The following is a 144,179-nucleotide window of genomic DNA, read 5'->3' on the forward strand; positions in this document are numbered from 1 at the left end:
TGGCCCTCGAGAGAGATTACGCTTTATGTAGAAATTCGTACAATGCTGGCTTGTTTTGACCTTTTTGGACGCGCTGCAATGCGCTGTCCGTCCATGTTTCTCTTTTGCCACATAATTCACCGCCGTCAGTTGCTCGTCTGTTTTCTGATGGCATGGAGAGGGAGGGAGAGAGAGAGAGAGAGAAGTTTAATGATACGAAATACAGATAGGTTGGCATGAGGTACATTCTCCTAGCCAGGTACTCTGCGCTGGCGGAAGGGGAAGAGGGAATGAAAGAGGGAAGAAAAAGGAGCATGATGAGTGACCTTGACGACAGAACGAGGATGAAAAACATACAACAAGCAATTAGGTCTCTAAACTCAAAACCTACACATTCCAGTCCCGTATACTTTAAAAAGTCAAAGAAGGCCTGAACGGCCTTAAATCATCTAACGTCCCCATGGCCAAGGGCCTAAAATAACGTCCTCCGACAACGCTTGGCTGTCGAGGCGCGTAGGCTCATCGCTCAACTTTTGTCGCTCTCAGACGTACTGAAGGCAGTCACACAGGATGTGACCTTTAGTTTCATCCACATTGCACACAACTCACAGTCTGGGAGACCCGCTGTGTCGCATGAGGTGCACGTACCCACCACCTCAGCCACCCCCAACCTATATAGTTCTGTGCAGAAGACTCAACTATATTTATCTCTAGCGTGTCGGCAACGTCATGCTTGGACTTTTTATGTCATTACATCCGTTGTCTGATGTCACCTAGAAGTAACAGATGTTTCCTTTGCAATAATAAATGAAAACTGAAATATTCTGCCGCTATTAGAAACACTAATGGAGGAGGAGCAGGTGCGCGGGGGCAGTGAACGACTAAAACAGGGGAGCATTCTGTAATTGGTACAGGAGGATGAAATCAAAAGATCAGGTTTTTTAACCGGATATATAACCGCTCTTCTCATACACGAAATGATTTTCATTGCGTCATCAAACATACGGACATTGGAGTTTAGGTTGAAAGTGATTGCCTTTCCTGTTGCCGCTCTATAGTACAGGTGACTGAGATAACCATTAACATAACGGGAGGGAAAGATCAATACCGTACTGGATATTTTTGCCCAACTGTTGGCACCGTGACATCTTCATGACGGATGTACGACTTAAGATTGACAGATAGCGCTTGCGGTCCCATCCTTTGGAGTAACGTTGTCGTCTCTGTAGTCTTCCACGAGTGCAAATATTTTGACCGCCAACTTATAATTTCTTTTTTTCAAAACCTCAGTGGAAGGTAAACCTGCCGTGTGGCCCACTTTAACAGATTCGAAGTCAATTAACTCTTGAATGGCGGCGGCGTTTTCGTCTCGCTTCGCCCTAATGCACTAATGATGTGTACACCCGTGAGCAAATGTATATGGACCACAGGGTCAACAAAAAAACATGATTTCTTCGTAGTTAACACGCATAAACGGAAACTGACGAGTGTACTAAAACACTCGTAATGCCAAGTATGGACTGCAGTCTTTACATTCAAGTTGCATTCACAGATAAAGGAGAAAATGAGTTTTATCGCGCGATCCCTGGTCTCTCTACTTTTTCTCACGGGTGTACAGGGCTGCAGAGAAATCTCGCTCCACACAGGTTACAATAAGTGGAATATTTTACCGAATACGTTCCATGTCGATAGCGGTACCTATTTAACACCAGGCTTGTAGTCTTGGCTGCTTTCTCACCTGTAGAAACACTGGAGCGTACAGACTAACTTGCTGACGCACGAAAGCCTGCTCTCCATAATTTTATGCAACTTTACTAAGACCGACGAAGAAGCCAGGACAAGATAAACACGTAGCGCTTTAAGCCAAGTTTCCCGTTTCTATGTTTTTATTACAGTTCTCAGTGAACAATCTCTTGTATACAGTGTCAGCACTTCCGTTTCCCGGTTTGTAAAACTATATTAAATGAAATTATCGAGTTTTAAGTGCCAAAATCACGATCTGATTATGATCTGATTATCTGATTATGATTATGATTATTGTGGGAATCCGGATTAATTTTGATCACCTGGGATTCTTTAACGTGCACCTAAATTTAAGCACACGGGTGTTTTCGCGTTTGGTTCCCATCGAAATGCGGCCACCGTGGCCGGTATCCTAGTTCGTATCGATGCTGATCATGCTGACTGTCGGAATCATGCACCGTTTAAGGTAAGCCACATTCTCCTTTATCGATGCCAATACCAAGGAAGTGTTTCGAGATTAGCAACAAACCGACAGCGTGTACTGACGCAATGATAACAACAATTTTATTCCACAAAATCGAAGAAATTTATAATATAAAGAAATTACGCAGAACTTTGTACAATTTTAACACACATTACTGTATGTTAGCGCATTTCTTACACTGTATGTTTTGTAATCGCTTTGTTAATGCAGAACCGTCTCGCGCCGTGTATTAACGCCTAATGAACGAATTTTATTTATTTATTTATTTATTTATTTATTTATTTATTTATTTATTTATTTAGGATACCTTACAGGCCCCTAGAGGCATTTTGTAAAGGGGGAGGGTACACTAAAAGGCTATACCATAATTGGAATACATATGTGAATACATATACAAAACATACAGTGTAAGAAATGCGCTAACATACAGTAATGTGTGTTAAAATTGTACAAAGTTCTGCGTAATTTCTTTATATTATAAATTTCTTCGATTTTGTGGAATAAGATTGTTGTTATCATTGCGTCAGTACACGCGAATGCTTCTGTGTGTTACGCTTTAATGCCTGCATGTTACATTCCTCGTAGTTTTTGGCATCACAGCTTCGATAACTGTGGTAAAAGAAAAGAAATTAAAAAGAAAGAAAACATTTTGAGCAATCTCATATATCCGTTACCCTTTCCTGCATTCATTGTTGAAAAGTGACTGCTTCATGTACGCTAGAAGACTGTTTTATACGGTGCTCTATTGCAGATATGCATAAAGCAATATGGCTACATGCAGTTATTCAAGGAAACTTCTTTTGGGACGGTAAGCAATAGGGGATCACTTGCTAAAACCGCAGACTACGAAAGCATCTAATACTAATATCGCTTATATATTTGCAACCGTGCTACCCACGCGCCGTACTATGTGCACAGAAAAGAAGGCATAACTCGATCGTACGTTGTCCACATGCACAGGTGGCGCCGTTGTCCCGCCACCCATGATGCAATCTGAACTAAATTTAGCCTCTTGTTTCGCGTGTAGAGAGGCGTAGTTCGCGAGCACGTTTGTCGATCTGAGCGGGAGTGGTCGCATTCGAGAGAGCTCACTCAGCTGTAGTAGGAATTATCAACGAAACTCAAACCAGTGCCCATAGATATTTAAAAGGCTTACAAGGGTGCAACTTTTTAAATGCGAAGCATTTCTTGGCGAACATTCGCCATTTCGACAGTGTCTATCTCAATCCATCCATCCATCCGTCCGTCCGTCCGTCCGTCCGTCCATCCGTCCGTCCGTCCGTCCGTCCGTCCGTCCGTCCGTCCATCCATCCATCCATCCATCCATCCATCCATCCATCCATCCATCCATCCATCCATCCATCCATCCATCCATCCATCCATCCATCCAGCTACGTCTTGGCGCTCTCATGGTCGTTTCGTTCACTTGGCATGTACCAAAATTGGTATAGTATGACACGAGTGTATGACGAACATAAACGACAGGTCATGACATGAATGTCATGACAGGCGTGTCATGTGTGTCATGAAACGGCCGCCTACGTCTTGGTGCTCTCATGGTCGTTTCCTCAACTTGGAGGCTCCCCGCACACTGCTTCGCATAACATTGATTCTCAGTGGGCGTGAGATCTGACGGCTTTCTTTCTCAGAAATTTGACGCTGAATTTCTGGGCTGTGGCGCCCCGCGTTCGACACGTGTGTTCGCCATTGTACACGTCACGTCGCAGCCATCTGGCTAGCTAAAGGTCTGGCTTATTGCGTGCGCCACCAGACACGCGACAGCGCAGCCAATGGGGAGGAGGTGACGCCAGGTCTTACGTGTATAAAATGAGCGCACTTTCCTCCCGCGCTTCACTTGGTCTTCGGATTTCATCGGTGCTGTGTCTGCTGCGATGATCTTTCGACGCCATGCCATGAGTGCATAAGAATGAGCCGGTCTGTGGCCAATATATATGCAAACACATACGCCGAATGAATAGAAATAACTTTAACGCATGTAGGAAGCATCATTCGAAAATATTTCACCAAAGGGACTATAATGCTTTCGTATTCCCACACATAAGCATCTGTTAAGTGTCTCTGGCGAATTTTTTTAAAGGCAAGCGGCTGCTTCGCGTGTAAGAACTAACTCATTAATTGCTGCAAGAATCCAACTCGCCTCATCGAATCACTTCCTCTAGCCAATGATTAATATTGTGTAGAGGTTGGCGACGTTTTTGTTGCCAAGGTTCGCTAATAGTGTCACAATGCATCAAAACAAATAAAACGCGTCGAGGTGACTCGGCGGCTATGGTGGTGCGCTGCTGAGCACGAGGTCGCGGGCTCGAGTCGCAGCTGCTGCCGTCGTATTCAGACTGAGCCTAGGGTTGCCAACCGCCCCGAATTTAGCGGGGCAGTCTTGACTTTTGAGCAAATGTCCCGTGTCCTTACTTGGCCCAGTTGGGACGACCAGGTGTCCCGACTTCTGCTTTTTTTTTATCTGCTGCATATCGGTAAGTAGACCAGATTTCCTTTTTATAATGCCTCACAGCGACGGTTGAGCATTCTTGTCTTTCAGTCCGGTGTCGGCGTCTCGCGTCGGTGTCCGGCGTCCCACACGGGACGTCGTGCAGGCGAAAAATGTTTTCGAACAACCCTTGAATGAATGAATGAATAAATGAATGAATGAATGATTTTTTGACAGAAAAAATGCAAAGAATCCCTGTCAAAGAGGCTGACAAAAAGGCTCGAATGCCTGACTAAGTGTCAGTCCCCTTCCCCGACCCGTTCCCAGTGCACAAAACACTCGAGCACGCAGGGCAAGCATGGCACACAAAGTGGATACATACACAAAATGAAAAGTACATGAAATACGTAACAGGAATATTGAATGTCATTTGTGTACAAAAAAATGAAGTCATACCTGAAGCGGCAGCAAATACATGTTCACTTTTACCCAGGCCTTCCATGCGACGAAAGGAAGTTACTGAAGTAATTGAATTTCTCAAGCTAAAGTATGTGGAAAAATTGTAAACTACGATTTACACACATCCTACAGACATGATAGCGTCGGATTGTAATTTGAATATACGATAAAAGATAATTCTTTTACGCGAAAACAAAAAGAAAACCTTTCCCCCTGTTTTTACCATGCATAGACCGGCCACGGCGTCTGCCATCTGCGCGCACCGCCGCGCGAATATCTTGGAGGCCATGGAGCTGCCCGCCCGCTTGCAACACCTCCAGGTGGCGATCGCCTCCGGATCATCGCGGCCCACGCAAGAGGCCGCGTTTCTACCACAAAGCCCGCCTTCGTGCATAGCGTTCGCCGCCAGCGTTTCCCGGTAAACATTACGGTTACATATGCTGCAGTCGGCGGGAAGCGTGAGACTCAGTCAGATATCTTTGAATGTTATGGCGCTCCACTCATAAAGGCGAAGCTTAAGCGCCTTTCAAATTTTTTGTTGCACTGTCATAAACATAAAGGCGGTTTCTTTTGTCGTGATTCGAGTTATGTTGTAGGCCTTAACCGTTACAATACGTCTATTACTATACTTCTACCCACATGGGTAGCCGTGTAAATCATTGCCCTACATATTGCACCTACCTTCTTGGATATCGCGATATAGTGTGACTAAAGAAACTGTACAACTTTGTTGCACGTGCAGATTGGCGCCTGCTGGTACTGACAAGCTTTCAGGAGCCCTCATTTGGAAGTTGACTTTATTTTATTTTTGTTAAATTAGAATTTTTTTTACGTCATATATAGAGGCAAATTTCATTGCAGGAGCGCTCGTGTGTTTATATTTAGGCGCATATTAAAGAACTCCGGATGGTCAAATATTAATCCGGTGACATCCCCATTACGGCGTATCCCGTAGATACAGTGCCGCTTTGGGCCGTTAGACCACATCAGTCTGTTACTGAGCACAGTTCCTTAAGTAAGGCACGTGCCTGAAAGGATCATTTTTTTCAACGCCTTTTCTTTGATATAGTACCGTCTTTTTTTCTTATAAACGTTATTGGTATATAATCGAATGAGAAGCTGGCGCCTTTATTGGCACCGGCTATTCCTCTTCGCAGAGCAAGCAAAGCTAAAAACACAAAAAGACCTAAGACCACTGGAGCACTGAAATGTCGCGAACACTTCCATATGGTTTCGCACAAGAGAAAAGGAAGGCACAGAAAAGAGTAGAAGGGCGCTGCGAGACTTGGGATAGTTCCGTAAGCAAGTGAAAATACACAAAGTGTCTAAAAACACACGCATAAGTTGAAAATTTCACAGACGAGATGGCTGACATATCTACGCACAAATCTATGTAACGGGACACATGAACAACAAATAACAAAGTCGTATGTGAGCTACGATGAATGTCAACGTTCACGAGATCAGCATTACTGGAGTGTAGCGACGCACCGTATTGCCACCGCGGAACACACGAAGGGGCAATCTCGCTGCGAATCACAATGCCGAATGATAGGACGATACAGTGTACACGTATCGTTGCAATCACTGCGCCCAAGCTGAAACTACTTATGGCATTCCTATAGTAGCTTGGCTGCAACGTTGTTGCAATGGCTTCTCCGTCGAGTGGTCGCGTTCGACGCGTATCTATAGGTGTATTTTCAGGCACTGTCGCTTCGATATACCTATCGGTACACGTGCCGCTTGCCTCACCTTATTACGTTCCTTCTGTGGGGATTTCCAAATAATGGGCACATACCAGTATCACTTCAGTAGGGGTAGTAACTTGGGCACGCAGGCTGGTCTAGCGAAGTTTTATTTCTGGAACACCGGCGCCTAGATGCAATGCACTTAGAACAACAACGAGGAGAGGAGCAATGCGTGCGTGTGGCTCCTCTCTGCGCATTTTGTCGAAGCGCTGACGGTCTTCCAGAATTTTCGAATCAATATATATCACGTGTACGCAGTGGCGATGTTGCCTGTTCGGGCAAGTGCGCAGAGGCACATGTACCGAGCGGGCCAAGTTGTCTGCTAGCTAGCCAGGTGGCAGCCAGCAGCACGTTGTCTATATTCGGGCACATATACCGAGTGTACCATTGTGTGCTCGGCAAGACATGCAGCAGCCACTACATACATAGTGGCCCAAGCTAGTAGACAGCTTGGGTCATTGGGGGAAAGAGATTACAAAAAGAAATACATACCGCAAACTGGGTAAAGTACTCAGAGTGCTGATCGCATTAGGCAGATACAGCAGACTTGAGCGATTCTCGTTTAACGCGTGTGTATGTGCGTGCGTGCGTGCGTGCGTGCGTGCGTGCGCCATTCTGACAACATTGTACAGTTTCAACGCCTTCCGCTCCATAATGTAGCTTTAAAAACACCATTTGTATGGACATTAGAATGTACTATTTTCTGAGATTGTTATTTCTGTGTGCAGCATACATCCACTCTATCGTTCCCAGTGCCAACCAGGCGTTGCCGTTGAAGTCCAATGTGGCTTTGGCAAGCCTGGGTTTCTTTACTAGTGCTTTCGTGATTTTGTGATGATAAATATACCAGTAATAACAACAGCATTCTCTGTGTTAGTTGGTGCATCCGGTATAGTGAATTGTCGATTATCAAAGAGAGGGATAGAAGGAAGGAAAGACCAAGAAGATTCCTGCTGCGGAACGAAAAAGAATCTTGGCTCCCCCGCCATCGAGAGTGCATGTAAGCATGAAATGGCTACCGGCGAAGAGATTGGTTGGAGATGATACTAGTCGCAATCTTAAAATGAGTGTAGAGGATGTTCGCGACGGCACACCCTACCACGTCACACCGCACGACGCCATACTGTGTACTAGTATAGTTGCCTCTCACAGAGAGAAGCTCGTTGCAAGTATCGTCTCGGTCAAACGACTACTCGCGACCCGCCGGACACTGCCGCCTTGGACGCTGCCGGAAGCTGCCGGCGCGTCGGAGGCGCCGCGGAACTCGCGGACCGCTGGCGTTGACACTCAGCGCTAAAAGATTACAATCAAGTGATGCAGCCTCGAACAGCGACAGCCTCCGCGCGCGCTGGGAGTCTGCGTTGCTCAGCTCGGACTTACAGCACCAACTCTGGGCCGTCCAGCGAGCCGAGGAAGCTGGACGGCCCAAGTTGAGGTTTCAGCCAACAACCCTTGGCTGAAACCTAGGCGGGGTCCAAGCTCACCCCACCAAATCGCAGGGCACTGAATAAAGTTATTTGAATGAATGAATGAAGTGTATGGTGCCCTATATCTGCTTTGCAACGTCGCTATTGGAAATGACAAATACAGCTTCAGCTTACAAGAAGTTACAGCTTGAGTGATATTGTGAACAAACATTAGGGAGAACTTGGAAGAAATATATTTTTGTAACTTGCTTGGGAAGTAACTAGCGAATGTATTGTGGTCTCGACTGGTTTCCCGGATGATCTCGTTTTGTTCTCGCAACTTGCCCGGACGTTCTCGTTTGAGTGCATGGATAAAAGTAAAATCATCATTGTTCATAACCATTGCGCACATTGTATATAATGAACATCATTATGTGTAATTCGACAATTAGTTTATGTGTAACTGAGCGTTTCTGTGGGTCTATGTGGTTATATGTTAGTGAGGAGGGACTCGGACACTTCTTTCAAAACGTGCCATGTATACAATGCTTCGTACTTTGCAAATGTTGTCGTGCTGGTGAAATTGTGCCGTGATTGTGACTCAGTGTTCGTATCGTCTCTTGTTGAAATAAAATTTTCCTTAACACACACGGCTCTGGCTTTTGGCTCGTGGTCACTCGAAGGTCGCCGACAACGGCCGCTAAAATCATTTCATGCTTACAAACCGAGAAATGCCTTCTATAAGCGCAAATACCTTCGACTGTTTAGCACATACGCAGTTAACGAACGCATTCTTGCTTATATATATATATATATATATATATATATATATATATATATATATATATATATATATAATTGCTGGAGTTTTTAGAATTGCATGTATATTTACAGATCGCCCAAGAAAGCACAGGAATCACACACACACGCACGCACGCACGCACGCACGCACGCACGCACACACACACACACACACACACGCACACACGCACGCACACACGCACACACACACAACACACACACACACACACACACACACACACACACACACACACACACACACACACACACACACACGGAAACGCACGCACGCACAAGAGGACATAAAAGACGGCGTACAGTGAGCAGCACTTCCCTGAAAAATTGCTTTTAGCTTGCAGAGTTATGTTTCAATAGACTACTTTTACTCGTAAAAGCATCCAGGATAAAGTTGAACTTAAGGCTGCGAGAAGTATACGTTTCATTAATCAGGGTGGTTCGAGACGCTGCAATGTCGGCCGCGCGTGCGTATTTCACCGGCCATCATTCGACATCACTTATGCTTGACCCGCCGGAAAAAGAGCTAGAAACCTTAAATTATGGAGTTTTACGTGCCAAAACCACTTTATGATTATGAGGCACACCGTAGTGGAGGACTCCGGAGATCTCGACCACCTGGGGTTCTTTAACGTGCACCTATATCTAAGTACACGGGTGTTTTCACATTTCGCCCCCACTGAAATGCGGCCGCCGTGGCCGGGATTCGGTCCCGCGAGCTCATGCTCAGTAGACCAACACCATAGCCACTGAGCAACCACGGCGGGTAATGCTAGAAACATGCACACGTTGTGGAAAGGAGGTGGTAACTCGCTAAGCATGACATTGTCTTTAGAAGACACGGACACTTCATTTATACCGTGTGTTGGGCGTTCGGCATTTACTCGATTTAATTACTCTGTTTCATGAGAGAATCGGCATTCTGAAGGCGGTTCGAGAAACAGAAGTGTACTTTAAACGGGACGGCAGGCCGCGGTTTCGTCGCATGCAGGCACTTACGGTCGCAGGTTCAAACGACGCGAATTGCATCTCATACGCTAATCTATGCGTGATAGTCTCTCGCGCTTTTTATCTGGTGTATATTTTATGAACCGACCCCCTGTCACTGTTCGGTCAGCGCGCAAGACAAAAAACTTGCTAGTCACTCCGGGTCGTTTACCTGCTGCCCGACGCTCTCTCGCTATCTCTTCTCGCTCTTTCTATCGCTTGACAACGGGTCCCAGTATCGTAAGCGTCCGCGCAACGCGAAGGTCGTCCCCTCTTCAGCCGCGCAATCCAGTTGAAAACAGGCTCGTTGACGTAAAACATGCGCCGATCTTTTGTAGGGAACGGCTCGAGTGCTCGTTCGTTGAGGATGTCTCTAAACTAGAAAAAGAAAAACAAAAAGAAGACGCTATAAAGAAAACGACACGCACCCACCAGACACGCGGCGATAGCGACCAGATATCGTCGTACTTGTGTGACTTGCGATTTTTTTCGCCCCCCCCCCCCCCCCCTCGCTCTGCTGAGCCCTCACGCCACGACAGCCGTGACGATAACGCTAGGCGCTGCGGCAGCCCGGAGAGGCTGAGCGTGGATTGAATTTGCAGTGGCGGCGGCGACAACAAGCCTTTCAAAGCGCGGAGGCAAAGGCGATAAACGGGGAGATAGCGACACGCCGCGAATGCGCCGGACAGTTGATGACGGGCGGCGGTATGCGAGTCGTCCACTCGACCGTGCGCGGTCTCTTCTCCACGCAAGCCCTCTCCCCCAGTTCCTGACCGTTTTCTCCATTCCTCTGGATCTGCCTCCTTAGATCATAACGGTCCCCCTTTATAGCATCCCGCGAGCCGTCTTGGGCTTTCAGTCAGTCAGTCAAGAACTTTATAGAGGTCCTGAGGGGTCTAAGCCATTGGAGACCGCACGCGGGAAGCTCCTTGGGGCGAAAACGTAGGCGACGCCCAAGTCGGGACGGGAACGTGGTGACGCTCCGCCAGTTCTTGGGCCCTCTAGACGGCCTTGAGTTGGAGTTTGAGGTCCGGGCTTTTGAGGGCTTCTTCCCATTCGGGTTCACTAGAGAGAGGGCCCTCTGGTAACGCGGTACATTGCCAAAGCATGTGCGAGAGTGAGCAATAGGGTTCTGGGCAGTCTGGGCAATTTGCCGGGATTTCTGAATTGTAGTGGCTTAATAGGCCGCGTGACGTGAGGCATTTCAGTGAGGATTTCAGTGAGGCATTTTTTTGTACGCAATCGCTAACATTTGTCTCCGTCTGTATTGATGCGCACCCGCCGTGGTTGCTCAGTGGCTATGGTGTTAGGCTGCTGAGCACGAGGTCGCGGGATCGAATCCCGGCCATGGCGGCCGCATTTCGATGGAGGCGAAATGCGAAAACACCCGTGTACTTACATTTAGGAGCACGTTAAAGATCTTCAGGTGGTCGAAATTCCCAGAGTCCTCCACTACGAAGTGCCTCATAATCAGAAAGTGGTTCTGGCACGTAAAACTCCATAATTAAATTTTTTGTATTGATGCGCATTTCACAGTTTCCCTCTGCGAACTATCTTTGTGACGCCTGTCGGCCCTCCATTCTGCATTCCTTTAATTCCTTCTGAATTCGAACCAACTTTTCTAATTTCATTGAGGGGGGGAAAGCGCAATTCTCCGGACCACAAGAGGAAGAAACGGACACGACAGCTGCTGCTAAGAACTGCCCATCATATTCTAGAAAATTCGCACAGTGGACAAAAGGGCTCATTCGCCGAGACTCTCATGTGCGTGGTCGCCATTTGGTGTCAGGTTTTAGTAAAGCCCATCTAGAGAGTTCATCTTAGGGCCGAACGCACTCTTCTTTCTCGGTGCATAACATAAAAGGATGGACCTGTTCATGGTCTGGTACGTACCAGCAAGGCACATACAGCGAGTAGACTTCATTTGATGTGCTGAACAAAGCTGCATGCACGGAGTAACGCCGTGAGCATGAGTGCCGAATTTTTTGCCGTTTGCTGAAGCGACACGTCGATACGATTCACTGACGCCATTCACAACGGGCCTGATAGTTGTACGTGGCTCTATATATAGGCAGTATTTAGTGTGATTGAGTAATCGAGTGACTGCGTTTAACGATTCGAAGCAACACCAGAAACCAGAAACGTCGTAGCGGAGTGCTCCGGAATATTTTTTTTTTTTACCACCTGAGGTTCTGTAACGTTCACCAATAGCGGGTGCACAGATGCTTTTGCATTTCGCTCCCACCGGAATGCGGCCGCCGCGCACGGGTGTACACTCTTAAACAAATGTACACCCTTCGGGGTGTATATTTGCCGCAGAACAATAATCGTCATCTGCCTTTCTTGCGCTTCCTTTCTTGAAAACGCCGCGCTTGCTGCATTCCTGTCGAGCATGCTCTGTCAGGCTGATAGCGCGCATACCGTTCGTTACTGGGAAGTACCGGGATCGCCGCGTTAAAGAAAGGAAATGCGGACAAGACAGATGACGATTATCGTTGCGCGGCAAGATACGACCCAAAGGGTGTACATTTGTATAAGAGTGTACACTCTTCGGCAAAGTTACACCCTTTGGGGTGTATATATGCCACACAATGATAATCGTCATCTGCCTTGCTTGCGTTTCCTTTCTTGAAAACGCCGCGCTTGCTGCATTCCTGTCGAGCATGCTCTGTCATGCTGATAACGCGCATGCCGTTCGTTAATGGGCAGTACCGGTCTCGCAGCGTTAAAGAAAGGAAATGCGGACAAGACAGATGACGATTATCGTTGCGCGGCAAGATACGACCCAAAGGGTGTACATTTGTATAAGAGTGTACACTCTTCGGCAAAGTTACACCCTTTGGGGTGTATATATGCCACACAATGATAATCGTCATCTGCCTTGCTTGCGTTTCCTTTCTTGAAAACGCCGCGCTTGCTGCATTCCTGTCGAGCATGCTCTGTCATGCTGATAACGCGCATGCCGTTCGTTACTGGGCAGTACCGGTCTCGCCGCGTTAAAGAAAGGAAATGCGGACAAGACAGATGACGATTATCGTTGCGCGGCAAGATACGACCCAAAGGGTGTACATTTGTATAAGAGTGTACACTCTTCGGCAAAGTTACACCCTTTGGGGTGTATATATGCCACACAATGATAATCGTCATCTGCCTTGCTTGCGTTTCCTTTCTTGAAAACGCCGCGCTTGCTGCATTCCTGTCGAGCATGCTCTGTCATGCTGATAACGCGCATGCCGTTCGTTAATGGGCAGTACCGGTCTCGCAGCGTTAAAGAAAGGAAATGCGGACAAGACAGATGACGATTATCGTTGCGCGGCAAGATACGACCCAAAGGGTGTACATTTGTATAAGAGTGTACACTCTTCGGCAAAGTTACATCCTTCGGGGTGTATATATGCCACACAATGATAATCGTCATCTGCCTTGCTTGCGTTTCCTTTCTTGAAAACGCCGCGCTTGCTGCATTCCTGTCGAGCATGCTCTGTCATGCTGATAACGCGCATGCCGTTCGTTACTGGGCAGTACCGGTCTCGCAGCGTTAAAGAAAGGAAATGCGGACAAGACAGATGACGATTATCGTTGCGCGGCAAGATACGACCCAAAGGGTGTACATTTGTATAAGAGTGTACACTCTTCGGCAAAGTTACACCCTTTGGGGTGTATATATGCCACACAATGATAATCGTCATCTGCCTTGCTTGCGTTTCCTTTCTTGAAAACGCCGCGCTTGCTGCATTCCTGTCGAGCATGCTCTGTCATGCTGATAACGCGCATGCCGTTCGTTACTGGGCAGTACCGGTCTCGCAGCGTTAAAGAAAGGAAATGCGGACAAGACAGATGACGATTATCGTTGTGCGGCAAGATACGACCCAAAGGGTGTACATTTGTATAAGAGTGTACACTCTTCGGCAAAGTTACATCCTTCGGGGTGTATATATGCCACACAATGATAATCGTCATCTGCCTTGCTTGCGTTTCCTTTCTTGAAAACGCCGCGCTTGCTGCATTCCTGTCGAGCATGCTCTGTCATGCTGATAACGCGCATGCCGTTCGTTACTGGGAATTACCGGGCTCGCCGCGTTGAAGAAAGGAAATGCGGACCAGACAGATGACGATTATCGTTGCGTGGCAAAAGGATGTAATTTTGCTGAAGAGTGTGTAGAACCCGAGACCTCGTGTTCAGCAGCCGAACGCCATTGCCACTGAGCCTCCGTGGCAGGTGCAGTTAGCTCCCGCGCGAACCCCCGTGCACTGGGCAAAGCCAGGAAGTGCAAGGGCTTGACGTCCTGGAAATTTTCTGCTTGTAGAACTGTCGCGATAGGAGCGACGATTTCAATGACGATTCCACGTCTGAACGCTCGAGCACAATTGCGTTCGAGCGCCGATGCTCACTTATGTCAGGAGTGCTTTGCACCCGGAGCTGTTGGGAAATGCCAGATAAAGAAAAAAAATAAAGGAGGTAGGGGGCTATCGAGAGACCGACTGCTATATCTGATACGATCAAGTGCTCTCATAACGGCGATATGTAAGGCGAAAATCCTAAGAATATACTTCAGCGCGTCCACTAATGGCTGAAAAGGAAAAGAAAATAATCTAATGGTCGTCGTCGAACAGTGTTATTCGTTGAGGATGGAGAATTTGTTAGGAAAGAAAGATATTATCGGGGACACACTCTCGGACAGTTATCGCTTGCTATCGGTTACTGCGCGTGGTAGTTGCTCCCGGTCACCGGAGAAATTGTTAAAGAAAGTATATATATATAACGGAAGATAGACCCATAGCAGAAGGAGGGTAACGACAGCTAAAGGTCCTCCCTCCTTTCCCCTCTGCCCCCCCCCCCTTCCTCACAGGCACACACACACACAAAAGAAAAAAATATGATTTGAGCCGTGGGACTAAGTAGCCAAATGAAGAAACACACACTCACAAATCGAAGATTGTTTCTGTGTGTGCTTGCTTGTACTAAACTCGAGAATTATCCTTGACTGCTCCTTGATGGTGTCATAGCGGTGTAACAATATTACACTGATAACGGCTCGCCACATTGAACGCAACGTGTTGATAGAGACGACGCGTGTTTGTTGTGCCTTAGCTATCTCGCCAACATAATAAATGCATAATAGCCTTGGAGTGCATAGAGGCAATTAGTATTCAGTGTTCAGCGTGTTACTCGAAGTAGCTTTTTCTTTTTTTAGCATACATGTTGATAGAAGACCTTACATAAGTCCCTGTACTTGCACGCACACACGTGCAGAGGAGATGTGTCCAGAGGTGTTTTTTCCCAAGTCGCAAAAGAGATTGAGCAGATTGCGGGGTTGAGTCGAGTTCTTGCTATGTTTGTAACCCCGAAAAAAAAAATATAATAAGCCGTTTCTCAAAGCACCAAGAGATGCGTGGCAAATCTGTTATTGGATCGCTTGCGAACTCTCGACTAGGAGTGCTTGGGAAGGAGCGCGGGAATGGCCCAACTCGGAACGCAGTAAACAGCACTAACGGTATATAGCCGACGCGTGTGCATTTATTAAGCACATCGTTTCACGCGCCTTCCACTCGTGCTGTCGTTACTCCCCATGCCCGGGGCGTCGGCAAGATATTATTAAGGCTCGCGTATTTAGCTTTCGCCTTGCAACTTCTGATTCTACAGCGAGAGGTAGGTATAGCGGCGGGTGGCGAGGCGCCGGCAGAATGAAGGGCGACCGTGAACTTCGTCTCTTCGTTAAAGCGTCTGGCCGGGCGAACCAGTACATCGGTGATCAACTACTCCTGAGGGGCGCCCTTGGAGCCGGCCGGCCGGCCGGGTGTCGGCCATCGACGTGTGCATCGGCGATAGCGTCGATTCCACGAAGCGCGTTGTCGGCATTTGTTGCAGAACTTGAAAATGCGAAGTGTAAGCCGTACAGGCGTTAGTAGTTTTGCTTCATCGATGTACCATATAGTTAACGAAGAGAGAAGAGAGAAAGAAGTTTAATGACACGAAATGCCGAGAGGTCGGCCTGAGGTATATTCCTCTAGCCAGCTACTCGGCATTGGGGGAAGGGGAAGAGGGAAAGAAAGAGAGAAGAAAGAGGTGCATGATGGGTGACGATGACGATAGAAGGAAGATGTAGAACATATGGCAAGCAGTTTGGCATGCTCAAAGTCTGCAGTCCAGGCCCGTAATTTTTAAAAAGTTCAGTAATGCCTTGATGGCCTTGAAACTAGACTGAGCGTCTGGCCAAGAGATAGTTAACGAAGAAATCTTGTCCACCTGCGGGCTCTTTATAAAATTCATCCAAAGCTACCTGCGTGAGAGTTCTTGCATTATGCCCCGTTCGGCATGTATATATGTCCACCGCGGTCGGGAACCGGGCGCGCAATTTGTTGCTCAGAACTAGAGCTGCCACAGCAACTGTGAGTCTTTTTGATTTCTTTTTTAGGTTTTGTGCCTGGACAGAATTTTGTCCGCCTCCTCGTTAGATTTCTCTCACGGTTTAACGATCGAAGAGCAGCGCTCTGCGTCGCACTATATAGGCGAGCCGGATAATCGTCCACTCTTGGAAATCAAGCTCCTCGTACACCTGTATCGACTAACATCAGCGCGAGCAGCTTCAAAGGTACTCCCGCCGTTACTCGAACGAGACCGGATTGTGCGACATATCTTAACTATGTGGGACATTGTGCACTGTGTAACGCTTTATATGCCTCTATTTTTGGCAGTGTGGGGCTGTGTGGCACTTGGACAGACTGGGTGACAGCGCCCACAGAAATGACAGCGCCCAAACTCATTTTCGCTTTGCTCCTTAAAGGGCATCATTTAACCGGAGATACATTTTCTGGTAAATCTGTTCCTCCTTTTTCTTCTCTCTTTCACGTCATTTTGGATACGGTGGGAGGAAAGCGCTGCACTACAGCAGTTGTCTGAAACGTATTTTCAATGTGGGGAGCACATGATCACTTTGTATTGTGCCCGTATCTACAGTGTATGGAGCACTAGCTAAAGTGTGGCGCTGTCTCCCACAAAAGTTCCCGGGACACAGTTCACGGTTGCAGCCAAGGAGCACGTAAAGCAATGCCGCGACACCGGCAGCATAGTATTCCTTGCGAAATGGTATGACGCTCGAAGTCTTCAGGTGCTTATAGCCATGTACACCTGCAAGAGGACTCGAGCTTGGAACGGCGGCACATTCTCGGCCCGTAGCAAATCATCACTTGCGTGTTACGCGCCACTGAATCGCCGATGATGTTCTCGAGTGCCACTATATCCGTAGCAAACCTTCGTAAACATCTCTATTGGCCTCGAGCTCCACCACTGGAAAAGCTGGCGCCACCGTCGGCGTGACGTGCTAGGAGGGATCACGTGGACATAGCGGCCGCGTCGGCTGCTTCGGGAGCGCCGAAGCGAGCTGAAAACGAGTTTGAATTCCCTCGTACGCTGCGGTCCTCATTTAGTGGCGAAATTTTCCCGCTTCGAGTGTCTCCTTTACAACGCTTGAAAGCACTACAATAGGTAGTGGCTGCCTTTGAAGGCGCGCAACATGGTAGGCTACTGCTCGGTGCCGCAGGGCCGGACGCAGGTAACGGAGGCCGGTGTCAGCCTTATTCACACGTAGCCGCAGGACAAGAAGCTGCGTGAAGCTTGGCTTGCGAAACATAAAACCGGCAAACAGTCATCAGCTACAACTCGGGTATGCAGCAAGCACAGACGCGAGGAAGATTTCTGCTACGGCGCCCGGTCTGCGATGTTCTGAAAACGCGCACTGAGACACTCGCCCGAGTCTGCTGCACGACTAATGTCATGACGGTTTGGTCTATCAACTTGTCAATGCTATAGATACTGGCAAGTTCAGTGGAGTGGAAAGGCAGTGGTAAGAAGTACATTTAAAAAAAGCATGGTATATATGGTCATGCTTGTGTTATGGATGAATGCACTGGATTACAAAAAAGGAGCAGCGGCAAATTGCACGCTGAGAACACAGATAAACATACAGTGCGACGCAACTCGAGAAATAATATGGAAAGGTCAAAGAATTTAGAAGAAAAAAAAATGGCTGTGGCTTAGGTAAGGTTAAGCCCAGGATGCGAAGCATACTAGCCTTTATTTTAGTTGTTGAACCACTGTTTAGCTTGGTGAACTGCTGTTGCTTGGCTATATTTGGTTCGGCTAGACGAAGAAACAACTCATGCGTTACTCTGCTTAGCTTTGGACGCACCGCATTGGACGCGGTGAGCGTCGAGCAACGCAGCGTTCGGCGCGGCAACGAAATGTGCGCCTGAGCAAGCGACGCACGCCTGAGACTTAGAAACAGCTCGTTTCTAAGGCAACACCGCATTCACTAGAGGCGCTTTTGTACCGCTTTGAAGCATCGTACTCGTGGCTCAATGGTAGCGTCTCCGTCTCACACTCCGGAGACCCTGGTTCGATTCCCACCCAGCCCATCTTGCAAGAGTTGAGCCAAAGCCACTTCTCCTCTGTCGTGACGTCACGGTGTCACGTGGTTTCAAGGCGACACCGCCGCGCCTGAGGAGCTGGGTTGAGCCCTCGTAATATGCTTCGCATAAAAAAGATTGAATCATCGCGACGGCACATCACAGTAGGTGTCGAAGTTTATGCAATGAAATTATTTTTGAACAGCTCTGATAGCGCCCACGCATCAATGGTTTCTTGTATACTGGCAAATGCTCATATTCTGCGGCCTAAAGCTCATGGCACGGCGCGGGAACGCGCGCGCGGAGAAAGCTAAACAGTGCGCGGACAAGCATGCAGATGCGCAGTCGATCGCTGCGAATCTGCGCGATAGCTGTATTGAGGCTTCTTTCTATTACGCTCCATTTAGCTATACAAACACTATAAGAACATAATTCACATAATTTGCTCTCAGCGTTTACCTACCTTTCAGGTAAGAAGCCGGTTCGGGAGACTCCATCGCGGCGACCGCGCGCAGTGGCGTTCACTGTACGTATTCGGTAAAGAGATAGCGTCTGTAAACGATTGTGTGCTTTCAGTTTGCCTAGGATTATTATTTAGACAGTAAACAACTTCTCTCGTTTCGAAAGTACTTACAGAAATGTTCGGGAGAGCTCGCGCGCGGTGTTTTCAGTGAGCGCTGACAGCAAAACCTATGAGGAGCGCACCGCGTGATCCCTCATACTACGCCAGCGAGGCGCTTCCGATAGATGGCGACTCCGTAACTCCTCGCCGCCAATTGCTCATGTGCGTGTGTGGTCACTGTATGTGTTATCTGTGTGTTTATGTGATCATTGTGTGTCTCATAATTATCATCCAGCCCCTGGGGTAGCATGCCGGGTGATCAGCCATGCTAACATGTCTAGCATATTTAAAGCTTGTATCTCTCTCTCTCTCGCATAGCCTTAGATGAAAACATTAATGATTATTGTTGTTGATGATGATGACGGCGATTTTTAATGGCGTCCATTTTTGGACGTGGTGGCAACAAATAGTCTCCCAGCCAGCTACACGGCGACACCGGCCATTGCAGCGTCATCACGTGACATTAACGCGTGGTCCTGGGAAATTTAGCTGCAGACAGGGCTTGTTAGCGACAAGCTTCGCACTAAAGTTGTTCACCATTGCAACTGACAAGACTTGGATACATTACCACATATTGTGATTCTGAAGTAGTACCAGGACATAAGGATGTTTACCGTTATATTTTCTGCGTCTGCGGTGCTAAGGTCTGAAGCCTCTATACATAAAACAAAAAGGTGTTATAGTTTCTACCTGCAGAAGGGAATGTGCTAGAGAGTGTCGTTTTGTTCCGTAGAGAGCTTGCTTCTCCCTGTAATGTGAAAACAACGAGCCGTCACCTCCCGTTTGTTGCTTTTCTACCTCCTTCGGTTTGGGAGCACAAGCGTTTGCGAAGTGAGCGATACAAAACGCTACGGTCGAGCAACAGTAGCAACAAAAAAATACATGACCCCACCCCGCTCCCTTCGACTGGGTCAATGTAATTGACGTCATCATTGACGTCAAAGAGACCGCGTGCTAGAGAGAGAGAGAGAGAGAGATAGACTGGGAGCGGGTACTCCAGTCACATTTTAGTCCATAAACCTCCCCTTCCTCACAATCAGCCTTCGCGAGGCCTTTTGAACCATGGACGTTTCGGCAGAACAGCCTAGTCTCTTTGCCTCCTTTCCGGAAAAACAATTTGGGTTCCATAAGAGGGCCGATATGCGAACTCGGGTACTACGACCTCTCGGTCACAGCCTCTCTTACCCGAATAGATCTCTGGCGAGAGAGGGAGAGAAAAAGAAGAAAGAATGAAAAAAAGGAGAAAAGAGGCGTTTTGTACCGTAGCGCACCTCGACGGAATCCGAGGTCAAGCGATGCGGATCTATTTTTACGCGGCGCAGTAGCCGCGTGGAGGCTTTCCAATTCGTGGATGCACTGGTAAAGTTCAGCGCGCGTGTTGTGCCGCATAAATAATGTCTTCGAACTATAGGCACAACGGATGCGAGTATATTTATGCTGTCACTTATCCCTTTTTCTCCCTCCCTCCCCTTCCCCCTACAGGCCTCCCTGTGCGTCAAAGAGCTAAACGCACGCAAAATGCTAAGCAGCAGTGGTGACGTACGCTGCTGACGTCACGCGAGTTCTTCGAAAATATTTTGTATTCCGAAAGCAGGCTCCGTCCACAGCTATACAGGCAGGATATAGCTTCAATTTCAACGTTTAATTTTGCCTCTTCGATTTGCGGCTCTTTCACGTACGATTTCGCAACATTCGCCCTTGCTCTCCAGACGGCGGAAAGGAGAGAAAGGCTTTTTGGTTGAGGCGCCTCTTCGCTTGTATATGGCCAGGCTTCAAGAAGGTAATTGCAACTCTCGTTCAGCCGAGAACGACATTGTGACACGGAGAAGCGAGCAAGCGCAAGCAACCTTGACCGCCTCTGCTTAGTGCATACGTCTCCGGGCTTTCACTTGTCGAAACTGCCACACGGTTAAATACATAGGCTGGTGTTGTCGGCAGTTCCGAGGCAGTGAAGCAACCACACTGTTGTCGTCCAAACGTTGCTATTACTTCGTTTACGATCACCAACCGTCGTGCTCGCGCGATGGGGAAAGCGAGGATAAGTGACAGGTGAGACTAGCTAGTCATCCTCATAATCAATAACGAAAAAGGCGCCCCTTTACAGTTTTTTCATAGTTGTTTCATGCATCGCAGACTGCCGAGTAGACATTATTGCCAGCGATACTTGGAGCGCTGCTCACCATAGTGTGAGCGCCGCGGGCTACAGATACATAGCCCGCAAGTGAAACAAGTACCCGTATCAGTGAGCTTAAGTAGACAATGCATTGGCGTAGACGTGTCATATTTATTTTACGTAGCGTCAAGGACTACGTCACTCAACCACTCATTTCACGCAGACATTTAGAGCAGGCATTCGCTAAAACGTCCCCACGCGCAGCCCCCGTTTGAGTGCCATTCGTGAATTGATGCACCGGTAATGCATTGACACACGCCTGGGCACGCACGCATACACAACGGGGACCCAATAAGCCGACGAAACCGTTCATGCCGCTCCTTCTACCTTGAGCACCCAAGCCCACGGCGTGGGTAGGATGTCCGGCGTCAGAGGGGGCAACGTGACCACCAATGATGTTGCTCCCCCTCTGCTCTCGGTGTTCTTCCACACGACTCCGGAGAGCTGGAGGTCGGGAACTCCGAGCATGGTGATGTTAGCTTCGTCCGTCAGCTCCAAGCCGCCGAGCGTGAGGTTGCTGCCTCTGGGCCACTTGAGTACGAAGGCGTAGACGGTGGGCCCGGCGGGTGGCTGGCCGCCTCCGGGCTTGGACGTGTACCAGACGTGGGACGCCAGCGGGTCCTTCTGGTGCTTCCACGGCCGCGTACCGTACACCGCTTCTCCGTTCACGGTGAGCCAGGCGCCGAGCTGCGTGAGGCGCTCTTCGAACGCGGCCGAGATGGTGCCGTCGCTGGCGGGACCGATGTTGAAGAGCAGGTTGCCGTTGCAGCTGACCGTGGACACAAGCTCGTAGATGAGCTCCTCGATGGTGAGGTACCGTGTCACGTGAACGTCCCGGCGGTAGCCCCACAGGCCACCCGCGTTCTCGTCGTCACCTGCGTGCGAAATGTTTGCCGGAGAAGCTCGCTTCGTTGTCTTTGTGAAACGCGTGACATTAGTCGAATAGGAGATACTGAGAAGGGCGCGACTGAAGCTGAGATGTGGCGTATACGTCTGTCAAGTGATGAGACCGGACTGTGAAAGATAAACTGGCTTTGAAGCGTCTTGTGCGAAGGCGCGAAACGTTTTACAGAGCGACAGCAACACAGGTACACGAGCACGAACTACCTAGCTTCTCTAGCTATCTGTCGTTATTTGAGCGCTCGTATGTGTACGCAATGTAAGCTATAGACACAAATTGATCTCTGCCTGAGCTACTGTTGTGCTGCCAGCATGAAGCTTGCGCTTTACATTATTGCTCGCGTCGAAACTCCATTTCTATATTTGTATATGGCGTGTTACAAAGCTTGTAATGCAACACATTTGGTGAATGCCACTTGTGCGCCCTCAAAGTGAGAAATGTGCTTTGTATGCGGCGTTACTTTCACTTATGTCGTGTATGTCCACTTATTTTACTTATGTCCACCTTCACTTATTTCGTGTATCAAGAGATAGCCTGAGCCACTTCTAAACCGCCGGCATCTAATTTATACTCGTGTAACCGAAGAGAGAGAGAGAGAGGGGGGACCACAAAAACTGAAGCGTCGGACGACACTCGCCCTTGTACAGCGGCATGGCGTTCTCCCACTTGTGGGGCACGAGCTTTCCCGGGTTGTAGTGGTCCTGGCAGGCGTAGACGTCGCCGTGTTGGCAGCTGGTGTTGATGCCCCAGCGGTCGTTGACGACTACGCTGTTTCGTACGGGACTGTCGTTGTACAGCCAGGCGAGGAAGTGCGTGCTGTTCCAGTAAGTGTCCGGAGCCTCCCAGTCGCCGTCCGACCAAATGACGTCAGGCCGGTACCTGCCGTCGGATAAGCAGTAAAGAACTGACCATTAAAGGGGTGAAGGTCGCATTGAGCGCAGTTCTATGTGCACATAGCACCAGTGATTCATTGCTTTTGAAAGGTGGGACGACGCCGTAGCTGCGCTAACCACATGAACAGCCGTGGTGGCTTAGTGGCTATGGCGTTGCTCGGCTAAGCATGAGGTCACGGGTTCGAATACCTGCCGTGGCGACAAAATTTTGATGGGTCAAAATGAAACAAAACAAAACAAAACAAAAGCATAAGCGCTCGCGCACTTATATTTAGATGCAGGCTATATAAAGAGCTCCAGGTTGTCAAAATTAATCCAGAGTGCCCCACTACGCGGTGTGCTTCGTAATCAGATCGTGGTTCAGGCACGCAGTACCCCAGAATATTAACAAACACACCTAATGACAAAGCCGCCATGGCAAAGATACCGTAAATACGCGAATTCAGGCGCTCAATTAGTTCACATATTGCTGTTACTCAGAGCATGGAGTTGTCGGTCTTGGCTATAAGGGCAAACGAAGCAGCCAACGACCAATTGCGAAAAAAGATAGGAAAAAAAGAAAACCCGAACAAAACCTGGCGGGCTCGTCGCCGCACCGCCGTTATCACCGCGATCGACAACTCGATGCGATAGAAGAATAAAAAAAATAAGTTTAACGCAAAAAAATAATCATCACAAAATACGGCACCTGGGCCGCTATCTTGTAGCGATGCCTTATGCCTTATTCTATGCTATTCTTATCATCCACCACACACGGTCGCTTGATCCCGTTGATAATGTGGGCAGACCGTCGCTCTGACCACTGGCCAAGAGCGAAAAGCCTGAAAAAGCATAGAATCGAAAAAGGCATCGCTACAAAATACCGGCCCTGTAAACGGTGTAAAGTAACGGCGAACGAAGTTGAAAGCATACTTCGAAGGAGGGAAAAAAGAGCTTTGGAATGACCCTTAGTCAATCCTGTTGTTTTCTTATCGGCCTTCACGTCGTGTCTGACCTCGGCGATTAGAGTGGTGTGTCAGCTCACAACCCAATGACAAAGTACGCTAAAGATTATTGGGAAATCTGGACCCTGAGAGCTCTCGCCTTTTCTGTTACCATCTCCGCGGTAAAGATGTACGGTGATCGCTTACTTTGCGTCCTATAAGAGTGGTCTGTATCCTCGCTTACATTGCAGGTTTTAAGGTTGAATTACGACCCAACGTCTCTAAAGCTGTCATAAATTCTCAACGAGTCACTTTAGAACAGCGGGATCATGGCAAGCAGGCATCTCTTCTCGATTAGGGCAATGACTGTTTCGCGTAGTCGACACCTGGAACGACGCATCAGCGTACATGAAAACAGACTGATGAAACCGGCCTTCGGAGCGCTAGCCTATACCTGGTGTTCCAAGATGGGTTCCAGCAGTCTACAATAAATGCAGGTCTCCGGAACCTATCGATAGCTCCGTAAGCAGACGCGTGAAGAATCGAGTGATCAGGTGCACCATATCAGGCGTTTTCTACGCACAAGCGTACATGACCCATCTGTGAAGACGGCGAGATTATGTGTGTCGCCGCGAGGGAAGCGAGAGCCGGAGAAGGTAGGCGCCTGGGGTTGAAGACAATCGCGCGCCGGAAAAAGTACGGAGGAGGGCGCGGGCTTTAGAGCGCGCGGCAAAGCAACGTCAAACTTCGTAAAGTATCGCCACGCTTTGAAGAATGCCGCCTCCTCCTCGCGCGCTCTGGCCGAGGCAGACGCCGCGTCGCTATTGGCCTAATAGCATCACGCGGGCCCTCGCGCCGTGCATCAGCGTCACTTTTGCTCGAGAAGCGTCTACGGAGTGGCGAGGAGTGCATGTTGGCGCCGTTGCTACGCTCGAGCAGTGTAGGCGGCGCCACAGGTCGAGGAGGGAGCGTTAAAGAGAGGAGAAACGAGAAGGAGTGAAGGCGGAGGAGGAGAGTGTCGCTACTTTACGAAGTTTAAGTGGCTTTAACGCCACCTAGAGGAAAGTTTAGTTGGCGTTGAGTGAAGTGGGTAAGGACAGACAGACAGACAAATAACTAATAACAAGGTCCTGAGAAGCTTTGCCCTAGGACAGAGCTGCGGGCCGCTCCCACGTGGGGACTGGTAGGCCGAGCCTAACCGCCGCATCGTGGACTCTCTGGACAGCCCAAGTTTGACGTGCATATTCTGAGCTTCGTATGGCAGAGCTCCATTCTTGTTCTGTGATGCGATTGGGTCCCTGTAACGAGGGGCATCGCCAGAGCATGTGTGCGAGTTTGCTAACAGCCCCACAGTCGGGGCAAGTAGAGCTGAAATCCTCTGGAGTGATCGTGTGGAAAAGGGCCAGGTTTGGATAGCACTTCGTCTGAAGCATGCGTAATGTGGACGCCTGAAATCTAGCCAGTTTGCTGTGAGGGGGAGGATAAGTCTTCCTACCCAGGTGATAGTGCGTAGTAATTTCGCTGAAAGTAGTGAGAGTGGCCCGAAACACGAAAACCCCGGAGTCTGAGCTCGATCCTGCTCCCGCGCGGTGGGTTAATGCGCGCTCTTGGGAGTGGGCGATGTCATTGAGATTAGGGATCGAGGTGAGCCGGAAACCACGTGATGGTGTGCGGAGAGATTATCTTGTTCTTGAGAATCTTGTGAGCCTCCTCAGCGATGGATCCTGAAGCGAAAGCCCTGACCGCCGATCTCGAATCAGTGAAGATTTGGGATCTGCTGTTGTCTAGGAGTGCTATAGCAAATGCGACCTGCTCCGCCCTGGTTGGTGTTGAGCACTTCAGGGAAGCCGCATTCACTGTCTGTCCGTTGTGATCAACGAGGGCAATGGCGAAGTTAGACGACTGTCCATATTGGGCTGCGTCGACAAAACATGCCGAGTAGGGATCGTCTTTGGTACGCTTGAGGAGGGCGAGGGCTCTTGCCCTGCGTCTGCCTACGTTGTGTTGAAGATGAACATTACGGGGAAACGGTGCAACTCGTATGTTGTTCCTTTGGTTTTCTGAAATTTCATATTTTTGCTCTTCCATGAGGATAGGGTTGATCCCAAGAACTGCCAGGATCTTCTTTCCAGCCGGGGTACAGGATAGACGGGCCAGTTGGGCTGACTCCTGGGCCTCGATTATCTCGTCCAATGTGTTGTGCACTCCTAGTTGCACAAGGAGGGCCGTGCTCGCCCGTAACGGAATGCCTAGTACTTTTTTATACTTTTTCTGATGAGCGCGTTTAATCGTTTCTTCTCGGAGTTACACCAGTTGTACATGGCTGCCACATAAACTATATGACTCATGACAGTGGCGTAGCCAGAAATTTTGTTCGGGGGGGGCTACGCCACTGGCCCCGTGTGTGTGTGTGTGTGTGTGTGTGTGTGTGTGTGTGTGTGTGTATATATATGTATATATATATATATATATATATATATATATATATATATATATATATATATATATATATATATATGCATGGGGCCAGTGGCGTAGCCAGAAATTTTGTTGTTGCATTTAAAAGAAAAAGTTTAATTCTAGTGACTACTGGTTTAAAATTTTTATTTAGGTGGTCAATTATTTATTAAAAATTGGCCAAATCGAAAATTTTCAGAAAACGAAACTATCATGTTGAAAACTCCGTGACTCAACAATGAAAAATATCACAATTCTGTGAATTGCATCTGATAGTACATCTACAGCGGACAAAATGGATATGTTACACATGAATCTCAAAAAAATGTAGTATTGTGGAAATACGCCTTGTGCAGAACCCTTGTACACAACGTAACCAATTCACGTAAGATACAAATTGACATAGCAAACTTGTCCACTTTGACTGTTATAATAGATGCCGTTTACAGAACCACAATGTCTGTTATTCATGCATAGCTATTAGTTTGTAAACGTCGTGCTTCTATATTTTCAAACATTCGAATTTTTCAAAATATTTTAAACAACATTCAGGCCCTAAATCGAAGTTGTGTTTCCAAAAGAACTAGGATTTAACTTTCTCTCTCAAATGCAACGAATTTCAATAAAAGCGATTAGCAGGATTATCTAAGAAAAGGGTTTCTGCGTTTTACAAGTATTTTAATAGGCCGCGTCGGATTCCTCTTAAACAATTTGTCAAGGGATCAAATCCATGAATAATAACTGCATTGTCATTGCCAAAAATGCTGCAAACGAATTCTTGAACGCTACGCACAGTCAAAACAATAAAATATGTATTTTTTCATAAAAGAATATACTCGTATGTGCCAAAAATATTGCCCAAAATAACTGATATCAATGCTTCCATATTTTTGTCTATTTAAGTAAAGAAAATATCACACGAACTTTAGAACTATATCATTTCGAAACCAGGAAAGCAGTGCATGCCACTGATATGAAAAATTAAAAGGCAATGAACTGAACAAGTTGAGGACAAATATGTTAATAAAACTTTGTCATTCAAGAACCGTGCTTACATTCTTGTATATATGCAATGGCCAGTGAAAAATCTCAATGACGCTGTAATTTGTTTTAATGTATTTCGCAGAAGCAGCTGTCACCGGTCGTGTATCGTGAGTAATTGCACCGAAATCAGTCGCAACAGAGGGCACGTATAAAAAGCAGGAATTCTGCAAGATATACGAGGGCAAGTCAAATGAATGTGAGCCAACAACGGGGTATTTTTTTTAAAAGTAGTGTTCATGAGAATTTAGACATTTGTCCCATTGACTAACGAGTCGCGTGATTCCCGTCTTATAAAACTCCTTGGGTTGCTGCATCAAAAAGTCTGTATCTGGTTCCCTTGAGCTGCTTTTTCGGTTGCCTCAAAATGTAGAAGTCGCAAGGTGACAGGTCTGAGCTGTATGGCGGATGCTGCAGCGTTTCCCACTTGAACATTGCCAGTTTTGTATTAACCACATAAGCGACGTGGGGACAGGCATTGTCGGGGAACAAGATGACCCCATTTGTCAATTTTACACGTTGTTCGTTCTTGATTGCGACACACTGCCGTTCTGGCGTTTCACAATATCGGAAACAATTGATAGCCTCTCAAGATTTAGCAAATTCTATCAGTAATGGACCCTGACGACCGAAAGAAAAGTCAACAGCACCTTTCCAGCGGAAATGATGGCCTTTGCATTCTTTGGGCGTAGTAAATTCGAATGTTTCCACTGTAAGCTTTGCCGTCGTGTTTCAGGCTCGTAGTAGTGGCACCAAGGTTCGTCCCCGATCACAATTGCAAACATGAAGTCGTCATCCTCATTGTGATACCCGATCAGATGAGTCAAGGCAGCGCGAAACTTCTCCGTCTTCTCGCTATGGATCAAAATCTTGAGATTCATTGCGCACCAAAGAGCCGATAACGGAGAAGCTCATGAATTAAGGCGTGAACCGAACCGTGACTGATGTTCAGACGGTCTGCCAGTTCATCGATGCTTATCCTCCGTTCTTGTTTCATCAGCTCATGAACCTTTGAAATTGTGTGGGGGGTGATTGCACGATGGTTTTGGCCCGGTCTTGGAATGTCTTTACAACGTCCTTTAAACCGTTTGCTCCAACGCTTCACAGTGGTCAATGAAATGCCGTGTTCAACGTAAACGGAAGCCATACGGCGATTAATTTCTGTTTCGGAAGCACGTTTAGCTGTCAAAAACTTCGCGACACCGAGCTGTTCAACTTTTGAAGTGTCCATTATGTGACGCAACCATATTCAACCCAGTGTATTAGAGCATTAAAGAACATTTATCTTCACACCTGCGTGTAACTTTTGTAAATGAGACATGCCGTTCTCCTACGCGCATGCCTCGCAGATAATGAACCGAACCATTATTGCGCGGTTAGGGTAGGCGCACTTTCATTTGACTCGCCCTCGTACATTAGAAATGCAAAGATACAATGGGATATACAAATGTGAAAATACGGCTTGATAAAGGACAAAAAAGTGTCACTGGAAACATAGTTCACTGCATGTATACACAAAACATCGCAACAAGATATTTAAGTGTACGTATAAGTCTCCAATGAGTCTATGTATGTAAGAAAAAGTAACTGTATGTAATGCGTCAAACAAGGCAAATAAACATGTTGCACAATCATAGATTCACAGAATCCTAGATTCCACCCCCATTCCATCTACTCCCTCCGATGTATTGCGCGCGATGGAAGGCGGCGCGCTTGCTTCCCGCTTTTCTCCTTTGCGCACACAAGACTGAGCCACCATCGTCGGCTCACCCATTCCACCTCCCCCCCTACGCTTTCACTCGCACATACAGCATGCAGCGCGTGGTCACGATTTTATCACCCTTGGACTTTATACCAAACATGAGGGCGATGGCAGGAATGCGCCTGGAGTGTCCATATAATTGCTTTCGCAATAATACAATAAACGTATCCGGAAACTGAAGCGTCCCGTCGCCCATTACTTTCCGCAAAAGAAGTATCAAAATCGAACTTTCACCATGCGACAATTCGCTGCGCCGCAACAATGTATTTTTTTTCTGTGGGGCGGAGGCACCTAAGTGGAAAAAAAACGCATAGGAAAGTATGTTGGCCAGAATCGAATGCCTACATCGGGCACCTAATGGGGCTACAGAATTAATACCGAAGAAAACATGAGACGATTGGCCCACTGAAAACCATACGCATATTGCTCAGTATCCTACACCGGCGAAACAAGACTTTCCGGAAAAGTTCCGCTCAAGGAACGCGGTGCAATCCTTCGAGTCCCCGCAGTGATGCCGCGAGCGACCATTGTTTTTTTTTTCTCGTCTACTAGCCAGAAAGCTTCCAAAACTCTGTCAGGTGAAAATCCACTCGGCCAGAGCAAACCGAACGCCCACCGAAGTGCACCGCGCGTTGGTCGGAGCCATACGAGAAAAACATATGCGCTCTGGCTCGCTCTGGCAGCCCGCGGGTAGGGTAGCGAGAACAAAAAAAAATTGAAGAGACTCAATGTGTTATCGGCGAATAAAAGTCAAAGTAGAAAAAATAAATAAGAACGTAGTTACTTTGGCTGGCTTTAGTGTCTTGACATGGTTGTTCTGGCGTAGGTTAAAAAAGTGTTGATATTTTTTTATGTGACATGACGGCACAAATGAACCACCCCAACACATCGTCTCATTAGACCTCGCTGCGTGCTTTGTCAACTCGTCTGCTAGTGTGTTGATTTGGCTTGTCTCGTTGTATGTTCCGATGTAAGACTTTAGAAAAGTCAATGGACCTTTGGCGTCAAATGTTTATAACAACATTAAACCCACAAAGTTCCGCAATTGAAAATTTAAAGCACAACTTTGGAAATGTCAATGCACGTTTCACATCAAGAGCTTATGAGATTTATACCCATAAAGTTTCGCAATTGATATCCATGCGCTCCATAGATTCGGTGGCCTCAGTGAGATGCCGCGGCGAGCCCACTCACCATCAAAGCGCCCTTGAAACATTGTGCTCGGATGGGACTGCTTGGCGTTATGTGACTGCCGGTGTATGGGCGTTGCCACGAAATCCAGCCCGAGTTCGCAATCTTCGCGGTTAAATGTCTTTTCGAGCGTCAAAAAGACATTCTAGACAAAACCCTGAGTGATTTCCGGCGCCGGGGGTCGCTTTGGTCGGAGGTGCATGGACAGCACGAAGAAATTTCGGGGGGGGCTGAAGCCCCATAAGCCCCCCCCCTGGCTACGCCCCTGACTCATGAGGAAGGCGTGGAACAACCGGAGGAGGTTGTCTTCCTTTAAGCCTCCACGCCTATTCGAGACTCTGTTGATGAGTCTCATCGTGTTCTCAGTCTTGGCTGTGAGCTTGTTGAGCGTCGTATTATTACTGCCATTGGATTCGATGAACATGCCAAGGACCCGAATGGTGTCTACTCTGGGGTTGTTACAGCCGCTTTTAGTGTGGAGTTTGATGTTTATTTCAGACAACGGTTTCCAGCCTCTAGATTTGGGACCTCTCCTGACTGGCCTGTAGAGGAGGAGCCCAGACTTGCTCGGGGAGCATCTAAGCCCCGTATTTTTCAGGTACATCTCTGTTTGGGTAAGGAGAAAAAAAATATGGGGTGTTACGTGCCAAAAACACTTTCTGATTATGAGGCACGCTGTAGTGGAGGACTCCGGAAATTTCGACCACCGGGGATTCTTCAACGTGCACCTAAATCTGAGTACGTACCACGGGTGTTTTCGCATTTCGCCTCCATCGAAATACGGCCGCCGTGTCCGGGATTCGATCCCGCGACCTCGTGCTCAGCAGCCTAACACCATAGCCATTACATGTAGTGCATGCGCCGTAAGCTGAATAACACTAATACTTAAGAGATAGAAAGATAGAAACTGTCTAATCGGACGTTTTGTAAAGAGTTCTACAACTTTGTAATTGGAATTTTCTGGCTAACTCCGGGCTAACTTGCCGTATATCGGAATCAACAGTGTTGCGTCTCTGATTGTTCTTATGGGGTGTCACCAAATTCTTGGTATTGGCTCAGCACCCGCCGACATGGCCCATGTGCCTATGGCGTTGCGCCTGAGCACGAGGTTGCGCGGGCGACCGCGGCGGCCACATTCCCGTAGGGGCCGAATGCCAAAAACGCTCGCGTACCGCGATTTGGTAGGCGGCTCGTCAAAGAGCCTCAGGAGGTGCAAATCCATCTAGACATCTCTATTACGGCGCCCCTCACAATGCACTGTGCAGCTTCAGGACGTTAAACTCAACAATCTGTCTTTTGGCTAAGATATATATATGGCGGATTTAGAGAGCGTTGAATTGGCCACGTGTTCAGAATACCGCCCTCTCTAAGTATAGCATGCCACTATGCGTGATTTAGCTCGAGGACTCAATTTTAGCGGATGATAACCTTTGCGTTGATTGCAGCTTCAGATTCTTGGAAGTGTATAGCACGGTCTATTTTGCGGACGCTCGTAGGTTGCAAGCGTTGGATCTCGTACGACTGGTGCGCATTCTATATTTGCATACAAATTAAGTGCTTCCTTTTACAATCAGCACGAACATAGCGTCAGTTCAGTCAGCTGGAACGCCTCCCTCTCCGTCTATACCACCCCGTCCAACTCACGTCTCCACGATGTCCCTGAGTTCGGGCGTGACCTTGGCCCTGACGTAGTCGTCGCTCGTCCAGCCGGCGGCCTTGTCTCGCTGGTAGAGCGGATTGAACCACTCGTAGAGAGAGTAGTAGAGGCCGAAGTGCATGCCGCCCGCTTCGCGTACGGCTCGGGCCAGGTCTCCCACCAGGTCTCGCCGGGGACCCACATCTCTGGCGTTCCAGTTCCACGAGACCTTCGATCGAGTATGCGGGAGAGTGCAGTGCGATTTGACAGGTTGACGCACGACCGTACCAACAGCAACCTCGTACCAACTGCCTGCTAAACCTCACTCGCGAACTCGAGCACTGCAGCATGGCTGTAGTGTTAGACTTGTTAAATAGTAGGAAAACGCCTTCACACGCTGCTTGACAATTTGATTTAGAGGCGTGTATCTTTTGCGGATCGCTCGCACATCGTGCATATTTGCGGCGTATCTGGCCTCGTCTTGGTGTAAAGGATACGAGGGTAAGGCAAGGTGTTCTGTGTTGTCGAATAAGGATGGGCCACGCCCATGGACGTTCCCAGCACAATTTTTGATCCGCAATGAATGAGAAGATATCTGGCTGGCTGGCTTAGCAAAGTGCCATGTTAACCTGTTGGTGCATAGCTGTCGATGGTTGTGGAGCTAAGGGTAAGCGGCGCTCTATTTGTCCGTCTATTCTTTCTTCCGCTTCCGCTTTGCAACGGAACCATTGCAATTTACTGTTGCTTGTCGGTGGCACACGCGTGAAGAACAACACTAAAAGGGAAAAGAGAAAAAAAGACAAGAAAGCAAACTGCAACCATTCACATGTGTTCGGATTGATCGTTACTTCCTCCATGCACTACTTGATTCATGAATAGAACGCGTTGTTTCGAAACTTCATGTAAGCGGCTTCATTTAAAGGTTGTAATCGGTGGACAAATGGTTACTTCAAACACATGACGTGTACTTCAACAGTAAGCTTAACGGCCCAACTGAGAGGTAGAATAAGCAAACTCATGATATGGCACTGTGACAGCGTATTAGCTTAGGTGCAAAACGGCGACGGCCGAGGGAATAACACGACTTCATCAAGGAACCCATGGCACTATGCTTAGGTAATTCAAGTAAGTGGCTCATTTTACGAAGAGCCTTTTTTATAAATGGCTGATCTGTCGAGTGATTCATAAAGTGACTGCTGGGTCGCATGATAATATTTTAAAAAATCATGTATATTATTTGGATGAATGACTGAACGAGTGAATAAAAATGGGAAGAGAGAAAGAAGCGATGCAGCAAACTCAGTATATTGCTATCATTTTCTAATAAATGAAAGCTGTTTGCCCCAACTATCGCAGCTTCAATTTAGCATTAGCTTTAGCGAACGTGAAACACGAGGTCCATCGTGGAGAGCTCCTTTTCCTGTTCACTTAAGTGCCAGTGAGGTTACACGTTTATGCGTCCCTTGAAAAGCTTAGTCTGTAGTTAATCACACACGCTTCTTCACCGCGTCCAAGTCCTTTTGAGCGGAAAGGCGAATCCTCCGGAAGGAGGAATGTTGGAAAAAGTGAGATAAGAAGAAAGAAAATAGATAGTGAATGCATGAGTGAAAGATGGAAGGAAAAAACAAGGGTGAGTGAAAAGAGCAAAATGCCAAAAAGAAAGACCGAAAGATCAATTAACGAAAGAAAGAAAGGAAAAGAAAGACAGAAAAAAGGAAATATGAATGAATGAATGAATGAATGAATGAATAAATGAATGAATGAATGAATGAATGAATGAATGAATGAATGAATGAATGAATGAATGAATGAATGACGATAGGACATACATTAGAGGGCCACAGCGCGTAGCCCTCGTGATGCTTGCTGGTCAGCACCACGTAGCGTGCGCCCGCCTTCTTAAACAGATGCGCCCAGTAGTAAGGGTCAAAGAACTCCGCCCTAAAGCTGGGCGCGAACTCCGGGTACGTGAAGTCGGGCCGGTAGTTCCGGGCCATGAAGTCCACGACGGCGTCGGTGCGGTTCATTTGCCAGTGCCACCAGAACCACTCCGAATAAAAGGCGGGCACAGAGTAGACGCCCCAGTGCACGAACACGCCCACCTGGGGATAGGAGACACGGGGCTCTGACTCGTTCGTTCTCCGGTATTTCGTTCTACGGTGCGATCACACTCAGTTCTGGCACAGACGTACAGAACTTTCCCAGGGACTATTCATTATCTTAGTGGCATGGAGCTTAACGTGCGAAAGAAACTCTATAGGGTTATCAGAGAGACCGTAATGGAAGGCTCCAGATTATTTTGACCACCTTGGGTCCTCAAAACATTTATTAACGAGTGTTGCCTGCAGGCAATACACCAGATTTCTTTGTTTCTTGCTAAGTTTCGGTATAGAGTGCGAAAGTTTTGGCTACATGTGCATAGCCGACACTGAATGATAGGCTGCAAACGTCATTCGTTGGTTTAGAGCAGGAGTATACGACGAGAAAGAAGTTTGACACGCAACTCGCCTTCTTTTGAAATCACGCTCAGAAGTGACTGACCGATGCGAGATATCCGGCTGCAGTGGTAACTCGCACGTGGTGTAAAGCAAAGGAAATCCGCACCGATGGTTGACATATGACCAGAGCTGTCTGTACAAATTCCAAACGAAGCCTTATGTGGCTTGAGTTGAAGCCCACTTGCAGTTTTCTGCCTGAGGGTTTCCCCACTATCGATCAAAAAAGTTTGCGTAAAATATACATATCTTTCTTTTCGTTGAGTACGCTTATTCTCGATGTGTTTTCCACATTTACATAGAAAACAATTTTTTTTGTATTTATGTGTGCCGTCAATAGAGTTATTGTATAGCCCAAATCTTAATGCACGAGCGCTTTTCTTTCCTCTTTTTTTTTTAATTTCGCCCCCTCGAAAAGTGCGACCACTTCGGACGGCAATCGAACCTGCAACCTCTGGCGCAGTAGCAGAACGCTACAGCCACTGCAATACCACAGAAAATAGTTGTACCGGGCTGCATACCTTTTCGATTACATTTGACGGCGTCGTGTGCTTCAGCGTCAAATTACCTACGGACGAGTCTATAGTACGCGCCTTTCACTTGAAAGACTCACGCCAATGAGACAATGCAATGCCCTATCGGCTAACATTTCGTTAGCCAGCACGAACAATCGTTTGAATTGAAATTTATTTAAGGAGAGACGTCTGCTTTGCCTCAAAAAACGTCAGTGTGCCCGTATGATCTTTTTCTCGCGTTCTAGAGCTCTTTCAAACAACAACAACAGCAACAACAACAACAACAACAACAACAACAACAACAACAACAACAACAACAACAACAACAACAACAACAACAACAACAACAACAACAACAACAACAACAAAAGACGTCCAGCGCGAAGGGCAAGGACTGCGAGAGACGACATACACAGTGCAGTGCATGTCGTGTCTCTCGCAGTCCATGTCCTTCGCGCTGGACTCCATTTTTTGTCATGAATTACCAACTAGCCCAAGCAACCCCCGTAGTTCTTTCGGACAATTTCACCGACACGTAAAATTTTTATGCGGAGCGCTAGCCCCGCTGTTATGCCCTTATTGAGAATGCGAAACCCACCTTAGCGTCGTCATACCAGGCGGGCAGCGGGCGTGAATCCAGAGATTGCCAGTCGGCCGTATACCCCGAGACCGGCGCTTGGGGCAGCGACCCCACGGGATTCTGAGCTGCGCGAGTGAAAAGGTCGTTGAACATGGCTAGTTCGCCAACTTCTCCGGCCATCCATCTCGGCGGTAAGGTGATTTCCGCGGAAGGAGAAACAAAGAAAACGAGTGAGTGAATAATTCTTTCATTCTTTGCCTGTCTATGTAGCGCAGGACTGCGTATCTTCAATTTTACGCTGCGAGACTTCGTCTCTCGAGTAGGGCACTTCCGACAACGTGATATAGCACTACTGACAGAGAGGTGTCTATAGACGACTTAAATGCTGTAAATTATGGGGTTTAAACAGCTCCAAACTACATAGCGAGTTGTATGAGCAACGCTGCAGGAATGACGGGGGCGTCTTTGGATTATTTTTCACCTCATGAGGTTCATTAACGAGCTCGCAGAGCATGGTGCGCGAGTTTTCGTTCTTTTTTTTGCATTTCACTCCTACAGGAATGCGGCCTCCGTGATCGGGAAATGAACCCGCAGCAGAATGCCATAAATACATTGTGTCCTTGGGACACAATGTATTTATGCCGTTCTGCTGTGAGTTCAGATGGGACACTGTGCCATCTTACTTTCGCAAAGGCTTAAATATATGCTTAAGTACGTTATAAGAAACGCGACGAGATGCATGTTGTTGGCCATTGTATTGAGCAACTCAAACGTTTTCTTTTTCAATTCTGCTTAATTACATAGTTAGTGAGAATTAACCGATTTCGCAAGCGTTAACTTCAGGAAAAGCTTCCATCACGAAAGTTGTAGAACTTTCTGGGAAACGTCTAATTCGGCAGTTTTGAACTCCCTATTTGATAGGTAATCATTTTTCTCTTTTTGTGCGACCGAAAAGGAGCCTGTGAAAAGAAAGAATTAAAAAAAAAAATCTGAGACGCATGTTTTGGCGCCGCGATTGCAGTGCCCTCAGGCGGGTCGAGTATAAAGGAAAAGCGCAGGCAACTTATGCTGACGTTTAAGTGAGAGGGCAGCGATTTGGCACTGCAATTTACGCCAGTGACACGTGCTTCCCTCGCGGTGCTTTGGGACAGCGGTAAGCAGTCCAGACAGCACCTCAGGCTAAATGTGCAGTTCATACACGGGACGTCCGAGAGCACTGCAATCGTGGTGCACCAGCAAGCGGGCATGTCACGTGCTTTTTTCCCCCTTTCTTTAATGTGTAAGTATTTCTGTGTCGACTCACATATAATGAAATCACGAGGCATTACTACATGAACAGAAGGGAATTCCCAGTGCCACACTCTAAGTTCAATAGAGCTCAAGCGGTGACTCTGAGATTGTTGCAAACAAGAACTTATCCAAGTCCAAACTTTATTAACAAGATATATCCTGAAAGAGAGATACCAATCAATTGCGAGAAGTGTAATGGCATCATTACTCTGGATCACATGCTTTGGCAGTGTCCTGTGACTTTCACAGATTGTGACAAGGAGAAAGACTGGTGGCGGCAAGTCCTACACAGTGGAGTTCCTTTCGATCAAGTACAGGCCGTCCAGAAGGCCCATGATACGGTGGTAAGGTTAAACTTTACTGTCCCGACGTGGGAGCCGCCTGCGTCGACCTAAGGGTTGATCTTCAGGACATTAAATAAAGTTCATCATACCATACCATACTGAGGAAAACTGTCGCTGACGCGTGACGCTCTCACCGCATAAAAAAAAAATGAAAGAAAGTTGCATTAATAAAAATAAATTACCGAAACGGAAAGAAATCGCATGGTCGTAAAACTCTACTAGCGACAATGAATTTCGAACATGCGACTCCTTGATTCAAACACTGGTATGCCAGCCACTGCACGACACATCCGTTCTCGCAAAGCGTCGCGAAACCACTTGTCTATATCGCGTTGCGCAAACGCAGAAACGCGGCGGCGCAGATGGCGTGATTCCGGTCAGCCGACCACGTCTACGTACTATGTACGAGGTCTCCCAGATATCACACCGTTCAATTACGTCACGTGGCACATAAAGCACGCAACGGCCAGGGCTCATCTTTCTCGAAGCAGCAGCGGCATCCAACCGCAAGGCGATTGAAGATGAAGAAGGAACGTAAGAAGAACAACTGAACAACAACAGAACGAGACAGTGTACATACAAGGCGTAATAAAATGCTGTGTGTATTTGCTTAAAACAAACCGTTATCCAGTAGCGCGTGAATCCTCTCGGGTATGTCTGTATTGTGCGTGAACCATTGCTACTACTTCCTTCGTCGTCTAATGCTGGTCTAATTAACATCACAGCTTTGCAAACGTGTTTCTCCGTTTCCATGTACAGCTGTTTCTCGCCATTCATACCAAACACAGCAGCATACGACGAAGAAAAGCAGGCGATTAGTAGCAGATGCTTACGCACGTTTTAGATAGCTCCCACAATAGTTTCTGCGTGAATTTTTGTTTTGTTGTTTCTCGAGCTCTCTCCCTTCTCTTTTTTTTTCTTCTTTAGGACGCGGAATGAAAATAATTGCGGAACAAGCAGGAAGCTAGAAAGAACGCGGCACAAGCTTTCTCATTCGAAGTTCTGCCCTGAAGTGAATACTTCAGGTGTATGGTAATTCATATTGGCCAATTATACAGCTAAATAGAATACAAGAAAAAAAAAACGCATAACTTGCTCCATACAATAGCCCCAATATAAATTTGGTAGCACCCTTCTACTGTGGATCAGTATATTTTAAAACTTCGGCTAAAGATAGTCCCTTCAATATCGACGGCGGCAGGCCTGTATACAGACGACCGCCACATCAAGAACTTGCAACAGGTAGTGGACCGACAGAGCTAAATTAAGACGTCGGTTCGATACACTTTACTCTTTCCAAACGATGTGACGTCGTTCCAGTGCCAGGTTCCGTGCTCGTGCAGGAAGAGCCCGCGGCGCCCTCTTACGAGCGACGCCTGCACTACACTTACCCTCAGGAGTGCAAGAACTGCTGTCAATTCGTTCCAATGCGTTATGTGAGACGAATGGCAACGTCGGACGCCGCCATCCCGAACTCGTGGAACGAATTACGAAGGGGCATCAGTAACTCTTCCCGATATTGGTTGAGGAAGTGCACGCAGTTCGAATGGCATCCGAGACTTGAAAAAAAAAAAGGGGGGGGGGGGCAACTCGAATCGAATGATGCCAAAGCGGTGGGCAAATATCACGTCGAGCATCAGCACATTAATTTGGTGGGGAACACGCCGTCCTCGGTGCTGGTGTTTTGTGTGCGCTCGCTTTTTATGTGCTGCATGGTATCTGCACCGACTGGATCAGAACAATAAACGTAAAGGATTTAATTTAAGATAGCGTTTTCTGATCAAGCTTCAAGACGATTGCGGATATGGACGTTTGCACGATAATCGCTGATACAACTATTAAGTAGCAATCTTTTGCTAATTAACGTTTAAGTCAGTGGCCTCAGGGCGGCATGTTGCAATTCCAGACTTAAAGGCAGCTATAGTTCTCAAGATGTTTTGCCAAGAAATTGTACAAATAGTGCCAGTTTCGAGAAGTATACGGACTCTAAATATGCTGTGCAAATTTATTGCTTTTTCACTTATAAAGGTTTTCGCATGGGATTTTTTTTTTTGCAATTCAGTGGCACATTAAGTGAAACAGCAATGCACTTTGCTGCAAAATCTGTATTCTTGTAGTCAAGTCGAATACTCCACACATATTGAGCTCGTTGATTCGACGTCCTTGCGATGTGAAAGAAGACTCAAAGATACGTTAGTTGGACACGGTGAAACTGTAACGTATCTCGGAGCTCTGCGGAATCTCTCGCTGCGCAGTCGGTCACGTGCAGTGTATAGACGGAGAGCGCCCGTCGTGTATTGTTTTGCTCCGACACGTTTCACTGCGCGTTGAGAAGTTGGAACCTTTCACGCGTTGCAGAGGATTCTCGAGTTTCGAAATACCAGAAATGCATCAGTTTTAATAATTTTCATATTCGCTGCGTTCTCGTCTATTTGGGGTGAGTCTATGCACCCGTTGCAAGGCATTGCAGCGCCATAGATTACAGTGCGCCCCGTATGTGTAGGAGCGATCGCATGCGGTTCTCGACAGACTTTCACTAATAGTACAGCTCTTGACTGACACTGCGCAGTTATGTTAAGGTTAACGGGGATGCAAAACTTGACTTTTAAGGTGTAAACGTCCCGAACAAATGCACATATCGTCTACCCGGACGACGGTTTGACATGGATGTTTATATTGTGCGGCGAGGGCAACAAGAAGACATATAAACGTGTGTTCACCTATCTTTCTTTACAAAGGCTTCGTCGCACAAGGCTCTGGAGGCTCTCTGCATGACGTTTCTCAAACGCGCGTACGCCGTGGTTACTTTGGTGTTGCGCTTCTAAGCACGACGTCGCGGGATTAAATCCTGGCCAAGGCGTCCCAATTTTGATGGGCGCGAAATGAAGAAAAAAATTAAGAAAAGGAGGAAAGAAAATGATGCAGATTCCATGCACTTTTGGGAATCGATGTAAGAGAAGCCTTCCGTACTGGATGCTTTGAATGACGTTAATTGCCGGTGACGTTGACGGCTAAAGCTTACTTTCTTCAACGTTTAGTCCAACGCGAGAGTGTTTGAGTTGATGTCAAACGTTACCTTGCATGCACCACTGCTGTGTGTCTGCGTAGTACACAAAACAGAAAGGGAGAGGTGTTTGCTTGAGTCGTTGTTGTGCGCCATTTTTATAACCTCTGAGAGGGTTGAGCGCTGTTATTTCCTCACATGGCACATCGAATTGTGGCAAAACTATTTAACTTGAATTGGCTTATAGGGCTGTACGAGCCAAAACCACAATTGGATTATGAGGCACGCCGTAATAGTGGACTGTGGATTAATTTTGACACCGTGATGTTCTATAACGTGTCCCAAAATAAGTGCATGTGCGTTTTCTATTTCGCCCCCGTCGAAATGCGGCTGCTGTTATTGGGATTAAATCCGCGACCTCTAGCAATACCATAGCCGCAACGCTATCACGGCGGGAACTGAAGTGTTGATTTGACGGCCGACCGCTTCCATAGTGTCGCCTGGACCGTGCCGTGCGCTTTAATATATGCGGCACTGCTTCTGCGCACCCTTAGTAATTTGCCCGCTTGACATATGTGTATGGTGCTTATTTTTGAGAAATAGCAGGATCTCACTGCACTGTACCTGGAACTTAAACTTATCCAGTTTCCCTGCAACCGCTATCGTATTCGCAAGTTCCGTCGCCTATAGGTGGCGCGTAAGGGACTCAATATGCACCTTGGGAATCGATGTAAGAGAAGCCTTCCGTACTGGATGCTTTGAAAGACGATAATTACCGGCGCCTACAGAGAGTATAAGAACCCCTGAGCACATGTGCGTCCTTCACCTCAGCTCATATTTGGCTTAGCGCTTCAAGATGGCTCTGCCTTTTTCACAATCACTGTCGCTAAGTGACATCATGCGCAACAAAGACGCCTCAGAAAGGCGGATACGATGCCTCATTGGAAGGGAAGAAGTCGGGAACGTCAAGCGCATTATTTATTGCGGCGTGAAGGCCTGCAGCGGATCGTCTTTCGCTGTGCAAGGGCTTTGTCTGCAGACGTCCCATGTCCCGCAGAAGCCGCACGGGCTGGAATTTATTTGTGACCGGGAAGGTTCTGTCAAGGTACGTTAGCTTGTCTTTCGCCTTTTTCTTCGTGCTAATCACGACGGCCCGAAAATCCTACCTGTCACGCACTGCCGTTTCGCGACAAAGGACAAAGGACAATTTTACTGCTCTGTGATGTTCTCGAGCTCCTTTCACGTACTGAGTTGTTATGAGCAGATATTTATATTCGATAATTAGAGGAAGGATATCACTAAGGTTATCACAACTGCGATTTTTCAGGCGTCTAATTGACTTTAACGCATGCAGATGTAAAGAAAGCCATGCCGGTTGTTTTATTTTTCGCTGGTGCAGTTGTGTTATCGTTCCAGTGAGGAGGAGTCACGACAAGCTTTTCGCGCTCACGTCGCGAATTCAATGTGCGTGTTTTATGTTGTACCGATCATGTTTTCAGCGCCATTGCAGCTGCAAAGCTTGGTCGCGCGTTGACGTACGGGGTGCAGCCCAGAACGTAAATACATGCGTTTCTGGCGGGAACAGACAACGGCGACCACGCTGCGGGCTGCTGCCGGCGAAACACGGTCATATACTTACTACGCGCCCTCCGATCTAGTGTAGCATTTCTCTAGAGCTGCCACAAATCGCTACAAAGATGTCAGTTTTTACCTTAAATGCTCGTGCGCGCTCGTTGCGCTGGCCACAAGTGCGCAGCTCGAGCTTGGCCGCGCGGCGGAGCACGGGGCCCAGCGAGAACGAAAGCATGCGAAAGCAGCGAGACCCCGCGGCAACCGCACACTACGAGTTGATGCAGGCGAAACCTGAGAAAATGCTTCCGACGCTCGTCCACGTACTACGTATACTTGGGATCAAAGCCACGTCGTTATTCGGGCTGCTGTAATACACTGTTGCAAGCTCTATTTTTCAAAAGCATCGATTCTCCGTTGAAAAACAAATAAAATAATGTGCATAAGCAAAGAACTTCGTTTTCTTAACTACGTGGCTTCAGAAGAAGTCACTGCCGACGAAATGCCCACTGCATTTTCATCGGTGCTGTGACTGGCTTGGCAATTCGCAACTTGACAACCCAATCTTCCTTCTTTGTCGCATCTCTGTGGGGACGAGTGGAGGCTCACTTCACTTGCCACAGCTCTGTTGGGCATTGCGGCACACAGCATATACGATCTTGCACAAACGATGCGTAAAAAACAAATAAAGCCGCCACGAAGAAAGCAAGCAAATGCGCTACCGTCGCGCTGCCTGCGGGAACTCCAATACTTTTTGAAAAAAAAAAAAAATCTCGCCGATGGCCGCAGGAGCGCGTGACATTCCACCGAACTTGTGAATAGTAGTAGGGCTTCCTTGCTATCTCACGTCACCCCGCACCCCCCCTCCCCCTTCCCATTGTATGGGAACTGCCTCTTCTTCTCCCTCATCCCTCCAGTTCTATCTACGTCCCCTCTGGACTGAGACGTTAGTAGAAAGGTAACTGCTGCAGTTTCTGCAATGCTTCTGAGGAGCGTCACGGATAATTATAGCTGTCAAGAGGGTATTGTGGCGACGCCCAAGGAGCTCCGAAGGGCATTGCGCACATTCGACGCGGTGGGGTCCAAACGAGTTGAGTTTTTCCCGTCGCCTTTTCTTGCTGACTCGCCCATGTCGTGTGCACACATGCTCTGAACCACCCCCACTCTCGACGCGGTGTGCCAGACAGCAGCAGCCACAGCAGCAGCAGCAACGGTGGGAAAGTCGAAGGAAAAGACGAAGAAAGCTTCGCTTAGAAAAAAAAAAAAAGAACACGCCTGCGGCGCGCCTCGTCATTCGATGGCGCTTCTGGCACGTAAAACCACAGAATTTTATTTTTATTAAACTGGCCTCTGCAAGCACCTTTGACTGGAAGGGGGTAGGAGGGGTGGAACAGACATTTTGCATGCGCCAGTGTCTCCTTTATCCACGACTCTCGACTATCGGTACTCAACTTCGTGCACCGGCATTTCAACTTTACCAGCTTGACGTTTTTCTACACAGGACCCCACTTTGTTTTGGTATCTCTTTCGGGTAGCCTTTAGGCCGTGCGTGGGGGATCTCGCGACTGCCAAACCGAAGAAGCCGCAATGCGATTGTTTCGTCCACAGCCGTTCTGTATCAACGCGGCTGCTGAGAATTAACGGCTTCTTCTTTTATTTTTTTTGGTTGATTGATGAAATGACATCCAGAAGAAACACACAGGCTATGAGGGACGCCGCTGTGGGGGAGGGGGGAGGGGGGGGAGGGGGGGGAGGGGGCATCGCGACGCGATGGAGATGGCTGTCGCGTTTGGTCGATGCCTACAACTCGTACCCCACGCGAGCGATGGCTTCGAGCGACGTCTTCCCAGTGTTGCCGGTATGAGGGCAGCGATATAGGCACCGAAACTAGCGTGACCCATGCTTAATAACTTCAGTTGACGTGTTTTACTGTAAAAAAGCAGCACTAAATATTTCTGAAGGTCTTCCAGTATACAGGTTCTTATTCTTGCACTATAAAAATTCAATCGTTTGCTCGTACCGTGCCACAATCGGTAGTACTTGAGTGACGTACATCCAGTTCCGGTTTCGCGCTATTGGCTAGTCGCTCATAGCACTCCCGGGCGACGAGCGACGAATTCTAGATTCGCAGAACCGAGCGACCGCGCGACAAGACCGAGCGAACTGTTCAAGCGACGGCCCGATCCGTCGCTGTCGCGCACAAAATCGCGCTCGTGGGTTTTAAGCCTTAACGCGGAAGCCGCTCAGCTTGCATCGCGGCGAAACTGCGGTGTCTAAAGACTGCGAAGTCACACATGAGGAAAGGTAACAGCTACGTAGCAATTAGAGCAGGTATCATGCGCACAGCGTTGTGTATACCTCTGACGGCGGCCCTGAGTCCCAGCACGATGTACAGCACGACGAGGACTTGAGCGGCGACCAAGCCAAGCCAAAGCCGCGACGCCTTTGACAAACAGATGCGAAAGATGCCCGGCCAGTGGTACCTGCAGGTCGGGAACGATGTGTAAAAGGTCGGCATCTTCGAAAGCAGCGCTTGTATTTTTTTCTTTACCTAACCGCTGGTTCAATGTGACGTTATTTGGAACCGCAGGGTGATTGTATTTTCACATGGCGGCAAAAGAAGAGCGAGGCAGAAGGACAAGGATAGTAATAATACTCGTTGTTTACAGCTCAAAACTGACCTTGCCTCGAGGTCTCGTCGTAAATGCAAAATCATTCGAGCAGAACAACGGGCGCCAATGTCAAGGCGAGACTCTCCTTTGTTTCGTACCCAGTGTCGTAACATCCGGTTGCGCGAACGGCCCTGTGCAACAATGCCGGCTAGTGACGCAGATTTCATATGAACGAACTTGAACCTTTGCGAATTGTGTTTCGGACTAGCTTGCGGCCATCTGTTGCCTGGTTATTGTGAGGAAATAAACAAACAAACGTACGCTCCAAGCTGAACGAATTGAATGTTAGCTGTGTTAATTAGTCCATGGTAATTCAATTTAGGTAAATGTAGACGAATCGACTGGTACTTGAGAACAAATGACGAAGCAGACGATGCTTCAAAATTATAAATGCGATAGGTCCATGTTTACAGTAGTGTACAGATTACCTGATGGTAACATTGAGAGTTTCTTTCACCTTCTGGAAGGTTTTTTCTCTTTCGTAAATAATCATGAATGCGCTTTAGTACTGGGCGGTGATCTAAACAATTACATGTTAAATACCACTTATAAACCGGTAAAACTAACTTCAATTCTTGCTTTTAACTTTTACAGAAGTGTAGTTTCCTGTCCACGCGAATTATGACGGCAATTGCCACACTGATATATAGTACAACGCTGGACAAGATATGTTCGGATGTTCTTAACGTCACAATTAGTAATTGCTTGCCTATTTTCCTTCTTCTGAAAAAAAGTGTGTGAACCAGACAAATCCACTTTCACCGGTGATGCATTATTAACGTACCACTACACTCTCACTTATATCCTTTAGAGAGGAAATCAGCTTGACAGGTTGGGGTGATGTATTGTCCTGCTGCGTAACCGGCGAAGCGTATGACCGTTTTATTGACATTATCGTCTATGGTATGTTCAACGTCTGAATCACTAGAAAGACTCTCAGTGTTATATTTCATGAACACATGTCATGGGAGCATCGCACCAACTACATAAGCAATAAACTTTATAAAGTCTTAGGCGTGCACCGTAAGTGTCAGCATACGCTAGCAGTACCACAAGAACTGTTACTATGTAATGCTCTTTTTCCTTTCCATCTGCGTTACTGTCACTTGGTTTGGGCTACTGGAACTAAGGGATCGTTAACTAACTTGGTAGTATTAAAAAAATGCCTTGCGTGCCGTCGCAGGTTTGTAATACAATGCATGCACACACATCTGAAATGTTTCAGAGGTTTTATGTTTTAAAAATCGCGACTCTGTATGAGCACCAACGTTTAGTGATCGTTAAATCTGACATAATCCGTAACTTCATGCTCATATGCAGTCTATCAAACTTACGGCGTAATCCGCCTCACTTTTAACATGACACACTGAACACTGGTATGTTCTGCAGCCGCGTACAAATTATGCTTTTCAACTTCTGCTCTACTCTCTTCCATGCAGACTAAATCTAATATATATGAAAATTTACGTTGTATGTCAAAGTATGATATCACGCAAAAGCTGTGCTCGAATGTTTAATATGCTTTTTCTTTATCGAGCTTTATTTATTTTTCCTTCTTGTAGTCTGACTGTTGGCTTTGAGCATATTCCATGTCAACAGTGATTTCATGATATGTACTACAAAGAACATTGCTCTATCGTTGCCTTCTGCTGTCATTGTTATGTGGCGTAGTGGGCGCTTTGTCGAGCTGGTCGAATGCAGCTTTTATCCCATTACCTTTTGCCACTTATGTACATTAGGCTGTGCACCCATGTGGCGAAAAATAAATAAACTAAACTCAGGTGCTCGATGCTTCGAAATTGCTGTACCCATTACAGTGGAGACAAAATACAGCCAAAACTTTTGAATATTAAAGGAGCGTGATGTTATCAGTGTGAAATGCTTTGCGAAATACACGCATACCACTGTATTTGCCGCACACATGACAACACGAAATTTAGTTTGTGTAAGAACCAAGGAATATAGACATGTCGATGTTGTCAACCAAGCGTGTTGATGTGCGCCGTAGCGCCTTGCCGGCGAATTAAAAGTTTGTATTTGTTCGATGACGACATGCCCCACTGCGTTCAATTCCAGATACACGGAACTCGAAAGTACAGAAGGTCAACTTTCGAGTTCAAGGTCTTCAGCAATAACACGCCATCTACAGTAGGTACCGGAAAATACTCATCGCCGCATTGGACACATTGAGCATTTCACAGCACCTGTTTTGCAACGGGAATAAGCCCTATTATGCCTTGATTGCTTCCTCAGAGTATCCGTCGATTCCCTTAAAAAAAAAAGGCCCTATTAACATTCTCTATACTTTCTGCAAACTTCCTGGTGACCTTAGTGACATCCTGTTTACATTGCAGTATAGTAACACCTGTCTATGTCACAAGACAGTCTACTTACTTCTTTCTAACACCGTTTTCTAAAAAAAAAGTGGGTTTCGAAATTAAAGTTACCTTTTTTATCAACGACAGTTTTTATTGGCACGCCTTTAAAAACTTGATGCTGCCTCTTACAAATAGTTCTCGCTACAATAAAAAAAAATAGAAGTTACTTTGTTTTAATAAGTGTTTTTAGTGGGCAGTCACTTTTTTATACTTTTCATTCTAAAGACAAACTTCGATAGGATGTAACTAGACATTAGTACTATTTTTCCCAAAGGATATTTTTAACGGGACGCAATTCGAAAGTAACTAATTTTTTAAAGGTCGTTTCTAAGAAACACGAAGTTAATGTTGGTCTCACTTATAATATTATTCTTAAAGCAAAAGGATAGACAGTTGGGCGAGTTGGTACGGTAACATGATTTTGGCTTCTAGCGCGAAGTGAAACACGGACACAGAAAGGAGCAGACAGGACGAGCTCTAGAAAGGTTAAAACGTTCACATTGAAAAGAGCCCTGTGTACAAGAAATGTAATGCAAAAAGGATAGACAGTTGGGGGAGTTGGTACGGTAACATGATTTAGGCTTCTAGCGCGAAGTGAAACACGGACACAGAAAGGAGCAGACAGGACGAGCGCTCGTCCTGTCTGCTCCTTTCTGTGTCCGTGTTTCACTTCGCGCTAGAAGCTAAAATTATTCTTAAACCATTATCTGCTGCTGTAGAATGCTAAAGAGTATGATGAACACGAAACAGATCTCCTCACAACTTTTAGTGTTGTTTCCAAACACACACCACGCTTGTTCTACAATTATTTCATTTTGCATATATAAACATGTCTTAATTTTAAATTGGTGGCCAACTGTTGACGGAAAATCACTAGGAGACCTAAAGAAATGTTAGTAAACTGTTGATAGAACTAAAAAAAAATTGAAGGTTAATAAGTTATCGACGCACTGGTCATGGCGCTCGGAACACGAACTCTTGCTGTTTTATATTGACGGCAAACATATTTAGAGCATGATGTTGCAAATAAGCAAGCCGAATTTCCGCAGCATGGGACGTATTATGGCAGCCAGGCGTGCCCCTCATTTTCCTGTGGTTGGCACGCGCTGTGTGACCGCGTGGCCACATAACGCGTTTCCGGTTCATAAAACCGCTTGCGGGGCTTCTACTGCTCCGAGGCAGCCGTCGCGGGTAAGGGGGTGGGGAGTGCTGCGCGATTTGGACGCCGCCTATATTAACATACTTTTCAAAGTGGCCACCGTTCGAAATTGGGTGACTATGTTCAACGACCATTTCTTGCGGCGTTCCTATAGCTGGATGGAGGGGGAGAAGGGGGGGGGGGAGTGGCGAAGGCCACTGCACCGCAAGTGAAAACAACCTCCCAAATAAGCCGAACGTGATGGTATAAGCTGTCACGTATATCTCTTCTCGAGCTTTTCGGCGTACTCGACAACAACGTAAGCGCTTGCGATCTGTCGGCTAACGGACGCAGAGGGTGACGCGGGGGGCTAGAAGAATCTGTGGAGAGGGAAACGTGGCAAAGCCCGGCCATCGGTCGCGCCTTCGACTTCATGGTTCGCACGCCCCAAGGGCGGCTGCAAAAAATAGCCCGAAGGCCGGTATTATACTCTCTCTCTCTCTCTCGTCTCACCAATCGCCTATAGCAAGCACCGCGGTAAAGGAAGCGTGAGAAAAAGCAACGGTAAACGCCTTTGCTATGGGCAACGGACAAACATCTCGCATCAACTGGGCGTCATCAATGTAAGCCGCGCCAACAGAGACCTTGTTATCGATAGCGTGGAGATGCGTTTTGTCCGCCCCGGCAAGCGGTAAATTTCGAAGCTGTTTCAAGATCACCGTACAATCGATTCACTGAAGCAGACTTATAAAGTCCTGAAACACGGGACTGAGTGGTGGTCCCTGACTTTGAACTGGTCGATGGCAAAAATAAGAACAACCCCAAGCCCAAGCCTCTACCCTTCATTGTCAACCGCATCGCATGCAGCGGACATCAAATTTGGGTTGAAATTCCGTGAAGTGAAAAATAAAACAAGCCGTCTCCAGTTCTAGGTGAAGCGATAAGTTGTATCGTAGTATATCGGGATACAAATACGATATATTGAAGCGAAAGGTGTTTGAGATACAGATACGGGTTGTTAGCGGATTCAATGCATACGATACGACACTCTCGTTCTGTACCTTAGGATACGTCAGTCCATTTGTACATTCAGTATTATAGCTCCGCTGTAGGTACCACTGCAATTATACAGCAATGTTGACTTGTAAATTTATGAACTCCTGCGAATAGATTTCTATTCAATTCTTTTTTCCTACTGCCCGTATTTCGTTATGGTGCTGTAATTTTGAACTTTTCAGTAATACATTGCCGTACAGAACAGTCTCTGGTGCTTGCATCACTATGGAAGTCATCAGATTGAGTAAGGTAGGTACGCTGATGAGTCAGAGATTTTTTCATGCAGCCTTTATGATAGGTACCAGGCGTTGCTCGCTCCGCTAACAAGCTTATAATGATGTGCTGAATAGGCTGGCATGTGTACCAGGGGCGACAAAGTACTGTTAATGAAAAAATGGCGTGCTATACACCTTTGTCGTTTAGGCGGCACCGAAGGGGTCTGAACGACAAAATTAAAGACAATTTAAAGCGATGCTCACAGTGCAAATGCTGTACTTCTTCAGTTAGAGTTGAAAAGTGCCCTTGAACAGTGTTCTTATGTTAACATTTCTGACCGTAATGGGCATTACAAATACGAGTCCAAAAAATAAATTGTCGTCTCTTAGGATAAGCATTATTTGCCTTCATTTGCTAACCTTCACTCACTCTGGGTGTAATCGCGGAATTTGCTATAGGAGTATGCTTTATATTAAGGAACACGGTACCTTAACTTTGTATCCCAAATGTTGATACTGATACGCGTCGTGCCCGATATATCACGATACAGATGCTGAATGCCCTGTGAGTATCTTAATATAATATCTAATAAAGCACACTTATTTTTGGTACTGTTTAGCCCTGGTGCGGAGTGATCAACACGCGCACGAAAATTAAAGAAAGAAGTGGCTGGAAATGGGGCAAGCGAGCGTGCATACAGATAGATTCAACCCGTACGGTGACAGAACAGTACTGCAGCGCTCTAATAGGCGTAGTATAGCCTGCGTCATACTAACACGAACATGCCTTCAGCGCCTTTTCGTTATCTTATTTATTTCTTTGTTTAAGAGTTTTCGTTTCTCCTAGCTGCGGGTATACTGCTGGAGGTGTCTGGTCAAGGTGCCCTACGAATTAATGCATCTTCCTTTCAATGCCTGCGATGCATCTTTTTTCCTTCTACAGTCTGCGTAAGCGAAAATTCAGCCGCTAGAGATGCGTCTCGATTGTTCGGGTTACGTCTCACAACTGCTGTGCACACACCCGAAAGCGGCCACTCCGCGAACACACCGGCCGCATGCCAACACGTACCTGCCGGATGCGGATGCCACCTGCTGCAGGCGAAGTTCGCAAGTGCCGCTCCGATCGGACATTGCGCGCAACGCGACAGACGGGGGATCATGTAGGAAGCGGCTTGCGTAAAATAGGATGCGGCTTCTGCAGCACTTCCGGGACGCGTCTTCGTGCAACCTTTCTTGCCAGGGCGGCCTTCAACACTGTACTTTGTACATGTTGTAAATAATCTTGACTTGAACTTGAATATAATCGAAAGCGAGCAGCCAGAGTAATCGGTGTATCATGAACCGGCAGCTCAACGTGCAAGGTGCTGGTTCGATTGGGATATAGCTCATCATAGGTTAGTAAGGTCCAGTATTTACTTCAATATCAAGTGACAAAGAATACGCCATCCTAGACGCAGTAAGGGTAAAAGCAGACCAATTCAGGCTGGTGCTTGGAAACATATATGCAGCCTCAGAACAGAGAGATGAAGATGACATAGAGGTAATAAATCAAACCGTAACTAGACAGAGAGAGAGAGAGAGACATTTATTTACAGAAAGGCAGAGAGGTCGGCCTGAGCTATAGCTTGCTCTTGCCTGTAACTAGGCTGGCTTCAGAAGCAGCAGTTGAAGTGGGAGGCAAGGCACCAAGGCAATCAGTAGGTAAGCTCTCCCAAGCAACGAAGGGCCTAATAAAAGAACGACAAAGAATGAAAGTGTCCAACTCAAGACACCAGATAGAACTCGCGGAACTATCAAAACTGATCAACGAGAAAAGGATATTCGAAATTATAACGTGACGAAGACTGAGGAAGCTGTTAAAGATGGACGCAGCATGAAATCAGTCCGAAGAAAACTTGGCATAGAACAACCCAAGGTGTATGCACCGAAAGATAAGCAGGGTGATATAATCAGCAACCTCAAAGGTGTAGTAAAAGCAGCGGAACAATTCTATACTGAACTGTAGAGTACCCAGAGCAGCCATATACTACTTCCATTCAAAGTACTAACGAACGGGATATAGAGACTCCTCCTATAACTAGCGATGTAGTTATAGAAGGAAGTTATGAAGTTATAGAAGTTCCGCGTGTCTTGCAAGACATGACCCGCGGAAAAGCTGCAGGAGAAGATGAAATAACAGTAAATTTAATCAAATATGGATTAGATAGCATGCTTGAAAAGCTTGCGGCAGTTTATACAAAACCTGTCATGACTTCAAGGGTTCTAGAGAACTGGATGAATGCGAACATTATACTTTATCCACAAAAAAGCAGACGTTAAAGAATTGAAAAAAAATATAGGCCCATCAGCTTACTTTCAGTATTGTGTAAAACGTTCACCAAGATAATTTTCAATAGATTAAGGGAAACTACGACTTCAGTCAACCAAGAGAACAGGCTCGCTTCAGCAAGGTATATTCTACAGTAGATCACATCCATGTCACCAATCAGGTAATCGAGACATCTGCAAACTACGATCAACCTCTCTAGATGGCTTTCATAGATTATAAAAAGGCATTTGATTCAGTAGAGATACCAGTAGTCATAAAGAAATAACGTAATCAAGGAGTAAAGGAGGCATACCTGAATATCTTGGAAAATATCTACAAAGATTCCACAGCTACCTTGATTCTCCGTAAGAAAAGTAGGAAGATACATTCTAAGAAAAGAAAAGGAGGAAATGGGGTATTGCAGTTACTCCCTTTAGGGGAGGAACTGATCTGCCACAAACATTCCTTCCATTAGGAGGTAAGTGCGAGGGAATGAACTGTTGCTCCCCATGCCGTTACTCCTTCGAAAACTAACAGTTGCTCTTTTCCGATGCGCCTCAAGGGAGTAACGGTCATTATTTCCGATGCTCCGCAAAGGTGGAATAAACGAAATGAGGCATTTATGCCCTGATAAAAAAATTATTGAGCTGAAAGAAGAAAAAAAAGGCGCCAAAGAGTAGAACTCCAACTCACGTCCTCGCGCTCACAAGTCAGGTACTCTAACCACTGCACCACGGCAGATCGGTTGGCGGGACCGGTGTTGTGCCATTACCACAAGCCCGGATCCCGAATCTGCAAGATGCAGAATCTATCCTGCGAGCGCCATAATTCTCCCTTCACAAGTCAAGATGCTGCGCCTTCGTGCGGGAGAAGCCTCGGCGGAGCAGCGTGTTTTGACGTGCCCGCGTGTGCCCGACGGCCCGGCGCCGCACCTCCCTTGCCTGGAGGTCACCGCGCGCGCGAACTTTGAACCGAGTGGCCAGCGCGGTCGCTGGTTGGACCCCTCGGACGACCGTCGTGTGCTGACTTTGTATTGGGCCGTTTGAGTGACAATGGGCCTCGGGGATTATAAAAGCAGCAACACGCCGCTCGAAAACAGGATCTGCCGACCCCACCTGGAGAGAGGGTCGCTCCCGACTGGGGTGAGATGTGTCACGCGTTTTCGCCGGACGCCGTCGTGCGAGAACAGTCGCGTTTGTGTGAGCTCTCGGCCCCAGTGCCGATCCGTTCATGTCCTGTATGATAACCTGTATATAATGTATAAAGTCCCTTTTGTTATTCTCATCGACGCCAGGCTCGGAGTCTTCGCTACCAACGCTCTGTCACGAAACGGGTGACGAGCGCTACGGGACCACAAAGCCGTTATCGTGGTGCAGCGGTTGAAGTTCATAACACTGGCGGCACCGGTTGGATGTCGTAACACTGGTGGCACCGGTTGGAGTTCGTAACACTGGTGGCACCGGTTGAAGTTCGTAACACTGGATGGCAGCTACGGGATTGACCGGCATCAGCTACCTCGGCGCGGTGAGTGCCTGAAGTTTACCTCAAACACCAGACTTTCTCTGACACAGGTGATAGTAGCTTAGGGAAGGATTTGGTGTTGCATTGTGATAACCTTGTGTGTTTCAAGCCTAGTAAGAGTGTTTTGAAAACCAGGGGATGCTGAGGGGGTAAACAGGGCAGTGTGTGATATACTTGCATATGTCTTACTAGTAGTGTTATAGTAGCGTACGGCAGGTATATTCAAAAAGGGTAAACAGCAGGAGGACAGTGTGAACGATGGAGAAGTACAAGGTGAAGGAACTTCTCGAAATTTGTGAGGAGTTGGGCATTGAGTTGGGCTCAACCAAAAGAAAGAATGCGATCCTTGAGGTCATGAGGACTGGGGACGTAACGGCTGAGGAGGCCGCTGAGGCCTGGGCGGATATCAATGAACGACGGGAAAGGGAGGAAAGGAGAGAACAGGAACGTCGCGAAGAGGAGGAAAGGAGAGAACAGCAACAGGAGGAAAAGAGGGAGAAGGAACGTTGCATGGAGGAAAGGAGAGAGATTCGTGAGCACGAGCTTAAAATGAAAGAGTTGGAGACTCGAAATAGCTCGCCAGCGCCTAGTCTCACTTCTAACGTTCCAAGAATACGCGATCAACTTCCACCCTTTGTCGTCGGAGAGGATATGGCCAAATACCTCGTGAAATTTGAGCACGTGTGCGAACGGAATAGCATTGAGCGATCCCTCTGGGCACAGAATCTGTTAGCGTTGCTTCCTGGGGAGGCATCAGACGTAATAACTTGCTTATCGAAAGAGGCGTTTGAGAGCTACAGTGATGTGAAGGAAGCGCTACTGCGGAAGTACAAATTGTCGCCCGAAGCTTTCCGGCAGAGGTTCCGGTATGCAAAAAAGGGTAAGGAGTCGAATGTTGACTTCGCGTTTCGTCTAAAAGCCGACTTGGTGGAATGGCTGAAGGGCGAAGAGGTTTTCGACGACCGCGACAAAATTGTCGAATGCATCGCGTTGGAGCAGTTCTACCGTTGCATTGATGAGGATGTCCGGCTCTGGCTGCAAGATAGGCTAAAAGAGGTTAGGCTAAACAAGGCAGCAGAGTTAGCGGAAGAGTATTACACCCGCCGCAGCTTGCACAGCAAGGCAGTGCGCGTAGAAAAAGCTGATAGGAGAGATTGGTTTTCCGGGAAGCCCGACGAACGGAAGCAAATCACGCGTCGCGAGTTTCGGGACGACGAATCCCTTACCAAAGAAACTGTAAGGGAAGGACAGAATGCATCTCAGAATGATGACAATGGTCCGAAACAGCGAAACGAAATGACGCGTGCTTTTGAAAAACGGAAACCGTTAACCTGCTACAATTGCAAAAAGCAAGGGCACATCGCTGCAAGCTGCCCAGAGAGAATTGCTTTTGCAACGATACAGGAAACTCACAAGAACATACGTCTATTGGAGCCCTATGTGCAGGAAATTAAGGTAAACGGCAAGAAGTGCCGAGCACTGCGGGACTCTGCAGCAACTATGGACGTTGTTCACCCGTCTTTCGTCTCCTCGAGTGATTTTACGGGAGAGTGCGTTAGGATACGGCAAGTGGCCGAGAAGGAGAGTGTCTGTTTACCGATCGCAACGGTTAGCATTGAAGGAGAATTTGGGAAACTTAACGCCGAAGCCGCTGTGTCAGCCGCCCTCCCGGAGCAATTTTCCTACCTCTTCTCAAATAGCTCGGAGCAGCTGCTGAGGGATCAGGGCAAATCATTCTTTGCCGACGTGGCGTACATGGCCCCCACGCGATCCAAAGCGCGCCCGCTGTCGAGGGAACTTGACTTAGCGTCGGTGAGCGAAAGGCGGTGCGGCACACGGACCGATCACGGTAACTGGAGTGGCGAGCAGTCACGGGAGAGGCAGAGCTCGGAGGCTGGCCTAGACGAGCGGGTCCTGGAAGTGAGTGGGAGTGACGCGTGCAGTGCTAGCCGCGATATAGACTCGACGCCGCAATTAGGCGACGCGGGCTCCACACTCGCTCCGGTTTCCGCCAGCCGGCAGGAGCAGGCTGCAGTTGAAAGAAAAAGTCTGATTCGCGAGCAACAGGAAGATTGTTCATTAGCCGATCTGAGGAAGAGCGTCAAACGGGGAGTGGAAAAAAAGGGGGATTCATTTGGCAAGGAATCTGGCTTATTGTACCGCCGCTACACGGATAAGCAGGGTCGCAAATATAAGCAGCTTCGGATTCCGCGAAAATATCGCCGGGAAAAATGAATGACCTCATTTGCTTCCTCAGAAGTATGTTTTCGGTCCAAGCGATTTCAAGGGGACCATTCTATTTGTCATTATTATTGATGATTAATAATTGTTTCTATTTTGTTGCGTTGATAATTTGAAAACTGGTTGTTTGAGCCTTGTGTACTGGATCGTACACCTGCCTCCTGTTGCAGCGGGAGAAAAAAGGGGAAAACAATTTAGTTAGGTTGATTTGAATTATGGCCTTGTCTGGTGTTTGACGGGAGACAGAGGGCACTTGTTCGTGTTGGGTGTTGCCTTTTGCCGGTCGGTTTTGCAAGCTGCAGAACGACCAAGCGGGACCAGTGGCGAGAAGCAAGGTCTTAGGAACGACCCGAGCGGAGCTGGTCAAGGTGCCTTGGCGACGACGTGGTGAGCAGAGCTCCTGTCCTGGCGAGTCGGACCTGGGCACGTGAGGTTACCTGGCGTCCCGACACTGGACGTGAACTTGGACGAGCCTGACGAACGTGCGCGCCTGGCATCCGAGCCACGTGGAGGCAGCTCGTCTTCCCGGCGCCTTATCTGAGGGCGGGGATGCTGTTGTGCCATTACCACAAGCCCGGATCCCGAATCTGCAAGATGCAGAATCTATCCTGCGAGCGCCATAATTCTCCCTTCACAAGTCAAGATGCTGCGCCTTCGTGCGGGAGAAGCCTCGGCGGAGCAGCGTGTTTTGACGTGCCCGCGTGTGCCCGACGGCCCGGCGCCGCACCTCCCTTGCCTGGAGGTCACCGCGCGCGCGAACTTTGAACCGAGTGGCCAGCGCGGTCGCTGGTTGGACCCCTCGGACGACCGTCGTGTGCTGACTTTGTATTGGGCCGTTTGAGTGACAATGGGCCTCGGGGATTATAAAAGCAGCAACACGCCGCTCGAAAACAGGATCTGCCGACCCCACCTGGAGAGAGGGTCGCTCCCGACTGGGGTGAGATGTGTCACGCGTTTTCGCCGGACGCCGTCGTGCGAGAACAGTCGCGTTTGTGTGAGCTCTCGGCCCCAGTGCCGATCCGTTCATGTCCTGTATGATAACCTGTATATAATGTATAAAGTCCCTTTTGTTATTCTCATCGACGCCAGGCTCGGAGTCTTCGCTACCAACGCTCTGTCACGAAACGGGTGACGAGCGCTACGGGACCACAAAGCCGTTATCGTGGTGCAGCGGTTGAAGTTCATAACACTGGCGGCACCGGTTGGATGTCGTAACACTGGTGGCACCGGTTGGAGTTCGTAACACTGGTGGCACCGGTTGAAGTTCGTAACACCGGATATTGAGACACGTTAAGCATCGGAACGCAGGAGCGGCAGCATATAAATGTCTGCTTGCAAGTTTACAAAGATAAAGCGTGTAATAAATAACGCCAAAAGAATGTCAGAAGCCAAAAGCACGAAGATTAGACAAATACATGTGCTACATCCATCATTTTCATGGTTGCTGAACGATCGCACGATCGCAACGCCATAGTTGACTCGAGTACATTTTTTGGGAAACTGTATATGGCGGCAAGAAAAGCCATGACTCCTGATTTTAAAGCTTATGGGATGCAAGCGAAGGGCGCCATTGCTTGCCCAGTGATTCTGGCAGACGGCTGAACTGTTCCATACCACGAAACGAACGTTTCACTTGGTGGAACTCGAATCACGGCGCGGGTGTGCAGGTCGATAGAAAGCACTACAGAGCAGGAAACTGCGACACTGACGTGCTCCTTGTTTAAGCTTTGACGCTGAAGAGTTTACCTGTATAGCTACGATTCATTCGAATATCCTACACGGTTCCTTCGCCCACGATTCCCGTCGAACATCCGTAACAGACGTCACCCCTAGCAGAATATTATCGGTCGTGTTGTTTGTTTTAAGTGTCGCAGTATATATATATATATATATATATATATATATATATATATATATATATATATATATATATATATATATATATATATATATATATATATATATATATATATATATATATATATATATGTATATCAGATACGAGTGTTCATCGTTAAGTGATGATAGAGTTGGATAACGAGAGGTTCATTTCTCGCTCTTGCCAGGTGGGGAAGAAAAATAATAATTGGCCAATATGCATGCGCCATATCGCCTAACTATAGGTTTCTTACTGCCATGTCTTTAGCAACGACTTGATGCTCTCTCCGGGGCGCTTCTTGGATGGCGGTGCGGCTTGCTTCTTGTCCACACGCTTGGCCTTGTCTCGTTCGGGGCCCCTGGACGCAGCGACCGTGCCAGGTGGTGGCAATCGCTGCACGCCGGCGGCCACGAGCGCCTCGTCCCGCTGCGGTCTCGGCTTTACGACCGACCGCTCTCTGACGGCGGAGTGGCCGGACGTGGGCTTGTACCCCTGTTCTCCCGCTCCTTCCATACCGCGGTACCTGCACGGGGACACGTTCTTGAAGATGGACGAATAGGAACGATCGATCACCACAGTCTCTGCCACCGAAATGAAGGGTTCAGACCCCGCTACGGCGTGGCTATGCAGGGACAGAAATTGAGGGAGCCGCAGTTTGTTTAGCGCTTCGTTAGCCGTTAACGCGCTTTTTTAACTAACCGCGGTCATGCTCTCCGTTAGGGAACAACAAGAGGTGGTGAAGATCATTTAACCGCAGTTCTCATAAATACAAGTTGCGTGATACGCAGCCGGTGAATGAGCACTTCCACTTATCTCACAAATTTTAGTGTTCTAATTAAACGATAAGTTTAACAACAATATGACTCTTGACTAAAATCTACGAGTATAGCGTTCAGGCCTTAGATTGTGCGTGTCGGTGTTAGTTTCGAGACTGAAGGAAGGGCACGCGCTGCTCCCTCGGGACACATTGCACAAGGACACGTGTTCGAATAATCGCTCTCCTCGTTGTACGAGGACAGCTGTGTCTTCCACTGATCGTCTTGAAGCATAGCAGAAGTTATAAATAGAATTTCCCTCCCTACTTCTCAGCTCTTGTAACTGGTAACCAAGCCAACGTGACATAAATATCCACGGTCGCCATAGTCGTGTATTCCAAGTACAGCTATACAAACTACCTGGAAAAAAAGAAGTTAAACTCGGCCAACATTTCCTAATTAACAAAAGGCCTTACAAGTCTTCTCACTGTCACTTCACTGTTAGAAAGCCGACGCTGTGATAAAAAAAAATGGAAACGAAATGATCGTACTAACGCCTCGTCACGTCCCCATATGAAGTGTGTGGGATATGTCGGCCTTCACCCTTGACCTCACCGCTCAATAGGCGCAGGCCTTCTGCTGGTTATCTGGATGGTGCCGGTCAGCTGGCTTTGCTACATGTGCGCACGTACTAACTATGTCTGCCTCGTGCCTGCTACATAAGTAATCCATTGTTTTATTTACGGTCTGAGACATATACAGAAAAAAGCAAATACTAAATAATAATGCTTTTACAGACTTGATACACGTGCAATGTTTTTTTTTTCAGTGTCCACTGGATTCGTCCTCAGCGGTGAATGTAACGTTGCGTTCTGCATTGCTTCAATGGATGTGCTAGTATGGGTCTTTAGGCAAGAGTTACCTGATGCATTTACGCGTAATCTTCTGAATCCTTTATACTGTCAGGAAATACTATACGGTTGAGTGAGTGAATCGGGTTTTGTTGTGAGGATCACTCGCCCGTCTTAAGCAAGTGAAATGACGGTTACTGTGAGGATAGACATGCATTCCACTGAGCGCCCCCCCCCTCCCACACACACACTCACACACACACACACCTAACGGACCGCAACTACATTTGACGGGCAAGACAGGCGCGCGCTCCCGTCCCTTCGCGCCCCTGCGCAGTGAGAGGTATAGTGGGTTTGACCGAGCAATCTCTCGCGGAGTCCCTGGGTTTTATTCCCTTATTTTCTTCGTCTCGCTTGTGCTGTTAAGTAGAACCTCAGCGTCCTTGCTCTAAACGGAGGCGTATTTGCTCGCGTGTAGCAATAACACCTTTTCCATTTACCGACTCGAAGGCAACGTGCCGAATGCGACGTGCACGCCGTTTTTCTCCACCTATAGTGACAAGAAAGCATGATACCAATACTTTAGAGATAAGCCAGCACCTATTAAACAGTTTTACATTAGGTGACTCAAGCCGCCCTCAAGCGTTGGGAGACGTAAAACACCGGGCATACAAAAAAAAAGACAAACAAGAAACACACCAAATAGTACGAAATAGTTGGACCACAATATAGCGCGAAAGGACCACAATGAAATTTGCGTAACCCACCGCTTGCGTGCGACTTGCGTGCCATAATCTAAACTCTCTATTATTGAACAGCTTTGCCAGTTCTTTGAGCCAACTGGTCAAGGTCAACTGGTCAAGGTCAAACGCGTCGAGGCAGGGAATTTCCTCAGGATAAACTCGCCCGTCGTTTGGAGTGGCTCGATACGAATGAGGCGCCTAACATGCGAATGCACGCGCCTGGCCTCGATGAAGAGCGAGCACTGCAAGCAGCTCCTCGTGATCAAAAAAAAAAAAAAAACAACCTGCAAAGGTTCTGCACGCTTACTGCGAGTGCGATGCGAGATAAGTGCTGTCCCTTCAAGACCTAGCGTATGGCATGGGCATGGAAAAGAGATGGAGTGAACGCAACACGTTGTATTGCAAAACGTGTAAAGCTGCACTTCCCCTGCCAGAACGACAAGACAAGACAAGACAAGACAAGACAAGACAAGACAAGACAAGACAAGACCAGACAGACAGACAGACAGACAGACAGACAGACAGAGAGAGAGAGACTCCGACTTCAGCATAATGCGACATCCCGAATGCTTCCAATGATTCCAATGGCCTGTGCGGCTACGTTCCTATTTTTGATTGACCCAACAGCTTCTTCCGCGATGCACGCGGCAACGAGTTTGTCAGCCAATGGCAAAAGCCATGTGATGTATACACCGGTAGATTGAAATAATTAAAATAGAGCCGAGACTGCCGAACCAGTCGTAGGGTGACGAGTGCGACTCGAATAAGTGAGACTCGAATGTTTACAGAACTGGTGTCGTGCTGTTACAAGAACGCAGACTCGCCTCACTCAGCAAGAGTCGCGTAATGGCTCTCTGGTAACAGGGCGTATTTTTTGGAACTTGACCGTGCGTGCCCACAGCAATATACAACAGTATATGTAACACATCCAGAATTCCCCGTTGGTTCGTCGAATTCGCAGTTACAGCAAGTGTCCGCGGCATGAGGCCCGTCGAACGCTGTGCCTATCGCTCGAACATACGTTTACGGAGTCGTTTTCGTCGACAAAGCTGCTTGTAGCCTTTCCCGCCAACTGCTGAAGTGTTTCCTTACCCAATATCAGCAGCCCGAACACGTGCAAAATCATTGTTCAGTCCTCCGAGCTCAAAACATTAGCGCGGTTCATGTGCGGAATAACGCACTCACTTTTGACTTCGCACGCCTATCCAGCGGTACTAGCGGAGAAGCTAGGCTGCTGCTAGGAGCGAGGGCACGCGCATGCGCATAGCTGAATCAGAAAAAAAAATTCATTGGACACACCTGATATTACGCACGTGTGGGAATGCGAAAGCATTATACCGTTTGTATGGACCTCGGACCGCCTTGAACGCGGTCACGTTATACACTCATGACGTGGTGCCACCTACTCCGCATTGGCTACCCCGTCACGTGCCAAATGACCCATGCACTAGGCCTCACCTTTAGTCAGCCAGATGACTGAGACGTGACGTGTGCAATGACGCACGTACTAGGCACACATGTAGTCAACCTGAGCCGTGGAGCCGCTATAGCGTTGGGGAAGTGTGCTCGTTTCTCACCTTGGAGGCTTCGGTTCGATTCCCGCCGAGGCCGAAATTTACCAAAATTTCATTTAGAAGCCATTAATTTACTTCCTTCACAGAGACCTCCCCGAGAAGTTCTTCGTCAAGCCGAGGAGTTGTTGACGTGTTTTTTCCTCTGCGCCGTCGGCCATTTTTGGTGCCGTCTTTCGGTCACTCCGAATACGACGGATTTTCGCTCAATGGGGGCATATAATGCTTTCGCGTTAAAGAAAAGTCTATTAGGCGGATTCAATCGCAGTCGCACGTTCCTTGATGACAGGCACGAATGACGATCAACGACGTCACTTGAACGCTGATGCGCATCTCTTGTTGTTAGTATCTTTTTCCAAGCTTATATACACTCTGTCTGGATGCCTGCAATACCGAGAGTTGCAAGGATTCCGTGTTGGGCCACATATTTTACGTTATGACCAAAAAGAAAAAGGGGCATCGTGAGTTGATAATATAACCGAACATTTGTTAGAGAGATAAGAGAGTCTGCTGAAGTGGTTAACGAACACAACAGGAAACGTCACCTGGGCTGAGTTGACTGGCTTGATAATCGTTGAGAAGGGTCCCCACAGAGTTCCCTACGATAATGAACTATGTGGTCTATGCGTCAAGCTTCTGGACCGTGCGCAGAAGCGATGTTATATAAGCAGTGCCTGAAGTTCGGTCAGCTGACTCTGGCACAACGCGCATATATGCGCACGCACTGTTGATCACAGAAAACAGGTGCTGTGCGAATGCGAATGTTATGAAGGTGAACTGGTTCATAGCAACTGCAACAATACGACGTATATAGCCTTGCGTTTGCCTAGGTCGAAAACAGCACGTGGTGTGTAGCGACCAAGGGCAATCTTTTTTACTTTGCCTGGCATTAATGTTGCCTTTTAAAGGCGAAAAAAAAATCGGGTGAATAGTTGCAAAGAAGACTGTGCCCAACTGTTGTTCAGATATCAACTGAGACTGTATAGTACAGTGCGGAACAAATAGGCTCGAGGCCACTGGATGTCCACTCGCAGCTTCTGTGGCCTCAAGCGCTGTCACGTTACACGAAATGAAACGTGCGGCCGCCTTCTAAGCGTGAATGGTTTCGTTTTAGAAAGTACCTATAACCTTGAGTGTAGATACGGAATCACCGTGATGTTTTTGTTCCTGTACCAACTGCTGCAATTAAGACGAGCTGCTGCGAGCAAAATGAGCACAGAATTGCAGAACTTCTTACAAGGCAGTTGGTTACGTTTACGCTGTGCAAGGGCTAACCAAAAGGGGTGTCGGTGCTTCCACATGGGATCCGAAGAACGCCAGATAAAAGCGAGTACCCTGTCAGCGTAATTATTTAGGTGAAAATGCAGAAAGCTCAGTCTGCCTGCCGAAGAGGCGATAGCAACGAGGTAAGAGAGAGATACGAGGCAGCTATAATTTCCCCTCTCTGTTAAAACTCGCATTCTTATAGAGTCTGTAGCAAACCACCGTTTGCTTTATCTCAAGGTTATTGTATCATACATCGATTGTGTTTGCATTCATCTTTATTTTGCCGTTTTCATTGTTCTTGCCATAATGCTGTCTGCACATATGAATGACTACGAAGAAAATGCCTCTTGTGTAGGGGCTCCGACCTTCGTCAAACTTTCCTCAGACTTTTAGTCATTTCCCCTATTATCACACTGGGGTCAGTGTTTAATGAATTGATTCAGAGATATGACAGGGTATGATTTGCAGGGAAATGACCACAGGATAACGGCTCTCCGTGGCCTTGTGCCATGCTCCATTCTCTAGGTCACAAAGACACGACATAAATTTGAACGATCTTCAGATTAAAGCGAGCTTAGCGATACGTGTTGGGTCCGGGCCTACAACTCACTGTGCACTAGAAAAGTAGGAATGTCCTGGGCTTCGCCGCAGACGTTTCTCACCAACAACGATCATGAAAACGAAGAGAAGGACAGCGTGAGACCTGCTGGCATGTGCTCACTCCCACACTTCACGTAAGCCTGTCTTTGTTTACTTCGCTACATCCAATACGGCAAAACATATGTTTTGCCGCGAATTAAAACACGCACAAAAAGAATACACATAGACTACGGCACGAGCGGCAAAAAAAAAAAAAAACATGTCTCTCAGTAAGCAGCAACTAGGCCAACAAACAGTTCTGTTGAAACATATCCCGATGATGAAGACAGAACAAGCATTCTCTTGAAAAGAAAATTTTGAAAAAAATCCTCGTCCACCTCCTTATGCAGAGCATCATGGTAGTGGTTATCTGCATGGTGGCGAATACAGCTGCTTTCCCATACCCTCCCTGACTCTCTCCCTCCCTCCATCCATACTCTATCTCTCTCTCTCTCTCTTGATTTCTTATTTTACATTATACCCCGTGAATCTATCAGCCTCGTGCAAAGGCACATGGTGACAAAAGAACTTCCACTCTCCTCTATTCTTTCTAGATGCATAGTAAAGTAGAAGAATCGACATTTGGGTGAGTTGATACTGGTTGAAGATCTCGAAGGGGCAGCGGAAACGACTAAGAGAAAAGGCAAACAAAATATCCAATGACAATGAAATGTAAAAAAATAATAATAAAAATGTCGTTAGCTTACTATAACATTAGATTACAGGGTCTTGCTGTTTGCCTGTGCACTGGTATTGACGCCAACCATGGGAGAGCACGTGGGCATAGGTGGTAGTACTCAAGTATGTGCGTGCGTGTGTGTGTCCTAATAAAATGAGGTGAGAATTCAGCGCTGTCCTGTCTCTCCTGCTTTGCGTCTGGATCGTCTTGCGCTGTCCCTTCAAGGTGTTCAGCGTAGTAAAGTTGTTGCACCCTAAAAGGGACTGGTCCGTTTCATGGCTAAACACCTTTCGTTAAAGGAAAGCGTTTTACTGCACATGAAAGCGGGATCAAACTCCGCTTGCGATGAAAGAAGGTGCAGTCCGAAGCTGTGCTTTCCCACGACAGTTTGACAGTGATACATCTATCAAAGTTCATTTCACGCAATTTCTCGAGTCGCCACGTTTACTCGCCACAGAAAGTCGACAGACAAGAAAACTTCGCTTGGCCTCGTCAGCGATTCGATCTGGCTCCGTAAGGACGAGGATGTTAGCCGCGTGATAAAGCAGCACCCTTACGGGCGCGAGGTGGTTTTCCTTTCTTTCTCTTTTTCTTTCTTCCTGTCGACCGTGGGTCGGGATCAAACACAAGGAGAGCGACAAAAGAATTTCTTTTTTTTTCTCTCCGGTTTCGCGGTCGGCGTCCTCCACCATCCGGCTTGTATTCAAGGGTGGCGGAAGCGGAACCGTGCGCGGCACCTCCAAACTGGGTCCTGCCTCGAACCGACCCCAATTAAGTCACTTCCGCAAAGTGCTGTATACACACGGGTGTGCGCACACGGGCGCACTAATCTCTAATAAGGCCAGCTGTCGATATACACGTCTTCTTTTTTTTTTTTTGAACGCAAGCGTGGGTGACACTATCAGTACGCGCATTATCGAGGTCGATCAATCCCTGTTGCTCGGTTCTCTTGCGATTCGAATAAGACACTCGCCCTGTAGGAATCGACGCGTTCGCTGTTCGAATTCGATTTCTTTTATCGTTCGATACGAAGGTGCGCGTTATCGTTGGCATTATACGGGGGTCAAAGGCGAGCCAAGCGATACCTCTGTGCGAACGACTCCCACCGTTTGTAGGACGTCCGAGACAGATATCTCACATTTTCGTGGAGAAACGGAAGTTGCGCGACAGCTATATGGGCGTCTGTGCGTTCTGGCACTACTGGCAACACGCATATTGGGGGTTCGATGAACTGTAAAGCGCAGCCGGAATGTGAATTAAACAAAAGATGACCGAGTTACGCTAACCACGGAGAAACGAAAGACGCTTTAAGGACGAAGACTGCTGGGAACTAAAGATGCAAATACTGGTGCCGCTACCTTTTATAGGCGAGAGACGCCTTTACAGTGTACGAGGCCGGATCGACGTCGTAAAACGTATGGCGTGGTTAAAATGTATGCTGTTTTCTTTCTTTCTTCCCTTCTTATATTCTTGTTTTTTTTTGTTGATAGCATTTCTCATTCAGTTTTGTCCCAATTACTATTGTTTCCTGTCGCTGTACTAACGTGGGCTCCCGGTATAGTCTTAGACTTTAGAACCATCGTCTGTTTAAATTTGCTCTTGTACGTTTTGCTTTCGGAAGCCAACGAACAAACGACAAAGCAAGCAAACGATGCGAGGCTAGCACAGATTATCGCCTAATCGCCCGAAATTTGACCCCACTGCAACACGCTGGACCGCCGCTGTGCGAACAAGCTTTGCGATACTCCAGTAGAAAATTGCCTACAGGTCTGGAAGATTGCTGCGCTCAGTCGATAAGTCTGTTTCAACTACGGGTATAGCGAGATGGACTAAAGGTCGTAACACATAAGCAGACACTAATGATTTTCTTTCTTTCTTATTTTTTGTTTTGATTTCTAGTTCTCATTGTGATAGGTTTACTTATTCAAAGCACTCACTACTTCTTCGATAAAATACTGCTTTAGTTATACAGTTGTGTGTCAGGCACAAAGGCCAGAACGCCAGAAAAGTATCAGCAGCCGATGGGGAACTGAGCCTGGAATGCTGTTGTCACAATACCACAGAACCGGATAACTTCTACTACTACTATATTACGTCTACTTGGGTTCGTTTGCCATATATTGCGATATGAGCATGCAACCATACCGTTCATGTGGCTGACATTATGTAGATCAGGTTCCACAACAGGGGAAGACAACTGCGGAACCGGACGTTCGAACTACACCTTGAGCCGATAAACTCAACGCCAAGTTGTATTGTAAGTAAGAACTCATGCGAACAGCGGACCTCTAAAACACTGGGGAGCTTGTGACAATGCCTGCTCTTTCTTTTTTCTGGCGCTGAAAATCATAATCGCGGCGCTACTTCGGTACGCCTGAACACCGCTAATCGCGAGCACAGTGCAGTGACGGTGCTCGAATTGCCGCGGCGAAGTGTTTGGTTTTTCTGACATTGGTACCACTTGTTCTTGTTACTTGTATATAGGGCGCCACAAGACGAGCCCATTGCTCAGGGAAAACCTTTGATCGTTATAATAATAATAAAAAAAATGACAGTCACTAAACTATCCTTACGTGATTTGAATGCACAATCATCTTGAGTTCTCAGATTAATTGGTTACCTCCATGATACGTGAGGTCTTACATTGCCACTAGTCCTTCGCAGCTTTACATTAATCCACCTTATTCCACCTTAGTTTAATTTGTAACAAACTTAATCCGGAAGTAGCGTAAGTAGCAGGGACCAAGACCTCGAGTAGCACAACGCACGAGACTGACGTAGTGGCCGCGTCGCGGTAAAACCTTGTCCTCCCTGCGTGGAGGGAGCCTAACTGATTCTGCAGGCATTTTCAATAAAGTTTCTCTCTCTCTCTCTTAATTCACCTGCTTTTAATCGGTGCCAACCTTAATCCACATTAATCAACCTTGCTCCACTTTATTTCACCCTCATCCACTTAACCTTAATTCACTTTACTCCACCTCAGTTCACTTTACTAACGCCACAAATGACTGCGACGTGACGTGTGCAATGACACATTTAGCAGGCACACCTTTAGTCAGCCAGCACCGTGGAGTCGCCGTGGCGTCAGGTAAACGTGCTCGTCGCGCATGCCGGAGGCCCGGGTTCGACTCTCACCTAACTCCTCAAAGCCGTTAACTTAGTTCGTTCACAGGAACCTCCCCGAGGAACTTGATGTCCATCTGAGTCTTTTTGACGTGTTTTTACTCTTTGCGCCGTCGGCCACGTTATTCCAACCATCGCTTGATCACGCCGGATTTTCTGCCTCGTGGGACCTATAATGCCTTCGCAGTAGAATTTACCGGTGCAGAAGCTCAAAGTGGCAGCACATCCCGAATAACGGCGATGCTCACGGTCACCTATTTGTCAGAGGACCACCGTGTCATTACTCCGGTATTTAGGCAGGCAAAATGAACCTTACTTTATTGCCACATATCGGTGCCTACTTCTCGGCTTTTTCTTCGGCACCATTACATGCTAGGCTGGTATTTTTCCATATTACGTGAAACTGCATAGACGAAAACGCCGTCTTGAGCACTAATATAAGTTTTACTTTCTCGTGCCTCGCGTTAAGATTACATGGCAATGGGAGAGGTATCGATGCAGTAAAACTTCGCACAGGTCCGTAACAAATTTAACGACATCAGGATGAGTCCAGATCAAAATTAAATTCTGGTGTTTTACGTGTCAAAACCACGATGTGCGCATGGAGCCGAGTGTTTAGCTTCTGACGGCAAAACAACGCACGAAAAGAAGACGGTCACTATAGAGCGAACGTACACCACAAAGCGATATACGGTATTTGTTGCGCCTTGACTTGGGCATGCATGTGGTGCGTGAACCCGCAATAGCCAAATGGCTCAGCATCCGACCCGTTTGCGGAGAGGAGGTAGTAGGTTCGGATCCCAGTACCGCCGGGCACCTACTGCTTTTCCTAATAGGTAGAGATGTCTGCCGGCCAGGAGGTGCTCAGCTAATTATAGGGACATTCTCATCTCGAAAGGGGGGATCTGTTGAACCAACTAGCACAACGTCGCACGAGACACAGATACTTCTCGTTTACTCCACCACACAGACACGTCCCAGCGCCGGGTGTATAGCGCCGCCCGACGCAGGAGTGTCGAGCCCGTCGCGCCCCCTTTCGCACAGCCCGTGCCCTCGCTTACGTACCACCGCGTTCCGAGTGCGCGAGCACCCGTTCTCTACGTGAATATATATGCGAGACCGCACGCGCACGCCCGTGGAGCACCGGGAGATCTCGGCAGACAAAGAGAGAGAGGAGAGATAAAGAGAGAAGAAAGAAATAAGACGGCAAAAAGCAGGCGGCGGCGATAAAGCGAAGGCGCTTTATGCCGACGCGTGCCAAGTCGCGCGAGCGAGCGTTCGCGTTCACGCTTGCTGCCGCGGCAGCGGTGGCCGTCCGCTAATCTGCAGCAAACAGCAGAGCAGTCGTGCCACGCGCGCGCGACGTCGGACACGCCACCGGAAGGTGCGCTGGCGCGCGCGACCGACGGCAGCGGAAAGCGCGGCGCCCGCTCCACGTATATCTATCTGCGCGATATGAGCATCACCGACGAATGCGCGAGGGGTGTGCAGATTAGGCTGCGCGAGGAACACGCGTACAGGTGGTCTCCGTTGTGGAGAGTCGATCGTGCCACTTTCGAGTGGACGCCGTCTTCCCTTTTTTTTTCACGAATCCGTATGGCGTATGCGCACACTTAGCACCCGTGGCTCGCTGTCGGATGGCGCGATGCGCTGCTGAGGACTATGTCGCGGGTTCGACCCGTCGCGGTTCGCTTTATGCTCGCAGGTAAGGGGATGCGCATGCGCGCAGGCATCCGGAACGCATGGAAACGCTGCACTTTCGGTTGAAAGCGCTGCGCTGAGCTCAGACGTAGCTCAGACGGATGCACACGTCTTTGCTCCGGTGGAAACGCGACGGGCGACGCTGACAAGAAACAACAATAAATGAGAGAGAGAGAGAGAGAGAGAGAGAGAGAGAAGAGGAAATCACCGTGCGCAGACGCAGCATAGAACAAAGGCGGACATTCCTGCCGCACTGAAACAATCGTGCGTTTCCCGGGTTCCGTACATCGCCGGAACACGAGGCGTGACGAAACGTGGCTTTTTTATCCGAGAGCCGACTCGCAGACGGGACACGCCGCAGTCGTCTTCCATATTGTGGGGCACCCAAGTATCGGACGGAGATCACCAATGGACGTCATCTCCGCGGCCTGGACGCCGGCTGTCGTGGCTCGTCGGCTCCAATTTCGCAGCTGCCGAGTCTGTTTACTGTCCCACTTTGGAAATCAAATTTCGGCGGTACAACTCTGACGCGACCAACGCGCTTAAGCATCCCAATGACCAAATTAAAAAAAGAAGAAGCCAGTGAATAAACAGCAACATTTTAAACAGCGCAACGTAGGGTACAGAAAGAGACCCACAGAATACAGCATTGAATCTGATCGACCGGAGTCCAACCTTCGTCAGGAAATACTCCTTGATCGATAAAGGCTGGACCCCGGCCTACAAGGACACGGGGGCTCTGTCCAGCGATTATTCTTGCTGTGGCCTGCATGTGTCGCGCTGTTTAGAAATTGGCCGTTTAACAAGGTGCACCAACCACCCGAATAGAACACGCTGTGAACAGCGAAGAAAATCGTTCGAAGGTCAGCTCTGTTGTTCGCATGCTTGTTCACAAACGGAGAAACCGACTGCCTCCTTTTGTTTCTAAAACGGCCATTAGGTCTCTCGCTGGAATCCTCCTGCAGCAACTAAACTGTGGTAACCATGAGGCCATAGCTACCCTAGCGCCACAATCTTACGTATGTTCAGGCATGTACGGGGCGATCTTTTATAAGTTTTACGGAGTTTTTCAAGATCACCTGTGGCAGATAGCATAATTATTGTCCTTGAGTTGGATTATTCGAAAGGGCGGACATTGTTAGACTAAGAAATCGAAACGCATATTCAAGTAATTAAAGAAAGCATCAATTAACTTCATAATTAATTATTTTTAGGCGCATGTTGCAACTCACGAATTGCAGCCGGTGAGTTTGCAAGACATATCCATTTCAAATGAATGTTCAGGATGGCACCAGTTTCGAGATGTTATTTCCCTAAATGTGGGAGGAAATACACAGGCGTTCTAGTTACTTCTCTGCTTCAATGCATAAAAGAGCGTTTCGTAAAAAAAAGTAAGTCGAACAACAGTCCGTTTTTGCGGCGAGTTTGATGGCACGTATCTCCAAACTGCTGGCATTCTGGAGATTAGTTCTATGCGGATACCCTCGCAAACTCGCCAGCTACAATTCGTAAGTTGCAGTACGTGCCATGAGGCAGTTGATAAAGAAGTTATAATTAGCGAAATTCTAATTAGCCGTATATGTGCCTCGATTTCTCGGGCAAGTAATAAAGTCCGCCTCTCCGAATAATCGAGCTCAAGGACTACAATTACGTTATCTGCAACGGGCGATATTAAAAACAATTCCGGAAAACTGAGAAAAATTGTCGCCCCGCATATGCAGAAAGCAGTCCCGAGTTGACGTCGCACATCCACGACACATCCGCACTGCGTCACCGAATTGCCACCGCATTCGGCAAATCTCACGCTTCGCAACGACGTGCGGCGGCTTCGACTGCTACGCCCGAGACAAGGAGAACGTTCGCCACCGAGCAAACAACGAACGACATTGTGCGTCCACGCGTAAACGCGAGCGGGATGTGAGAAACGTCGCGCGCACGCGTGGGCCGCGTCTGTGTGAACGGCGGATCCGTATAGTGAGTCAGGCCCCGTTACGCAGTGACGATGAAACGGTGCGCTGTCTGCAGCTCGCGGGGCACTTTACGTACGTCATCCGGACTTTGCGGTGCCGCGAGCTCGTAGACGAGAACGCGTTGTGCAAACAATGGGTGTCGTTGGAGCCATTGTGCGCGATTCTTTCCTGCGAACGTGGCGTGAAGTCGCGGGCACAGCGTTTCGCGTCGGCGAGAAACGCGAAACTCGAAGGCGCGTGCATGTGTACGCGAAGCGCGAATAAGGAACTTGAGAGAGGGTGCGAGGAACCAACGTCCCTCTTGGTCTCCTGCGGTAACTACCGTCGCGTCGTAGTCGTGAGCAACGACGAACAAATATGGATCCCGCGAGGTGGTAAAAGTTTATTTGCGCAGTTGAACGTCCCTAAATTTCAATAATTATTTCCCGCAATACGCAAGGCGAACAGCGTGGGTAAGCCTTCGATAACACGTACACCAAATTATCGTGATGAATGCTTTGTTACATATGTGGTGTAGAGTCGGCCTTAAATTTGATTACAACTTACAAGTTCACTTAATACGAATGTGCAGTTCGCGAGCTTTGCTACAAAAAAGAAAAAAAGAAGAAGGATGTTTTTACGCATTTTTGCCGTAACGATACGAAAGTGGAATGCGCGTCCGCCCAGCAACCGAACATGAAAACTTTTTCTGCCTTATAAGAGAGGAGAGCACTTCGTTGACGCAGCATGATTTTATGCATCCTGTGCACTTTGTTATGTTATATTTCTGCAATCCCGAAAAAAAGAAGTGCTGTCTTTATTTTCCGTTTGTCGTACCCTGGCCCTCACACGCGTTCAGAATTACGTATCAAATAATAGTGAAAAATAGCCAACTCGTGCGAGCCTTGCCTCAGCACATATGCACTCGTATTGTCGCGAAAAGGCGGAAACGCTGCGACGAGTTCGGTTGTCACGATGTCACACGTGAGCCTGCGACTCGAGCCAGTTGAAGTCGGCTTTGTGTGAATTCTACGCGGAAAGAAAGCGATGCTTTATCGCTGCATTCACGCGAGTGTACAGGAAAGCAGTGAAATATGTCGCAGGATTCAGTGCGATAAAGTGTTACCTGACCGACAGGGACCGGAGGGAAAACAATGTACATGTCCCTTTACATAAGTGCAATATGTGAAGTGTAGCATCGCATTGTTTCTATAGATGAGAAAATATAGACCAGAGTTGCAAGCGATAACACTATATTGCGTTCGCAACGCTGGGCTTTGCGTGTAAATCGTGACCTCTTCGTGCTTTGAGGGGACGCTGGGCTTTCAGAGCAATTTTCTTCATTGCTGCGATTAGCCAGTATACGTATTTTGCAGTACAAAACTGCACTCAATAATTTCAATCAGGAAAAAAACTTATGAGAGCGCTTTTTTTAGGGAGGGCAGAAATATAACATAACAGCTACCATACTGGCTTTATGTCAACGTGCTTGTGCCTAAACGGGCAAGAGTCGCTTACAAAATCATCTATTAACGTCCGAGTACCAAATCGTGTCACATGGACAATTCAGTGACTGGGAACCAAATGGGTGTGGGGGGGGGGGGGGGCGGTCTTGAATGCACTTATAAGCTTTGGTATGCAAGAAAAATATGGAGAAAACGATGACAGAGATGTGGCTCAAAGACCGCCGCGCTATAAGATGCCGTAGTAAGCGTGTAGCTTGCGTATGAGAGCAACATGCCGATAAGGAGAGCGGTACGCTTGTCATAACGTGCGACTTATTGCGCGTAAGGCGCCATAAAATGGTGTCATTTGGCCACGAGAGAACGCACCACGTCCTCTGCGTGTGCCTCCAATTTAAGTGCGCGAGAGAGGCAGGCGTCGGGTGCTGCTTCGTCCGAACTTGGCGAGCGGCAGCAGGATTCAATGCGATCAAGTGCAGCAGCTGACTGAAAACGCCCTGTTCGAACCGCGGTCAGGTTGTAAATCGAGTTTGCAAAGCCATCCGCGCATTACTTGCAACCTTGCGCAGGAGCGAAAATCATGAATCGCGGCTGCGATGTATGACATGGGGTCCATCTGACAAGTGGTTGCATACTTATTCACGCCGTCCGTCCTTACCGTGACACCTCGTTCGCCTTCCTCCACTTCCTTTTCTCCCGGCGAAGGGTCAGGCTCGAGGAGAGCTGCCTCGCTCCAACCGCATTCAAACTAAATTTTGCTGTCCGCGTCTCAAACGTTAATCTGTAAATGCCTCGTGCGCTGCCCTCCCCACCAATTGCTGCTCTACCGCACCGCTTCAAATGATAAGAGTTGCATGCACTCACTCGTCAGTGTGCTCCGCGGACCTTGTAGGCGGGCCAAGCGCTTCACTTCCAGCTGTTGTTGCCGTTGTTGCGTATCACGTGTGTGGCTCATACCCACAAGGGGGGATTGGCCAAGAAATGGGTGGATTATTCCAAATTAATATGGAATGGAATAATATGGAATTAGCATTGAATAACGTAGAATGATCTGTTAAGATAAAATCAAGAAAGTCACATCAAATCAGTAATAAATAATTTAAAGTACCAAAATAAAATATAAATAAAAAACTAAATTATGGGGTTTTACGTGCCAAAACCACTTTCTGATTATGAGGCACGCCGTAGTGGAGGACTCCGGAAATTGCGACCACCTGGGGTTCTTTAACGTGCACCTAAATCTAAGCACACGGGTGTTCTCACATTTCGCCCCCATCGAAATGCGGCCGCCGTGGCCGGGATTCGATGCCGCGAACTCGTACTCAGCAGCCCAACACGATAGCCACTGAGCAACCACGGCGGGTTAAAGAAACAAATAGAATTCAGGTCACAGCTGAGAACATGACGACGACAACGGTCACGTGAACTCTGGCACACGCCCCCTGTGCGGTATCTGCCGAGAATCGGCCAGTGTTATAAAAAAAAATTGAAACATTCTTAATTTAGAATGAATCCATGAAACTAATAAATAGTAAAAAGAGAGCATAAAAGAAACCTTTAGGAGCCAGAATGGCATGAACAAAATGAATTTTTATTTAAATTAGGGAAAAATTTTTCAAGTACCGAAACATAAGACACATAAATAAAGAAACTGCAAAATTAAATAAATTTGTCAGCAAGTTTCAATGCATAAATTCTGCATAGCACTGTTGTAGGGGTTGAAGGACGGGACTTCGGGATGAAAAACCCAAACTTGGGAGGGATTTATTCTACATTTATACAGGGAGGTGAGACGTCAAGTACCAGTCGTACAGACATTACGGGCCGGCAGCAACTCGGACGCTGCGGCCCGCGGCAAGAAGTTCGAGAGAGGTGAATCAGGGAATCAGGGAATGTCCCAGAATTCTCAGGTCTCTCTGGAAGGCTTCTTATAAACCCTTCGAGCACTGTAAGTCACGTCATGTTTCACCAATGGGAGAGTCCGCTCCGATGACGCCACTTTCAGCCAATGGTAGGCGCCTGTGTCGCGGTGTCGCACCTGGCGGCTCTCTGCGGTCTTGCCTCGCAGACTGGCAATCCACTTCTTCTAGGCTGGAGAAGGACGGGGGGGCGCTCATGCTTCATTGCACAAGGGCCCACCTGCACCCGGTGGCTCGGCTCCGCAGCGGTAGCAGATGCCTTCTTCAAAGCCGAAGGGGGACGATTGAGCTCCATTGTACGAGGCCCCCTTCTAATCCCGGCGACGCACGAACTTGTTGGCACGTGAACTTGTTGCCTTAAACTTGTTTGCTCGGCCGCTTCTCTGGAATGCACTTTCCTGCTTCTGCATTCCTCAATTAGCTGTGCTGCAATCCGATGTGGTCTGGGGAACTCGAAGTAATCGCAGGAAACAGCTCCATATCTAACAGCTCGTCCTCGCCCCGGTTGTTCTGAATGGCCGGTGAACTCAATTCGCTGGCCATGAGGAACGCTGAAAGAAGCTGCAGGGTACTGGGGTCAAGCCTCGTTTGACAACCCTCGGGATCCTGGGCCCTGGAGAACAAACGTCAAACAAACAAAACAGCACAGCGCTGCACCACGCGTAAGCGCAGGCTCTTCACCCCTGACTCGCCAGACTATTACTGAGTCAAAATCAACCCTGATCTTTTAGTTCCCCAATTTTGACAAAGCAGTTCCAACCACCCTTCCAAACAGCTATCCATTTCTCCTCGATTGCCGACAAGACCAGACTATTATTGTTGTTGCAAAACAAAAGGGTCGTTGACGATGCAAACAACAAATGAAAACAGCCGACCATAACTTAAGTGGCCTAACTACACGAACAGCATCTTTCCAATCTATCGCAATGGCGTACTTATCGCACGTATTGGTGCCACTGAACAATCTGGTCAACCTCACAAGTACGTAATCACAAGCGCACTAGCCTTGTGGTCACTAAACAAAACGCGTACTTGCGTTGTAGGCAAACTTTTCATTTACGCTTACTCACGTTTCTTCCCTGAAAGTCCTACAGGACACGTGACATAAACGAACAATTAAACTTGCGGGACTTACACACTCCGCAGAACTCTTAAAATAATGCGTCGTCTAATAACTATTTCCAGGCACGCTCACTAAAGAAGTCAGAATGCGGCTGCCCTCAACACACACGGGCAACCCAGTCATAAATCTGCTTCCTTCCGTCCACACAGGACACGCGCTAATGGAACTAAGAACGCTTCTCAGTGCAAATGATGCACTTACTGAAAACCTACGCGCTTAACCTTACGAAATTCAAAAATAAAAAAGAAAGAAGGTTAAATAACACACGCGCTTTACCATAGGCCTTTCGACGATAACCTTGACCTTCAGCTTACTTACACACACAAAAAAGAGCCTATATACTTATTAATGAGCATCTCGCGAGACTATATGTTTACACAAACGCGTCTTTCAAATCTCGGAGCTTTCTCAAACCAAAACATAAACAAAGCTCAAACCTTACACATTGAAAGAAATCCTAGTCTCAATTCGCGAAAACATTCCCATGCTCAAAATAACAAACAAAACACTTCATTTCTACGGAAGCTCTCTTGGCCTCCCTTTCCAAACGCTTACGTCTGACTCATACTTTGAGTCGAACCCGCGGTGGGCGAAGTTTACAAGCTACTCTGGCTATGGAGGAACAACAAAAGGGCTGACTCACTATCAGCTCCTTCAAGACGTTACGGTCTCCTGCCAATTTGCGTTCCCGCGTCCCGCTTTCAACACAAATTCGATTGACCGCGTCGCTACTCCCCACCTGGTCTCGTCCTGCCACCTTGCGTTTCTTCGAACTGCACGCTGAGCTGTGAAAAGAACTACGGAACGACGAGGAGCTTAGCAGCCTCGTGCCCTTTGTCCGCGTCCGTGCAGAACATTCTTCGCGGTCCCCCTTTGACCGGTGGCTCGAACGTTTAGGATGCGTCAACATCGTCAGTGACGACCGCACCTTTCTTCTCCTCGCGCCCTGCCCATTTGGGGTTCTCGCCATCTTTGGCGGCGCTACATTAATTAGCGTCTTTCGGTCTTTACCGCGCTTCTTTTTACGGCGCTTTCTCTTTGCACTCGTTTTCATGTCGCCTTCTCGTGCCTCGTGCTGGCCGGTACACATTTCGTCGGCCCGGATCGGTCTCTTACCCGCACAGTCTGAGTGATTTACATTTAAATCTACTCTCACTTTGCCTCGACTGGCGGACAGCCCAACCGACTCTGGCACAATGCAGCAGGCTTTACTCGAGTTAGACAACTCGCACTCTTGCGAACTGCCCTCTACTACATTGCCCAGCTCACGCTGTGAATCGGCACACAGCCCGTCGGTATCGATCGCTGTCTCACGCGCACAGTCCGAATGATTAACAACGGAATCATCCCTATCTAGGCTATCTAGACTGGCGGAGAGCCGCACCGATCCCTGAACAATGCAGTTGTTCTCTCGTGGACTACGGAGCTCGCCATCCCGAGAACTACTCTCAACTGCATCGCTCAGTTCGCACTTCACTTCTGCACGCACATCTGGCTCTACATGGGTGCTCGCTTCTGTCGCGTCAACAGTACCCATTTCTTCGCTAGCAACCTCGCTAACATTACCAGCGACGCACACGCTCGGTAACTGTGCCAATTTGTTCGCAGCTGGCCTAGCTGTCTCTACAGTCATCTGTTGGCACAGCACCTCGTCGCTCTCACTCTGGCCTTTAACGGCCTCTATTGCCACTAAGGCATCGTTAGCAGCTAGCCTTTTCCCTTTACTTATGAATCTGCAGCCAATCTCACAGGCACTACTCTTCTCGTCGGCTTCTGGCGAAAGTCCGCTAGACACTTCCTCATTCTTTCGCTCTGTACTACCTACAGAATTCTCAGACAGCCGTTCTCTCTGTGCCAATAACTGATCACAATACTGTATCTCGTTGATCAGTGCTGCCTTCTCTCTCTCATACTTTTCCTCTCGCTCACATTCGCGTTCATTCTCACGTCCGTGACGCTCACACCTAAGAGTAAGTTCTTGAAGCTCATGCTTCCGTTCATTCTCGCGTTCTTCACGCTGACGCTCACTCCTAAGCTCACGACGCTCTCGCAAACGTACACGACGCACACGCTCCCGTGGCTCCTGTATCACCTCCCAAGCAAGCGCAATGCTTTTGTCATCATTGCCACTATCATTAATCGCCTTTATGATAGCTGGCGTTTCCATCCGTTCGTCCGCCTCAACTCCCAAATCGTCGCACACCAACAACAAGTCTAACCTCGTCAACCTTCTAAGATCCATGGCAGCTGCCCCGACAGGTGGTTAAAACTGTTTTCCTTAATTAATTTGTGCAAAGACACAATGCAACAAACTCCCGATTCCCAGAACTATCAAAATTGAACACACAACCTTTGAGTCTGGCGAATCATAAGGAAAAAAACCACGCGCTCACTTACGGTTGCAGCACCCTGCCATCCGGTTCATTCGTCCGCTGCTCCCGGTTCCTCCGGACTCCCTGGGTCGAAGGCTCGCTCCTTCTTCGCAACTCCCAGTTTCTTCGGACCTCTTTCGACGAAGGCTCTCTCTTCTTCGCTCTTCCCGGTTCCTTAGGATCTCTCTTGACGAAGGTTTATCCGTAGCGCTGCCACCAGCTGATGCATTCGGAGGCGATCCCACCGCTGCCACCAGATGTAGGGGTTGAAGGACGGGACTTCGGGATGAAAAACCCAAACTTGGGAGGGATTTATTCTACATTTATACAGGGAGGTGAGACGTCAAGTACCAGTCGTACAGACATTACGGGCCGGCAGCAACTCGGACGCTGCGGCCCGCGGCAAGAAGTTCGAGAGAGGTGAATCAGGGAATCAGGGAATGTCCCAGAATTCTCAGGTCTCTCTGGAAGGCTTCTTATAAACCCTTCGAGCACTGTAAGTCACGTCATGTTTCACCAATGGGAGAGTCCGCTCCGATGACGCCACTTTCAGCCAATGGTAGGCGCCTGTGTCGCGGTGTCGCACCTGGCGGCTCTCTGCGGTCTTGCCTCGCAGACTGGCAATCCACTTCTTCTAGGCTGGAGAAGGACGGGGGGCGCTCATGCTTCATTGCACAAGGGCCCACCTGCACCCGGTGGCTCGGCTCCTCAGCGGTAGCAGATGCCTTCTTCAAAGCCGAAGGGGGACGATTGAGCTCCATTGTACGAGGCCCCCTTCTAATCCCGGCGACGCACGAACTTGTTGGCACGTGAACTTGTTGCCTTAAACTTGTTTGCTCGGCCGCTTCTCTGGAATGCACTTTCCTGCTTCTGCATTCCTCAATTAGCTGTGCTGCAATCCGATGTGGTCTGGGGAACTCGAAGTAATCGCAGGAAACAGCTCCATATCTAACACTGTGGACATTCAATCGCTTCAATTCACTCTTAGCTCTACACCAAAATGTTCAGGATAGCTGACAAAAAGCTTTTTTTAAAATCGTTTGACGTGGTCCGTGGCACGTCTTACCAGGCAGTGACTGAGTGAAAGTTTAGGTGTTACGTATTCAGTACATTCATCGTAGTCCAAATAATATTAGTGACAAAAATAGTTGCGCACATATAGAATGAATACAAGTAGAACGGAATGCACATATAACAGTTATGAAATGACAGAAGTGAAAGAGGTTAAAAATGTGACAAGTAATATTGTTCATTACGACTGAAAATTAAACATAAATGAAATAAAAAAATTTCCATGACACCAGTTCTTGCAGACATTGCAATGACATCGCTAGCCTCGATCATATGCTCTGGCGTTGCCCCTCGTTACGAGGCACAGAAGAAATCAATGAAGACAAGTGGCTCTCCGCTATCAAGAGCCCTGATGCCGGGGTGCAACTATGGGCTGTCCAGAGGGCCCACGATGCGGCGGTCGGGCAAGGCCTGACTGTCCCAACGTGGGTGCGGCCCGCAGCGCGCTGAGTCGCGTACCTGAGGACCTTATTAAAGTTTCGCATCCATCCATCCATCCATGAGATACAATCTGCAATGCACGATTTGGCAAATACGCAGTAACAAAAAACATAATTTCCCCCGTTATATCAGAAACAGAGAGAGAGAGAGAGAAATAAAAGAAGCACAATAACGAATGTTAGACAATGCAGATTTTGTGTAAACAAGACGGTAATCAAAACAGCATCATTTGCTAAGTGTAATTACTCCTTGCCCGTGGCATCTCCCGGAGTTCACAACTACGTGTATTTAGCTTCGTAGCTCGGTATTTAAATTCGAAATAGTGTTTAGAATGTTATTACTTCTGTTAACACACCTCTGATACCTTTGAAGGGGTGTTTTCTTATAAATATCAGGCATAAGATGTAATGTTATTACTTCTGTTAACACACCTCTGATACCTTTGAAGGGGTGTTTTCTTATAAATATCAGGCATAAGATGTAAATTTATTTCTTTAAAAAGGGGGGCGTGAATGGGCTTCGTGGGGAACGTGCAAAACACTAAGGGCGGTCTTTTTTTATTCTATTTAATGTGGCGATACTAGTAACACCGTAGCACTCCAGATAAGAGGATAATAGTTAATGTGAAGGGAGAATATAGATATCTACAGAAGAGGCCTGATGCTTTTAAGGAGAAAAAAAATTTTCAACCTGCCTAAAATTCCCCTTACTCTGTATGTTTTAGCAGCAACGAAATTCACATGCGCGTTCCATGACATACGTATGCTGTACGAACACAACTCTGAGACATTTAACAGTAGGCACAATTGGAATAATAAAATTATGAAGTTGTATTGGTAAGTCTGCAGCGACATTACGACTTTTCGGTCTAAAGAGGGCAACTTTAGCTTTCTTAATCTTTATGGCAAGCCAATTAGCGGTAGGCCATGAGGACATTTTTACTAGTGCCTGAATCGCAATACTGGTAGCCTCAGCGGAACCCGGTGCAGTAACCATAGTAGTTGTGCCATCCGCATACACAACGAACTTTACCTTATCAATAGTAAAAAAGTCATATATATAAACACGCAAAAGCAGAGGCCCCAGGATACTTCCCTACGCGAACTGGTTTTAAACTCGACATTCATCTGTCTGTGAGAACTCGCTGCTTGTTGTGTTAAAGATATGAATGTATTAGTTCAAGAAAGACGCAACAAGAACATAATGTTCTAGTTTCTTCGGTAGCGTAGCACAATTTATACGACCGAACACCTTTGAACAATCAACAAAAGCACCCAAAGTACGTAGCTATACTGCTCAAATGGATGCAATATAATTTCTTTTTGAGTAAGTTTGACAGTTTAGGTGACCTTTCACAGAGCCATTCCACATACTTGTGATGAGTTTGTGTTTGGTTAGAAGCAATGTCACGCCTGTATGCACTAGTTATTCTATACCTTTAGAAAGAATGTGCATCAGCGATATTGGTTGGTAGTTAATATTGTTACGAAGAGTTGCGAAGAAATGGTTTTATTTACAGGCGATGGATGATGATCGTAGCGGGATAGTAGCACAGCTCGGCCTCTCCAACTCTTCGTCCTCTTCGTCTTCCCTTCTTTTCTATTGTCCGTGCCTTTCGTATCTGTTACATTTCCCCGCAAGCAGACGAAGCCCGTGGGGCGAGTCAGGATGTACAAGCAGGGTAGAAAGGCTTCAGACGAGCAATATGAGTCAGCTGAGTTCTACTTGATCGCCGACCATTGCACAGGAGGCGAGCTATTACGTAAGTGAGTTCGCTCAGGCGGTCCACGACTACAAATGGGCCTGAATATTGTGACAAGAACTTTTGGCACAATCCACACTTGCGTTGCGGTGTCCAAAGAAGGACCAAGTCACCTTTTTCCAACGATACTTGTACGTGACGGTCGTCGTATCGCTCTTTCGAACGACTTTGCGAGGCCAGAGTACGAAGACGAGCTATTCGACGGGCTTCTTCGGCAAGACACAAGGTCTTCGATACAGAATCATCACTGTGCAGAACGAAGGGTAAGAAAGTGTCCAGAGGGCTTCGCAGTAACCTTGCATAGAGGAGATAAAATGGGCTATAGTTCGTGGTTTCGTGTTTATTTTTTCGCCGTGTTGTATGCGTAAGTGATGAAGGGCAGCACGTCGTCCCAGTTCTTATGATTGGAGGAGACGTACATGGCAAGGATGTTGGTCAGCGTTCTGTTCGTCCTTTCAACGAGGCCATTGGTCTGTGGATGATACGGCGTGGAATGATGGAACTGGGAAGTGCATAAACGAAGTAACTCTTCAATGGCATCAGCCGTGAACTGGCGACCACGGTCGCTGATGATGACACGTGGTGGGCCATGACGAAGGACCATGGAACGCAACAGGAAGACCGCCACGCAAGCGGCGGTGGAAGACGGTATGGCTGCAGTTTCTGCATACCGTGTAAGATGGTCTACGCAGACAATTATCCAACGGTTCTTGTTGTTATATAACGGGAATGGACCCGAAAGGTCAATGCCTACTTGCTCGAACGGCGTACTGGGCGGTGTCAATGGCCGAAGGGGACCCGGGGCTGCGGTGGTCGGTCACTTGTGACGTTGGCACGTTTCACAACTAGCGACATAGCGCTTGGTTGTTTGTACATCTTGGGCCAGTAAAAGCGCTCCTGCGTGCGGTGTAGCGTTCGTACGAAACCGAAATGGCCGGATGTCACATCGTCATGCATGGCGCGTAGAACGTCGGAGCAAAGGCTCTCAGGGACAACAAGCAGAAAACGCGCTGCATGCCCGGAGTAATTAGTTTTGTACAGCAATTTGTCACGGACAGTAAAGCGACCGCTGCCTTTAGAAGTACGGGCGCCGATGAAAAGCGGATCAAGGGTAACATCATCCCGTTGTTCTCGCTCAAAGTCTGCCGCGTCAGGGAACGTAGGAGTAACAGCAGCGAGACAGTCGTCAAAATTCTCAGCATCGCAGTCGGTAGTCGCAAGAGGAATCCGAGAGAGGCAGTCTGCGTCACCGTGACGACGGCCACTCTTGTACGATACCACAAAGCCGTATTCCTGGAGGCACAGCGCCCAACGTGCGAGGCGACCAGAGGGATCACGCAAACCGACCAGCCAGCCTAAAAAAAGGTGGTCGGTGATAATCTTGAATGGTCTACCGTAAAGATAACATCGAAACTTTTGTACGGCGAAAACGGCTGCCAGGCATTCCTGTTCCGTAACCGTATAATTGCGTTCACATTTGCTCAGACAACGGCTGGCATATGCGACAACATGTTCTGCGCCACTGTGAAGTTGTACAAGCACCGCTCCTATCCTGATTCCACTAGCATCAGTGTGAACTTCAGTCGGGCAAGATGGATCGAAGTGACGCAAGAGGGGTGCTGACGTTAGTATAAACTTCAGTTGAGAGAATGATGCGTCACACTCTGGTGTCCAATGGAAGGATGCATTTTGTCGCAAAATACTTGTCAACGGGTAAACGATGTCGGCAAACCGCGGAACAAAACGACGAAAATACGAACATAGGCCAATGAATGAGCGGAGTTCTCCTGCTGACTGCGGTGGCTTGAAGGAGCTCACTGCTTCAATCTTACGAGGATCGGGTCTGGCGCCATCCTTGTCGACTAAGTGTCCCAGGAGTGTTTGACGTTCGCCGAACCGACACTTTTTTGAGTTTAGGACCAGTCCAGCTTTTTCCATGGAGTCGAGAACGAGGCTGAGGCGTTCGTTGTGTTCTTCAAACGTGCGGCCAAAGATTACAACATCATCGAGGTAACACATGCATATCTCCCCCTTTAGACCACGTAGTACTGTGTCCATGAATCTTTCAAAGGTGGCAGGAGCATTGCAAAGGCCAAAAGGCATAACATTAAATTCGAATAGGCCATCTGGAGTCACGAAAGCGGTCTTTTTCTTGTCGGCAGGGTCCATAGGTATTTGCCAATACCCCGATCGCAAATCAAGTGTTGAGAAGTAAGAAGGAGCGTGTAAGCAATCAATGACGTCATCGATTCACGGTAGTGGATAGACATCCTTCTTCGTCACTGCGTTTAGATGTCTGTAGTCCACGCAGAATCTCCAGGAGCCTTCTTTTTTTCGGACCAGGATTACTGGGGCTGCCCATGGACTACACGACTCTTGAACGACACCTTTGTTCATCATCTCCTTGACTTGTTCTGCGTTTGGATGATGACACTCGGTAGGGCTTCTGGCGGATGGGGTGTGCTGAGCCGGCGTCTATTCTGGGACGAGCGCGGGACGACGGTAAATGAAGGGGTGCATCTCCATGCGTGAAGTCGAATGCAGCCTCATGCCTGGCAAGGACTTCTACCAGTGCTTGCCGTTCCGATGTACTGAGAGCCTTGCTGATCATGCCAAGCATTAGCCCTTCAGAATGGCGATTATCGCAAGGAGAGCAAGCTGTAGAGACGTCCGTAGTTAGTGACGCTATTGAGCTACATGCGGATTCATCGAAAAGAGCGATTTTCATACCGCGAGGAAGGACAACCGGCGTGACGGAACAGTTCAGCGCCCACAATGTGGCGACTCCTCTCGTCATGCACACGACAGAGCAGGGCATGAGTATATTTTTTTAGCACAGTTTACGCGGAGAGGCCTAACTACAAGGTCAACACAATCAGCATCAACAGTAGTTGTAGAAACACGAACGGGCGTCAGGCACCACGATAGTGCAATCACTTCATCAAGAACACTGAGTGTGTCTGTGTCCCCGTCCACCAAGCTTTGTTCGGAATGTGCTGATATAAATAACTTGTTCAATGAGATTTCGCCACAACCACAGTCCACGGAAGCGCCGCACTGTTCAAGAAAATCGATACCGCGAATAACGTCGTGCGAACAACGAGAAAGAACAAGGAATTCCGACACAAACACTTTCCCAGCCAACAAAACACTCACAGCACAAACACCAAGGGGATGAAGCCACTCGCCGCCTACTCCACGAAAGGTAATGCCGTCGTTCCAAGAAAACATAACTTTGTGGCCTAGCCGGTTTTTGAAAGCGAGGCTCATCACAGACACAGTCGCCCCAGTATCAACTAACGCCACGGTCGGTATTCCGTCAATCGAGACATTCACCGTGTTTTTGAACATCACAACAGGCAGAGGAATTTCTGGCAAAGACCGTCCGGCGTCCTCACCTCCACTGGCCGCGGATGCTAGTTTCCCGGCGGCGGTGACGAAGAACGGCGCCGAGGGGACGGAGAGCGACGGGGACGATTATTTGGCGGCGTCAAACTCCGCTCAGAAGTTGGCGAATCGCTGCGTCTGGTCTCGTGTGGGAAGTGGGCCATTGGAAGGGAATCGGTCGTCCGCAAGTCATATAAAGTACGTGTGCTGGGTGGCGAGAACATCGGTGGTGTCCTTCGTGATTGACGGCCTTGGCGACAATACCGTGGTATATGGCCTGTGGAACCGCAGTTGTAGCACACGGGAGGGTCGCGGTTCACAGCATCTTCCTCGAAACGGATGCTAGGCTGCTGCGGGCGGCGAGAATGTTCGTTGTCATGTGGATAACGTGTATGTGCGCCTCGCACAGACTCGTTATTAACTCGTTTTTATCGTCACCTTTCTGCAAAACTATTACCTTCGCAACATGCAGTCTTTTCGGGAGGAAGTTACTGGAGAATATTAAGTTATAGAATGCATACTAATGCAGGTAGAGTCAACTCTAGGATATACTTAATTGGCGGGATCTCAAACCCATCGACATTGCAACATCCACTGTTCTTGATAGACATAAAATCAGTGAATAGCTCATTTTCCATAGTCGGCGCTAAAAAAAGAGCAGGTTTATTAGTCCTACAGCCAAGTTAACTCAGAGAATTAGGAACAGGTGTACTGTTTACTAAGGTTGTACAATAGTTATAAAAAGTTCTTTGCCAGCGCCTCGTTTGACAAAACTTTATTGTCTAGTGTGATTTCGCTTATAGTCGTGTTCCCATCACCTCACCCGAGAAGACCAATAATACGCCTGGAGGCGACATCGGATTTCTTGAATACTGTCTCTTCTCTCCGCGCTAAGGACTATTTACTTTCTTCCTTAGCGCCTTAAAGTCATGCGATGCTTATTCAGTTCATGCGCCAATAAAATGTTTGTTAGGCGATTTTTCGAAGCGAATTTCATTAGTACAAGTTTTATTTATCTTCATTTTTTTTGCCTTTGCATACGTGTTTAACTACCTTGTATTTAAAGCATTTATCATAGGCACGCCTTAGAACTAGTGCAAAAGTATTCTTGGGCCATTTGTGGGTCTGTGGCATGCGTCGGTTCTGAAGAATTCATTTGCGATATTGCTTCACGAAAATTGTGCAGGCTGTGCACGTGGCATCTCGAACCGCTTGCGGCAAAAGGTGCTTGCGTGTTGTAAGCGAACATGCGGTCATGAAAACAAATATGGGAAGGTGATCACTGATAAACACTCACAATCGTGTGATTGTGACCATGAACGGCTGCGCAAAAGCAACGTCCTTTCACGCAAACGGCATGCTGCCAATCCCACTGAGTAGGTAGGTTCCACTATATGTCTTTAAGGTTAACATCATCAGCATCAGCATCATGCCGATGGACTGTGGGGAGTTCCTATACTCTGTCTCAAAGAGGGAGAAAGTGGGTGATAGAATAAGCAAAAAAAAAAAATATGCAAATTATTTAGGGGTGATTGCAGGATGACTGCAAAGTGGAAATCCTTAGACCATGTTTGTGTCCATAAGAATTTAACTGTAACGTAATTAATACAAGCAAAATGATCAGAATACCGGAATTTAGAGCGGGAACATTGTGTATGAAGCCTGATAACAGCATTTTCAAGCTATGTCATTGAAGAGATTTCAGGGCATCAAGTGAGAAATATATATGTTGGAAGTCGGGAGAAGAGATTAGCTTAAATTTTGACAATTCATTCCTAACAGGTTACATTTCGAAAACTTCGCCATAGTAATGAAAGCCTAGGTCGGGAACAGGTCTTAACGGCAAGCCTTCGCTAGTGAATCAGCAACCCCCTTTAAAAACAGGCCTTTCTATCCAGCGACTTACACCAAATGGAAAAAAAATGTAGATGAGAAGGAGAGAGAGGGAGAGAGAGTGAAAACTAAATGTATTATGTGTTAGTAATAGATAGAGTACTTAACTCCAAAGGCTTTCTAGCCGCTCGTGCCATTGATGTTTCGATGTGAGCGGACAAGGGACATTGACCTATACAGGGAATGAGTCCATCCATTCGGCAGATGGGATAAGATGGATATGGTTTTGGATGGCTATGATCGAGCGTGGAGGTCAGATTCCTGTAGAATATGCAGTGCGTGAGAGTGGCAGTAGAAGTAGGGTTTTACGGACAGTCTAGAACTTAGCCATACAGTGCCGACTTTTGAGTGAAAATGTCGAGTTACGACCTGACGACCTAGTCGGGACAGCCAGTTATGCCAATTTGTGCGTTCTTTCTTATTCTGGACAGTAGTCAACTAGCCAGATTTCCTTCTTATAATGCCTGACAGCTCGGTTGTAAATTCTTCTCTTTTGTTCTTCTGTCGCGTTAGCATAAACACAAAGGTTGTCTTGTTTTTGTCGTCATTCTAGTAACATTGTAAGTCCTGAGCATTCGCAGTGAGTCTATTTGTATCGCTAGCCGCATTAGCCAGGCAACTACGACGCCTTTCTCGTTGCATAGCGTACGACCCTGTAAATTACAGGTGAAGACTGTTGGTGCCTCGCACTTACAAGGCACTGGTCATTTTAGCTGCTTTGTTTAAAAAATAATAAATGTTTGTCGTTCTCGTTGCCTTTGAGGCGAACGTGACTACTCAGAAACACGCGCGCACTTCGCAATGCTATGATTTATAACCGCCATCGAATATGCAGGGAAAAAATATAGGGTAAATAAAAAAAAAGATAAGAAAAAGTTAGAAGCCACGTTCACGTACTGTCTCTTTTATATTGCCAATCTCAATATCTATCTCGCGATCTCATCGTCGACCATCGCCAGCGTTTACTTCTGCATCAAGGTCCAAGACAGCCAGTATTGCGGAGAAAAAAAAAAGTCGCTGCACGGATTGGACGATGCCAGCGGGCAAACGTGGATGGCAAGAGATAAAAAAAAATCTTCAAGCGGTGCATGTTTTCAAGAGGTAAACGTGCGCTGCATCACCAAATGTAAAGAAGAAGTGTGGCATCAATATATACACGTGACAAGTTGGAAGCGATACAGTGTATGCAATAAATTTACAGACAGGGAGCGTGGTACACGGCATATTTCGACTGGATGCCGGATTAAAAGGCTGGGAGCTGAGCACGAAGATTGTATTGTCTCTAAAGCTACACCTGCCGTTAGGAGAAGTTGTTTGTTTGAAAATACCAATATTACGTCAAGTAGTAAGACAAACCGACTCGAAGCTAAGATAACGCAGAAGGTGCCTCAAAATTATATATATATATATATATATATATATATATATATATATATATATATATATATATATATATATATATATATATATATATATATATATATATATATATATATATATATATAGATATATATATATATATATATATATATATATATATATATATATATATATATATATATATATATATATATATATATATATATATATATATATATATATATATATATATATGCTGCGTCTACCGCAGTGTGGCATTTTGCCTATCTGTACTTCGTATCGATTCTTTTCGTTAAATGGTCTGTCTCTACATAGTAAAGTTACCCATGCCAGTATTGATCCTGGCTCCCATCTCCTCCCCTGCTATTATCCCCACTAATGCCCTAATGGCATCTTGCTTATGCTCCAACAATGGGCAGTTATCGCCGCTATCGTCAAGTTTGGCACCCGCGCCTCTCACGCGGTGGCGCCATCACCGAAACGCATCTTGGCCCACGGTCAATAGCGGCGGTAGCTGCTCCTTCAAAAAGCACCGGATCACTCGATAGTGCATCAGTGAAGTGGAGGTGCGCGATTTTCAACTGATATTATGTACTACTTGGAGGACGACGCCGAAGCGAATGACTCTCGAAATGTATCTCTGAGCCGCTAGATTATCAAGATTTTTTTTTCGCGCGATTATATGCCCCTCTAATCGTCCACCGCTCGCGAAGGGCCAATCGTGGTGGTAACGGAAAGGTGAAGCACCACTCGGGACACCTATAAGAGTGAAAAAAGAAATTTCAATACGAACGTTAAGTACTCCTGGCCGTTCTCTATTCAACGAGGTCATTCCAGTGCTCTGATCTTGCCTTAAGCTATCGCTGGCGCGGTGCGTGTTTCCGGAAAAACTCGCCGCATTGATTGTTAGTTACGAGGGACGCCACGACGTGATGCAGTGAATTACGTGAAACCCCATATATATGCCTGAGCGACCAGTACTTGAGTAAAATTTTCAGCTTACTGCGTTTCGTAATGTTCCGCACCGATATGCAGCTGTGGCCAATGAACTTACTTCCCGTAGAACAAACTGCATTCGTGGTGTAATTTTGAACTATATAAGAGCATTTTCTGTGAAGTCATGAACTACAGCCCTTGCGGTGAATTACCAATTTCCTTTTTTTTCTATCGCCAAGCGTTCGCGTTCGAAAATTCGCGTGTTCCATAGGAACTACCGTGATTTGTTTTGGTCTTTGTGGGTGCGGTCCACTACGGCTCTAGTTCAGAAAATGTTCTTACGATAAAAACTTTCCGTAAGAGCAAGTGCAAGCCAATTGTAACGTTGAATGTGTAATGAGCCAAGGTGGCCGGGCAATGGCAAACAGCTCTCACGAACGAAAAAGTTTGTCAGTTCTGCCACATGTTTACTTTCAATTGTGGAGGACCCCTTCCTCACTTTCTAGATGCACTTTCAGTTAAACAAAATGACTAAACTGTTTATTTCGTGCCCTAGCCACAGCTGAAGCAAAAAAGGTCGCTTGCTCTGTATCTGACCAATACCCAACAGACTGTCGCGCCCGAGTATACGCATAAATACTTGGACACATGGACCCACTTTACAACGTCTGTTATTCAAAATGCACAAGGGCAGCGAAAAATAGCATAATTTTAGCAAGAAGCTCAAGATATGTGTCACTGTCGTCGTCGTCGTCGTCATCGTCGTCGTCATCATCATCATCATCATCATCATCATCATCATCATCATCATCATCTATTTATGTCCACTCCAAAACGAAGCCCTCTCCATGCAATCTCTTTTTACCCCTGTCTTGTGCCAGCAGACCTTATGCATGTAAATTTCCTTATTTGATAACGCCACCTAATTCCATGCCGTCCTCGATTGCACTTCCCTTCTCTTGGCACCCATTCTGTAAATCTAACAGCTCACCGGATACACACCCTGTGCGTTACATAGCGTGCCCACCTCTATTTCTTTTTTTTTTATATCGACTAGCATATTGACTACTGCCATTTGCTCTCTGACTCACACCGCTCTCTTCCTGTCTGTTAACGTTGCGCCTAACATTTTAGAGCGCAACTCTTAGGCACCCGTTCCTGCGGCGAGCTTAGGCGTTGGCGTAACCGAGCAAAGGAGCACAATGAAGGATAAAAGAGCGAACGCGGAGCGTAGTGTGGGTTGAAAGACGCGAGGAGCAAAGCGGAGGAGGAGGGTACGGCGAAAGCGTCAGAAGCAAAGCGTAGTGTGGCGACGACGGCTACGAGGTGGCGCCAGTGCAGCGCACGTGGTCTGGGGGGTCTGGCTGCGGCGGCTGCTGCGAATCGCGCCCACGCGTCACCCACGCGCTGCCTCTCGCGATCTCCAGATTAGCGAAGCAGTTGCGCCACACTTCGCCCCATTTGCAACGTGCCGCACAAGACAGATTGTCCGCGCCAGCCAATACATCGAGAAATGAAAACACGCAGCCCAAATTTCGTATTAGGGAATATGGTAATCGTCGGTGAATTTATTTCGTTCCCTCACTGATTGCGTGGTCCTTCACTTCTTGTCAAGCTTCGTTGTTAACCTCCAAGCTCCTGCCCATGTATCAGCACTGGTAGAATGCAATTATTGCACAATTTTTTGTAAATGATAGTGATAAGTTGTCGGTCATGACTTCTGTTACGTTTCTACCGCCGTGGTTGGCTGCCGACTCAAGGAAACAGGTACAGAACAGTAGTTCAGGCGTAGGAGCCAGCACTGGCGAGGCGCTCGTTCCGGGAGGCGCGCTCGTGCCGAAACCACCAGTGCCTCCGTACGCGCACTTCGTCGTTGTCGTATCCTGCACGCGTATCGGTTTCCCAATGCTTGCCGTATGAGCTCCAAACCATATTTATTCTTCTGTAGATTTCCTTGTCGTGATCAGGATACATTTTGAGTAATTGACCTAGATGCGCGTACTCCTGTACGGATTCTAGAGGCTGACTGCCTATCACGAATTGTTGCTATTTTGCCAGATTATTGACCATTACCTTTCTTCTTATTGAACTGAAAATAAAAGAAAGAGATGTAGCCACCCTATAATGGTGACGGCTACTCCTTTTCTCATAGCAGAAATAACGATATATAAAAAGACACGTAGTACTAAAATGAAAAGAAACGACGTCATCGGATCAGAAACCTGCAGCACTTAGTCCTAATACATTTTCGAACAGATAAATATAAGAGGCAAAGGCAAGTCGCACCACAATGAGTTTGCAAACAAAGTCACAAACAAAGTCACACCAGCGGCCGTGACGTAGACTCCGATGAGCGTGTGAACAGATGAAGAATTACAGAGTTAAAATTATACACGCACAGAATATGACAGTTAAGAGTGAGTTTCAACTAAGAATACAAAAAAGCATAAGACGTAATATACAAGCACTAATAATTGCAGATAATGAAAGAAAGCATTAGTTATATTGTGTGTCTATTCAGTATACAATATCTAGTACTTGTTAAGGATGCCTGTATCTACGTAAGAATGTTCGTGTGCATTCAATGTCTTTCACTCTGTTATTTTCGATGGCAATAAACTCAGCAACTTTGCGGGTGAGAAAGGTCGGTGAGCATCAGTGGAGTGTAGCGCTTGTTCTAGCTGCCGTCCTTGCGTTGTGTTTCTGAAGCGTTCGAGGAGGAGATTGCGAACATCCTCATCATGAAAGCCGGGGAAGAAGCCCGTTTTATTCAATATAGGAAAGGTTTGGTATATGCTGTCTCAAGGCGCAGTTGATGAATTAGTACCTCGATACTTTTCGAAAGTTGTATACATCCAGCCGGTATTTGTGTTGAGGGTAGACTTCGTAAATAATCAATTCCTTAGTAGTTTCGTTAAAACAGGTTGACATACACAAGTCCTTTAGTACTGTCAATGTGCGTTGCGTGTCCATTGGCGATAAAGGGGTGAGTTGTATTTCTGCATCTTTATGGGCCGATTTTGCCAACTAGTCCGTTAATTCGTTGCCTGCTACACCAGCATGTCTTGGAACCCACTGTAATATTACTTCATGTTTTCTTTAGGTATAGCCTGCGTTAAACTCTTCAGCACTGCGTATGTTATTTGTGTGTGTGGTTGGCTGTCATCAATATTTTCAAGACATGCTAAAGCCGATAAAGAATCCGTATAAATTACTCTGTTGGTGTCTCATATGTCTTGGTAAAAGAAGTGGCTTAGAGAATTGCTACTAATTCCGCCATTTTTGAAGACGACGTGCGTCCTAGTCGACAAACATACTCTACCTCTAAGGTAGATATAATGATGGTATAACATAAGGTAGGTAACATAACATATGGTATGGATATAAGATGGTATAACATAAGCTGCAGTCGCACTTTCTTTGGTTACAGAACCGTCCGTGTAGACGTGAATAGATTCCTGGTACTTGTGAAATAGCTAATGTAAGGCTAATTGTTTCGCTGCTAATGTGGAAATGTCGCTTTTATTGTTAAGACCTTCAATTGACGTTTATATTTCGGTGCCCGTAGAAGCCATGGTGATTAGCAAAGGTCTGTGCCAAAAAAAAAAAAATCGATCGTGGAAGTCGTGAATAATGCTTTTGAAACATGGCGTGTATCTGTGCACCTGGACGGTCCTCTATAATTGAAAGAAGTGGGTGCGCAGAATGCTGGGTGGAAATACTGAAGAGATGCCGGCATCTTTACGGGCTGCGAACTATGGTGACATGTGCTTCGGCAATAGTGAGGTGAGTAGCTTGCGGGACTCCTAGACACACTCGTAAACACCGAGCCTGCAATAGCTGTAGTCAGTGACGGGACGTCGCAGATAAGCTGTGTAATACAGGGGTGGAGTAAGCAATTCTCTGATGGACAAGTGCTGAGTGAACGTGGATCAGGGATGCAGTCGTTCCACGCCATTTCGTACCTGCGATTTTGCGAAGAACATTTACGACGCAACTAACTTGGTCTTCTAGGGCGGTCAATGACTAGTCCATCGAAGCTGGTGGTCCAAAATCACGCCGAGAAAACGATGTTTCCGAACCAGCTCGATCTCATGACCGCCTATTGAAAGAATGAAATTTCCTACTTCTTTTCTCGTCAAGGGCAAATCGCTGATTTGGCAGAGGATATCTTCATGCCCCGTTCTCTTAAATATTCATTTATTGCATTTAAAGCTTCCTGCAGACGATGCTTGACAATCACTGGAGTGTTTTGCGATGTCCATGTGTCATCAGCGTACATAGATATGTTTACGTCTGCTGGAAGTACTGCTGGTAAGCCTGCTATAGCTGCATTGAAGAGAAGTTGACTTAATACTCTTCCTTGAGGAACTCCTTTGCTTATGGAGATATGCATTGCTTTGTCCTTCATTTGTATTTATATATATTTTTCCGTCATTCAAGAAGTTAGCGATCCAATACATTTGTCTTCTGCATATTAATCTTCAACTCTACTCTTGCACTTTCTCGTTTAAGGTGTTTAACCATTTGACATTTGCTTGGACTTTAATGCCCACCATCCACGATGGTGTAGCCGTCCCCAAGACAATCGTGGGGCAGAGATTAACGAGTTCATTATCAAGAATGATCTCCAAATACTGAATGACGGTTCACCTACATTTATTGGTAGAGGAAAGGAGCATTCCACTATAGACCTTGCGATAACAACGAGAGATGTGTGCTTAGCCTGGTCATGTGAACCCGACCCGTGGGGCTCAGATCACCTACCCATTTGGTTAACACCAACATATACTGCGGGTCGCCAGGATGTCGTTTATACAGTTACTAACTGGGACAAGTTCCGACAGCTGATCTCGGAGGCACCATCTCAAGACAGCCTATTTAAACTTATAAGTGAGTGCTTACAAAAAGCTACAGTACAACGAAGACGGAATATCGGCAAACCAAATCCCGATCTCAAGCTTTTGCGGATCCGCGCATGTCGACGGCGCGCTTATAGACGGGCGCAGCGCTCTAAACGACGCACCGACTGGACTATATACAATCGCCTTGATGCAGCCATACGGCGGCATACAAAACAGCTTCGTCGCAAGAGCTGGGAAGCTTTGTGCAGTTCGTTGCATACTGGAAGTGGTTTTGGAAATGTATGGCGCATACTGAAGGCTCTCCGCACTCCTGCAATCTGCAAGAATCCTACGGCTACATTGAGCATAGCGACTGGCCAGTCACCAAAAGTAATAGCAGAGGCATTTGCAGACTTTTTCATCTCTCATGCATCCAGTGACACCACAATTAGCGACCTTCCTTGTTTGACAAGCCACAGCACCGTAATCGCTTCCTACGGTCCAGCTTGCCAGATGGACGAGGCAGATTTCACTCTTGAGGAGCTGCGACACGCGCTGAGCCTCTCCAAACGCCGCACTGCTCCAGGCGCAGATGGTGTGACGTATCAAGCATTGCGGAACGTTGATAAGAGTTTCCATGACCGTATATAGGACGAGTATAATGAAGTATGGAGAACCGGTGTAATCCCTGCTGAGTGGAAATCGTCCGTGGTAATACCAATTTTAAAGCCCGGGCGTCCGGCAAGGCACCTGAAGTCCTACCAACCAATATCCCTAACTTCGAACATCATCAAGTTAATGGAGCGAATGGTCTTGTTTCGCTTAGATGTCAGGCTAGAGGAGCTGAATTTTTTCCCTGATGCCATGAGTGGCTTTCGTCGCCGCCGTTCGGCTCTTGACAGCATATCAGACCTCGTCTCAGCACTCGAATTTGCTAAAGAAAACAAACATTCCGCTTACATGCTCTTCCTGGACATACAACAAGCTTTCGATTCAGTTCCGCATAAGGCGATTATTTTCGCTCTTGCAACCGCGGGAATTTCGGGTCGTCTGCTCCAGTTTCTGCATAATTTTCTGTCGGAGCGCCGGATGAAAGTGCGTGTCGGAGGAGTAACTAGTGAATACCGAAATGTGACGTGTGGTGTTCCACAGGGCAGCGTATTATCACCGCTTTTGTTTAACGCGGCACTCGCCGCGCTTCCAAGTCGTTTGCCTCGAGACACTGACTTCCCTGTGAGCATAGCTGTCTACGCAGATGACATTGCTCTGTGGATAAGCGGCCCCTCGCACCTTGGTCCGCGACTTCGTGCAAGCTTGCAAAGAGCTCTCAACGCTACTTCGGAGTACTTGGGTGAAGTTGGCCTGCTCATATCACCTGCTAAGTCGGCTGCAATAGCATATCACCCTAAACAACGCGCTCGTCGAACAATGAGCCGACTGTATCTTGACGAAACGCCTATAAACTGGGTGCGACAACACCGTTATTTGGGCTTAATTGTGGATGATCGCATCTCTTGGCGTCCTGCCGTTAAATCTGTACGACGCAAATCGCACTCCCTTCTTAAGTATGTGGCCGCCTTAACTGCTCGAGGTGCTGGTTGCGACCAAACAACGGCTCTTCAGGCGTACCAGTCATCTGTACTCTCAGGCATGCTGTACGCATTACCAATTTTGAACATACCACCTAGTTTGATGGCCCAACTGGAGCGAGATCATCGCGTTGCCCTTCGACTCATGCTTGGATTACCTCGTGAGGCGCAATCTATTGCATTACTTACTGAAGCGCATCAGTTACCCCTGAGGCTGCAAGCAGATCAGAGAGCTCTGTATCACATTGAGCGTCTGCACCGCGCATCGAATGGTCAATCGCTCCTTGATCGTCTGATTCACCGCCCATTATCTCGCATGGGAAAAATGGCGGCATTATTTATGGATATCACTACCATTTCTGAACATGCTGCTTCAGATACGTCTCCGCCTCCAAAAGGTATCACGAAACACATATTCCCCATTTTCCTCACAATCCCTGACATGCACAAAAAGTCTGATATGGCTGTTTCGGCAATATTTCAATTGGCTCAATCTCACTTGTTCGGAAAGTTTCCAGATTATCTTCAAGTTTTCACGCATGCATCTGTACACAACGACGGTCAAGGCGCCTCTGCAGCCTTTTACTGCCCTTCAACAGAAGTACGACGTATATTTCAAATACCTCATCCAACTTCGTCAACAACTGCGGAACTAGCAGCGATTAATGTTGCACTGAAATACGTGCAAGAGGAGTTAATTACATCGAAGGTTGTCATCTTTACGGACTCCCGCGCTGCCCTTAGCAGGTTACAATGCAGTGAGCTTGATTGTCCACTTGTGCGCAGCATTAATGACTCTGCGAGCAAAATTACATCACGTGGGGTATGTCTCGTAGCTCAATGGATATCTTCACACGTAGGAATCGCCGGAAATGAAGAGGCTGATCGGCTCGCTTCAAGTTGCGTTCATAACAACTGTGACTGCCCAGAAATTACGTGCAAGCTTGATGACGCTCGTCTGCTGATTCGTCGCCACCTACTCAAGCAGCATCCAGATCAGCGCGTCGCAAATGGAACGTTCCCGCCCCGTGTTCGCGGTCGAGGCTTGCCTCGTCGCGCTAGAGCACAACTGCTCAAGCTGAGGGTTGGTTGCGTGAACGTGCACGAACGTTTATACAGACAAGGGCGTGCGGAAAGTCCATTGTGTACGTCTTGTGGCTGTTACGAGACACTTCAGCACCTTATACTTGAGTGTCCCGCTTTCAGTGCGCAGCGCATGTCACTAGTGAGAAACTATCATCTCCTTGGCCTGCGGTGTGCGACACTCGAGGAATGTTTATACCCCAGTGGCTGTGCATCTAAACGTGATCAGGCCCATCGCGCCCTACTAACCTTTATAGACCTAACTAACTTAGGTTCACGTTTGTAGCATGAACACTCGACATTCAGTTGTAGCGTGACCTTTAGTGACCGGCCCTACTGTGTGTGATCAGTACTGTACCCTAACGCTCCTTCCTTCGAAGATGGGAGGTGGCGGGTTCAAACACCTTGTAGTGTATATTGTGAACCGGTGATTACGTGCAGGTGATTACGTGAAACGGTGATTACGTGCAGCTTCCCTTGGCGTCTCATCGTGGAGAACACAATCAGCCGCGTAGCGAACTAGCCATGGACGTGGTTGATAATTGTGGTGGCTGTTCGACGCGGCGTTACTTTAATTCCGGCTGTAGAGTTCTACTTTAGTCTTTAGATTTGTCCTGTTGCAGTGTTCTACTTTGGTCTTTAGATTTGTCCTGTTGCTCTCCTTTCCTTTTTCCTTTTTCCTCCCCTCCTTCCTATCTTCCATTTCTGTGTTGCTGTCGCCTCCCTTCAGAAGAGTAGGCAGGCGTTGTGCCCCTTCCGGTGGCAGTTGCCAGCCTGCTCCTCGCTTTCCCTTTCCTGTTACCTGTGTATATGTGTATATGTGTGCAAAACAAATAATAATAATAATTTGCTTGTCATTTGTAACCGCACCAGAAGAAATTAATCTGGTTCGTTGAAAATCAGCGCCGCCTTACTTTGCTCGTCGATTGTAATGCCCTGTATGCGCGCCCTCACGTCAATCAACTTTCCCTTGAACGTACACTTTCTTAAGGTCCCTGCAAGTTCGTTCAAAAAGGTGCTATGTACTTCCACAGCAAATGTATTGAGGCCACAGCCTGTCCTCAATGCAAGGAAATCCACAGTTGGCGCACGCAGCAATTTGATTCTCGTGGTCTATAGTGTACGCACCGAAACAATTCCTTATCCACGTCACACGCTTGGTAACTTGCCCGCGATTTCGGCTAACCGTTACACAACGGCTGACCTTGAGAGGTGAGGGCAGGGTTGACGCGAGGCCCGGTTTATCCGTGAACGAAACAGCGTCGATGATCCGATGGGCAGTGAACCAGAGATCTCATCACCGATCGAAATCCCGCGCGAGGTGGCGGTTCGACGATCTGGTTTCGCTCCGAACAAAAAAAAAAAAAAGGAGAGAGCTGTTATCGCCGGTGATCTATCCATTGACCGTAGAAGCCTCCTTGGCGAAGCCACAACTAGACGACGTGGTTAATGCGGTGCCCGCCGCAGGCGGTTATATCTATGCCCCTTTTGAACAACTTCGAACAACTGTGGTCTGTCTGTCTGTGTTTTTTGCTTGCCTAAAACGACATGGGTGCAACGCCTTAACCAAGTGAAGTAACAAGAAATAGATAAACAAGGCTTGGTGGCAGCGTTCAGGAGTCCTGTGCACATTTTCTAAGTTTGGCTACGAACGAGCATCCCGAGTAGATCGCTGGGCTCCTCCTTTCAGAGACGTTCTTGGCACACCAGACGCTGGTATCCCTTCATATGGTACAGGGTCACGGTTTGTCCTTGTGAAGACACGATGTAATCGCAACTCCGGGAGCCTACGTGGCCGACAGGGCTGTCACGTTCGTTGTGTGTCTCGACTTTTGTCACTGCCCGTAACTGCACTGGGAACGAACGGGGCGCGCTGGCTGACCTGCCAGCAGGAACGCAACGGCTTGATCGGTATACGCATTACGCGACACGTAGACATCATGTGTGTCTATGACGCAAGCTCAGTGGCTGGCACCGGAGCAACGTGAAAGAGAAGGGAAAAAGAAAAGGTTCGACCTAGTTTGCAAATACTGGCCATCTATATTTAGGTTTTGATATTGCGGTTTCCCTTTCTTTCTGCTGTTTTATGCAGTCTTGCTCCGTGTTATGCGTGGCTGCATTTTGCGAGAAGTGTCTGTGAAACGTTGATTCGGGCAGTTTAGCTGGTTTTGCGATGGAGCTGGAGAGGTCGCTAATGCACGCCTTCTTCAGACTTCTTCGCTTTCGTATCGCTCAAAGACGAGTCGCTATGAAAGATTCTGCTAACAAGGTTCACGTGCTGTGCAAGAACATCTCCGAAACCCTGCGCAGGTATATAGGAAATCACATTATTTGTATGTACCGACTATTGTCCATCGCCTTCCTCACCCATAGGGTGAAAATGTCAGTGCCCTCATAGTGGCGCGTGGCTGCACATCGAAGCTCGTGAATAGCTTTTTCGACGCCGGGACTTGTATATCTATAGATCTTTCAGGGGCTTCTCAAGACGACGGTTGTGCCTACGCATACTCAAGTCACCTCGCAGCTTCCTCAAAAAGTTCTTAATTTAGGCGAAACTTGTCTACATGTCCCTTGATTACAGAACAAAATAAACAAACACTTTCAACCCTAAGGGCTTATGCATGTATAATTTATCTGCTGCATGCTTTCGCCTTGAATTCAACTGAACTGAGTTTATTATCTGAATAGAACAAAGAAGGAGTGTTCGCACACACACACGAAGAGAAAGAGAGATAGAGAGAAGCAGATACGTCGCACTATGAGAATCGATGTATTGCGATGCTTTTTACTAGTAGCTGCAGCATGGCTACCTAGATTCGTTTGGGTTTAGGCAAAGCGTTACCAATTGGACCAAAGTGCTTGTGTGAGACGAACGGCTGCGTGTATGACGCGCACATGTGTGTGACGACAGCAGCAAGACGACCGTGACGACGATCGTGTGACGCCGACGGCATGATATCTACTCTTCTCGTTCGACGCGAGCTTTCGACATGCCGATTGTATGGTTCTACAAATTCTTGTTTCGTGGATTCCGGACTACACGCTCAAAAAAGTTTGCACCTATTCGGGATTATCTTGTTCCATAATAATAATCGATTTCTCGCTTTTATTCTCTTTAACGCTGCGCGCCCGGTACTTCTACGCAATGAACGACATGCACGTCATCAGCGTGACATAGCTTTCTTGACAGGTGAGTAGCAAGCGCAGAGTTTTTGAGAAAGGAAACGTAAGCAAGGCAGATGACTATTATCGTTGTGGGACAAGATAAGCTCCAAAGAGTGCAAACTTCCTTAACAGCGGAACTAAATCGATCCTTCACCGTCCATTGTCCGGTGTCACCCAAGGGGGCAGGGGGCAGGGGCCAGAGCGCACGCCGGGAAAGGGGGAAAGAGAGGGGTATAGGAGCAGGTGTTCCGCCGGCGCGAGTCCTTTCGCCCCATGGATTCCGCTCGGCGCGAGCGGCAGCGAGAGCTCGCACGAGAGCGGCAAGACCGACGTCGCGCAAATCCCGAGCTTCGAGAGCGAGAAGCGCAAGCAAAGCCCCTGCGGAGGGAAGCCGCTACCGCTGAGGCTCGAGAACGGGAAGCGCAAGCCGAGTGCCGGTGGAGCCAAGCCAACCCCCCCCCCTCCCCCCTTTCAAGAGAAGGGAACCCAAGCCAAGTGCCAGCAGAGGCAAGCTGACCCCCAACTTCGATACTAGGAGGCCGAGCAGAGACGTCGACGCAGAGAGATTCCTCCTACAAAGGGTGCCGATGGACGCTTCAAGAGAGAATTCCTCGACTGTGAGTGCGGACGCAGCTGCAAGGTGTGTGATAGACTGTAGTTTGATGACAACCTCATGCAACTGAAGAGAGTGCGTAATCCGGAACCGAAGCTCGAGTCTAGCAAAACGACGACAACGAGAGAAAAGTATGATGAAAATCAGCTAAACACGAGTTCAAACTTGTGAAAACACCACCAGCCTCGCGGTCTTGACAGATTTCACTGCGTGGAACTGGCTTTACTTTTTGAACATTGTAGGTGCTCGGCGAGTGTAAGCAAGATGAACTCGGATTGTGGCATCATCAGCGACTACATTGTTTACAATCCCACGCATACTATGCTCAGCAAATGAAACGCGATAATCAGATCACATGGTGGCTCGCCGGCCCCTTTCTCACCCCGAGTGAACGTTGGGTAATCGCTGAAGGGGCCGAATGCAGTCACAATCCACAATCACAGGCATTCGCTTTCGTTTGATTATAAAAATGAATCAGACCGGTGTCCCCAGCGCCCCAACGGTGGCGCACAATAATTCCGACAGCCACACGCTGCGGGTATCGCGCTTCAATCGTTGAGTACCACTGTACTACTTGTGGCTGTGTCATGCGTTCTGTGTTAATTCTGGGGTTTTAAACATACCATAACCCCAATTTGATTATCAGGCACACCGTAGTGGGGGACTCCGGATTTATTTTGACCACCAGGGCATCTTTAACGTGCCCCCCTTTGAACGGGGCACCTGAGTTTTTGCAATTAGCCCCCATCGACATGCGGCCTCTGCGGCCGTGATTTGATTCCGCGTCCCCGTGCTTAGCAGCGCAACGCCATTAGCCCCGAGAACGACCTACAGGGGCGCTGCGAGCGCCGCTCGCGTTACGTCAGGGCACGGACTCGCGCCTGTCGTCTGCTGCAGTTCGGGCAGTGTCCGGGCGCCTTCTGCAGTCTTTGTTCGCTCTCATTTCCTATGCTTGTATACTTATGACGGTCGTTTCAAATACCTTTTTGTGACGTCTTCGTTGGCGAAAACTTATTCAAAGAGCTCATTTTATAAACGACAATATATTTCTCAAAAGTAACGTTACAGTGCCAGCCGAAGGAACTCAGACCAACCCACGGCGGGATTTTAACGCTCGGCCTACATTTTGCAACGGAAGCTCACATAAGCTCACATAAGGCCCGAGACGCTGAAGACATCAAGATTTCGCCAATGTTGAGAAGTTGACAAAGCAGGTAACGCAAGTGCAGCAATTCGAATCTTCTGCTCTCTTTTTCAATCGGCACCAAACCTATAAATTTTTCTTTTATTCATACAATCATAAAGATTCGTAAACATTCAACTTTATGCTAACGTCTATTACTCGTGGCATTTGATTATAAAAGATCTATAGACTAAGATTCAAGTAGCGCTAAAAAGACAGGAACAGGTATAAGAACGGCAGCACAGGGCACTGCTATGAGTTGCCTGGAATTTGATCTCTCAAGTGTATAAAACATTCCAGCTTGCTTTCCCCTGTCGAGGCTAAAACCCTCATCCTCGAGAAAGCGTCACCCCTATGGCTCCTGCCAATCTCTGAGCAGATACGAAGGGAGGGACACAAAGGAGAAGACACAAAGGGGATGACAGAAAGAGGAGACACAAAGGGGATGAGGTCGTCGACTTCACAACCTTACAAGGGGACAAGACTGCGCTATAGACACGCAGGCACTGACAGTTCCGCAAGTTGCCCAAGTTCCGTATGTTCCACAAGTTTCCCAAGCAGACAGCGACTACCCCCAAGACCACGAGGAGTGAATGACCCTTTCGGGGAGACCTCTCCACCGATTGTGTCGGCTGTAGGCGAGGGGTTATTTAAGGCCGTCCTGGACCCTGTTAGGCAGAACCGCTTGGGAGTCGGATAGAGTCACAACTATTTACAATGAAGTGAATACATTCTTTCTATTCTTAATCATCGCGATGCCCGCCTTCGTCACCATCCCCTGATTCTTGGGGTGAAGGCCCATCTGAACCAGTCGAGATCGTGTCAGCTCTAAATTGCTAAAGGTGTTAAATAGCTCCGCATGTTGTCATTGATTTCTGTGTGTCTTTCTAACGCTACTTTGGTTTCCCGTATGACAGACCTGCTAACCCTACTGGCTGCTTTAACCTAGTACATCCATTTAATCTGCGAAGTCTATAGACTTTTCATAGACACTGGGCGGACTTAGGGCTTTACACTTGCTTTTTGACTAATGTCGGTAGAATTCTTGCAGTATAGTCCGAAAACCCCGCGCTCTCACTTCCGAACATAGACAGTGCACAGCTGTATTCTGTAAGGGTTTTCAGCATTCTTTGTGCGGTTTCTTGGAAATGTAGGAGACTTTGTCGGCAGAACTGTGCGTGCGACCCATCTTTACCGACACGGCAAACAACCTTGAATCGGATACGTTGCAAATCGGGGTTAACTTCCGACCGGACGCTTGAGAGCTCGATGAATTAACACAAAAAAACAGCGCACGGTGAAGCTTCGATAAAGACTCGGGCGTTACTGAGGCATAGCTTGTATCCCACCTCCGCATCTTGATAGCATCTTGCTTCCATATAGGAATCGACTGCGGTCACACTCGGAGGGCGCCTTATACGAGCTCTTTTTCACGGAGGTCGTGCCACGCATTGCCCGAGGTAAGCGTTGTCCAACGTTGCCGCGCGGTTCAAGGTGAGACACAGGTTGTGTGATAACGAGGTCCTCACATATAGCTAGGATAACGAGACAGGGGGAAGGAGAGAAAGGGTCAGAATTTGTACAATCTACTACATCTTGATTAAACCAAGTTCGGAGTAGCTATAGCGCTCTGGCGCAACGGTCGAACGCATTATGGAGACCTTCGCGGCGCTATCTGTGAACCTTGTATAATGGCGTCGTTCCGCCTTTTCTTTCCTTCCTTTTACGACTGCGAACGTGGTGCACGTAATCTTTAGCGCCCGTTCACCTCGGAAGCTTTGCGGCGTTGCCACTTTGAGCATTATGCGTGCACTTCGCGGTGGGCTTGTATGCGGGCACTGCAGCGTCCGTGGATGCATCATGCCCACGCTCCTTTCGTCCTGTGCATGCAGCTTTCATTCTAGCTTCAGACGTCAGCGCTGCATGCGAGGCGAGGAAACTGGAAAGCGTCACACTTGCGTTGTTTAGGCTGGCATCGTATTCGCATTATCTCGAGCTATGACAACGGAAATGGAATTCGCAACCTAAATGCACGCTAGTTTTTCTAAACTTCTACACTTCGTGAATCGCTCAAACGCCGTGGACTTACTCGTACGTGTTTCATAGTGTGGTCGTCATTTTAGTGCACACAATATCGACTAGGGCACAGATTTGTAGGCTCGCAAGCAGTGCGGTTATTGGCTCGGCAAGGAAGATAATTTTCAGTATCTTCGTGGCGCGTACCTTTTACTGCAACTCTAGTGCGTTTCAGTTAATACAGCTCTCTTTGCTCTTTGCGCCTGTGTTTTGTTCCTGAAGGTTAGCAAATGGGCGTCCTTGGCTCCAGCCTTCCATACTGTCTGCGTACTCTACCAGTTTTAAGCTGGTGCAGTTGCTGTGCTGATGTCCTGTAGTTGGGCTTACATATAGTGAAATGACATAGCACGAAATATGCTTGCAACATTTTTTTCAGAAACTAAACGCTTCCTTAGCTCTTCTTCCTTGCATATAAAGGGAAATGCCTTTCTTCAGGGCCGTTGCTGCACGTACGATATACCCCGATACTCGGGCAGTAATCGTGCAGCGCAGTTTTTTTTTCACATTTGCGTTTATGCGCCTATAAACATATGACGTGTCTTTGAAGAAAGCGTGCTAATGTCGGCTCGCATGTTGAGTGACGCATTCGTGCTTTCCTTGCACGCCAAGAACACTTGCGCAAATTACTCTGCTGGCATTGCGAGTAGGAGGAACAAACACGTATCTGAAACGACTCGCAGCGAAGTCAGGTGCCCTCTCCATATAGTGCATCGTTCACAAGGACTCTGTCGCCCTTCGTCCGCTAATGAGTGCTGCAGTCAGTTGTCGCTTCTCCGGGGTGCATCGACAACCGCCAAGCATGGCATTCGAGATTCGCGCGCCAGCTGAAAACCCACCCGGCGCGCGCAAATCTCGGAGACCATGTGCCAGGTCATTATAGGCCTTGCCCACCGTTAGAGGGTTCAGCCAAAATGTGCAGCAGTTTAGTATTGAGTGATGGCGCCGGGCGAATACATCTAAGCAGGCTGGCGCTCGCTTGAGAATTGAGCTTTTAGCTTTCAACTGCACGCAGCGCGCTGATCTGTCCTCACCATCCGACGTTCCTTATTTTCTTCCCCTTTTCGCCGTTTTTCTTGTCCGCGTTAGCAGATTAGAGCACTGGTTTAGGCCGACCTGTCCATCTTCCCTCCAATAATTCTTCCTTTCCTCCTTCCGGAAGTCTTGCGGCACCTCAGTGTCGCGCCTTAAAAAATAGAAAGTGAAAAAGAAAAGGCAAATTGATTTTTTGAAACCAAACTGCGTGTCCGCAGAAGCTCAGGTTGCTGACGGCTACTGGAAGGGTGAAGGTAGTTATGGTAGCTACAAGAGGTGCGCCATACAACTTACCGTGACAATGAAGAGAAAGCTGTACAGCACACCTCTTGAAGAGGGAGCATGTAAGAGCCCTCTTAGAAGAAGTCCCACGTACTCATCCGATTTAGTTTAAGCTGGGAACAGAAAACACAAATAACTTTTCAGTACAGCGAAATGAGACAAAACACACCGCTGAGCGTTACATTTGATTTACTTTTCTGCTTTTTCATTTCGCATTCTTTTCTTCCGCATTACGCATTCGGACAAATGCGAATCCATCGCAGGTGGTTTATTATTATTAGTCTCGGCTTATTTTCTGTTCCGAGAAACCAAAAGCTTTGTCAAACGCTGCCGGTCTACTTGGCGCGGTAACACGCGAGGAGAAGTTCCGTCCCGTAGCTTTCACTTCATTTTGTGTGTGTGTGCGCTCGATGTAATGAACCCGCCTTTGACTTCTTCTGGACGACCATCTCTGTTTTGCTACTCATAGGAATTTTGCGTGAGCAGCCGGGATCGTTGGCAATGGCCAGCTCCGAAATCAGGCCGGAGGAAGTGCATCGCTTTCTGCAATGAAGTTGTAGGCTATGTTGAAGTACAAATGACGTCCCTCATTGGTTATGAATTTTGTCAACCGCTCGGGTACATGCGTTTCTTGTGTGTTTACGTTGTGTATGGTACCATTAGGACTGTGGTCACTATATTAATATCTCTATTCTTTCTTTGAGACATGTACATCGTTCGGAGCACATATGTGAATTAAGACAAGAGGACCGGCTGGCACCGTCTAACGGCCACCAACATCTCTTTGAACATAGATAAGAATAATAATTAAAAAAATACTCAGACCTAGAAGCCCCGGGACAATGACTGCGCTAAGCAACTCCATTGCAATGTATTCCTCCACATGGCTAAGTAACCACAGTACCCGCCGCGGTTGCTCAGTGGCTATGGTGTTAGGCTGCTGAGCACGAGGTCGCATTTCGATGGGGGCGAAATGCGAAAACACCCGTGTACTTAGATTTAGGTGCACATTAATGAACCCCAGGTGGTCGAAATTTCCGGAGTGCCCCACTACGGCGTGCCTCATAATCAGAAAGTGGTTTTGGCACGTAAAACCCCATATGTTATTATTATTAAGTGACCACAGTCATACAATTGAACAAATCTTTACGTAAGCGATGCTCAAGCTTGGTCTTCACTTCAACGGTGCTATGCAAGCGGTTTGGTTTATTGGTGACGCACTGAAATTTGTAGTTCTCCGTACCGTGAGACGCGTGAGTCAGCAACAACTCATCTAAACAACGCCAACACACAGGAGGGAGTGTGACACCTGCGGATCTTTTGTGTGGAGACTTGGGCCTGAGTAGGGCCATCCGGTGTGTTTACGCTTTACGTATACGATGGGGCTTGTATAGATGAGCAACGAGGCCACCAACATAGCGGTGTCGTGAATCCCGAAATCCATGGCTTGACGGGCACTTTTAACTTGATTGCGTTGCACATTTCGCAACACATTGCAGGCTTCATTTCGAACACTAAATCCGTTTCATACTGTTTTTTCTTTTTGAAATACCAATTTGTTATCTAGGAAAGTAAAATTGCAACGGAACACCTTTTTCTGAAAAAGAAAGAAAAGTTTTTTTTTTCTGGCGTGTAATGAAATATTTGGGTGAAGTGCTTATTTTTATTCACCTGTGTTGCCACAATATTGCACTTATTTGTCGAAACCTAATTAGAGTGGTGTATAACCAAATCTTCGCGGGCGCGCACAGCGCGAAAAATATCGACGCTTATTCGTCGCGCGTTAGAGTCACGAAAAAATGCACGTGACATTGTTTTCCACGAGCATTGCGGTGGCGTCACCTACCGCGAAAAAAAAACGAAAGAAAGAAAAAAGATAGCTAATGGTGCTCATCCTGTCGGGAAGCGTGTCAACGAAAGATTAAAGCGAAGACCTTAAACGCAGGAAACAGGCGCTTCGGACCCGCGGAATGCGTGAATCGACCAAAAACGTACTTGCGCGCTCTTGTACCCAGATACTGTCGGCGCAACTTTGTCTTCCGCTGGCGCCAGAGGGCTTCGTGCGCCTACGTATCCAATATACGCGTATTCATTGCGGCTTATTTGTTCTCATTCATCTGATGTAGCGGTTGTGCGAACACCCGAGCTCGGTCCTGTGTAAACTTGAAGGGCGTATACGTCTCATTACGGGTTCGCGATCAAGTCGATCAACAATACTAACGACAGAATGAAGAAAATGAGAGTGACTGATCTGGTCCACAGCATCCAATGCTATCTCTCTCTCTCTCTCTTTGTGTTTGTGATCGGTGAGATATCCGAGGTCGCTGTCATCCTCGCCTGAACGTTATCGCGACGAAACAGCTGGCATATATGGACGCGAGCCGGTTCCGAGAGTCATCGGCATTCCGCGCATAAGATCGTACGCAATCATGCTCACTCCCATGAAAACGTTGGCAATGGCCATCGAAGGGCGCGCGGCTGGTATTTTTAGTCGCAGACACAACACCACGTGACCTCCCCGCGGGTGATCGTGGCCCTTCCGGTGCGCTGACTGCTCGGTCAAGAAAAAGTGGTGCATAAATTACCCGCTTGGTCAAAACATTTGCAGACCTTGTACGCAAGTCTACCTTTGCGAATTAAGCGCTTGCGTCCTCTCCTATAGTGCAGGGTGCCGAAGCGAAAAGCTTTCGGGTTCGGTCCGGGTTCAGGTTCAGTCTTCTGCATATATTTTTCCGGTTCGGTTCCGGTTCGCCTCTGGAGCAAAAGTATAGCGGTTGGAACCGGCTTAGCTAAAATCGGCTCATACGCGTTTATAGTGGCACAGAATTAGAATAAAAAATTTGAGAGAACGTTTTTCAGCCTAAACTTCGAATTTACGTAAGCGAAAGTCTGTTTATTTCTATTTTCACGTGACGTGGACAGGTGTATCACAGGTGCAACACCTGCAGGCACCTTCAAAGTTACATTAAAACTAAAAGCACCGCAAGTAGTTATGCACAGGAAGTCGAAACTAGCTTTCCTTGTACAAGTTCGGATGTGATTTATATGCTTGAATGTTCCTTCTGTAAAAAAACAACATATCGGTGAAACGGGACATCAACGAACGTCAGATTAAACGGAGATCGCGCGAACACAGCTAAAGAGCTTCTCAAAGCCGTCGCCTAGCATTTCGACCAACCAGGTCATAACTCGGATGAACTTAAACTCTACGTCTTATAGCCAAATTTCCGTTCTGAACGAGAAAGGAAATAGAGAATCATACCTTATCCATTAAGTTCAAGACATTGCAACAAATAGTCATCAACGTTTCAAAAAGAGCTTTAGAATCTATTCGCTATGCTAAATTTCAAGCTGTAGGCAACAACACTTCGTTTGGTTGCTTAGTGTTTTTCTTTTCTTCTCACTTTCTTTCCTCTCCTTTTTCTTTTATTTATATATCTATTCCATTTCAGTAATTTTGTTCCCGAGCACCGTTTTCTGCCGCTTCTACCTCCTTCAGAGACACGATAGCCCATGACCACCAGCGAAGCAGGTAATAGAGGGGTGCTGTGCACACGGTCGTTGACACGACGTCCGACACACGGCCGTGTCACCGGCCTTGTGCACAGCACTCCTTTATTCTCAATTCTACACCCTCGCCGCTAACACACCTTCAGTCGTTGCCGCACCCACCCGTCTTACCTCCAATTTAAAGGACCCTACCTGTATGTATTGTGCCAAGGAAAGCCTATGTCACCTTGAAAAAGACAAGTCCACTTGTCCAAACGGCTCCCGCTTTTACCTCGTTCTCATTTTGTTCTATGTCTTGAATCAGTACAATCTTTGTAAAATCTACCTGAAGCAAAGCCTTCTAAGTTTTACCCTGTGTGTTTTCCAGTGTGCGGAGAGATGTGTACGTCACACCGAGCTTGCATTTCGAGGAAATCGAGGGAGTGGGGGAGGGCTGCAGCTCACATCTAGTGTGTGACGAACCTTGTTCATATTTCTTGAAAAGAAATGGTAGGTAACCTAGGATTCTGCGTTCTTGCAGTTTATTTCTCGGCAAAATTGGAGACTTTTCCGGAGCCCATTAAAATAATCTGAGTTTTCCTTCGCATACTATCACTTTCTCGTGACGTAGTGGTCAAGCAGCCAATAGGCTCAACCAGATTTGCTCAACCACCCAATAAGCGCGCACTGAAAGCGATATCACCGAATCGGACCGTCCGAGAATATGTCCCATGGTTGCAACCCCCAAAATCGGAGTTCTTCTGTTTTTTTTTTCTCCTAAATTTAGGTGACTGCTCTCACTTACAAGAACACACTGTCAATACTAGAACATATTTATCCAGCAACTGGTACCAGGATTGTTGTCGCTGGTTACAACTTGTAGTCTATACAAGCACACTTCTCAATGTTTGCACCCACAACTGTGGCGCGCTCCTTCTTGTTCACGAAACGTAACATAGAGAACACCCTTTCGACGTTTCGCTCTAGATACTGGGAAGCCTAGGAGATGCAGTGCACAACATCAAAGGACAGGCCAGTCGCGGACACGCACGCGCGAGAACACGATCGGCTCAACAATTCCTTTCACGCCATATGCACGATACTGCAGAAAAAAAAGAAGTCTGCCGCAAGTCGGGGATATCATTGTTATCCGGTACAACTAGGGAAAACAATGGCAAGGAAGTCTCGAATGTCTAGGGCAAATCGATCTTTACATTGGAGTTTACAATTTACTCCCAGTACCACAATGAATCGCTGTTATAGTGCAGTTGACTGGCAATGTTTCTTTCGTACGGTTTACGGTTTCGCTTCTCAACCACTGTTTAGTAGTACTTCCTGAAAGAACCAACTGCATCAGATCAATTTTCCTCCTCAACAAAGCAAAGAGTGCAATCAGCATCCTCACCAGAACTCCCGCGCTGCACAGGGGGTAGGGAATGAAAGTAGAGGGAGAGAAAGTGCACCAGAAACAGCAGCACGTCGCGGAAACGCGATGGAGCTAAAGGCGGTCGGCGAGGCCGACAGCCTCGGCGAATGTCAGGAGCGCACGTAGTAGTGTCCTGTGTCGTGAAGGGCAGCCCGAGGGGCGCAGGACTTCAGTCAGTTGAGGTGTCCTCTGCTGAGAGACAGTTACTGCGCTGCACTTTGCCCCAACCTTTCCTTCCCATCAACAAGAATCTCCTTTTCACCAGAACTCCTCAGCGCGTCATCTCTCCACTGAGCAAAGACAGCATTCAGGTGTACAGCAAGCACAGCGTAGCCACTTCTCGGACTAAAGTGGACTAAGGTCGACTCATCCTCAAGGTGCTCGATATTGCATTCGTTAGACGTTTTCTTAAGGAATCTTAGTTTTATGAGAAATTCATGCACACAGCCAGTTGTTTTCACGGCCATTTTCAGATTTGCACACCTTTTGCCTTTGACATTGCGTCTGTCGTGGTACTGGCATGTACAACCCCAGAATTTAATTAATTTTTTTTATTTCGTCTCATGTATCTTTATGATGTTATCAAGATGTCATACTTGCGGTGTTCCCGGCTCAATGCATTGGCTAGTCCGATCAACAAAACGCAATCCTCGAGAATTTGAGGGCTATATGTGCCGTCAGAATCGGAGTTTTTTGATAAATACGAATTGGGGGAAATGTTACCCCCCACAAAGCTCTCAATAAACTCCAGGCAAGGAACTGGCGTCACCTGCAAACGAACACATACCCACACTTGTCTCGTCTGCACGCAACCTCCCCAGACAGTTATACGTCCCGGACATGTCCCTGGTGTAGCAACCACACAGCTACACTCGCGCACATAACACACGAGTGCACCGACCGTCCGGGCGACGCAATTTCGCCACGAGTCACAACACACACACACTCACTACGTGGTCTTGGAAGGCGAGACTCTCCGAACTGGACCTGGGAAGTCAACTGGCGACCTTTGATCAGGCCCGCCAAACCGCGATTGCCAGTGGAGCCCTGTCAGAGGAAACCACCCAGGAATAAACCGCGCAACGGTTTCTGCAACAATAAAGTTCCATCTTCCTCCCCCTCCTACCGGCGAGCGTTTTCGGAGTTTTTAGGATTCCAGAAGCGTACGGTGAGGGGCTAGTTGGTATGAAATTATGAGAACAAAGAAAAACTGCGCAAGAAAGAACAAGACAGAGAAAGAACCACACGACACAGGCGCAGTGTCGCCTGTGTCGTGTGGTTCTTTCTCTGTCTTGTTCTTTTTTGCGCAGTTTTTCTTCGTTATTTTTAGGATTTATCCGAAAACGTAGAACCCTGGACTATCGGTCACATGTAGCAAAAGTTCAATGTTTGTAGGTCGTGACATCTGTAGTAGCTTACGTATTCACGCGCTCAGGAGCGTGATAAGTGTGTTTTAAGAACGGCACATAATTTAGTACGATGCCTTTGGAGAACTATGTTCGCCAACGAGATTAAATTTAGTAAAAATTTGGGGAACCTTATGCGCAATGTTCCAGAAGTAAAATATGTGCGGATTAACTGCTGCTTTTGTAAAAAAAAATTAAGAACTGCTAAAAAGAGCCAAAATTACAAACGGGAGAGTCAAATCTGGGGAAATGTTTCAAGATATATGGCTTAATGACAGGCAACTAGAATTATTCATTTAACTTCTAGAAAGAAAGAGCTTCGCTGGAAATTGAGTTGTTATTCTGCAAGGCCGCAAAGACGGGTCCTTTTGCCTAAGTGTTTGCATTAACACTTACATCACGGTACTGTTATTTTGTGCCATTTTTGTAGTTTTGTTGTATAGTTGACAGGAATGAATTATATTATGACCATGTGGGCACTGAACATACGAACCAGTTACCGAGATTTTGTTTCTCCTAGTTAAGTTGTCCTATTTCACAAACTTACCTAAACCTACACCAGTGGCCTGGCACCAAATATACCTGTACCAAGCAGTGCAAACTTAAGCCACTCTGATAATCCCTAGGAGTTTCAAGTAAACTTATTTATTTCATAATCATGTGCGTATTTGGTCTGTAGATTCAACGGAGCGCTTTCCGCTCCTGCTTCCTTCATTGTCATGGTCGCACGAATCATTGACGTCACACGTCACGCGAAACACAACCGCAACCAACGCTAGGAATTTCAGCGCTATACATTTCTCTGACGAGTACAGTTGGATTACACCTGCAGTACAGCCGTCCCCTTAACAGAATCGGTAGTAGCATAGAACCGTAATTTTGACTTCGTGCGAAACGCGCAAAGCGCACGCATTTTCTATCGCATAAAAGGCAGTCTTGGCGGCACAAAAATTAACAACGTATTGCGTGTCCGAACTCAATTGAGCTTATTTGAAGTAATTTCAGTATTAGCATTAGAATTGCTAGCCGAATACGGGAGACTACGAGCTTTTGTCGAACGCTTCGCGCCTCTGACGTGCCCTTCATACAGTCCACAGGGAATTGCGAACATTTTGTCGAACCGGTTCGGAACGGTTCCTCTAAGTTCCGGTTCGGGTTGAGCTCCAAGATGGCGGAAAGTAACCGATCGGTTGGGTTTCGGTTCAAAGGAAAAAAGAAAGAAAGAAATCGGTTCAGCCGCAGGCGTCCCACATCGACGTTGCACAAAACAAGACCGACAGAACACCGTTAAATCCCAGTGAAATATTGGATAACATTGTAGCCGTCCATTATGCTGAGACCAGCGCATACACACATCTATCTGCTCAGCAGGAACGCTATACTTTGTGCTTATAGCGTGTATGAGCGCGACGATCGCGCCAGCAGCGGAAACCGGAACGCTGTCCTGGCTCCACCACCAACGGCGACTGAGCGTTGACGGTGCGTCCACTTCGCTCTTGCATTTCTTCTTTTTTTTTTTTGCACCAAACGCATTTAGCGTATCTAAAAGATCCTCCAACCAGGCAGGTGATCTTTACAGCACATGCCACCTGGCTCCACTGTGCCCTTCCTGCCATATATTGGCGCCGACGCCACGCCATAAGCGGTAGCCGCACTGCTGTAAGGAAACCTGTACATAATTTCTCCTCTGACTGCGGCCGTACATGTTCCTTTTTTTTCTTTTTGGCATGACTTACAACAAAGCCTGACGCGGAGGGCTCAGGCCAAGCGGAACGGAGCACCTCTGCGCGCAGCGCGGGTAAGAGTTTTGGGTAGATGCCGCTTTAGCGGCCGCAGACCAATTAACATTGTCACGTTCTTTTATTTAAAGCGTTAATGACACGTTGATTTATTGTAAAATATCCATTCGGAGGTTATGCTGCACAAGTCTATGTTCATGACTGGGCAGAGAACATGCAGAGCGGGCCCAGGTGGCACGCACCGTAAAGATTGCCTCCCCTCTAAACCTATATACGCGCGCTAGCGGCGCATGCGCCGTCAGAGGGACAGCACGACGGCAGCGGCGGCGCCGACGGCGGGCATGCGCCTCGAGTGCTCGGATAACTGCTGTCGCAGTAAAGCAAAGACATCGCCTGAGAAGACGTGCATGGCCTGGGGTCCAACGGGGCAGGAAAAGTTGCAGGGAAAGTGCTTGAGAAGCTAACCACGGATATAGTATACAGCGACCCATGCGGAAGTATAGTGCGCCTGATACTCATGCAATCGCGATCCCTTGAAGCCACAACCGCTACCCCATGTCGGTTCATTAATTTGCCTTCATATTATGCTTGGGGTTTTCGTCCGGAACGCCGTATACATATATGGTAGAAGACTCTGGATTAATTTTGGCTACCAAGGGTTTTCTGTGGCACCTGGTCGAATCTCCACAAGCCGTAGTAGCCTGCTAATAAATAAACAAGAAAGTGAAACACAGTGAAGCGAGCGACAAAAGTAAATTGATAGATGTAACGTTACATGATCGAATGTAACGTCGAGAGCTACGAGGGCAACAGAAGGGGCTATAGATCCAACGAGAATAGATGATATGCTGTAGGACAGGTTATCTAATTCGTTGAATCGAGATGATCGGGACAAAATACTGCAACACAATGGAGACCTAGGGAAGGGGAACGCAGTTCATAGTGGTAGAGGTTTAGGAGTTATAAAATTGCATCCTAGGTCGAGTTCAGTTGAAGCAGAAGGCTTCTTGGAGGGTTCTTGGCTAAATTTGACGATGATTGTGCAGTGGCTTGAAGACCGTGCAGACTGCCGTGCCTAAGCCAGTACTAATAGTTTTGTATGCCCATTTCGTATGTCACTTTGATGGAGTGATTCTTTAGCTTTAATGTCTTAAAGCAACAATGAGGCTGCATGAGACGCCGTAGATTGAGATACCGTTTAGTTTTGGAGTTCTTGCTTTAAGATGTCTTTTAAGATGGAAATCCAACACGCGACCTGGCTCTAAGCAGCAGCAGCAGCGGCGGATTGCGTTACAGGTTCCGGCGTATGATTTCCGAAAAAAGTTATCCCTGACCAAATTAGGCTAGTTTACTAACGAGCTCAAGTTTTGGATTAGTTCGCCTAATTCTCGGGCACTCAGGCGGATACCAAAAGTTGTAACGAAGGGGGCAGAAAATGAAAAGTATAAAGAAAAGACGACAAAAAGAAAGTAATTAACTTGAAGAGTCGACAAACCACTGCTTCCAAGTGACAGGTTCATTATTAAAGCTTACGGTCGTGTACAGTCGACCGATTCTTTAAGAGTACCGTGCGAGCGTCGAATGGCCCGCTGGTTAGTCGATGCTCGCCTAGTACTATTAAAGAATCGGTCGACTGTTAATTAAATGGTAATTTAAAAGAAAAATTCAGTCAATATACAGTTGTCAACTCCTGGATCTATCGCAGGATACACTTTCTCTCATGAAAGTGAGCCAACAAGTAGTGCACTTAGGTCGATGCTTAATTTTAGCTGTGAACAGGGCCTCCTATCTAGATACATGAAGAAAGGCGATATAGTTTTTCTCGGCAACCATTGCGCCCTATTCGATGGGGTTTGTTGCATTTAAAAGAAGAAAAAAATATATTCACTATTGAAAGCGAAATTCTTATTCAGGCTGTTGATATCTTTGTAAAGATCGTTGAAAATCGCAAATTCCGAGAAGAAGTAAAGCTATCAAGTTTACAACTCTGTAACTCGCCAATGAAAAATGATATCGAAATTCTGTGAATTGCAGCTAATGGCTACACCTAAAGCAGACAAAATTGTTTTATTACATAACGCTCTTAAACAACAACCCTAATATCTGAGTAGGACTTATGCAATACCCTTCTAAACATTGTAACGAATTCACGTAAAATATAAATGAGCGTATCAAGTTTGCCCGCTGCGGACGTTCTAGTGGATGCTGTTTACAGAACTGCGATATTTCAGGTGCCGCGTTACGGATTTCTCAACTTCCTTCTATTTTTTTACACTTACCAATTTTCGGCAACTGTCGCAAAAAAAAAGAGAAAAAAAAATATGTATTCAGGCTCTGAATCGACATTTCGTTGTTAATACTCACTATAATCAAACTTTCCCTCTCAAACGGAACAAATTTCATTAAACTAGGCACAGAGTTTATCACAGAAAAACATTTCTACATTTTACATATATTTGAATAGGTGGAATCGGAGTTGGGCCCGAGCGAAAGCGACACTACTTACACAGTAGACAAGAAGTCCACGTAAAGTGAACATCGCTTTCATTAATAGGTCCCACAAGATCAAGTGCCAGCTTCCTAACATGCATAGAGAGAGAGAGAGAGAGAGAGAGAGAGAGAATTATATATTTAAATGATGGGTCAAAGCCTATTGTCTTGCAGATCTGGCTAAGTGTGACCCACTACGGAAGCGTCACATGGACAAGGATACGAGCCTGAGCAACATGCACCCATCGTAACACAGGCTGCGGACTGCAGCGTGGCTTATGGAATACTATAAAAGAAAAGACGAAAAGACGTGTACTGAGCCTTGCTTACCACACATAGCCTAACTCTCTCAACGTCGTTGGGCCAGTTCGCCGCCTGTCGCCCAGCACTTCAGGTCTATGCCGCGTCGTCCGTCGCGTTTCCATCTGGATGTTTCTAATAACGGTCCATCAATGTCTGACTGGCCTTTGTGTGTCGAGCGTGACGGCAGCCTGTCACCCCAGCGCTCAAACAATTGACCTTCTTCGGAGAAGTCAAGGCTGCCAAGTCATGCAGACCATTTCGTGTGACACGTCTGCGCACGCTTCGACTCTCTTTCTTTTTTCTTTCTTTTTCAGACGTCAAAACCAGCGAAGCTATCGCACAGGGCCAATAACATTGTGCTCCTACCGTAACAACGCGAATGTAGCCCCCCCCCCCGAGAATGTACGGGCACGTCCATGTCTCTACACTCCCCAACACATAACAACTCCCCTCTTCTCCCGATCGCTTCAGAAAGTGTGTTTGCTGGTCCGAGGACAGCAAGTTTTAAGCATAACCAGATTTTGAGCGCACGCGACTAAGAAGACAAGAAAAGAAAAGAAGAAAAAAAGGAAGAGTTGCAGTTTTAAGAAAATACGAAGCAGCGACGCAATAGCTGGCGCAATATTATGTGCTGGAGGTCTTGCACTGTGTGGTGCGGCGTCGGTTGGAATAAACATCCGCAGAGGCGCTCGAGGGATCTCCTTTCGTGAAAAAGAAGAAAAGTATTCTGTGGCTCATTGGCAGTTCAAACGTTCTGAAGTGTGTGTAAATGACCGTTAAGATTGCAAACAATTTTTATGTCTCCACCTGCGTCATTTTAGAGGGCTTTCCTGGCCTAGGTTCCACAAGTCTCAGGTGCTGTTCGTACAGGATACTGCTGGCTGCTTGGATGTACGAATCTGTTATAGGTACCACCTATTCGCGGTGAGAGAGAACCTTCATATCCTCTTTTGTTATATCTCTGCGTTCCGTGGAGTCAGCCAGTCAATTTAGGTAGCATTCGAAACGCTAAGCACAGTGTTCTCCAGACGCAGTATCATTCCTTGCTGTAGCATAAAAAAAAAGAACTTGCTACAGTAGCTTAGTGGTACGACATTGCGTTTCTGAGCTCGTGGTCGTGCTTTCAACGCTGCGGTCGCCACATTTCGATGAGAGCGAAATGCAAAAACGCTCGCGTGGTTATATTGAGGTGCACTTCAAAGAACCTCAGGTGGTCAAAATTACTCCAGAGTGACCAACTACGGCGTGCCTCATAATAATATCATAGTTTTCATCACGTACAACCTTAGTATCTGATTACTTCTTAAAACAAGGGTGATAGCGCAAAGGTAGGGCCCTCGACAGGCCATCTGTGGGGCCAGAGGTCGGATCCTCACGGGCTACACCGAATATATTTTTCTCCTTTCCTTCCTAATATTCTCTCAGTTTAATCACTTTGAGATTGTTGCGACAATCACCAGTGTACATAAAGCCAATTATAGAGGAGCGATCTCATACCGGCTATAGCTGTAAATGAGGAAGGGTGGCGTCCCACCTTCGTAACAAGTGCAGATTTACACATACTTCGGTGCTGCACCAGCTGACGCGTACCGGTCACAGTTTGACACGTCACGGAAACCATATGGAGACATTTAGTCAGCTGGAACAACGGTTGTGTGACGGGCCAGCTTTAGCATTCTGTCGTTTGCTCACCGGTCTCACCTTCCCGGTCTTTTCTTTTTTTGCCATGTTTAGATGCGACTCAGTGCGCAAACGCGAGGCAGTTATTCGACGATGCTCGTCACACAGCAAACATAAGGCTTCATTTCTGTATCGTGGGAACGAGCTCGGATGGACCAGCTGATGTGTCGCTGGGGGATGTCCTTTCTGTTGACGGGTGGTTAACCTCGCCTCGTCGTCATGTGTAGTGTACATAGATGGGGAACAAAGGAGATGCGCCCTCAGGCCCAGCTACAGCATTGCTACTATTGAAGAAAGGACGAAGGAAACAGTTATCAGGAAGCACAATTATCAGCGCTTCCATTGGAAAGGGGCGCCATAACGAAGTCAAAACATCAGATTACCATCACTGAAATGGGAAAAACACGAATATCACCGCCGGGCAAGTTGGGACGGAGAGCAGAGGGTCAGTGCTACTTCTCCTTTGGGTTCTTGGGTACAAGGTTCTTTGGGGTACACTTTGTAAAGATATTACCGAACAACTCTGACACTTGAGTATCATTTATTCAGCGCCCAATGACTCCGCATCCACGCAGATCTGAGGCGATTCCATGAAAGACCATTTATGGTGCGAGATAGTTCGGGCACCTCTTACGTCTTCACCGGAGGAGATTAACAGATATCGCTGCTTTGGTCATGTTGGCGGTGGCGATATGACTTTTTTCTGTTTTGGTGTGATGCAATTTTCAATAAAGAACGTGAACATGCATGCTGTTTCTCGTCGTCGGCGGTGTAATGGGCAGGAAATGGGCGGTGAATGGGCAGGGTTCTGACGTTTTCGACTTACCAAGGTTTTCTTCATTAAATGAAGTTCCGAACCACTTAAATCGCAGAAAGAATACACTGGCAAGAGCGAGAAAGTTCTAAATAACTAATTAAAGTACTAGATTCTGCAAACCAGGTTTAGGTTTCATTACCCTGGAGAGGGATAGGACATGGTATCATGATGTATAATTAGAGAGCTTTAGCTTTTCCGCAAATTTTCTTCCCCTTTGCGGATTACCGGGTTACCGTATACGTAGACGTGAGCGGTCGGGTTGCTGGCACCACCTGGTGACGCAGAGCTTAACCAGACAGACGCACAACTCTTACCGCGGTTACCAAGTATACTTAAGGCCGATTAACGCTCGAGCCACACGCCTCACCGCCCGCCTGGAGCACGCGTGCGGTCGGGAGAAAAACTGCACATGTCGCACACTGCATGGTGCACCAATTTCGGTTTACACTGGGTCCGCGCATGCAGTGTAAACCGAAATTTGTGCACCAGCGTGCGACATGTGCAATTTTTTGCACGAACGCACGCGTGAGGTAGGCGGGTGGTGCGGCGGGCGGCTCGAGCGTAAATCGGCGCTTACTTCGCTGCTTGTTTAAATTTTCGGCCGTGGCGGTAATCCTGAAAACACTGACTTTTCTAACATTATTTTTTCGACAAGCCTCCTCGTGGTACGCGAACACATGTTAATAAGGCATTGCCGTTAGACGAAGTGTCACAAGAGGACGCTACCAGCGCCCGGTAATCCCGTATTTCGCAAACACCATTCCGCATGGCGGAATTTTCGGCAGGGGTGTAATCATGTTCACAATTACGCCGCTGCGGAAAGTTTATACTAGCAGCGGAGTGAGATGCACTTCAATAACAGATACGTGATTCTCTGGTTGAGCTCTGCGCCACCACTTCAGCCGCTCATGTTTACGCCTCGGCTAACTAGGAGAGCTTTAGGGTGTCCGGTATTCCGGCAGAACGCCGAGTCGGCTTGCGTTTACCGGAATACCGGACACGCTAAATCTCTCTAACCTGCCCAAACCGCCCGCGTTTGCTGGAATACCGGATACGCTAAAACTCTCTAATAGGTCGTTTCGTTTCTTCCAATCACTGCGGCTGCCACATGCGAGTGCCGTAAGAAGACGTGCACTTAGGACTCCTTTTTATTTTTACTGCGAAGCCGTTAAGGGAAGTTCCGAAAGAGTTTTCGTGGGGCGAAGGCCGGCGTGCGATGGCTTGGTCGATATCTGGGCTTTCGGTGCACCAAGAATTACGGCTAGTCCAAATTAATCCGTGGACTCCCACACCAGCATTGAGTCTCTTGTATGGCCATATTGGGAGTAGGGGAGATAAGGCTCATTAATTTCAAAAGAAATTGTTTTTGGGCAAGTTGGTCTTTAGGCTTGCTATGGATGTTGTTCTAGGCGCGAAGTACGGAACTTGAAGCAAGGAAACACGAAAAAGGAAATATCCAGAGTATTGTCAACTACCTACGTACTGTTTAATGACAAACGCATAAACAAAACGAAGAAGACTTCCACTCACGCGCAGCGCACTGAATACGTCATGTAGAAACACAGCGTCACGAAAGCAGGCTTCCGAAAAATAAAGCGCTTTTCCGAAGAAAACAGTGTTGTGGATGTTCTACTAACGGAAGTTGACCTTTTCTTTTTGATATAAAACGCATACAATGTTGTTGAAAGCTTGAACTCATGTATATATATATATATAAGCAGCACGTACCTAAGGGAGGGGTCGGGAGCCCCCTCCCCCCGAATTTCGTCGGCTTACCTCCCCCCCCCCCCCCGTGCTTGCCACGACGCTATACCACTCCTCACACACAGTCCTAAAGCGCCGCCAAATCAATATTGAGACTTGAAAACTATTCGGTGGTCAACATTTTGTTGCTTTTTACACTCCTTTTGGATGGCGGTAGTCATCGGCCTCTCCTGGGGTGTGAAGACTAGTTTTCTGATCGATTCGGTGCCCGCGCGATTAACTCGAAATGCATTCAGTTATCACCATCTGTTCAATGGTCACGCGCATCGCTGTTGATTTGTTAGTTGAACCTTCTTTGTTTAGGCTGATCCAAGGACCAGGAAAGGAATTCGGTTCGTACTCAACTGGTCTGTATGCTGGAGCTGCGGCGTAAAACTTACACGCCAGCTGCGTGAAAGTTTTAATTTGCGTCATTATTTCCTTGAGTGACGGCTCACCGCGGCGCTAGCACATCCTCGGAACCATACACCCGTGATATGCTTTAGATAAGGTGCACAATAAAATCAGGTGAAACAGCGTGCATCATGAGAGCCTGCAATAACCGTTAAACCCATAAGCAATATGACCGTCAGCCGTTACCTCGTCCGGTTTTCCCTAATTATACCGCACTATTCGTGCAAAATTGGCACTACAAGTAAGAGTCGCAAGGAGTTGAGAAATTAAGTGATCTGCTAAGGAAGAAAGCAGAGGCTACAAACAAACAGAAATGAAAAGCGAAAATTAACAAATTTAGCACTTGTATGGGAAAATATTTATGGACCAACTTCCTTTTATTTCAAAAGGAAGTATGTAGAGAAAGCACCACCGCAAGTGCAGAATAATTTCGCGTGCTTTGAATGACGCTTCTACAATTATCAGTGGAGCCGTCTGACGTAGCCACTTCTCTGCTGTGCTTGTGTGGGTGTTCTTGTAACTCTCTGCGGTGGGCTCAGTACGTCTAGAACGGCAGCGTCCTGCGCTCTACGCGGTTGTATGGGACTGGCGGCCACGCATCGTTAGGCAACTTCCCAAATATAGCAATACGAGTCGGTTCGGCACTTGGCAGATCAGTAAACGAGGGATCCAAAATGACTGTAATTGTTCCGCAAATATATATTTCTCTATAATTATTTCAGAGATAATTCAAAACATCCTACTATAAATTTATTTATAGTATTTATTTATTCTTTATTTTGCGCTTTCGCTTTTTTACGTGTTCTTGGCGGTGTTCTTCCTGGGCTTCTTTCCTGCGCGAGTCCATTTGATGTGGTTCCCTGTTTGCCAAGTAAAGAAGAGGTATATCTAACAGGCGAACCTGTGAGATACACCTTATTTCATTTCTGTTTTCCGGGTTTACATATCTTTATGGCGAATTGTGGGCATTATTCACATTTTACTGGTAAAGGTACCCCCCTCTTCATTTGCATAGAAAGGCCACCTTGGGCTGCCCCCACCCGCCCAGAATGCTGGGTACGTGCCTGATATATACATATATATATATATATATATATATATATATATATATATGTATATATATATATACATACATACATACATACATACATACATACATACATACATACATACATACATACATACATACATACATACATACATACATACATACATACATACATACATACATACATACATACATACATACATACATACATACATACATACGGCGTCTAGTTTGTACGTCTGATGGAAGACTTGCCGCAGCTCAAGGGCATTCCGTATACTACACCTACGCACAACACCTGGAAGGTTTCGCAAGTCTTTTCTTGCCCCCTAGCTTCTGAGCACGAGCGATTCGCGGCCACAACGTGCATGCGAAAGCCAACCGCAGCGCTATCCCGCAGAGCTTCGCCTGTGTGCGTGGTTTACTTCGTCCGTACCTCTCTCCTGCCTTTCCCTTTATATCCGCTTACCTCCTTTTCCAGATGCAGAATCTAAGCTAATCAGAACTACGCCCCTTCCTTTCTATACATAATTCATCGCTCTCACTCTCTATCTCTCTAGCTTGGAAGTTCGTGTGGGTTATCGCGTTGCACGCAGACTCCCTGAATGGTGGCCTACGTGTAGGTATTTCGGAGGCCATAGCAGGTAATATAAGGTAATACTGTAGCGGACCAAGACAGCGTTGTGCGCAGCAAATAGGAGAAGTCCTTGAGGAGATGGCGCTGTCCGCTACGAGAGCCCAATGCTGTTGCACTAAATGATCTCATAGCTGGAGGAATCGCTGAAGCCTGCTGATTTCTTCTTTTACTTCTTCGTCTTATCCCTTGCCAACTGTCCTTTCAAGACGGATGTCCATCCCCCGTACAAGTTTAAAGATGCTAAAATGAGAGATTAAAGAGACACCGTTACGAAATCAGCTCCTTTTCGTCCTGCAGTAGCGGCAACGATAAACTTAATATGCAAAACAACCGGTGTGATAAAAAAAAAGTCATTTCGCATCCAGCCCACATGTTAATTGGAATCTATGTGAAGCAAACCTTAAGTGAAGTGGTCAATTAAATGCTTTACAACTAACAGCGATGCGTAAAATGTTGTTTACTTCCATCATTTGCAACAAGTAGTCTCATGGAATGCTTCTGTTTATACACCAAAAAGGCCACAACCTTATGGTCATAAAATTTTTATGTTTATGCAGTGCGTCGTTGAGAAGCGATTGCGAAATTCAAGCTACTTTTCGGAGCGCATGCACGGTGTGAGACAAGCGATGTCACAAGGATGAAGGCGATGTATGGGGCGTGTTGAGGGAAGAAAGGTGGCATCAGTTGCATTCATTAAAAAAGTACCACACGTACTTTGTTTTAGTTAGGGATTCTGTGCCTCTTGTGTCACAGTGGGACATACGCATTCTGGAGGACTGACAAATAACGGGAACATTCCAAGTGGCACATACTGTGTGATTGAATAAATAAAAAAAACTAAAGTAAATAAAATAATACGAGGAATGTCATTAACCATTCTATCAACAAATCGGCGTGATTTGGAGACATGTGTGAGCCGACATGAAATGTTCAGGTGTTACATAGTAAAGTTAATATAAAATTTATTATATATACATTACATGCATACTGGGTCATAATACAAGGGTTGTATAAGCCACTAGGCTGGTAGTTTCAGTTAGCCTTCGCATATATATCCACAAGTATATCCACCGACACAGCGAGATAGTTGATAATATTGTAAAATCCGAGTGCTGTTTCCTCGTGATCATGTCCCACAGTGTCCGTATTGCCATTTGTTGGAATATTTTTTTTTCTAAACACAGACAGCTATAACTTACCTGTTCTGTGCTGGCGAATTTGTAATCTAAAAAAGAAAAAAAAAGAAAGCGAGGTTCTACAGCTTTGAGAGGACGGCCACGAAGGGTCATGTACCTCTTGCAGTTGCGGCCACGTGCGCGTGTCATTGAATATTTGAACAGAGAACTTGAGGTTCTCGGGGAGGAGGAGTTTCTTCGACGTCGGTCAACACGCTTTGTGATAATTAGGAACAAACGTGGGCCGTTGCCCATGCTGCAACGTTAGTCAGACCCGTGTATTGCGTACCATTTTTTGTATGTGTGCGCGCGCGTGATGACTTTATTTGTTGACCATTCTCGAAAATTTTGAAAGTTTCTGCCCGTGGACATTTGATTTCTAGACTGCTCTTCACACTGCCATGTGCAGTATGGACCTTATTGTAGTGTGTTCATTTCTATCAGCATTTTTGAGAGAACTCTCTCTTTTCACGTCACGTGTCCTGTCGCTGCCGCGAGTCGCTGACCACTGTTGATTCGGTGTCTTCTCTTCAGTCTATTGAACTTCTTTTTCCTGCCCAACAGCACCAAGCAGCCAGGCAGTCACACGAAACCCAGGAAAGTAGGCAAGAAAATTTTCGCTTTTAGACGGCGCGGGCCCTCATTTAGTAATGTATATAGTGCACTAGTAGAGGCTTTCTTCACGTACAGTAGCTGGCTCCGCAATGTAGTCACGTGGTGCGCGCTAATAAAACCTGCATCTCTATTCATTCCCCGGCGAGGAAATATTCCTTCTGCGCCGCTTTGCTTGCCTCAATCCGATGACGACCAGTGTTGCTCGTTCCCACTAGAGTCGATTTTCTGCAGGAGGCTGCCGCTGCTCTCGGGCTAATTTTACGCGAGAACGTGACAACCCCGGATGTTAATCGAGCGCTGCTGTTTACCACGAAAGCGAATAAAAGTGTAGTGCGTCAGTGGTGAGTGTGTCGTGGCATGTGCTCGTTAAAACGCAGAGAATGCGACGTATAACGGTTGCCAACAGCATGAGACGTGTGAATGTCAAACCATTTTTTTTGTGAGTCTTTGTAGCGTATACGGGCTTTTCATCCCACGCGTTTCCAGAAAGGAGAGTTATACAGGAAAGCGACACACAATTTGGCATACTATAGTACGATTTTTGATTACGTGAATTGAGTTGAGAGAAAAATAAGAAAGGGGAAAGGCAGGAGGTTAACTAGAGGGGCAGATCCGGCTTGCTAGCCTACGCTGGGCAGAGAGGATGGGGAGGTAAAGTGATAGCGTGTGTGTGTGTGTGTGTGTGTGTGTGTGTGTGTGTGTGTGTGTGTGTGTGTGTGTGTGTGTGTGTGTGTGTGTGTGTGTGTGTGTGTGTGTGTGTGTGTGTGTGCTTGCGTGCGTGCGTGCGTGCGTGCGTGCGTCCACAAATGCGGTAGCAGATACATTGCAGTAACTGACATCAAAGTTCACCTGTACTTTCATCTTCAGCTGTGTACCCAATTTGGCAATACATACTTTGGCCTCTGTTCTTGTCTTTCTTTTTTGTAAGAGCGTTAAATAATTGCTGTTGCAAATAGTGCGATAAGAGTGAGGGAAAGATGCTGTCTTTAATGATAAGCTGATGATGCTAATCTGGCTGATGGTCTGACAGGATATAGTACAGGTGTTGAGCGAGAAATGATAGAGCTTCTGATCACACAATCGCGCGAATGACACTTGCGCGCATACTCATGCAAGCCGTAGAATATGGGCATATACAGAGCCTTATTAACACATGCATATCTCAAAAAAAGAAAAGAGAAAAGAAATTTATAAAAGCGTGTTTGTTCTCGCGCTTCTTCGATACGAATCTCAAAACTCCTGCAGTTTGAGTCTCGCGTGGTGGTGTAAATGTTCTGCGGCCGTCAGAGAATGCCTGTCTGACAAAGGGCGACTGACAAGTGACAACATAACAACAAGATAACAACATAACAGCAACATAACACTTGTTGCAAGTCGAAAAGAGACTGCGCCGAACAACTGCACGACAGAAAAAAAAAAGAAAGTAAAACCACCTGTTCTTTCCTTAAAAGCAGCATTTGGCTTTGGCTTCCTCGAGCTTGCTACACGTGCTGCTCCGGAAGCGCGGACAACGCTCGCACATACCGCCGCAGATCCGGGAGACCCCCCGAAGCCACGCAGGAAGGAAACAATATCTCGGAGGGAACATTACGTCAACGTAGCCAGCCTTCTCAAGCCGACTTTCCGCAAAGCCATCCCGTTTGCCGCTTTGTTGTCTCTCACAAAGCCCGCCCAACACGTTACCCTCCACTCGGCGGACTCGGCCCAGTGTGCTTGGTTACCGGTAGGTTTTAGTGGACAGCACTCCCTTGTTCGGGTCCTTTGTCAGCCGCTCTGCGCACATTTTTTTGTGTTTTTTTGCTCCCGATACGGTTGTGCAATTTCGGTCGTTTATTGCAACGCGTACATTAATTTGTTTTCGTTGCAACGGGAGAGTACGACCACTGCACGTTGCTGTCTCACCCGTTGACTTTTTTAGGAAGAAAATGCACCGAGTGCGGCTAGCGCGGCGCTGGATGGTACTAAACCAACTAACCCAAACCATCGCCCTTCTGTCCATACGCCATTACGGTCGCAGCCGCTCCCGGTCCAGGGGGAGATCCAGGTCTCGTGGCCGCTCCAGCGGTCGCACCAGGAGCCGCTCCGTCTCCAGGGCCAGGTCGAGGTCAAGATCCCGGGTGCGATCCAGATCTAGGTCCAGATCCGATTCCAGGGGCCTCCCGGGTTCCAGAACCCAGCCAGCATCCGGGCCTCAGCCCGCCTCCACACGTTGCGGAAAGCAGCCGACCCTTGTTTGGGCCGGTCTGGCACGACCCAGGCCCGGCGCAAATACCGAGGCTGTTTCGCAATCTCGTAGCAACCCGCCCGCAGAGCAAGCTGGAGACGCGGAAGTCATTCGCTTACGCAAAGAAAACGACGACCTCAAGAACACGATCAAGAGGCTAGTTAGCGAAATGGCAGAGATCAGGAAACTCGTTTCGAATGTGTCGGGTAACGGTGCGTCAGTCACGGCCACCGAGACTCCAATGCCAGCTCCGGTAGGCGGTACTGCGACGTCCTCCAAACGCAGGGCACTACTCAAACAAACATGTGAATCGGGAGCGTTGTCTGCAGTAGTCAGCGAGATCAAGCAAAGTCTCATTGGGCTGGCAGACGGCCTCAAACAGGTCACCGCTAGCGTCAGTTGCCTCAGTGATAACGTTCGCCAAATTCAGGTTGCGCTCGGGGACCCCAACAGGGGCCTCGGAGTTCTCGCAGATCGCATCGACGCCATTGAGGCGCGAATGGCTTCATCCGCGCTTCATCCGCCTCCGTCGCACAGCCACTAACCGTTCCCGCCATACTAAAAGAAGCTAGACTTCATTATCCCACCAGCGCGGCGACAGGAGGTCCCATTCTTTGCGCAGGCCTAACTGCCCCGTTAGGTGGTAGTCCGTCAGGTCAGCCATAATGGATAGATTCAAAGAGAGTTTTCGCATTTGGCAATGGAACTGCAGAGGGTGTTCTAACAAACAAAGCCCCTCTGCAGTAGTTTTTCAGGTCTTTCGCTGCGAAACCTCGGGTCATTGCTCTCCAGGAAACATTAATCTCCGCCGCCTCTCTCCAGGGCTACAGGGCCGCGTCGGGACGGCCCGGGGGGCGAGATATTTGCACCTTGATCGATAAACGGCTAACTCATATCACCCACGACCTCAAGCTGGCGAGCGGTAGAATCGAATATGGCATGATTGAGATCCTGCTTGACGTTCCGCCGCGCAATCAGCGCAGGAACAGCGTGTTCTTCCTCGATGTATATAGCAACCCCAGAGACTCGCGCCAGCAGTTCAAGACCATTCTCAAGAAGGCGTCATTCCAGTATATATATATATATATATATATATATATATATATATATATATATATATATATATATATATATATATATATATATATATATATATATATATATATATATATATATATATTTATATATATATATATATATACTGGAATGAGTGCCTAGCGAAATGCCTGACATGCTAGATTCAAGTGAAAGAAAAAAGAATATCGAAGAAAGTAAGGAAAGAAAAAGAATCCATAGTGACAGAATTGCGTGAACACAGCAAGATGCGGGCCCCAGGACTTTATCTTCAACTGAAGTGCGAATATATGCGGTGTGTTTCAAATGGTAAGGGCCAAACAGGTTTTAGGCATGCATTATGGCAGATGCAGTAATGCCTTCTTCTACGCTATAGCGTCTCTCCAGCGGCAGTAGATTTCATGAATATGTGACAATCCCTGCAATTTGTAACCAAGGTTGTTAACTTTCTAAATGATTTATTAAGCCGCGTGTTTCAAATGCGTAATTCAAGTCAATCAGCGCTCGAGGTATTGTGCAGGCAGGTTCATTCTTAAGGAAACATGAAGCCAGCTGGCCCACATCTTTCGGGTTCTGTATTCACTAGTGCCTGCGAAAGTGTTGTCGATATACCACGCGGCTGATACACAAGAGCAGCCTTGCAGTGCCATCTTCCGTATGTCATGCGCTATCAAGCTGTACATTTCCAGACATGCCACAAAATGAAATTCGCTCATGCTGGACTAATGTGCGTTCCCTTCAACGCTGGGCCTACCTGACTTACTACTCAGCATTGACAAATCTTGGGCATAGTGTCCCGTATTTTTTTTTTTCAACGCAAGCCCAGTGACTTCAGAACCAGGAGTCATGGAGAAGGCGGCTATTTCCCAGTAGCTGGTTGCAATTTAGCAGGCGTGGTTAATGTCACGTCAACTACACCTTACACTATACGTCATGCAAAAGCTTAGGCGTGGGCAGGAGCGACAGCGTGCGCTCAGCGGGCTATACGTTGTCCACGCTTCGGCAACAGCACGTAATGTGGTGCAATGTGCTGGCGCAGCAGTGGACGATCGGCTCCCACGCATTTGTGGAGCTGTTAGACAGGCTTTGTAAAAATACAAGTGGCTATATGCCTTGAGACTAACGGATTCACCCGCTTTGCTTGGTCACCCAGTTGTCCCTGACTGTTGCGGTGAGCTATCGTATATAGACATAGGGGCAGCGTGCGCGTGGCGCTTTGCGCAAGAGATTTCGCTTCCACGCTTCGCCAACAAGCAAACTACGGAGGCACCTAGCGTATGAACGCGCATTAAGAAGCACCCCCTGCCGACAATTCCGTCGTCACACCTGCGAGGTGACCGACGGAGTTCCACGTGGTGGCCTCGGCGTGGGAATGGAGGAGAGGCGCTGCTTGGGGAACCGGAGGTCCACACTTCGTGGTACGAGACTCACGATCGAAGCGGCGGGGTTCTTTATGGCGCAACTGCCGCGATGCCCACGTTTATGTAAGTCCGGGAAAAAAAAAAGAAAGGAAGCTACGGGCCGGGAAACGGCGAAGGAAAAGCAAGGAAACAGACATCATATACCTATTTGCAGCAACGCCACGACGGCATCGATTAAGATAAGAATAAACGAGAGAAAAAAAAAGCGGTGTGGAAGGGGTTGGTCCAGAGAGGCACACATGCACGGTTCTAGAGGACCCGCTGCATGGAGAGGCCCGGCTATACGACCATCGTCCAGGGGTCGCGGTGTCACGGACGACGCCGGGTGCCCGAGCGCCACCGCGCAACACGCGGAAGTGTGCGCTCGCGGCGTCGTCGTCTATTTCTGCGAGGTTCCGTCGGCTGGCTGGCTGTCCGCCTTGCTCGCACAGCCAGCAGCGTTCCACTTCCGCGTGAGCTAGGGACGGAAGGCGGCGAGGAACCGTCGGGACCCCCAGAAGCGCCAGTCACCCTCACTTCGCCTCGGTCTCTCTCTCTCTCTCTCTCTCCTTTCCTTTCACTCGACTCCGTAAGTGTATGCATGCCGGAGACTAGATTACGACTGCCGGAATCCGCGCATAAATAAAAAAAAAAGAAGAAAGAAAACGAAGAGTAGAAAGCGAGACGAATTCCAGTTAAAGTTGCGCGCGTCGTGGTTACTATTCGAGGGGAAGCAGAAGAAGACGAGTGTTTTATTGCCTGCGCATCATTTGGCGCAGGAAGAGTGATGACGCCGATGGCACCCGCCGTCCTTTGAAGCGTGAAGGGTTACGTATACTGAGGTGGCGACGGCCATCTTGTACGGAATCCGCGCACTTCTGGTTCAGCGGCCTCTTTTTATTTCGCTCTTTCCTTTTTTTACTCTCTCTCTCTCTCTTTCGTTCTCGCACTTTTTCTCCCCAAGTGCGTGAGGTCCTATGATGCGGTGTTTTGGAACTCGGGTATCTATTTACAAGCTTCTTTTGTGTTGGCGGTAACCTTGAATAAACTTTCAGGTGTCTTGGGTGTGCTTGTGTCTTGTGTAAAATACTTCCAACTCCAAAAACAGGCAGTACCTTTCGTACTTTACTGATGCTGTTTGCTTATCAATGTTATCAGCATCTAATAGGAACTTCACCCAGTTTGCGGCATGTCTCCCTCTCCGATTGCTTTTCCGTATCTAAAAATTTTTTTTTCACTCCAACTTGGTTTACTTGGTATGTGACACTGTGTACATGGTCGCGTTTAATAATAATCGTCATAACTTATACAACACATCATCACCTATCATTGGGCGCGAAATAGTTTCGCACCCATCGTGAGACAGGTTGCTAATCGCATTAACGTCGCTATAGTCATCTACTAAGAATGGATGCGCCGCCAATTTCCTTAATGCGGAACTTCTTCACAAGTCTCACAAAATAGATTGGGCAAAAGGTGCAATGTTCAGCCTAATTGAGAGAACAGTGGAGGATGGAAAAAAAAATTTAAAAACAAGAAGAAGAGGGATAGAGAAGCCACTGTCACAGTTGTCGTGGCATATGATACAAAGGAGATCGGAAGCCGCCTAATCGTCTATTAACTTTTAGGACCTGTCAATATATTAGTGCAACAGCGTCTTGCGGCGCAACGAATGGGACAGCTCAGCAGTCGATGCTGTGACTCATGTGCATTTTCATGCGGCCATGACAGAGCCGCAGCAAGACACTGATGTGCTGATAATATTAAAGGCGGGGATATTGTAAAAGAATTTGGCGGCTCCACAAGGTGCGCTTATTGAGATCTGAACTCTGGAGTTTTACGTGCCGCCGCCACATTTAGATTACGAGGCACGCCGTATAGCGGGGGACTCCGGATCAATTTCGACCACCAGGGGACCTTTTAAGAGTGCCCCTAAAGCACAGGACATGGGCGTTTTTGCGTTTAATTTGCCACCCCCCGTCGAAACGCGGCCGCCGCGGTTGGGATTTCATCCCGCGACCTCGTCGTGCTCAGCAGCGCAACACCACGGTGGCCGCTGAGCCACCGCGGCGGGTGAGGTGCGCTCATTCTTACCCAACGTTATGTGTATACAACGGGCACCCCTTGCTGGCCCCAGCCAAGTTGTCAGCTAGCAGCTGAAGGTTGACCTTGACGGTTACGTTGCTGTCAGCAGTAATTTTAGACCCTTACTTTTCGTCAATCAATTAATTAATTAATAATTAACGGACGAACATAGGAACAAAAAGACCAAGGAAGCAAAAAAAAAAGGAAAGGATATGCCCGCTGAGTTTTAAGTTCGACAACGAAGTGAGGCACAGCTAGTCGCGTTAATTCGTATACTGTCGCTGGTCGTTCGCCCAAGGCGCTGTCGTCAGGTGTTTGCAAATCTCTTTAAACACGATGGTGAGGCTACGTCATGGCAGCCTTCCGTATACCTGCTGTCCACAACTTTCTCTCACACCCTACGTATATTATTATCCGGATAAACCTGTCCTTCTTTCTCTTCCGCTGTGCCAGCTGGCTGCTCCCGTTGAACAGGAAAGCCATGGCGTGCTAATTCAAATGGGTCAAGATCGCTTCAAGGCGAGAACTACGGAAAAGAGAAAGCGAACCGCTGTTTACGCTGTTAGTCGAGTTCGTGCTCGACGCGTATCGGGTATATATATATGTAGGTATTCAGACCGGGTACGAATGCTAACGTCCGCTAGCGTAACTGGCTGCTCACAGGCCTGGCGGCAGTCTGAATGAGAGTGCCCCCATATATTATGGCGCTCAAGAGTCTCCAACGAGCGGCCAGGTATTATCGCGCTGATGTTTGATCTAGAGAAACCGCGAGGTAACGGAATCTGCTCAGGCAGACGGGACACACGGCAGTAACTCAAAGTCTGTACCGGGAAATTATTCCTTCTAAAACTGTATTTTAGTTCATCTGGAAGATAGAAAAAAAAAGAGAAGATTGTTACCGAATAAAATAAAGACCAAACCTTCTCGAATTTCGGGCCGAAACGTGAACGCCCTCACGTCAATGGGACGCCATGAATTTCAACATATTATTGTCGCACTTCGGTCGTTTTTGGCGCAATAAAGGTTTTCGAAGCTTTCTATAGGTTGTGTTAGGTTGTGTCTTTGGTTCCGATAGAATATTACCCGGCAGCGGCATTAACCTGGCTGTGATTACAGGTATCATCTATGCTCGCCCACTTAGAAGCAACGTTGATGTACCGCTCATGTGATCATACGGCGTTTACGAACGCTTACTCCTGTACCATGTTGGAATAGCCGATATTCCAACACGGGAATCCTGTAGGCGCGAGGAAACCACTGAGCAGCAGTCCTCGCAACCACGTCCAACGCCTGCTCTATCCGGACAGCGTTAAGCTGGCTGGACTCGAGGCTGGTCTTTGTTTTTTTTTTTCTGTGTCGAAAATACTCGGATGGTGGCCACATTCGTAACCGGCGCAAAAAAAGAAAGCTGTTCGTGCGCTGTCGCAGTCTTTGAAGTGCACCGGCCTGACTGACCGTTTATAGTCCTTCTGTGCATACATCCTCCCGTGTGCACGCCGTGCTCACTCACTCACTCACTCACTCACTCACTCACTCACTCACTCACTCACTCACTCACTCACTCACTCACTCACTCACTCACTCACTCACTCACTCACTCGCTCGCTCGCTCGCTCGCTCACTCACTCACTCACTCACTCACTCACTCACTCACTCACTCACTCACTCACTCACTCACTCACTCACTCACTCACTCACTCACTCACTCACTCACTCTCTCTCTCTTCCTTTTGTTTCACCTTTTTATTTCCCCTAGTGTAGGGTAGAAAACCGGACGCTCGCGGGGTTGAGTTTCTTGCCTTCCGCCTTCTTTGCTTCTCTCTCTCTTTCTCTCTCTGTCTCTACTGTCTCTTGATTCGGGTTACGGGTCTGTCGCAGGCTTCAATGAAAAGATGACATTTATGGGGCAACTGGGCACACTTTATTCATGAACGACAGCCTACCGACACCACTTTCCTGATGCGGTATAGCAGTGGTCTTATCCTCACCAAAATTATGCCATAACGCAGCAAGGACGTTATACGACAATGTGCAGTAAATACGCATGTCACTAGAAGGAGAACCCCTCTGGACGTTGCTAAGTAGAAGTTGTTGAAATGCGGGTGGCCTCGTGAAATATATATATCTCTTAAATGATGCCCCTGCAGCTACGCTTGTGTACTGCAGTGAAGTATGACACACAGCCGGATTGAGGCAATTGTCCAACATTCCCGTACATGGTCCAGCTACAAGAAATGCATCACTCGTCTATTGCTTATCTGTGGCTCGCTCGGGTAACTGTTGCTGATGACGATGTTGTTGCCCTTTAATTAGGGCTTGTACCAGCGACTGTCCAAGCTTTGCCGCAGAACTGCGCGAAATGGATTCATCTTCCTGCTGACCTAATGATAAACGCATGCCGTTCGTCGAGCGTCTTCATCATTTCTTTTTTTACCTTCTTCCTCAGCAACCGGCCTCAATGAGTGCACGAAAGCGTCAGCGCGCGCAGTAAGTAAGCGCCCGTTATAAGGGGGCACACGAGACCAATCAAGGTGTATACGCGGTTGCTCCACAACATCGACGCGACGGCTGTAAGTGCTGGGAGCGGACGCCGCGCGTAATGCATTCCGTAGCCGCAAACAGGATAACGAAGGAGGATAAATCGCCGCATAAGCCGTGTTTCCGTAAGCCATTATGCGGGGCAGCCGCCATTTTTTTTGCTTGTTCCGTTCTTCTTTGTAGGAGACTTCAGGCTCATGTACGAGGATGCACCTTTGCATGACGCCAGCTATATAGCCTCGTGCGCTAACGAGACGCACCGTAGCACATAATGATCGAACGAGGATGTTGCGGAGGCTCGTTATCACGTACCGTTTTTCCCGAGATCGTTGCGTCCACTTCAGTCACGAATTACGTTAGACTGTCGATAAATGCGTGAAATTTACATAATTTTATGCCAAGGTGCTGGAGACGCCATAGATGGCAAGTAGAGGTAGGACGAGAACAACTCTGCATTTTATAGACAGCCGCCGTATTTACATAGTGATTAATTATTCATTTCTTGTGCAGTCAGTAATGCTACGTTTCTTCATTAAAATTATGAATCACCCGCTCGAATTACACGCACAGGTTAATTATTGGGGGGAAGCGTTGCAACGAGGGAAGCAAATCTTTCGCAATTACTACCAAAACACCCCACTTCAGATGCCCCGTCAAACACGCTAGTGTCTTCACCAAAGCGGTCGTCTTAAGCAGCGAAATTCACTCAGAAGTGAAATGGGTGAACTTTATGGAAGCAGAATGTTCAATTTACTGAAAGCCTAATGTTCGTTGTCTATTCCTTGCAACCACTGTAAAGTAATGGCAAAAGTAAGTCGCGTCCACAAACGTGCACGCCGTGACTGAAGGGGATATATGCCATCGCTAGCGGCACTCGAGAAGTTGCGCTTTGAAGGCGCGCCTATCATACAGATTTATTTGGAACATCATTGCGTGAACCTTAGGGTATTTCTAATTTTCAAACTGTTGCTTTCTGTCTCATTTGACTGAGGTAAAAAAAAATTGATTTTAACCACGACTACTGTTAGCGCGGTCTTGAACATTAAATTAGAACGGGCTTACTTTCTGCAGAGCCAGGCCTTTTCGTCGCTGGTCAGCGCGCTCGTACACACGCACACGGAGAGAGAGAGAGAGAGAGAGAGAGAGAGAGAGAGAGAGAGTACAGAGAAAGAACAGGTTGCTCATATCCCTAGGTATACGCGCCAAGCTCCTCGCATATCGGCGTTACTGTACACCGGAACAGTAGCAGTAACTGGACGACAAGTCAAGAGAGAGAGAGAAAGGCAAAGGAAAGACAGGGAGGTTAACCAGAGATTATCTCCGGTTGGCTACCCTGTACTGGGGGAGGGGAAAGGGGATGCAATAGGTGAGAAAGAAAGAAGGATAAAAAAGAAAGGAAAAAAAAACCTAAGCACACACACGCACGTACACACGAACTATTTCTGTGGGCACTGTCACGCAGCCCGCAAAGGCATTCCTAGTCTTACGCAGTGTCACCGTACAGTCCTGCGCTACACAGTGTACCGTCACAATTTGTCAGAAAGTCCCGTGTCTTTCAAGTATCGCAGCAGCGCCTTCATAGCGGATCGCGCTGATGTTCGCGTAGGCCAGGTTCCAAGGATCTTGTCTGTCATTGGGCGCTTGTCCAGTTTGTCTAAGGTGGCTGAGAGGACAGTTCTTTGTAGGTTAAAACGAGAGCACTGACAAAGAAGATGCTCGATCGTTTCGGTGCACCCGCAGAAGTCACATAGTGGGCTGTTGGCCATTCCGATAAAGGAAGAGTAGGCATTTGAAAATGCTACTCCAAGCCATAGACGGACAAGAAGGGTGTAGTCACGTCGTGGAAGCTAGGGCGGAATATGGAGCTGTAAATTAGGGACCAGAGTATGGAGGCGTGCACTTGTGAAATCGGATGAATTCCATTGGGCTAATGTCAGGTCACGCGCAAGTGCGGCAAGTTTTTTCGCTGCGTCGGCTCTCGAAAGAGGAATGGCAACGCAGTTGACGCCGTCATGGGCAGATCGGGCAGCTGCGTCTGCTCGATCATTGCCATGTATGCCACAGTGACTAGGCAACCTCTGATATATTATATCGTGTCTTTCGTCAACTAGACGATGGTGGACTTCTCTGATCTCTACGACAAGCTGCTCATGTGATCCATGGCGCAGTGCTAAGAGTACACTCTGTAGGGCTGCCTTGGAATCACAGAAGATTGACCATGCGTGGGATGGTTCCTCTTTAATGAAATGAAGAGCCGCACGTAGGGCTACCAGTTCAGCAGCTGTCGTTGATGATACACGTGACGTCTTTAGCTGTATCTTGACGGATCTTCTTGGTATCACCACAGCGGCAGCTGCGCTTGCAGATGTGACTGAACCATCGATGTATAAACGTGCACGCGGCCACTGTGCACCTCATGTAAAAGTTCTAACATGGCCTGCTTAAGGGCAAACAATGGCATGTTGGCTTTCTTCATGATTCCTGGGATGGTGAGGCGTATGTCAGGTCTGTGCAGGCACCATAAAGGTAAGGATGGTCTTGCTGCAGGCATTTAGTTCGATGGCAATGAGGTACGATTGACATCAATTAAACGACTGAAAGTTGTGTGTGGCCTTTCTGTGGGTAAAGCGGCAAGATGGTGAGAAGGTAATCGGGCAACGTGCCGAATATGCGCCCTGAGAGCGTCGGTTGCCAAGTACGTGATATTGGGTGATCTCGAGCTATGACAATCGTTGCCGCTGTAAACGCACACCTCGGAAGACCGAGACACGTCCTTAGTGCTTGAGCTTGTAGTCCCTGGAGTACACGCAGGTTTGTTTTGCAGGTGTTCCCAAGCACAGGGAGGCTGTATCTTGCGAAACCGAGGAACAAGGCGTTATAAAGCTGCAGCATTGACGGCACCGAAGTGCCCCATGACTTTCCGCCGAGAAATTTGAGGAGATGTATTATTGTCAATAATTTCTTCTTCAGGTATGAAACATGCGGGCTCCATGATAGGTCTCGGTCAATAATTACCCCTAAAAAGTGGTATTTCCGTGCATTTGCTACTGCTTGCCCATTGACCTTTACACTGTAACGCTTCATTTCCTTCCGAGTGAATGTAAGAAGGGAGCATTTCTCCGAAGAAGTTCTGTTTTCGCAAGTACAGAGATGTTATCGTAGCTGCCTTTTGTAGCCGTGCTCGTATCTGCAGTCGTGTTACGGCAGACGCCGAAATGCAGATATCGTCGGCATATATTGATACCTGAACTTTGTTGGGCAAGCATCAGACTAGGCCAACGAGCACTAGGTTGAATAGCGTCGGGCTCAACACTCCGCCTTGCGGTACTCCACGGCATGTTTGGTGTTTTGCCGTGGCGCCATTCTCGGTCATCACGAAGAAATACCTGTCGGTCAAATAACTGCACAGCCACTGAAAAGTGCGGCCACCGATTCCGGCTTCAATAAGAGCATCTATAATGGCATAATGTGCTATATTATCATAGGCGCCTTTTATGTCTAGGAATAATGCAGCAGTGAGTCGTTTCCGGCGTTTTTGATGCTGAACAAACGTAACCAAATCAATGACATTATCTATGGATGAGCGTTCTCGCCGGAAGCCAGACATAGCATCTGGGTACACGTTGTAATTTTCGAGGTACCATTCCAGGCGCGTCAAAATCATTCGTTCCATTACTTTCCCTATGCAGCTGGCCAGAGCGATGGGGTGGTACGATGACAAGGTTAACGGTGATTTACCAGGTTTGAGAAGTGGAACCAAGCGGCTGCATTTCCATTCATGTGGAACCAAACCGTTGTGCCAAGACTCGTTGTAATGGTTTAGTAGGATAAGTCGTGCTTTCTGCCCAAGATTGGCGAGCGCCGCATAGGTAACCCCGTCCGGACCAGGTGACGAAGAGCGCCTGTAAGTCGCCAGTCCCGCTTCAAGCTCCTCCAGCGAAAAAATTGCATCCATGCGGGAATCCCGCGGCACAGGAGTAGCACATGGTGTAATTGCGCGTTGGAACTGCAAGCTGGAAAGTCTTGAGCAAAATTCTTCAGCAATGTCAATTTCGCTGCGACCTTGGTGCAAAGCGAGGGCTTTGAAAGGAACACGCTGTTGTGATACGCGAAGCCCACGCACGGTTCTCCATATCTGAGATAATCGCTGACGTGGATCCAACGACTCACAGAAACGTTTCCATCTTTGAGATTGTAGTGCATCGATGCGACGTTGAATCTTTTTTATGCGAAGCATATTACGAGGGCTCAACCCAGCTCCTCAGGCGCGGCGGTGACCATGAAATCACGTGACACCGTGACGTCACGACAGAGGAGAAGTGGCTTTGGCTCAACTCTTGCAAGACGGGCTGGGTGGGAATCGAACCAGGGTCTCCGGAGTGTGGGACGGATACGCTACCACTGAGCCACGAGTACAACGCTTCAAAGCGGTACAAAAGCGCCTCTAGTGAATGCGGTGTTGCCTTAGAAACGCGCTGTTTCTAAGGCGTGCGTCTCTTGCTCAGGCGCACATTTCGTTGCCGCGCCGAACGCTGCTTTGCTCGACGCTCACCGCGTCCAATGCGGGGCGCGTAGTCGCTGCCCTGTAGCCCATTGTCTTACACCCCTTGGCGGGTCGACGGGAACGCTGTCGCGTTCCACTCTTGAAGGCGAAGAAGTAATGCATGAGTTGTTTCTTCGTCTAGCCGAACCAAATATAGCCAAGCAACAGCAGTTCACCAGGCTAAACAGTGGTTCAACAACTAAAATAAAGGCTAGTATGCTTCGCATCCTGGGCTTAACCTTACCTAAGCCACAGCCATTTTTTTTTTGCATCCGCCTTGCCTCTCGGAGATCATGGATGGATTTAGTTCTCCTGTATCTTCTTTCAGCCCGGCGGTGAATTGCTCGTAGTCGCTGCAGTTCTGCTTCAAATTCTTCATATTTCGGGAAAGGCTGGAAACTACGCGTAGCCTCTTGCATGGCTTTTTCAATTTCGTGTTCGGGACTTGAATGGTTCCCTTGTTGACATACTGCCTCCATGTGCGACCAAAACGCCGACCAGTCAATTCGCCGGAGCGTCATGGAGGAGCATTTCGATAGTCCCTTGATCTTCAGGTACGTCGGTATATGGTGGCTTCCATGTGATTCGATTTCTGAAACCATTGCACGTTTCTTTCAAGACACCGAGAAACCAGGGTCAAGTCTAGGCAGCTGCTGTACGTAGGCCCGCGTAAATATGTCGGACTACCATCGTTGAGGCAGTAAACGTCGTTCTGTGTGGCAAAGGATGCTATTCGCCTTCCCCTGGAGTCCATCTTCAGGCTCCCCCAAAGTGGATGGTGAGCATTAAAATCTGTGAGAATCGTAGGGCCGGGTGTCGCTGATAGCACGTCGTGCAGTCGTTTAGAGTCGAAGCCACTTGAAGGAGTACTGCACACAGCGACGAGTGTGAACGTAAGCTTATTCGTTTTCACGATTAAACAAAGCATGCGTATAACATGCTGCACGTTCGGTTCGCAAATCACAAGTATGGGAAATCGGTTTTCGAAAACGTAGTGTCTGAAATCTGAAATTCTCGATTTGAGACCACGGGCATTCCACTGCAGTAAACATGCTTTCTTGACTTCCTTGTGGAAGGGCAGCGAGGGGCGGACCATGGTGCTATGCGATGCTTTCAAGTACTGGAGTCAGAGCGTCCAATACTTGCAGTGCGCTACGAGCAGCCGGAGTGTCCATATTCGTTAGTAGTAGACGCATGACATTCGTGAGCGATTTGAGCATGGCAATCCCTTGTGAGTCCTTGTCTTGCATTTGGTCAACTGTAGTGACATTTGACTTTAAATGCCGAGTCATTTGCTGTGGCTCTGGCGCGTGGCATGTCCTCGGCAGTGCCTGCCACGCCTCACTTTATGAAGCATGGCCACTTCTTTCGTTGACATTCGTGCTCTTACTGGAGACAGATGGAACAGGAGGTGGCGTTGCCGGACGAGACATTTCCCTTGAACCGGAAGAGGATTTCATAGACTTTGGTTTCCGGGAGCGATGTCGCCTTATCGCTTCAGAAGCATCTCTGTGTGACGATCCGTCTCTGGCCAGTTTTCTCAAGATTTTCTGCTCTTTCTTTAGGCGTGGACAGTCTTTTGAGAATGCAGCGTGCGATCCTTGACAATTTGGGCACTTGAGCTCTGTTGCACGGCAAGTGTCAGTATCGTGTTTTTCGGAACGTCGTGGGCATATCGTTGTATTTCGGCAGACAGCACTCACATGTCCAATTCTTTGACACCTTCTGCACTGAAGTGGTTTGGGTGCGAAAGGTCGTACCACATGACGAAAATGGCGGACCTTTACATGTGATGGTAGGCAGTCACCTTTAAACACGAGCATGACACAGGTCGACTTGCCAAGGCGCCGAGCTTGTAGTAAGGCAACACCATCTGTCACAGGTTTGATTAAAATTGGCAGGTCGCTGTCGTTAATGAATGTGTCAATGTCATAAACAACACTGGCCGTGGTTTCGTTGTCTTGCGGAATGAGGTAGTGGACATTGATGTTGCCCAGGAGCTTTACTGCCATCAAAGCATTGATTGCGCTTTGGTTGTGGACGTCAATAGCCAGGACGTTCTTTCGAGTATTAATTATGATATCTTTGATTTCTCCTGGGACAAGAGCCTCCAGAGAAACGGAAATCGCTTGTCGATTAAGGCGGTTGAGGTGTTCGGCAGGTGCGTCCGGCACAAAAAGAATTGTGTGCGCCGATGGCCTTCGCTGTGGAACGACGGTAGACTTACTTGACGAAGACCGTCCGCTGATGTTTCTTCTCTTTGCCTTCCGGTGTACCACTCTTTCGAAGACTTCATCATCTGAGGCGTTGCCGCTTGAGCAGGAGTACAACACATTGTCCTCGCTGCCAGCTTGACTCGGTGGGCAATTTCTCTTCCTCGGGCCGGTACCTGACGAAGCAGTCACGTCGCGTCGGCATTCTGCCGACTCCACTTCCATTGCCGTGGCAATGAGAGCGGCGTCTCCCAGTAAAACACGGGAAAAAGCCGAAAATACTGCAGCGCGAAGGAATAGTGGTTTCTACGAGAATCACTTCGTCTTCGTTTCCGGACAAGTCAACATGAATTGTGCACACGTATAGTCAAAACGTCGAAAGATTGCCGAATTTTCGTCATGTGTAGCCTTCGTTCGGTCGCAGAATTTGTATACGTGACCGGAAAAAACGTGGGCGCATTTGGGATTGCTGGAGCGCTCACGCTGAGGAATCATGCTCCAACGACCCAGAAAGTTATAATGACTCATTTCCTCCCTGCAATGAGCTTCGATGCCCTGCTGGCTATATTGCTCTCGTTATACGGGCAGGAAGAAAACGTTAAAAAAAAGGCAACCATTACAACTACAAATACTTCATTCATGAATGTATATTGATTAGACTGACCGATTGGTGGATGACGCATGCAGTCGAGCAATTACTAATCAAGTAATCGGTTACTCATACCGTTGTACGTTACTTTCCTCCCACCCTTTATTAAAAATTGGAGGACGCTTAAGCTTCGCCTTAAAGAGTGGGACGCGACAGCGTTCCCGTCGACCCGCCAAGGGGTGTAAGACAATGGGCTACGGCGCAGAGACTACGCGCCCCGCATCGTACGTGGTGAGCGTCGAGCAACGCAGCGTTCGACGCGGCAACGAAATGTGCGCCTGAGCAAGCGACGCACGCCTGAGCCTTAGAAACAGCGCGTTTCTAAGGCAACACCGCATTCACTAGAGGCGCTTTTGTACCGCTTTGAAGCATCGAACTCGTGGCTCAGTGGGAGCGTCTCCGTCTCACACTCTGGAGACCCTGGTTCGATTCCCACCCAGCCCATCTTGCAAGTTGTTTTTTATTCATGAGGTGCCTGCTGGGATTTTCGCTCACGGCCAACGCCGCCGACGCCAACACCAACGACACCGGCTTTTCTGTGACACGAGCTCCTTAAGGCTATCGCGTTAAAACTGCACAAACGCGACAGATATAGAAAGAGTGGGGCCTGGCTCTATCAGGGCAGCCTGTGCGGCCCTTCAAAAGTTGTGCATCTTCACAAACAATTGGCATTTCAACAGCTTTCGTCAGTCACCTTCTCTCGTTTTTCTTGTGAATACATTAGCAGCGACACTGAAAACTCGCTCAACGATCGCGCTTGGTGGAAGGGCGGTGTTGTAACGTACAAGCACCTTGTGCGTGAAATTGTGTTTTACCGCGATGCTCGCGTCTTGTCGGCCTATGTAGCGGATCGGTTCACTGTTGCCGGAGTTCGGGGAAGTCTCTCCAACGCTTTCTTCACCGACGTCACAAACGCCGAGGCAAGGGCAGGCAAATTAGCGCACAAAGCCCGGGAACTATCCGCTGACAATATGGAAAGTGCTAAGTGTATAACCTCACCGAAAACGAGCATCCCGAAGTGATGCCGGACGCGCTGCCTAAGAACGCGACGAGGACATAATTGCTCAACGCCCAGGTTTGCTAGTCTGAGCATGGAGATCAGCGAGACCTTTGCGTGGCAGGAACGCGGGCCGGGCGAACTGACGTTCCCGCCAAATTCAACGGCTCAAAGCTGCGTTGGCTGTTACAGATTGCCTCGTTAATAAAGTATTTGGTTACACGAAAACTATTAGTAAGAAAAAAAAAGTAACTGAATAACGTGAGCGTTACCGAGTAAAATTTTAACATTTGCGGGCTCTCGTTGTACAACTCTAAAATTAAAGAAACAAAGTGGCCACTTTTTAAGAAAGAATATGTCAGTGCGACGTTACACACTCCAGGTTCAGAACATGGCTGCCGCCGCGGATATTGGACCGCTTCCTGACGAGAAAAGGACACTTCAGCCCTCGATATTGGCTGTCCGTCCCCTTCCCCTCCCCCTTTCCCAGTCTTCTCACTGCTGCCAAACACCTCTGACGCTTCGCCTCAACGGATGCTCGAAGTAAACAGTAATTTATTATTTGAATACACTCTCCCAGCTAACGCGTCTCTTGGGAAGTGCTTGCCGTGCGACGCAGGTAGGGCTTCCTCCGTTGTTAAGTCTATTGGAAAACAACCATGCAGTATACAAGGGAAGGGCAAGTGGGGCTGAAAGCGGCGCGGTGTACCGTCGGGCCAAAACAGACGGCAAACATCAATAACAGACATCAAAGTCTCACTGCTCAGTGGCTAAGGCAAGTCGCAAGGCCAAGAAAATGACAAGACGGACGCCAACGGTGCGTAGCTTTGCTGCAACAACAGCTCAGGCACCATAAATATACTTTCAGAACAGGCGAACAGTCGCGTCAGTGCGGGTGGGCGAGCGAGCATGTATATGTGTATAGGTGCGCCCAAAATTACAATAGCACTGCTGTATGATTAGCGGCACATCGCGCCGCAAACATCTCTGTTGGCGTTTTTTTTTTTTTTTGGCACGCTGACAAAACAGGTTAACGCGACAAATGCGGCACGCGCGCGCGTCTTGGCGTTCGGAAAACAAGGTCGTCGGTGTGTTTGGGCGCCTTAAAAGACTACTGTTAGATAACGCGAGGGTTAGGGTTTGTATAAACAATGCGCATCGTGCGGTTATAGCCATAGCGAGGGAATAGGAGAAGGCGGGGAGCGTATAGAAGAGTAGCGCTAACGTGCGTCTTTAAAACGTCACGGTCGCCTTATTGTCATGGCATCGCTAAGTAGACGCTTTCTGTCGGCGACGGGTGCATCCAGTCGTCGTGTCCTTCCTTCCTTGTGTGCTTACTTTCCTAGCGTCTGCGCACCTAACGCAATAAATGACCTCAAGTTGCGCATCAGTAAGTCCGTGTCATCTCTGCGCGCCCCTGCGTGCGGTGCCAGGACAGGTGCACTTCGTGTTTTATGGCCGCTGTATCGTCAGCGCGGCCGTCACTGTTTCGTAAGAGCCAGACGTTCCAGGTCGATCGAGTGGGAAATTATTGGACTGTTACGTCAGAGAGACAGAGCAGACGACGCGGCACCGAGTGAAGGAGCCACTGAAACAGGAGTAAAATCGAAGTGACGTCTGCGCAAAAGCGCAGACGCATATGGGGTGCTTTTCTGCGACCTTCGCATGTATAAAAGATAACGTGCAAGGTGACCCGACGGACAGGGAAAAAGGAAACGCCGAGAACCGCTTCGCGTGGACGTTCCAAGGATGTTCTGCGGTATAAGCAGTTAAACCACAGGGTGGTCGGTAAAGATGAATGCCGACGTGTATTGTCATGCGGACAGTTGCGGTCGGACGAGTCGGTTATTCCTATATACTCAATGCAGGAAAACCACCGCAAGCATTGAAAAAGAAAAAAAAAACTGTCCATTGATCGTATATTGTGCATTTTTTTAAATGTTCAGATAGTTGTTTGAGAGCGCTCCGGCATTGCTACCGCGCGAATGAAAAACAGCTTTAAAGCTGTATTGCGAGAATAACCGGGTATAGAAGTGACGATCTTGCTCTGTTGGCATCGGTGAGGCCCACTCATGCTAGCAGTAATGCTTAGTTGCTATTGTACGACATCTTTGCGGAGCTGCTAGCGAGCTCTGTAAACGACAACCAGAATATGCCATTAGCTATTGCTGTTATTCGCTTAGCCTCCCAGTGCAGTCATGAGAGCGGAGGCGAACGGATGGCATCGGCATCCAAGCTTAACAGCTGCGGTCAACAGAATCGGCAAAAGTTCGATTTGATCGAGGCGTGGCGCCCCGTGGTTGCGTGTCCGTCTCGGCTGAGGGAGGTCGTGGGTTCAGAAACCACGTTGCCGCCGGCTCCCCAGCGATTATGCAAATGGCCACAGCAACCGACGCTCGGCCTTGTTTAGGGGGTGAATCGTGCTGGAAGAAAGGAGCCCGTCGCCATGCAAATCCCGTCGAACCCTTTGGGTAGGACAAAACTCTTGGAAACACGTTATTAAGAGACTGCAACAATATCGCAGTTGAAGAAATGGACGCCTGTCCTTATCGTATACCTGTCCCCCCGTCCACGCTCTTTTCCGCGCAAACAGTCATATCGCTGAACATTTTTTTAAATGTGTGCGTGAAATCTTTCATGGCGTCGTACTTTCTTTTTCTGCATCGGGCTCCACATTCTGAGTGGTCTTACTCCAATCCCCCCCCCCCCCCCCCCAAAAAAAAAAGTTCTTATTCCCTTACGCTGGCCTTATACGGAGGCTAAATGCGCACATCTTGTACGGGTGCACCTTCCTGCCCCGTTACTCCTGCCGATTATGCCTATAGGCGACGACGGAACTTGTATTCCCTTGGTTTGTCTTAGCTTAATTAACCGTCGGTTGTTGACCGATTGGGTAATTTACTTCGAGGAAACTGAAATACAATGAACACACGTGGACAACGCTAAATTGCTGGACGTATGAAAAGAAAAGAAAAGAAAAAAGGAAACGTCGTGTGAAGTGAAATGGAACACGACAAGGCGCAGTAGCCTATATATAGTCGCCAAATACCCGCCGCGGTTGCTTAGTGAGTGTGGTGTTTGGCTGCTAAGCACGAGGTCGCGGGATCGAATCCCGGCCACGGCGGCCGCATTTCGATGGGGGCGAAATGCGAAGACACACGTGTACTTAGATTTAGGTGCACGTTAAAGAACCCCAGGTGGTCCAAATTTCCGGAGTCCCCCACTGCGGCTTGCCTCACAATGAGAAAGTGATTTTGGTACGAAAACCCCCATAATTAAAAAAAATTAAAATTAAAAATTAGTCG

The 144,179-nt window shown here is 47.6% G+C and overlaps 1 protein-coding gene across 3 annotated transcripts; it reads right to left on the bottom strand.

Moving 5' to 3' along the window:
- Positions 1–21,366: 21,366 nt before the first annotated feature.
- Positions 21,367–115,149, bottom strand: LOC135896445 (tissue alpha-L-fucosidase-like). 3 transcript variants are annotated; one of them, XM_065424824.1, is made up of 8 exons: positions 115,050–115,149; positions 57,532–57,801; positions 44,229–44,353; positions 35,682–35,788; positions 33,903–34,175; positions 32,082–32,302; positions 22,808–23,049; positions 21,367–22,144 (listed from the first exon to the last, which is right to left on the bottom strand). In XM_065424824.1, the coding sequence occupies exons 1-8, from the start codon at positions 115,142–115,144 to the stop codon at positions 21,579–21,581; spliced, it is 1,899 nt and encodes a 632-aa protein (XP_065280896.1). In that variant the 5' UTR covers positions 115,145–115,149; the 3' UTR covers positions 21,367–21,578. The 3 variants fall into 3 exon arrangements, with proteins under 3 accessions (XP_065280896.1, XP_065280903.1, XP_065280913.1); XM_065424831.1 differs by lacking the exon at positions 115,050–115,149 and adding an exon at positions 72,883–72,969; XM_065424841.1 differs by lacking the exon at positions 115,050–115,149 and adding an exon at positions 72,677–72,864.
- Positions 115,150–144,179: the final 29,030 nt, after the last annotated feature.

Source organism: Dermacentor albipictus, chromosome 1, assembly GCF_038994185.2.
Source record: "Dermacentor albipictus isolate Rhodes 1998 colony chromosome 1, USDA_Dalb.pri_finalv2, whole genome shotgun sequence".
Classification (NCBI taxonomy): domain Eukaryota; kingdom Metazoa; phylum Arthropoda; class Arachnida; order Ixodida; family Ixodidae; genus Dermacentor; species Dermacentor albipictus.

Coding starts and splice junctions, on each gene's coding strand:
- LOC135896445 (XM_065424824.1), bottom strand. CDS start 115,144: ATGGAAACGCGACGGACGACGCGGCATAGACCTGAAGTGCTGGGCGAC. Junction 35,789..44,228: donor ACTCAGGGCCGCCGTCAGAG/GTATACACAACG, acceptor TCACTCGCGCAG/CTCAGAATCCCGTGGGGTCG. Junction 23,050..32,081: donor CTCAGGGACATCGTGGAGAC/GTGAGTTGGACG, acceptor ATCCGACGGCAG/GTACCGGCCTGACGTCATTT.